Source organism: Aquarana catesbeiana, linkage group LG02 (genome assembly GCF_042186555.1).
Source record: "Aquarana catesbeiana isolate 2022-GZ linkage group LG02, ASM4218655v1, whole genome shotgun sequence".
Taxonomy (NCBI): domain Eukaryota; kingdom Metazoa; phylum Chordata; class Amphibia; order Anura; family Ranidae; genus Aquarana; species Aquarana catesbeiana.
In genome coordinates, this window is record NC_133325.1 from 589,530,492 (window position 1) to 589,674,670 (window position 144,179).

Consider the following 144,179-nt stretch of genomic DNA (forward strand, 5'->3'; position numbering starts at 1 on the left):
CTGAAGGTCACCATGAGTACCACTCTGACAGCAATGAATAGGGAATTTTCATGTATGGTAAAGGACCTGGCAGGGGCGCTTTGTAAGAATGGCTGTGGGCTGGGCCACACAGTGAAGATCTGTTAACCAGGGACAGGAGTAAGTATAGGAGTGGGTGGGTTGCAGTCTGGGGTGCGGGCATGCCCTTAAAGTACAATTTGTATAAATAGTACAGTTGTCCTTTGAAGTGTTCACAAAGGAGAAAAATTCAATAGGTTATTTATTTTGTCTACTTGCACATCAACCAGCAAGTTTCGATTTTACTTAATTTGTGTGCAGTTAAAGTTTGGCTATCATTTTGGCAGTCTCTGAGTTTGTATATTTTTTTTCTTCCAGCACAATATGCCTTTCTGGAGAATCACAAACCACAATGACCTCATCTCTCTACATCAGGCACTGGAGTTGGACTTCTTGTGAGAAATGCTGAATAACCATGTTTTGTATGCAAGCCGATTAGATCAGCAGGTGCCTGACAAATAAAAGCCCAGGTGGAGACCTGAAGAACAGTTGTTCGATCTGGTAAACCTGCATCTATCCAAAAACTTTCCAAGAGGGAGATGCTTTCAGCTTTGTCCTTCATCGAGGAGAAACCATTTCAACTATCCTGTCTTGCAGAATACCCTGTTTAGCTTTTACATCCCACCTACCTCTCATTTACTTGCCAGAGAGTTTCTTCAGTTTCCTGGTAGATAACTCTTTTCAAAGTCCCACCTACCTCCTCGTGTATGGATTGTCTCCAGTTTCACTCAAGGCCAACTTCTGGTTAGTTGTAGGCTGTTCCTCCCATGCCAGGAAATAGTTATAATGCTATGAGAACATATGGAGCAGCTATGCTTATATAGAATGAGCCATAACATGTAGCAGTGGATCCTAATAATGTATTGCATCTTGATGTGAATGGAGTAGCCAAGACCTTCACCTAAGGATGGATGGCTTCTGCATTGAACTTTAACTGTCCTCTCCTTATGAACAGCTAAGTCAGTGTACATTTTTCTGATTTTTTTTTTTTTTTTTTACACAGTATCACAAGTCATAATGGCTTGCCTTTATTATTGTCTCATTACCATTCTGGAACTCTTCGTGAAATACCTCGCGGGAGGGGAAGAAAGGCCTCCATTATTATACCTTTTTGAATCTATAACTTATTAAAGAATTTTTTTCCTTGATATTTTTCCCACGTCTGTATTTTATCCTCAGCAGGGATTTGTAACAGATACTGTCACTGGGAGAGGCTGTTTGTGGTAATGCAAATACACTCTTTAATTAAATACATGAATAAAAGTTAAATATCTATTTGGTATTAAAGGCAAGATCTGCAATCTTCTCGATAACATGTTGAAATCAATTGCTCACATGAATGTTACAGAAACTTTTGTGCATAGTGTATAAGCATCAAAACTTTTTCCATGTCTAACAATTAACTTATCCTACTGTAACAAACAGTTGTGTATGTGTATGTATATACAGTATCTCACAAAAGTGAGTACACCCCTCACATTTTTATAAATATTTTATTATATCTTTTTATGTAACAACATTGAAGAAATTACACTTTGCTACAATGTAAATTAGTGAGTGTACAGCTTGTATAACAGTGTAAATTTGCTGCCCCCCCCCAAAAAAAATAACACACAGCCATTAATGTCTAAACCTCTGGCAACAAAAGTGAGTACACCCCTAAGTGAAAATGTCCAAATTGGACCCAATAAGCCATTTTCCCTCCCCAGTGTTATGTGACTCGTTCGTGTTACAAGGTTTCAGGTGTGAATGGGGAACAGGTGTGTTAAATTTGGTGTTATCGCTCTCACACTCTATGAGGGTCTAAAAACAAGAATTGTTGCTCTACATGAAGATGCCAAGACCCTGAAAACTGAGCTGAAGCACAGTGGCCAAGACCATACAGCAGTTTAACAGGACAGGTTCCACTCAGAACAGGCTTTGGGAAATAGAGGTATGAGTGCTGTCAGCATTGCTGCAGAGGTTGAAGGGGTGGGGGGTCAGCCTGTCAGTGCTCAGACCATATGCCGCAAACTGCATCAAATTGGTCTGCATGGCTGTCGTCCCAGAAGGAAGCCTCCTCTAAAGATGATGCACAAGAAAGCCCTCAAACAGTTTGCTGAAGACAGGCAAACTAAGGACATGGATTACTGGAACCATGTCCTGTGGTCTGATGAGACCAAGATAAACTTACTTTGTTCAGATGGTGTCAAGCATGTGTGGTGGCAACCAGGTGAGGAGTACAAAGACAAGTGTGCCTTGCCTACAGTCAAGCACGGTGGTGGGAGTGTCATGGTCTGGGGCTGCATACAGTGGGGACGGAAAGTATTCAGACCCCCTTAAATTTTTCACTCTGTTATATTGCAGCCGTTTGCCAAAATCATTTAAGTTCATTTTTTTTCCTCATTAACCACTTGCCGACCGCCTCATGCATATATACGTGAGCAGAGCGGCACGGGCAGGCAAAATCACGTACCTGGTACGTGATTGCCTTCCCGCGGGCGGGGGGTCCGATCGGACCCCCCCCCCCCGGTGCCATCGGCGGTTGGCGTTTGGTTGGAAGCGATCAGAGATGAGGGGGAGACCATCCGATCGTGGCCCCCCCCTCGCGATCGCTCCCAGCCAATGAGAAACATCGCCTGCCTCTGTATAGTACACAGAGGCAGAGGATGTGATGTCATCTCTCCTCGGCTGGCCAGTTTCCGTTCCAGCGCCGAGGAGAGAAGACATGTAAGTGCACAACACTACACACAACACAGTAGAACATGCCAGGCACACTAAACACCCCCGATCGCCCCCCGATCCCCCCCCAATCACCCCCCCCCCCGTCACAAACTGACACCAAGCAGTTTTTTTGTTTTGTTTTGTTTTTTTCCTGATTACTGCATAGTGTCAGTTTGTGACAGTTAGCAGTGGTAGGGCAGTTAGTATTAGCCCCCTGTAGGTCTAGGGTACCCCCCTAACCCCCCCTAATAAAGTTTTAACCCCTTGATCACCCCCTGTCACCAGTGTCGCTAAGCGATCATTTTTCTGATCGCTGTATTAGTGTCGCTGGTGACGCTAGTTAGGGACGTAAATATTTAGGTTCGCTGTCAGCGTTTTATAGCGACAGGGACCCCCATATACTATCTAATAAATGTTTTAACCCCTTGATTGCCCCTTAGTTAACCCTTTCACCAGTGATCACCGTATAACTGTTACGGGTGACGCTGGTTAGTTTGTTTATTTTATATAGTGTCAGGGCACCCGCCGTTTATTACCGAATAAAGGTTTAGCCCCCTGATCGCCCGGCGGTGATATGCGTCACCCCAGGCAGCGTCAGATTAGCGCCAGTACCGCGAACACCCACGCACGCACCGTACACCTCCCTTAGTGGTATAGTATCTGAACGCATCAATAACTGATCCGATCAGATCTATACTAGCATCCCCAGCAGTTTAAGGTTCCCAAAAACGCAGTGTTAGCGGGATCAGCCCAGATACCTGCTAGCACCTGCGTTTTGCCCCTCCGCCCGGCCCAGCCCACCCAAGTGCAGTATCGATCGATCACTGACACTTGCAAAACACTAAACGCATAACTGCAGCGTTCACAGAGTCAGGCCTGATCCCTGCGATCGCTAACAGTTTTTTTGGTAGCATTTTGGTGAACTGGCAAGCGCCAGCCCCAGGCAGCGTCAGGTTAGCGCCAGTACCGCTAACACCCAAGCACGCACCGTACACCTCCCTTAGTGGTATAGTATCTGATCAGATCAATATCTGATCCGATCAGATCTATACTAGCGTCCCCAGCAGTTTAGGGTTCCCAAAAACGCAGTGTTAGTGGGATCAGCCCAGATACCTGCTAGCACCTGCGTTTTGCCCCTCCGCCCGGCCCAGCCCAGCCCACCCAAGTGCAGTATCGATCGATCACTGTCACTTTTTTTTGTAGCGTTTTGGTGAACTGGCAAGCACCAGCGGCCTAGTACACCCCGGTCGTAGTCAAACCAGCACTGCAGTAACACTTGGTGACGTGGCGAGTCCCATAAGTGCAGTTCAAGCTGGTGAGGTGGCAAGCACAAGTAGTGTCGCGCTGCCACCAAAAAGACAAACATAGGCCTGTCGTGCCCATAGTGCCCTTCCTGCTGCATTCGCCAATCCTAATTTGTGAACCCACCGCTTCTGCAGCGCCCGTACTTCCCCCAATCACATCCCCAACCAAATGCAGTCGGCTGCATGAGAGGCATTTATATGTCCTCCCGAGTACCCCTACCCAACGAACCCCCCCAAAAAAGATGTGTCTGCAGCAAGCGCGGATATAGACGTGACACCCGCTATTATTGTCCCTCCTGTCCTGACAATCCTGGTCTTTGCATTGGTGAATGTTTTGAACGCTACCATTCACTAGTTGAGTATTAGCGTAGGGTACAGCATTGCACAGATTAGGCACACTTTCACAGGGTCTCCCAAGATGCCATCGCATTTTGAGAGACCCGAACCTGGAACCGGTTACAGTTATAAAAGTTACAGTTACAAAAAAAAAGTGTAAAAAAAAAAAAAAACACAAACAAAAATAAAAAATAGTTGTCGTTTTATTGTTCTCTCTCTCTCTTCTCTCTCTATTGTTCTGCTCTTTTTTACTGTATTCTATTCTGCAATGTTTTATTGTTATTATGTTTTATCATGTTTGCTTTTCAGTTATGCAATTTTTTATACTTTACAGTTTACTGTGCTTTATTGTTAACCATTTTTTGTCTTCAGGTACGCCATTCACGACTTTGAGTGGTTATACCAGAATGATGCCTGCAGGTTTAGGTATCATCTTGGTATCATTCTTTTTAGCCAGCGGTCGGCTTTCATGTAAAAGCAATCCTAGCGGCTAATTAGCCTCTAGACTGCTTTTACAAGCAGTGGGAGGGAATGCCCCCCCCCCACCGTCTTCCGTGTTTTTCTCTGGCTCTCCTGTCTCAACAGGGAACCTGAGAATGCAGCCGGTGATTCAGCCAGCTGACCATAGAGCTTATCAGAGACCAGAGTGGCTCCAAACATCTCTATGGCCTAAGAAACCGGAAGCTACAAGCATTTTATGACTTAGATTTCGCCGGATGTAAATAGCGCCATTGGGAAATTGGGGAAGCATTTTATCACACCGATCTTGGTGTGGTCAGATGCTTTGAGGGCAGAGGAGAGATCTAGGGTCTAATAGACCCCAATTTTTTCAAAAAAGAGTACCTGTCACTACCTATTGCTATCATAGGGGATATTTACATTCCCTGAGATAACAATAAAAATTATTTAAAAAAAAAAAAATGAAAGGAACAGTTTAAAAATAAGATAAAAAAGCAAAAAAATAATAAAGAAAAAAAAAAAAAAAAAAAAAAGCACCCCTGTCCCCCCTGCTCTCGCGCTAAGGCGAACGCAAGCGTCGGTCTGGCGTCAAATGTAAACAGCAATTGCACTATGCATGTGAGGTATCACCGCGAAGGTCAGATCGAGGGCAGTAATTTTAGCAGTAGACCTCCTCTGTAAATCTAAAGTGGTAACCTGTAAAGGCTTTTAAAGGCTTTTAAAAATGTATTAATTTTGTTGCCACTGCACGTTTGTGCGCAATTTTAAAGCATGTCATGTTTGGTATCCATGTACTCGGCCTAAGATCATCTTTTTTATTTCATCAAACATTTGGGCAATATAGTGTGTTTTAGTGCATTAAAATTTAAAGTGTGTTTTTTCCACAAAAAATGCGTTTAAAAAATCGCTGCGCAATTACTGTGTGAAAAAAAAAAATGAAACACCCACCATTTTAATCTGTAGGGCATTTGCTTTAAAATAATATATAATGTTTGGGGGTTCAAAGTAATTTTCTTGCAAAAAAAAATAATTTTTTCATGTAATCAAAAAGTGTCAGAAAGGGCTTTGTCTTCAAGTGGTTAGAAGAGTGGGTGATGTGTGACATAAGCTTCTAAATGTTGTGCATAAAATGCCAGGACAGTTCAAAACCCCCCCAAATGACCCCATTTTGGAAAGTAGACACCCCAAGCTATTTGCTGAGAGTCATGTCGAGTCCATGGAATATTTTATATTGTGACACAAGTTGCGGGAAAGAGACAAATTTTTTTTTTTTTTCTTTTTTTTTTTGCACAAAGTTGTCACTAAATGTTATATTGCTCAAACATGCCATACGGATTTGTGAAATTACACCCCAAAATAAATTCTGTTGCTTCTCCTGAGTACGGGGATACCACATGTGTGGGACTTTTTGGGAGCCTAGCCACGCACGGGACCCCGAAAACCAAGCACCGCCTTCAGGCTTTCTAAGGCCGTAAATTTTTGATTTCACTCTTCACTGCCTATCACAGTTTCGGAGGCCATGGAATGCCCAGGTGGCACAAACCCCCCCCCAAATGACCCAATTTTGGAAAGTAGACACCCCAAGCTATTTGCTGAGAGGTATAGTGAGTATTTTGCAGACCTCACTTTTTGTCACAAGGTATTGAAAAAAGAAAAAAAAAAATTTTTTTCTGGTCTTTCTTCATTTTCAAAAACAAATGAGAGCTGCAAAATACTCACCATGCCTCTCAGCAAATAGCTTAGGGTGTCTACTTTCCAAAATGGGGTCATTTGGGGGGGGGTTGTGCCATCTTGGCATTTTATGGCCTTCAAAACTGTGATAGGTAGTGAGGAGTGAAATCAAAAATGTGTGCCCTTAGAAATCCTGAAGGTGGTGCTGGGTTTTCGGGGCCCCGTACGCGGCTAGGCTCCCAAAAAGTGCCACACATGTGGTATCCCCGTACTCAGGAGAAGCAGCTGAATGTATTTTGGGGTGCAATTCCACATATGCCCATGGCCTATGTGAGCAATATATCATTTAGTGACAACTTTTTGTAAATTTTTTTTTTTTTTGTCATTATTCAATCACTTGGGACAAAAAAAATAAATATTCAATGGGCTCAACATGCCTCTCAGCAATTTCCTTGGGGTGTCTACTTTCCAAAATGGGGTCATTTGGGGGGGTTTGTACTGCCCTGCCATTTTAGCACCTCAAGAAATGACATAGGCAGTCATAAACTAAAAGCTGTGTAAATTCCAGAAAATGTACCCTAGTTTGTAGACGCTATAACTTTTGCGCAAACCAATAAATATACGTTTATTGACATTTTTTTTACCAAAGACATGTGGCCGAATACATTTTGGCCTAAATGTATGACTAAAATTTAGTTTATTCGATTTTTTTTTATAACAAAAAGTAGAAAACATCATTTTTTTTCAAAATTTTCAGTCTTTTTCCGTTTATAGCGCAAAAAATAAAAACGGCAGAGGTGATCAAATACCATCAAAATAAAGCTCTATTTGTGGGAAGAAAAGGACGCAAATTTCGTTTGGGTAGAGCATTGCATGACCGCGCAATTAGCAGTTAAAGCGACGCAGTGCCAAATTGTAAAAAGTGCTCTGGTCAGGAAGGGGGTAAATCCTTCCGGGGCTGAAGTGGTTAATGTACACACAGCACCCCATATTGACAGAAAAACACAGAATTGTTGACATTTCTGCAGATTTATTAAAAAAGAAAAACTGAAATATCACATGGTCCTAAGTATTCAAACCCTTTGCTGTGACACTCCTATATTAAACTCAGGTGCTGTCCATTTTCTTCTGATCATCCTTGAGATGGTTCTACACATTCATTTGAGTCCATCTGTGTTTGATTATACTGATTGGACGTGATTAGGAAAACCACACATCTGTCTATATAAGACCTTTACAGCTCACAGTGCATGTCAGAGCAAATGAGAATCATGAGGTCAAAGGAACTGCATGAAGAGCTCAGAGACAGAATTGTGGCAAGGCACAGATCTGGCCAAGGTTACAAAAAATTTTCTGCATTTAAGGTTCCTAAGAGCACAGTGGCCTCCATAATCCTTAAATGGAAGACGTTTGGGACGACCAGAACCCTTCCTAGAGCTGATATTAATATTTAAATAAATTTCGCGCAATATTAAACCTAGATTAAAAAATGTGTAAGTGAATATGCAAAGTGCGTATTGTAATACAGGTGTGGGACACTGGTAACTGTTGCTATTATTACTAGGATCAAAGATCTCTGTTCTGCAATATGTTATAATCGCTGCTATTTTCCAATATAATGATGATATTCAAATAGTGAAGGATAATCCTTCACATTGGATACATCCAGCTCCACACCCAAGTGAAATTTACCAGAGCGGAGCTACATAGAGGGAATGTTGGAGAAAAAATAACAAAGAAAGAGAAGGCTGCCAGAGACCACTCCCACTTCTTAAGGACATACTACCGAATGCCTGATTACTACTAACTGAAGGTGAGGGTTCTGTGAGACCACACTAGGAGACACCAGCAGCAGAAGGATACATATTTGTCACATCTTAATTTTTAAGATTGAATAAAAGAATTACCCAGACTTTTCATATACCAGCACCCACCTACCTCTATAAAGCACTTCTTGATTTTAGCACCAAAACGGACTTTTATCACCTATTTTAATCACTATTTTTATGTGTATTTTTTTAAGACAATACTTATGATTGATTGCACATTTTGATTACTGATTTTAGAAGATTTCATTTGTGTTTTATTCACTTTTTTTTATTCACTAGGAATTGCCATTTTTTATGCACATATTCTTTCATGCTGATTACAGGGTGGCATTTATATTACTCTAGCATTTGATTATTGATTTTAGAAGATTCCATTGATTTTTTATTCACTAGGAATTGCCATTTTTTATGCACATATTCTTTCATGCTGATTACAGGGTGGCATCTATATTATTCTAGCATTTAATCGCAACTATTTGAATATCATCATTATATTGGAAAATATCAGCGATTATAACATATTGCAGAACAGAGATCTTTGATCCTAGTAATAATAGCAACAGTTACCAGTGTCCCACACCTGTATTACAATACGCACTTTGCATATTCACTTACACATTTTTTAATTTAGGTTTAATATTGTGCGAAATGTATTTAAATATTAATGTCATTAAGTGTTGGTGTGAACACCCTCATTTTGCTGCGATATTATCACTTGTTTAACCTATCACCACCTACACACATAATTATTTGGCGACTTCACTCTTTATTATCCACCAGCGCGAAGGACACTTTTTAATTTTATTACCTTCCTAGAGCTGGCCGTCCGGCCAAACTGAGCTATCGGGGGAGAAGAGCCTTGGTGAGAGAGGTAAAGAAGAACCCAAAGATCACTGTGGCTGAGCTCCAGAGATGCAGTCGGGAGATGGGAGAAACTTGTAGAAAGTCAACCATGACTGCAGCCCTCCACCAGTCGGGGCTTCATGGCAGAGTGGCCTGACGGAAGCCTCTCAGTGCAAGACACATGTAAGCCCACATGGACTTTGCTAAAAAAAAAAAACACCTGAAGGACTCCAAGATGGTGAGAAATAAGCTTCTCTGGTCTGATGAGACCAAGGTAGAACTTTTTGGCCTTAATTCTATGCGGTATGTGTGGAGAAAACCAGGCACTGCTCATCACCTGTCCAAAACAGTCCCAACAGTGAAGCATGGTGGTGGCAGCATCATGCTGTAGGGGTGTTTTTTAGCTGCAGGGACAGGACGACTGGTTGCAATCGAGGGAAAGATGAATGCGTCCAAGTACAGGGGTATCCTGGACGAAAACCTTCTCCAGAGTGCTCAGGACCTCAGACTGGGCCGAAGGTTTACCTTCCAACAAGACAATGACCCTAAGCACACAGCTAAAATAACGAAGGATTGGCTTCACAACAAATTCGTGACTGTTCTTGAATGGCCCAGCCAGAGCCCTGACTTAAACCCAATTGAGTATCTCTGGAGAGACGTAAAAATGGCTGTCCACCAACGTTTACTATCCAACCTGACAGAACTGGAGAGGATCTGCAAGGAGGAATGGCAAAGGATCTCCAAAACCAGGTGTGAAAAACCTTGTTGCATCTTTCCCAAAAAGACTCATGGCTGTATTAGATCAAAAGGGTGCTTCTACTAAATACTGAGCAAAGGGTCTGAATACTTAGGACCATGTGATATTTCAGTTTTTCTTTTTTAATAAATCTGCTAAAATGTCAACAATTCTGTGTTTTTCTGTCAATATGGGGTGCTGTGTGTACATTAATGAGTAAAAAATGAACTTAAATTATTTTAGCAAATGGCTGCAATATAACAGAGTGAAAAATGTAAGGGGGTCTGAATACTTTCCATCCCCACTGTAAGTGCTGCGGGCACTGGGGAGCTACAGTTCTTTGAGGGAACAATGAACGCCAACATCTATTGTGACATACTGAAGCAGAGCATGATCCCCTCCCTTCGGAGACTGGGCCACAGGGCAGTATTGCAACATAACGACCCCAAACACCCCACCAAGACAACCACTGTCTTGCTAAAGAAGCTGAGGGTAAAGGTGATGGACTAGCCAAGCATGTCTCCAGACCTAAACCCTATTGAGCATCTGTGGGGCATCCTCAAACAGAAGGTGGAGGAGCGCAAGGTCTCTAACATCCACCAGCTCCGTGATGTCATTCATGGAGGAGTGGAGGAGGACTCCAGTGGCAACCTGTGAAGGTCTGGGGAACTCCATGTCCAAGACGGTTAAGGCAGTGCTGGAAAATAATGGTAGCCACACAAAATATTGACACTTTGGGCCCAATTTGGACGGGTGTACTCACTTTTGTTGCCAGGGGTTTAGACATTAATGGCTGTGTTATTTTGAGGGGACAGCAAATTTACACTGTTATACAAGCTGTACACTCACTACTTTACATTGTAGCAAAGTGTAATTTCTTCAGTGTTGTGACATGAAAAAATATAATAAAATATTTACAAAAATGTGGGGGGTGTACTCACTTTTGGGAGATACTGTGTGTGTGTGTATGTATGTGTGTGTGTGTGTATGTGTGTGTGTATATATATATATATATATATATATATATATATATATATATATATATATATATATATATATATATATATATACTTGAGTATAAGTAGCGTTTTTCAGCATATTTTTTTGTGCTGAAAGTGCCCCCCTCGACCTATACTCGAGTCAAGCACTTTTCTGCAGCCAAAAATTTCATTTTCCGAACCGAATTAGGGGGCCCCTTATTTCAGGGCCACTTGGTGCTAGGAACCCCAAATTTGTGTGCAAACCCAGTGGAACTGGTACCATAACATATCCAAAGCTGGGGTTCCTAGCACTAAGTGGCCCCGAGATACGGGGCCCCAAAGTAGGTTCGGAAAATGTCATTCTCTGCTGCAGAAAAGTGCTTGACATTTTCTGAACCGATTTTTGGGGCCCTGTATCTTGGGGCCACTTGGTGCTAGAAACCCCAGCTTTGGATATTTTATGGTGCTAGTTCCACTGGGTTTGCACACCAAATTTGGGGTTCCTAGCACTAAGTGGCCCTGAGATACGGGGCCCCAAAGTCAGTCAACTGTGTCCATCTGCAGCAATGTCATTTCGGGACCCTTTGGGTTCAGAGACCCCAAATTTTGGCTGCAGCTAGGGGGCACCTAGAAACCCTTAACTACCGAGTTTGAAGTTCGGGGGACCTATGGCTGCAAATGGGCACAGTGAGGCATGCAAATGGGCATAGTGAGGCTGGAAATGGGCATTGTTGACCCTCTTTTCCACTTACAGTAGCTGCATTTCTCACCCTCGTCTTATACTCGGGTCAATAAGTTTTTCCCATTTTTTTTGTGGTAAATTAGGGCCTCGACTTTATACTCGGATCGACTTATACTCGAGTATATACGGTATATATATATATATATATATATATATATATATATATATATATATATATAATATACACACACCTGTGCAAAAGTTTTAGGCAGGTGTGAAAAATGCTATAAATTAAGAATGCTTTCAGAAATAGAAGTGGTAGTAAATTTATTTTTATCAACTAACAAAATGGAAAGTGAATGAACAGAAGAGAAATGCAAATCAATATTTGGTGTTATCACCCCTTGCCTTCAAAACGGCACAAATTCTTCTAGGTACACTTGCACCCAGTTTTTGAAGGAACGTGGCAGGTAGGTTGTTCCAAACATCTTAGTAAACTAACCACAGATCTACTGTGGATGTAGGCTGCCTCAAATCCTTCTGTTTCTTCATGTAATTCCAGACAGACTCATTGAGATCAGGGCTCTGTGGAGGCCAGTTCCTTGTTGTTGTTGGCATTAAACATAGTTCTTAATGACATGTATGTTTGGGGTTATTGTCCTGCTGCAGAGTAAATTTGGGCCAATCCCACTTAATGATGGTATGGCATGATGGATAGTTGCTGTCTGTATTTCTCAGGATTGAGGACACCATTGATCCTGACCAAAATCTCCAACTTATTTGCAGAAATGCAGCCCCAATCTCGCAAGGAATCTCCACCATGTCTCACTGTTGCTTGCAGACACTCATTAATTATTGTCCTTCGGCAAACAAACAGCCTCATGTTACGGCCTAATATTTGACTGATTAGTCCAGAGCGCATGCTGCCCAGTTCCTATGTTTTGTGCATAGTTGAGTAGCTTAGCCTTGTTTTCACATCAGAGGTATGGCTTTTTGGCTACAATTCTTCCATGAAGACCACTTCTAGCCAGATTTCTCCGGACAGTAGATGGATGTACCTGGGTCCCCCTGGTTTCCACCAATTCTGTGCTGATGGCACTGCTGGACATCATCTGATGTAGAAGGGAAGTAAGCATTAGGTGTCTTTCATCTGCTGCATTAAGTTTCCTGGTCCGACCACTGCATCTACGGTCCTCAGCGTTTCCCTTATTTTTATTTTTTGTGCTTCTTCAAAAGCGCTTGCACAGCACATCTTAAAACCCCAGACTGCTCTGAATCTTTGTCTTGGAGAGACTATGCTGATACAATATATATTGTGTCTTGTTTCTGTGGTCAGTCTTGCCATGGTGTATGACCTGTAACTTGAAACTGTCTTCCAAACCTCACCTTAGTATCAGTTTGGCTGTTCCATACCCAGTTTTAAGCTATTTCAGTTATTGATTGTTTCAAACCTACATATGAAATTGATGATCATTAGCACCTGCATGATGTAATTGAATAGTCATACATCTGACTCTAATCCTGCACTGTGCAAGTGTAAAAACTGTGCAAGTGTAAGAATTGATGCTGGCTTCAAGGGTAGTCACACCAAATATTAATTTTGATTTTCCTTCTGTTTACTCACAAAAACAATTTTATTTAAACAATATATTTTTAAAATATATTTTTGAAAGGATTAATTCTTTACAGCATTTCAGGGACAGCACACACCCGGCATATAAATGATCCTTCAGGTAGATAACGCTGATCACTAATCCCCAATATATAGTAACAAAGAACTTCCACTCTGCAGCGCCTTGTATATGGTTTGAGAGTAACAAACATATCATAACGACAGGTTTGGACCTATTAGGGACCTGATGGCTCAGAAACTGTCGTTTTTGATAAGTTTGTAATTCCCCTAAAAAAAAATATAAGGGGCTGCAGCCTGGGCTTTTGTTGTAATCTTACCACTCCTCAACCCCTTGACGCCGACGTAACGCAAATATGCAGTCTTTGGCTTCAAGTGGTTGTACCAGGTTGATGCCTGCAGCTGCTGCAGCGAGCTGCTTCCTTGGCTCGCCCGAGCTCTCCCATCCCACTGGGAGGCCCTAGCGACCAGCTGGCACATCCGCCGGCCTGAGACCTGATCAATGCCGTATTCCGCTTTGATCGGGTCTTGTATCTAGTAACTAGAAGCAATGTCATGACATCACTTCATGTTTGCTGAAGACTTAAAGGCGCCAGATTTTTAAAAAAAATGTCAGTATTCAAAACAGCCAAACTTGGCGTTTTGAATGCTTTTAAGTCCAAAGAAGGGATTTGGGGTCTTATAGACCCCAGATTCCTCCATAAAGAGTACCTGTCACTGCCTATTACTGTCACAAGGGATGTTTACATTTCTTGTAACAGCAATAAAAGTGATCAAAAAAAAATTTAAAGGGACAGTGTAAAAATAATTAAAAAATTGAAAGTGCCCCAACCCTCCGCGCTTGCATGCAGAAGCGAACATCGTAAATCACGCCCACAAATGTAAACTGTGTTCAAACCACACGATCGTTAGAGCGAGAGCAATAATTCTAGCACAAGACCTGCTCTGTAACTCTAACCAGGTAACCTGTAGAAATTTTTTTGCAAATGTTGCCTATGTAAGTACCGTAGTTTGTCGCCATTCCACAAGTGTGTGCAATTTTAAAGCATGACATGTTGGGTATCTATTTACTCGGTGTAACATCTTTCCCATTATACAAAAAATTGGCTTAACTTTTTACTGTTTTTTTTTTGTTTGTTTTTTTTTTTTTCATGAAAGTGTATTTCTGCCAAAAAAATTGCATTTGAAACGCAGCTGCACAAATACAGTGTGACATGAAATATTGCAACGATCACCATTTCATTCTCTAGGGTCTCTGCTAAAAATATATATATATATTATAAAAATAAAATAATAAAATATAAATAAAATCCTGAAGAAAAGATAGATAACACATGCACCCTATTTAACCCCTCCATGCCTAAGCCTTTTTCTGGCACTTGTTGCTTACAAGTTAAAATCAGTATTTTATATATATATATATATATATATATATATATATATAAAATGTTTGGGGGTTCTAAGTAATTTTCTAGCAAAAAATATTGATTTTTAACTTGTAAGCAACAAGTGCCAGAATAAGGCTTTGGCATGAAGGGGTTAAATAGGGTGTATGTGTTATCTATTTCCTTTGTTTTCACCTGGTATTCCTGTGAATAACTTGAATTTACTCCTCTGCTGTACCTATGGAGGGAGCTATGGTTTCCACCCAGGCTGGACTACTAATATATTGTTTTTTCTTTATCTTAATTACCCAACGGCCACCCCCCCCCCATTGCATGATGTAGCCTCAGCGTGCTGCCCCCACCCATGCTCTCCCCCTCCTCGGGATTTGCAGCTCAGGACACCTGTTATCTCCCCAATGAGTGGGCGCAGAGCCGCATGGAGCTGTGACACACATCCCTGTAGCAGTCATCACATCTGTGGGCTGAGGCATAAAGCCTATTTCAGGCAATGAGCTGCAAAGAGGGGAGAGGGATGGTAGGAGTGCTCCCGAAGGTGAAAGACCAGCCTGTCATCCTTAATGTATGTGAGGGGTGACTGTTTAGAAGTGTCACATCCCCCACCTCTGCTGCACCTATCCAGTGTGTGTGTACTGTGTGCCTATCACATTGGGGCTGCACTCTTTTTCTGTCTAGTTTCTTCCTGAGATTTCCCTATGATCTCCCCCACCCCCACCCCTGGAAACATCCACTGATCTGCAAGTAGTATACTTGCTGATTGCAATGCCTTCTACCCCCCCCCCCCCCCTTTTTTTATTTATTTATTTTTTGCAGTGATGTTGACCTCTTTTCTATCCAAGTTTCTGCCAAATGACTCCCCAATGATTTGTGTGATCCTAAAGGGTATTATTTCTTCTTTAAAATAAAAGAAGATATGTCTGCAGTCTCTGACCATCTCCTGTATTGTGTCTGCAGTCACTGACCATCTCCTGTATTGTGTCTGCAGTCTCTGACCATCTCCTGTAGTATTTTGGGGGAGCCTGGAGCTCTGCTTTAAGTTGCTGTCCACTGTGTTTAGACTTTGCTACATGCAGAGTGTGTTGTGTTTTTTTTATTTTTTTTTTTAAGAACAAATAAAACAAAAAAAATTGAGTTCTTCTGACTGGTTGAATTTGTTTGATGAAAACCATGGGCAGTAATCATGATGCATTGCGGAATCAAATTGTTGACAGGATAATCGTAATCGAATCGTGAGACCAGTGAAAATGCGCATCTCTATTAGACACTGGCAAAACTTTTAAGGACATGCCCCCCGAGTGTCCCTCTATAACCCTACCCCACTCCTTGAGTCCTCATCGTTTTGCTAGAGTCCTAAGGTGATGGAATGCTTCTCCCTTGCAGAGAAATTAATTTTACCTTAACTGGTTTATTATTTTATCTTTGCATTTTTCAACTCTTCACTCATCTCCTTTTACTGCTTTCTAATGCTACAGATAGAAGCAGTGCATCCAGATCAGCGCTACATCTGTACCTCTCAAAAATCTTGTGAGCTGTATCTGGATCCCACTCTGCAGGGAAGGCTGTAATGGTGCTTCAGGCAGTGGATCCTGCACCCACCTTGGCACTTAGTGCAACATGTTGTCGTTAGCTGCAGGGTGTTATACAGGTCCTGGGCCATGGTCCATCACTAAGGAACCCAGACTTTGAGCACCCCTTCAGAGGTATGCCCACCATGACAAGTGAAGCCTGGACTTTATACACAGTTCAGTGTTGTGGACAGGTAATACAACCTGTATCGCTGACAGGTATTGTAAAAACCAGAGTCACGTTTGAAATGTATTCACTTTACAGTCTAATCTTTTCAAACTTGGCAATAACATTCAGCCACAGTCTCAGGTGAATGACCAGGTGTTACATCACATGACTGGTCGCACACGATACTACCATTTCCATTTAGAGCTTTTATAAAACAATTAGATGTTTCCTCCCACCTTTTGCCAAGGGGGTTTGTTACAGGACTGTCTACACCCTGACTGCTGTATACTCTTTATTTATACTCTATATTCCACACCCTACTCCATGACTACCTCACAGAGGAATACCCTCACGCATAGCTATAGCAAAAACTCAAGCTAATGTTCGCTCTGTTGAAGTCCCACGCAACACTCAACCTCAGAGTGATGATGCTTCCCATACACCAGAGCAGGAACTGATTTTAACACTGGTTATGCCCCTGCTTAGTGGCCATACAACAAGCAGCTTATCTGACGAGAGTTTTCTGCATCTATGTCACAATTTCTCAGACAACTAATGGCCTTAGTACAGCCATCTTTGTACAGGGCTACTTGCCCCTTCTCCAGGTCCTTTGTCTTTACCTGAGTCAGATCCTGAGGTGCCTGCCCTAAATATAAGGCAGACACAGAAGGAAATGATGAGGATATAGAAACCGTGTTGGAGGAGGCTACTGAAGATTTTTTTTCTCCCCCACACTCTTGAACAACATAAGGCCTCACATGGGCGATCTCCCCCGTGGACTCCGCTTTTCTCAGTAGGGGATCACTCCGCTGAGCAGGCAGATGACAGGTCTGCTATCCTCTATGGGAAGATCTGCCAGACGGATGGAAAATAGGGTCTCCATCCATCTGAATTTCACAGACAAGATTGGATCGGATAGCAGCAAGTGTTAGCGGACATGTCACCGCTGACATCCGCTGCCCCATAGGGGTGAATGGAGTGTCTGATCAGGTCCGCCTGAAAAACTGACAGGCGGACCTGATCGGAAAGCCCGTGTGAAAGAGGCCTAAGAAGGAACTTCATGTAACATTCCTGCTAATGGGCATATAAGCTCACTGCTGCTGTGCACAAAAGCCTCGGCTTTGTAGTTCTAGATTCTCCACCATCTCTCCAGTTACAAAAACTGTTAATACATTTCCTGTCCCTGAATAAATAGAATGGACAATTTTATGATAATTGGATCACTTCAGAAAATATTTTTTTTTTGCTCTCCAGTGAAAAAAGAGTTTTCTTTGGTGATCCTGTGGTGGCAGTCTTAAACATCTCACTGTACCAAACAAAGATTTGCCTTCATTCAAGGATTCTGCAGATAAAGTTTGAGGCGCTTCTGAAGGCTCAACCCTGCAACCTGCTTTATCTGCAACTTCAGTAAGGCAAAACGCTAACTGGGCTAAGGCATTGAACAACCAAGAGGATCCTGTACTTCAGCAGTGGGTATTATTGGAGCAATTACCTTCAGCTCTTTTGTGTGGATGCCCTAGAACATGTCACAGATTTCCAGGATGGCTCTTATCTCTGTTCACATGCACAGAATCTTGTGGCGCAAAGCTTGGACAGCTGAAGCTGCCTGCAAAATGTCTTTTTCCAAACATGTCTTTTTGGGGAGGCACTTGACCAATTCATCAAAAATATCATAGAAGGGTAGGTTTTACTTCCACAGCAAATTTCCAAAACCCCACTCCTTAAAAGCTTCTACCTCCTCCAAAGGCAGAGCACCACCAAGCTCTACCCAGGCATCAACTTTAAAATGTAAGTTCAGCCCTTCCTTTCAGCGCAAGACTTGGCTTACAAGGCCCGCCAGGTCTTCCCCAAAGCCCTCTTTCCAACAAAGAGGTGCTTACACTCTTAAAAGTGGGAGGGACATCTGTTAGTCTCAGACCTGTGGGTTTAATTGGTGGTTTCAAAGGGTTAAAAGATTGAGTTCAAAACTACCCCCTCCCATATTGTTTCTCTAAAGTCAACCAAAAACTGCCCAAGGACAGTCAGATTTGCAGAATGCCCTGAACCATGTCTTGTCCCAGGTTCAAAGGCTTCTGCTCAAACCCGTTAACAGTACTAAAGCCCAACGGGGGGGTATACATGCTATTCTGGACTTAAAATCTTGAAACAATTACCTTAAAATTCCAAACTTTTGCGTGCAATCCACAAGGTCAGTAATTGCCTCCCTGAGACAGGGAGAATACCTAATGTGACAGACCTAGCCGGGAGAGAGACTTTTGGAGGGGACTGAATGCTAGCCTCTTGCCGATCGATCGTGGGCCCTGGCATTTGGGGGAACGGTGCTCTTTGTGAGCTGTGTGCCTGGGGACCCTTGAGGTGGTATTACTGTGGATTTGGGTCCTGGGGGAGACTCTGGTTACCCTGGATTTGCCATATTAGAAATAGTGGCTGATTCATAATGCTGGGACAAATACTGTTAGGAGATGCTGATGTCAATTCCAGCTGCCTGTCTGTCTGTTGCCTGCTAGAATGTGTATTGTAAATAAGTCTCTAGTATGGGATCTAAGAGTCATTAGATCCCCGTTGTTGTTTGTGTAAATTAACTCTGCTATTGTGATAATGTTGATTGGGTTCTCTGAGCTACAAGACGGCCAGTCTGGCCTAAAGGTCATGTCTGAGTCATCTAGGCTGTCTGAAGGGATTAGTTAATTAGCCCATGTTAATTAGGTTTCTGGTCACAGGTGTATGTTCAGAGTAATATGAGCCGGAGGTACGCACCTCCTCTTTTATTGTATAAAAGAGCCTGTATTTTTCAATAAAGGAGATTCCTGGTTGAACTTACATACAGCCTGCCTGGTGTTTGTTCTGAGCTACACAACTGGATTAGAACGACACATAGCTGTAGTTCTAGTCCCGGAGCATCGGATGACCGAAACATCAGATGTTGCGATCTGCAATCTGATTCTATAGACGCAGAGGAGTGTCGGGAGAGTGGAATCGAGCGAGCAGGGGCTCGTTACATTGGTTGGCAGCGGTGGGATTTGCTCTTCAGTTACTGGGACACTCCAAACCAGCCTGCAGGAGAGCCACGCTGAAAGACTTACTTGAGAGCCGTGGAGGGAATGGTGGGATCGTGCTTCCTTGCCGTGAACACATCCAAACCATCACCTGGATCCAAGGTCCAGATAGCAGGAGAGGAGAGGTACAGATACCAGCCACCATGGAAGAGGAATTCAGAAGGAGGTTGCGAGAGATGCAGCTACAGCACAGAGGACCAGTATCAGAGCAGGTCCTGCTAGGATGGTTTGATTCTATCCGCTGCGAACTCTGGAAGGAAGCGCTAGCCCGTGAGCAGCGAAACCAGGGAAAAGTTCTCCCCTCCATCCATGTGAGGTACTGGTCGCAGTATGAAGTGCGAATGCTGTTATTGGGGGAACAGCCGAACCAGGGGTGGACAGCTGAGTTAAGCAGGCTGATCCGGGCAGAAATGCGGTTGGACGAGAGCTACAGAGCCCCCCAGTGGTATGTAGCCCAAGCGTGCCCGTGGACAGCGGATGACAGCCCCACGGAAGGCTTTGACTACGATGGCCTGGGATTGTTGTACTGGAGGCTGTCCGAGGACCCTGACTTTGGGAGTGATCGGGAGTGGCGTTTGGAGGAAATAATGGAGCACAGAGAGCGAAGGCTGAATGTTTCGGAAGTGCACTGGGCACAGGAAGATTTGGAGTTTCTGGCCATTCAGGAATGGGTGCTTGAGATGGCCTACAGACAGCTGCTAGACTCTGCTCAGCAGCAGGGTGGGGCTCCCTTTGCCTGGGACTATCAGGAAATACCAGTTGACAACTCTGAAATCCTGGCTGAAGAGTTGACAATGTGGCAGAGTAACAGTGTGCTTTGCCAACCTGCACCCGCAGCTATGGAGGCAGAGGTCTTATGGCGGATGCAGCAAGTGCTGACTGACCTTGATGATCCTGTTTCTGCATGGGATGATCTTGGATGGAGGAATATGCCTGTCCAGCAGCATGCCAGAGAATCAGCAGTGGAAAATCTGAAGATTGCCGTCCCCAAACCTGAAGTGCTGACAACAGGGCAGAGCTCTGCTAACCTCTGCCCAGCACTGATAGCATCTTCTGGGTTCCACGGAGAGGAGACGGTGAACCTTTATCCCCAGACACCAGTTGCAGAGACACGGGATTTGATAGACTTTTCTGCTGAGGAAGAACAACCTGGTGAGCCTCCAGCAGAAGAAGAGCTGTTATTAGGGCCAAACTTCACTGTGCTCTGCCCTAAACCTGCGGCGGTTCCTGAGGCTCAGGGTGAGGAGGAGGTGGTCACTTCCCAGCAGCAGATCAGGATACAGGGGGAGAAGGGAGAGGAGGTGTTCCTCGTCCCTCCCCAACAGTTGGCCAGGGTGGAGGAAGTAGTTTTTCCTCCCCAGCAAAGATCCCTGCACCTGGGAGACAGTACCACAGACATATCGTCCCAACATCCAGATGAGGGAATGGAAAAGGAAGCAGCCGGCTCACCTTCCCAATGGCAGCTACACAGTTTGGGAGTGGAGGAAGCCAGCCTTCTGCCCCAACAGTTAGCCGGAGCAGATGGTGTGGGGTTTCCAGCAGAAGGGCTGGCAACAGGGCCGAATACTGCTGGACTCTGCCCTCAACTAACAGAGGATGGATTTCCTGTGAAGGTGGATGGGACTTCAGTCTCCACCTGTATACCCCAGGGATGCTGGGCAGTCGGCCCAGATCCCCAACAGCATTATGGAGTGAGCCCAGACACCCTGTCTTCTCTCCAGCGACAGAAAGGACTTCAGGGAGAAGGGCCAGTCCAGGCCTCTCCCCAGCAGCAGATATGTTCTCTGAGAGAGGCAGAGGTTGGCTGGGTGAGTAATGCTTTGTTTGGAACAATTTGTTTGGGGTACTGTGTGGGTACAGGCATTAGAGGACTGGAACTACTGACTAACTTCGGAGTCAACCCGTCTGGGGTCTCCTGTGTTAGTCTCCTGCCAAAAGGGGAGAAATGTGACAGACCTAGCCGGGAGAGAGACTTTTGGAGGGGACTGAATGCTAGCCTCTTGCCGATCGATCGTGGGCCCTGGCATTTGGGGGAACGGTGCTCTTTGTGAGCTGTGTGCCTGGGGACCCTTGAGGTGGTATTACTGTGGATTTGGGTCCTGGTCCCCCAGGACACACAGACTCTGGGGACCCTGGATTTACCATATTAGATATAGTGGCTGATTCATAATGCTGGGACAAATACAGTTAGGAGATGCTGATGTCAATTCCAGCTGCCTGTCTGTCTGTTGCCTGCTAGAATGTGTATTGTAAATAAGTCTCTAGTATGGGATCTAAGAGTCATTAGATCCCCATTGTTGGTTGTGTAAATTAACTCTGCTATTGTGATAATGTTGGTTGGGTTCTCTGAGCTACAAGACGGCCAGTCTGGCCTAAAGGTCATGTCTGAGTCATCTAGGCTGTCTAAAGGGATTAGTTAATTAGCCCATGCTAATTAGGTTTCTGGTCACAGGTGTATGTTCAGAGTAATATGAGTCGGAGGTACGCACCTCCTCTTTTATTGTATAAAAGAGCCTGTATTTTTCAATAAAGGAGATTCCTGGTTGAACTTACATACAGCCTGACTGGTGTTTGTTCTGAGCTACACAACTGGATTAGAACGGCACATAGCTGTAGTTCTAGTCCCGGAGCATCGGATGACCGAACCATCAGATGTTACGATCTGCAATCTGATTCTATAGCCGCAGAGGCTTGTTACACCTGCCTGTTTAAATATTCCCATTTATCTACCTCATTGGTGCTTTCTGCGCTGTGCAATGGCAGGCAGCCATTTCCAGTTTGTCACACTACCCTTCAGCTATCTTCTGCTCCCAGAGTATTGAGAAAGGACCTAGCATTTCCTCTGGCTCTTCTAAGAAATCATCATCCAGGTCACGGGTTATCTAGACAACCTTCTCATGAAGGACTCTTCTGCCTTCCAGCTGTCTGTAAATGTTCAAAGGACAATTCAGATGTTCCGGGCCTTGAGTTGGGTGATCAATTTAAATAAAAATATGCGCTCCAGCCTCCTCTTGCATGGAGTTGCACACCCCGGATAGCAAATCTTAAAAAGAAGGAAAGGTTCCCCATGGGGTTTTTTAGCAGCAATTGAGAGTCAGAAAAGTGGTTAGTAAAAAAATAGATATTTTTTATCAAAAAGCAATAGGACAATAATATACAAATGTTAAAACATGAGCTCTGGTATACATTGTGCGAGACCATAGGATTGAGGGAAGGAAGGGGGAAAAAAAATGGTTGACAATACCAAATGAAGTACAGATTCCAAATCGTTTAGAAATTCTCAGCTTTGCAGTAATGAAATTGGTTGTACTGTCTGATGTACAGGAAAAAAGCCCCAATGCATTTCGACCTAAATGTCTATGGTCTTCCTCAGGGAATTCTCATTTTTCTATAGATACATCAAAGGACAAATTACAATCTTGTATGATGTAATGTGCAATCATAATTATTTATACATTTATCATAAACATAAAGGACCATTGTCACATCATATTTACCTTCTCCATCGAATAGGCTCACTTGACCAGAGATTTCTTTAATAAAAAACGCACATAAAGATAGCAATTGGTTTACCCATTGAAGATTTTGGAAAATGCTGACAGACCTTCCTCACCTCTACCCTGAAGGGGGCCACCCCCAGGCCGTGGGGCTTACAAGTGGTCACACCAAATTGGGCACCCCAAAGGGTGAGGCAGCTGGGAACAAGCAACACCTGGATGTCATCACAATTATACTAATTAGTATCTTCTATGTTTTTTGATTTATTATAAATATGATATCTAGGGTTAAAGGGAAGATAATTACTGGGAGGTAGCAGACCTGTTTAGAATTTAAATCATGCTATATTATATATCCTGGAAAAACATAACATTTCCAACGACACTATGAATTATAGTGTATATGGTATAGTGATAAATATTGTTATATGTGAATTTGAACAAGTGATAAAATGTAAGTACTTAATGAATAATCAATGTGTAATGTATTTACAAAGAGAATATTAAATCATTGTGCTATGGTGTGATAATAGGTTTTCCTATGTGACCCTAAGAGGTGAATGAATGATCAATGTGTAATGTATCCTACACCAATTTGTACCTGGGGGAGTGGGAGCGGTCACTTTTCAGTGACGAGGGTCTCTCGGTGTACCTGAGCCATGTTACTACGTGGCTCAGGTACATTGATGACATCTTCGTCATTTGGGAAGGACCCGAGGACCGTTCGATTCAGTTTTTTGATCACGTAAACATAAATAGTTTTAATCTGAAATTTACCATGAATTATAATACTAGATCCGTGACATTTCTAGATGTGAAAATTGAATGTGATACACAAGGCAGCTTAACTACTACCCTGTAAAGAAAAAGCACTGCAGGCATTACTGTATTTCATGCAGAGAGTTTTCACCCCAGCCCTTATCCCATATGGACAATATCTCCGCTTGCGGAGAAACTGTTCCAATGACACATTATTCAAAATAGAAGCGGGTAAGCTCCAGAATCGCCTTCTGGAGAGAGGGTATTGCCGTTCCTGTCTACGTAAAGCTTACAATCGAGCTACTACACAAACACGTGAGACTGCTTTTTAGATCTCAGACAAAAAGAAAGAAACCGATCATATGCGCATTATTATGCGCTTTTCGGGACAACACAGATTCGCAACATCGTTGAGAAGCATTGGTCAACTCTAACAGACGATGATACTGTTAAGCATTTCATCCCTCCATTTCCTTCGATCACCTTTAAAAAAAGTTGCGTCCTTAAAAGATAAATTGGTCAAAAGTGAATACCGAAAGACTCGCAAAAAACATTGTTCAATATATGGAACATTTCCATGTGGACATTGTGCTCACTGTCAATGGATTAGAAAAAAAAATGTCTTCACTCTCCCTAATGGTCAGGTGTTTAAACCCAAACACTTCGTAAATTGCCAGACTCCATCTGTAGTCTAATGACCTGTGTGGCGCATTTTACGTGGGCAAAAGGAGGCAAAGGTTCTGGTGTAGAACATCTAAGCACATTTATAACATGGATATAGGGAATATCTACCTCCCCCTTGGACGACATGTGGTCACCCAGCACCATTACAAAATGCCAAAAATTGTCTTCGCCGCCCTTGACCAGATACATATTTCGGTGAGGGGCGGCGATTGGAACAAAAAGCTGTTACAAATTGAACAGAAATGGATATACAAACTTGGGGCCACCACATAGCCAGGCCTCAATGAAGCTATCTCATATGTTCCATTTCTCAAAGGTTATAGTTCGGGGAAGACCAGTTAATTCCGCGTGATCTGAGGGGCGTGAAGGTGGATGTAATGAATGGAGGAATTTTCCTTATCTTAGGATACCATCAGTAATTACCAACCTCTTATTTAGGAAACTCTAGCACTACATATAGATCCTCATAACAATATATATTTTTATGTTTCAAAAGTTTTATTGTTTTTAAGATAAACAATTAACATAATACATCAAAATACAGTATTGATAGCGTAGGCTGGAGACATCATGCCTTCCTCAGACACCAGTAATACAGTATTACAACTAGATAATACAGTCCGTTGTCAGTTAAGTGCTATTGTGATATTTGAAATATGAATAACTGTCGTGAGCTGAATCCATAACAAAAGAAATAATGAAAGAACATAACTTAGCTCTGAATGGTTTGAACTTGCAAAGAAAGGTGTACATAAGGAGAACAGGAGGTAAATAAAGTTATAACACCGTTTAACTATTACAGAGTGCCTCTTGTTCATTATTATTGTCTCTGTTTAATAGACTCATTTAGAACCTTTTTGACTAAGACTCAATGCACAATTATCACAATGCTCAAATTCCTCCCTCCTTGAACCTTGCTCCTCAATATAGTTTGTTTAGGTGCAACTTGTCCAATAGGGGGGTCCTAGAATATCGTGCATTGACTCTCAGTCAACAATCCCCTCGAAGCCCGCTTTGCTGAGTATCAAACACAGACAATATTATAAATGTATTCGTTACATGGTATATGTGAGGAGCACTTAACCGCAGAACCTGGCAGACTTGCATCTAACTTTCTAGCTGTCATGAGAATCGCAATAAATTTTGTTTCCAGCAGACAAAGTTAAATATCTCCGCGGTGAGTGACTACAGTTGCCTAAGCTCGGATCCCGCGGGGGAGAGGTCCTCTCTCCTCTCCGGGCACCCCGTTAGGGTTCTTGCTGTGCCCATCAGAGCGATCAAAGACCCGCCCCAGCCGGATCCCTTTCCCTATATAGTCCCCATAGACACCTCACCATTCTTGTAGCTAATGAAGACTTAGGACTCTGTTCTGCTGATTATCAATGAAAATTCGGAGCTAGAGAACCCTTTCTTGAGTATTCGTGACCTACACATTGTATGTACAAAAGAGGCAACTTGTCCCAGTGTGGATTTCTCCTGTGTGCTCTAATTTAAGTATGTGTCTGCCTCGTAAGTCTATACATTTCCTACTATAGGGGATATTTAAGTTATCCCTTTTTGAAAATAATACAGTATATCACCAGATTTTCGGTAAACATATCCTATGTAACACTCTGTCATGAATGTGTCTTGATGTGTATAACTTAAGGGCCAAGAGAGGCCTGTATATACCGAAGGGGCTCGCTGGCCCCTGTCTTAGAGAGAAGAAAACGTGTTAAAAGAAGGGAGGAAAGGCAAGAGAAAGAGAGAGAGAAAAGTTATTGATACTGTAGATTAGGTAGGTTACCTGGTCCCATCTCCATACCCGGATAGAGTGAAATATTACAATATCGTGCCCATGGTTCCCAAATGATATTGAATTTCTCAACCGTATCCAACAGTTTAGCCACTATTTTCTCCTGGGACATTATCCATGTTACCTTCCTTTTACAACACTGAAAGGATACTGTGCGCCTTTTCCAGGCCTTAGCTAAAGTAATTTTTGCTCCTAATAAAATAAAGAAGGCTAACTTCTGGGAGCTTTTAGGTAGGTTCGGTATGGTATGATTGAGTAAAGCTATGGTTGGATCTGGCGCTATACGTATATTCAGTAAGCTGCCCATCATACAGAATATTTTCTTCCAGTAGGTTCTAATGCGCGGACAAGTCCACCAGACATGTAGCATAGTACCTTCCAATTTGCAATCTCTGAAGCAGGATGGAGAGGTCCCAGGATAAAACATGGCCAACTTAGCAGGTACATAATACCATCTTGCCATCACCTTTAGGCTAGCTTCTATCAGAGAGATATTATAAATACCTTTGTAAGAGCGGTCCCACCCTCTGAACCAGTCCTTGGAAGTCCAAGATCCTCTCAAGTCCTCCTCCCAGGTCCTGGCATATGCTGGTTTATCCGACTTAGACATGAGTGCTGTGTATATTATCGAGATCCCCCCTTTCTGTCCTTCCATGTTAGAACACCACTGTTCGTATGGTGTAATCGAGGGAGCTACTTGTAGGTTAGACCAAAGTGATTGTATGAAGTGGAATATTTGGTTATATCTGAACCTTTCAGAGTCAGGCATTTCCAATGTGTGTTTACAATAATTCAAATTGATAGGACCCTTCGCAGTTAGATAGTGTCCTATTCTGTAGAGTCCTTTGTCTGTCCACCACTTAAACGCCTGAATATTTAGTCCTGGCGGGAACGCTGTATTATTAAATATGTGTGACAGAGGTCTAAGTGGGGAAATTAGAGACGTTTGAGTAAAGAGTTTGTTGCAAAGTGCGATCGAGTGAGATAATGTGGGGGCTAGGATGGCTGGTCTGCATTTGGGGTCACACCATAATAAAAAGTCAATGGTGTTGCGAGGTGTAGCCTGCCTTTCCATAGACAACCAGTCAGGTTTTGAGGCCTTTCCAAAAATGAGAGAGATCTGCGCTAATTGAGCTGCCCGATAATAACCCCAGAGATCAGGCAATCCCAGCCCTCCCTGCGATCGTAAGCGTAAAAGAACAGTGGATGGGCATCTGTAACCCTTACTTCCCCATACAAAGCGTATTATCGACGATTGTAGTTTGTGGAGGAAGCCTTTCGTTAGTGGGATTGGGAGAGAGCGAAAAAAATATAAGATGCGGGGAAGTAATGTCATCTTTATAGCGTTTACTCTTCCTACCCAGGAGAGACCATATTTAGCCCATTTGTCTAATTCTTGTCTGCATTTCAGTATCATTGGAGGATAATTAGCTTTAAATAATTCCCCTATCTCAGAGGTTAAGTTAATTCCCAGATAAGGGATAGCCGTAGCAGCCCAAGAGAACTCAAAGCTTTATTGAAGTTGTGAGAGAATTTCTGCCGGTACCGTAATATTCAGGGCCACTGATTTAGTCATATTCACTGTCAGACCTGAAATTTTACTGAAAGTTCTTAGGATCCTGCATACTACTGGGGTGGATATCAGGGGGGAAGAGATATACAGCAGTAAATCATCGGCGTATAAAGCGCATTTGTGTTCCTGGTCTCCACACCTCACCCCCCTGACATCCGGGTTTGTTCTGATGGCTATAGCCAATGTCTCTATGGCAATGGCGAATAAGAGGGGAGAAAGTGGGCATCCCTGCCTGGTACCCCTATTAATAGGTAGTGCTGCCGAGTATCTGCCCATGAGCCGCACTTGCGCCGAGGGGTTTGAATACAGAGACTTGATTATATTTCTGAAAGTGCTACCAAAGCCCCACCTTTGTAGGATATCAGACAGGTATTCCCAGTCAATAGAGTCGAATGCCTTATGTAGGTCAATTGATAAAATATATCCTTTTTGTGGTTGTCCCCCATCCCAGCTCGACTTCAGAAGAGATACTATATCTATGGTCCGTCTAATTTGATCCGGCCCCTGCCTGCCAGGTATGAAGCCTACCTGGTCTTTGTGTATATATGATGCAATGAAGCTAGACATTCTATTTGCTAAGATCTTCGTTAGAATTTTAACATCGTTGTTAATTAGGGGCTGTTTTTCCAGCCCTCATAGGGGAAAAGGGGAGGACTGTGTCTGTTCCGCCTTTTGGGGGACATCCTTTGTGAAGCAACCTCAGCCCACCCTGGCTTTCACTCCTGCGGTTTACTTGGTCTTTTCTCTATCTGCTTCAACCTTGGTCTTGCGATTTCTGTGTGGCCGTGACGGACGGCAATTTGTTTAAGTCGCACTGGATGCTGGAAATGTCCTTAGGAAGTTTTACATAATTTTCAAGGGGTCAGTATGAATTTCTTGCTTATAGATGCCTAGAATTTACCAATGATGTTAACAACTGTTGAAATGTGAACTGAACCTTGTAATGCAAACCAAAATGCTTTCTACTGCCTCCTGTTATGAATATCTGAGAATTTCTTTCACTTATTTCTGTTCTGCTTTTTTGTTAACTTTTTAGATGAAACACCCACTCTGACTAATTATCGTTACCCCTGAAGAAGAGGTCAACTTTTTTACATACCTCGAAACGTTGGGTTTCTATGATTATTGGTTATTTACCTGTATCATTGTAATTGGTCAATTTTCCTTTACAACTGTATCTTCCCATTATACGCATCCATTTTTACTGCATATACGGTTAGGTCATGGTAATGTTTTTTAAGAAATGTTTAATGAATAAACTTTAATACTTTTATACAAAATTTAAAAATTTCCTACTATTTTCTACTTTACCAGAGGTGACCCCGCCATAAAGTCCCGTTAGAGGTATTGCACTCCGATAGGGGGTGCTTGTGTTTGGCTAGAAATTGGGATGGGGGCCCACCTTTAGAAACTTACAGTGCCTACTGGGATGACACCTCCCTTTCTTTCTTAATTAGGGATATTGGTCGATAGTTCCCTATTTCCCTGGGATCCTTCCCTGGCTTGGGGATTACTGTTATGTACGCAGTATTTAATTCAGAACCCAGTGGTTCTCCTTTTCTGAGGGAATTCAAGAATTTCGTCAAGTGTGCGACCAGTGTAGGTCCAAACTTTTTGTAATAACCATTGAAGAACCCATCCGGGCCAGGGGAGGATCCAAGCTTCAATGAGTTTATGACCTCCAGAACTTCTTCCTGGGTGAAGGGTTCCTCCATTAGCTCCCTATGGGACTGTGTTAGTGTCGGTAGGGTCAGTGAGTCAAGAAATTCCTGCTTTAGCTTTCCTTCCGCTGACACTTTAGCTTTATAGAGTTCATGGAAGAAGGTAAAAAATTCCTCCATAATCTTACTTGGATTTTGTGTTATATCTCCGGATTTGAGCTTAATTTTAGGGAAAGCTAATGCCCGGTGTTTCGGACTAATCTTAACCGATAATCTGGCGCCTATCTTATCTTTTTGGCTGTAAAATTTCGCTCCCGTCCACCTGAGATGTTTTTCCGCTGCAGTGGTCAGAGTGAGGTTTAGGAGAGCCCTGGCCCTATCCAGTTTTGCTAGGGATTCAACGGTGGGTGTCCTTTTATGTGCCCTAGCTAAAGCCTTGAATTCTTCTGATTGTTTTAATGTGTCTGCCCTATGCTCCGCTTTAAGTTTTGCCGTCATTTGCATTATCTTTCCCCTGATTACTGGTTTGTGAGCTGCCCAGATCACTTCCGGTGAAACATCTGGGGTTGTGTTGATTTGAAAATATTCCTTGATGTAGTTTTCTAATATTGCGCACTGAATGGGGTCACTTAATATAGATTCTTGTAGTCTCCATCTTGGGGGGTTATCATCCCTTGATGACTTTTTGAAACTTACTGTGACCATCGAGTGGTCCGATATCGGTGAGTCTACAATCTTGGATTGCAGTATCAATGGAATCGAATATGAGCGTGTGAAAATATGGTCAATCCTGGCGTGTGATCTGTGAGGTGCAGAATAATGTGTGTAATCCTTAACGTGAGGGTTAAATTCTCTCCAGATATCGATGAATCCCTCCTCCTGTAACATTTTAGCTATGTAGACACTTTGCCTAGAGGGACGCCTGGGTTCAGGTTTACCAGAGCCAGATATTCCCACTGAGAAGTCAAAAGCCACGTTCGTATCACCTCCAAGAAAGACCGAGCCTTTCATATGAGGTCGAAGCTTGGTCATCATTGTTTCAAAAAATTTTTTCTGTCCCTGATTCGGGGCGTAGTACGATATAAATGTATATAATTCCCCGTCTATATGTCCCGCAACTAGTATGTAACGACCCTGTGGATCAGCGATCACATCCGACTGGGAAAAGTTAATGTGTTTAGCGAAACATATCGCTACTCCCTTTGTTTTGTTAGATGCTGAAGATAAAAAAAATTGGGGATAATGGTGATGTAAAAATTTTGGTTGATATGATATGGGGAAGTGTGTTTCTTGTAAGAATAGTATATCAGCATGCATGGATTTAAAAAGTTGAAATGTCTTCCTACGCTTGATGGGAGAATTGAACCCCTGAGTGTTATTGGATACAATCCTAAGGGATGAGCTAACCTTATCCTGATCAATCATGTAGTGTACCTTGTGGTGCTATGCTAGTGTGGTGAGTCTTACCTAGTTGGTCGGGAGGATCTGTTTTACGCGGTGGTGAGTCAGTGATTCGAACCAATATAAGACCTGGGAGGAGAGACCATCTGCGGATCCGAGACCTGTATTCAATCAGAGGAATAGAAATCAAGAAGTAGAAGAAAGAAATGAAAAAGAGAAAAAGAAGAATGGTGATCAGTACATTAGGCAATATTGTATCACTCATATCATGTGATGCGAGATCAATATCTAAGAAGTCAATTTGGGAGTCCCCAGACTCCCCCCCCCTTCCCGAGGCAGAATGCACCAGGCATTCTGAGCCTCTTAACCCGTTAGAGCTATCCCCTCACTAATGGAGAAGTTAGCCCTGAAAACCGGAGTACAAATTACTCTCCGGTATTTACAAGGAGCGCATTGAAACCACCACGGCCCCATCACCTGAGTTACATAACCATTTAAAGTGAACTTGCGAACTGAGACCAAAACTGGTCCAATGGTCTTTAAAACCTCAAACATAACCTCTGAAACTTATACCTACCACCCCGTCCCCTCTCTGTGGGTGAGATCCTCCCCCTCCAGACCCCGCCCTATAAAATGCGAAGCCAGGGGGGGAGGCTAACTCCCCATCCAAATTTCAACACAGACCCACCCCCAACCATGCAGTGTCCCTCCCAATAGTGACCACCCCCTTGCTGGTATGAACCCCTTAGACTTCCTCCGTAAATGTGAGTTATGATAGAAGTCATTAACCATAAACATTTGTAGCATAATAAATTCAGACATAAGCCTATTCCCCTCAGACTCAGCCCAATCCCTGTAGGAGTCACAGTAATATCTGACCCTCCCCCCCTCCCCTCCCCCTGCAGCCGTTGCTACCCCTATGTAGATGTGGGACTCTAGTTCTACACTGCTTGAACCTCCTGTCTGTCCCCATTCAAGGTACACTGTGCTGCTTTCAAGTCCTGGTAAAAGGCGATGCTGAAGAGGTTGTTCTTGTGATCCTGTAAAACAAAGAAGAAGTGTTCACCCGGGACTGCAATAGTGTCCCTAGAAATCCAAAAACTTCAGGGAGGGATGCTTTCTTTGGAGCGTTTAGAGTTCTGCTTTAGCCATGTGGGTTGCAGAGGGCTTGCCGGCGGCGGACGCTTGACTGATGACGGAGTGCTTCTTCCTTCCGGTGTAGGGTTCGGACCCTGTGGAAGTAGTCCCAGCTGCTGGAATAACCTTTCTCCTTCAGCGAGCGATGAAAAGCCATAATGTTTATTTCTGTATGAGAAGTTCAGCCTCAGGGGAAATGCCCATCTGTATGTTATGGCTCTTTCTGTAAGCAGGTGTAATAACGGTTTCAAAGAACGTCTTTTCTGGACTGTGTAGGGTGAAATGTCTGCGAATATTTGAATTTTGTGGCCCAGTAATTGTAGATTTTCTGTTCCCCTTGCTCTCCTCATAACTTCCTCCTTTATGGCAAAATAGTGGGGTTTCACAATAATGTCTCTTGGTAGTCCGTCTGCTCGGGGCGGTTGCAGAGCTCTGTGCGCTCTATCCAATTCAGTGCGATGCTCAGCTATATCTGGGATGAGATCCTTTAGCAGGGTTTTTACTGCCGCACTGATATCCTTCTCAGTCTCAGGCAGGCCACGAATCCTAAAATTGTAGCGTCTTGAGCGATTTTCGAGGTCGTCAATTTTAGCAAGAGCAGTGTCCAGTTGTTCTTGTATATCCTGAATTCTATCTGTGTTTTGATTTATACGTGCTGCAGCTTGGTCAGCTCTCTTTTCAATGGAATCCATACGCTGCCCTAATTGCTGCAGATCTGCATGTATGGAGGAGGTGATGTGATCAGCATTTCTGGCCAGGCTCTGAGAGAGCAGATGGGAGAAAGCCTCCATCATAGAAGGAAAGTCCGTGGGGACAGGGGAGTTAATAGAGTCCTCTGTGTGGGACAGTAGCATGCCCGTGTGTGGGTCCAGCATAGGGGTGGAGGGGGAGCCATCCTGTAACCTGCCTAGCAGGGATTCTGTGGAAGTGGGAGATGTTCCCATGGGCAGAGGGGGGAAATCGGTACCTGGAGACTGCGGGAACCGAACATCCTGGTCTGCGATTGAGTCTTCTTCTCCCCCTGTGCTGCGTGTGCCTCGTGCCGCCGCCGCCATCTTGGCATAACTGACTGGGCCGGGCGCCGCAGTCATCTGGCCGATTAGGCTTCTGCGGACGTGCGCCGTTCTGCTCCCCTGAATCCGGGAGGTCTCCCCCACACTGTGCACCCGTTTGGCTACTTTGTAGTCCGCTCTGCTCGCTCCGGTGAGCTCCTTAGGGCCGTGGTGGCGCGGAGCTTCAGTGACTCGCGGCCATCTTAGAAGCTCCCGCGCATGCGCTGACAATATATATTTTTTACTTCTGGGATATATACTCGTATTTCCTCCCAATTTAGAAAACACATGCATGGAATTGCTTGTCTTGCCATTTAACATTTTCTTATAAATGAAAGATAACATGCCTGGGGGGGGTCTCCTTCTTTCATGCATCTATGTTCATGCCTTCTGATACGTGGGGTTGATGTTGGTTATTACATCTTACAAATGCACTCCAGGAAAATCTGTATATTTTCACACTTATGCCTATTTGCTACTTGGATTTTATACAATGTACTCTTCAATTCATGATTACGAATTTAATATAAGTACAATAACATATCAATTATATCACCTACAAAATAATTATAAAGTAATTATATCATTAACAAAGTAATGATTATACCAAATTAATTTTTGAATGTATAAATCTGAATAAAATTAATAGTGTATTTGCTTGTATTATTGCATTACACTCTGTATTTTATTTTTTATTTATCATTTCATTATGTCTTCTTTTGTTCCCAGATCCTGGATTGCTGTGACCTTGTCCTCCCTCTGTCTCCGACGGGGTGCCCCCTAGGCCTGTTGGCTTCCCGGCAGGTTGGGGGGATGTGAATGCACCATGCCTCCCCCTATTAAGCAGCACCTGCAGTTTTTCCATCATGCACTGTGGGGAGCTTTCACTCTGCCAGCAGCGCTCCGTTTTTGCCGCCGGACTAAGGAATGACATTGCGTGTGTTCACAATACGGTCTCCTGCGCCCACTACACATCAGTCACGTCACTTGCGACGGAGGAGTCCGGGGCATGTTTGCCTTCCGGAACGTCGAGGTGGCCACAGCAGGGCTGCGATTAGCGACCTGGTGGCCCCTCCTTCTCTAGGAGGGGGGCACTGGGAGGTCAGCCACCTGTGGATAGTCATCCATTAAGGAATCGGGGTATATAATGGAGGTATTAGCCTGGGATTTTTCAATTCACCCCTGATGAGCAGAGTCTATGCTGAGTCCAGGTATCTATGCAGAGTTCATGCACCTTTCAGATTATATGGTAAGAATGTATGGCAGTGCATGGTGATTAAGCTGTATACATTTCCCTCATATATACCAGTTTTAAACATCCTGTATGCTTTCTTCATTTAGAGCCAATCCAAATCAACTCAATGGGCCTGATGCCTCATACTCGAGATGCCGCAGCGTCCTAAATAAATCTTACATAATAAACAGGTATTAAATATTCTCATTATTGCACTTACCAGCACTCACTTGTATTTTTTGTTTTGTTTTATTTTATCACACTTCTTTCAGTGCACTTTTTCACATTTGCAATCCCACACTGTTGATTCAGTATTTATTTTATTATTTATTTTTTATTTTTATTTATTTTTTCTTTGGGGCACTACATGTATCAATGGCACACATTCACTTTGTTTGCACACATTCTGTTAATGAATTTTTATTTGTCACTTAACTCATTTTCACTCACTTCTTACACATTTTTATATTTTATTCAATTATCCCACATCTGCGATTAGAAAATAATATATACAGTATACTAAAAATATACCATTAATTAGAATTAATCACTGGTTACAACCTATATTCTTTCACCTCTTAGGGTCACATAGGAAAACCTATTATCACACCATAGCACAATGATTTAATATTCTCTTTGTAAATACATTACACATTGATTATTCATTAAGTACTTACATTTTATCGCTTGTTCAAATTCACATATAACAATATTTATCACTATACCATATACACTATAATTCATAGTGTCGTTGGAAATGTTATGTTTTTCCAGGATATATAATATAGCATGATTTAAATTCTAAACAGGTCTGCTACCTCCCAGTAATTATCTTCCCTTTAACCCTAGATATCATATTTATAATAAATCAAAAAACATAGAAGATACTAATTAGTATAATTGTGATGACTTCCAGGTGTTGCTTGTTCCCAGTTGCCTCACCCTTTGGGGCGCCCAATTTGGTGTGACCACTTGTAAAGCCCCACGGCCGGGGGTGGCCCCCTTCGGGGTGGAGGTGAGGACGGTCTGTCAGCATTTTCCAGAATCTTCAATGGGAAAACCAATTGCTATCTTTATGTGTGTTTTTTATTAAAGAAATCTCTGTTCAAGCGAGCCTATTCGATGGAGAGGGTAAATATGATGTGACAATGGTCCTTTATGTTTATGATACATGTATAAATAATTATGATTGCACATTACATCATACAAGATTGTAATTTGTCCTTTTATGTATCTATAGAAAAATGAGAACCCCCTGAGGAAGACCGTAGACATTTAGGACGAAATGCATTGGGGCTTTTTTCCTGTACATCAGACAGTACAACCAATTTCATTAATGTAAAGCTGAGAATTTCTAAATGATTTGGAATCTGTACTTTATTTGGTATTGTCAAGCATTTTTTCCCCCTCCCCTCAATCCTATGGTCTCGCACAATGTATACCAGAGCTCATGTTTTAACTTTTGTATAGTATTGTCCTATTGTTTTTTGATAATAAAAAATATCTATTTTTTACTATCCACTTTTGTGACTCAATTGCTGCTAAAAAACCCCACGGGGAACCTTTCCTTTTTTTTAAGATCCAGCCTCCTCTTCACCTAAATACTTGAGGCTGGTCCTGGACACAATCCAAGCAAAGATTTTCATTCCAGAAAAGAAAATTCTCTCTTTCAGAGCCTACACTTGAGATTTGAGAAGGGGCATCTCATAATGAGATTGTCCATGATTGGTCCAGGCCCCATGGTAGCTTCCTTCAAGGATGTGCCATTTGCCCAATTTCATTTGAGACCTGTCCGACACATTTCTTGTTAACCTAGAAAAAACATTCTTCTGTCCGACTAAGCAAGGAATTCCCTAACTTGGTGGATCTCTAGTTTTAACAGTAGGGAAGTCTTTCAGGCTCAGGAGGAGTATTCCAGTCCTTCATGTTCCAGGGATTATGGTCACCCGTGGAAGCCAAGTTCCCCATCGACATCCTGGAACGCAGAGCAATAAGTATGGCTCTGCAACACTAGTCCCTCCTTTTGTGGGGATACCCAATCAGGGTGCAGTCAGAAAATGCCACGGCAATGGCCTACATCAACTACCAAGGGGGCATCAGGAGTCATGCAGCCTTGAATGAAGGAAGAAGCCAGATAATCTTTCAAACTCATTCACTGATCTCTGCACTGCAGTCTACATTCCAGGAGTGGACCAATGGAAAGCTGACTACTTCAACTTTTGCATGAGGAGGATTTTTTTAGAGGCTTTGAATCCAGAAGGGGACATGCTCCTCCATTTAATTTGGGAACAGTAAACGTGTTAGAATAAAACTCCCAGAATCTCTCCTGCTCCAGAAAAGGGGTAATGACCTCTTACCAAAGCTGCTGTTTTAGTGCAATGAACAGGGTTGTTTTTCTGCTGGAAACAGAAGTAATTTGTATTAGCACAAAGGCAAGGAGCGTAGACTCCAGCTTGTAGTCTTTGGAAACAATTTCAGGGACTCACATGGCAGGGACAACCTGGTTGGGGGCACACAGGCCATCAACTGTTCCCCCACTTGACGTGTAGATGCCCCTTCACCTTGGAATAAGTCTTGCCTCCTGTCTTGGAGGACTTGGAACTCCAGGTCAGAACTGGGTGCTAGGTTTTTGCATGGAACCCAAACCCAGTAGGGGATTAAAGGGACTTTTCCTAGCGCCAGCTGACTTCTACAGCAGTAAGCGTATTTTCTCTACAGTCTCTTGTGGATTACAAATCCAAGGCATTTGTAAAATAGCCAATCCCCATAAAAGGGCATTGGTTCCAGGTGTTTCTTGCAGGGGAGATCCACTGATGACTTGAGCTTCCCATATATACTTCCCATGTGATCTGAAACGATGCCTAGACCGGAAAGCTGTTTGCGTAAAAATCCCAGCCCATCTACACAGATATGTAGACCTTCCAAAAACAATGTCAGGTGCTAAAGTGCCCAGTCTTCATAAAGGACCTCCCGTGTATAAGAATATAGCAGAAAGGTCTTGGCTGGTGTTAGAGCCTTTCAAGACCACAAATTAATTTTTCAATTTAGCACAACACCTCAGTGAGGCCCCCAACAGTTGTTTTTAGGGCCAGAGAGATTTCAATGGCCTGGACAGCCTCCTTCAAGGATTCATTGGATGAGTATAATGCTGCCTTTAATGACTCCTACTCCTGAGCTTTAAAAGGCTGCTAGAGGAAAGTCACAGAAAGATCCTGTCATGAGGGCAACCAGGACCATTTGCTGCTCATATCCTTCCAGCTGTCTGCGTCCATGATATTGGACTTGGCAGATGAAAATTCTTCCTTAGGAACAAAAGAAGCAGCAAAAGATACCCCTGATGCAGTAAGGCTGGGTTCAAACCTATGCGAATTGGATGCGACTTACACCGCATGTAATTCACATGACATTTTAAAATACGTTCATTTGAACGAGGCAGGTTCACATTTGCGTGTTGCATTTGCACTTCGCATTGCCCAAAAAACTTGTGTGTTTTCTGGGCATTGCGGTGCGAATTGCAAGCACATTATCTTCTATGGCATGGATATGCAATTAGCGGACCTTCAGCTGTTACAAAAATACAAGTCCCATCATGCCTCTGGGTGTCATGCTTGTGGCTGTCAGAGTCTTGCTATGACTCATGGGAATTGTAGTTCTGCAACGGCTGGAGTTCCACTAATTGCATATCCCTGTTCTATGGGAACACATCTGAATCGCAGATGCATTCCGTCGTGAACAGGATAAAACCCTGACCTGATACTGGTCAAAAACTGATGTGAAACGCTGAACAACGACTTTGTCAATTAGCTGTTAAAATGGAGCTTCAATTCGCACCGCACATTTGTGAACCCAGTCTAAGGGAGAACCTTGACGCTGCCACTGACTACGTATGAGTCAGACAGAGGACTGATGCTGGCAGAGTTCACTAAGAGATTCGCCATTACCTTTGCCAGTAGCCACTGGAGTACCAGCTGAGCCTGCAGAACCCACCCTCTTGTGTCTATGGTATGCCATGTGCTACCAAATGTGTTCTCCAAGAGTATTTATGACCTAACCCCAAACAATACTGGAGAGGAAGGCCTTGTGGTGTTCGACCATAATGGAGGTTAGAGCTCAGAAGCAGAAGGACAATCTGTGCTGCCTGTATATGGAGGAAGCTTCCAAAAATGATCCTAAGTGTCCTCCTGCAAGATGGCTTGTGCTTGCATGGTACAGTCTGGAAACAAGCATGCAAATCTGTAATAGAAAAGCACTGCCAATAAAAGGGAAAATTTAAACCAAAATTCAAACAAAAAAGGGCACCTTCCTTGCCACTCACCTTCTTTGGCTGCGGAAGGGAGCCCATGGCCAGCTAAACCCACTGCTTAGGCGCTGCTCCCCACTGCCCAAGGGCAAGGAGTACAACCCTTTGGGACCAATGCAGTAGGAACACCAGTCCTTGGAACCCAGCTCAATCATCGCCTCCATTCTGGTCAGGCTTACTACCAAAGGGGTCTTCAGGATTTGGGCTCCTGGGCTCCACTGTACTGTGCACGGTCACCAAAAGGCCTCTCATATGCTACTACAATGCTCCAAGGTGAGCACAGAAGGCTGAGAGGCAACTGATCCAGAGAATTGCTGCTGTGAAATGCCCTTGCTAGAGCAGCAAACACTTTCCAGTAGAAAAAAAGAGCAGAAAGAATACATGTCCATCGCCTAAAGATACTAGCAAAAATAAAAAACAACTATAGGCATTCTGGGAGGGTTATGCAGGCAAAAGTTTCAGTTTAGATATTACCAGTGCAAAACAGTATTTGGGTGTAACTTGCGTCTATAGGTTTAGACCAATTACCATATATAATAATGAAGAATTAAACGTGATTAAAAGCTGCTCCCCAATAATGTAGGTGACCTACCTATGATTAATGAGTATGAATGTGAGGGGGCGCTAGTGGTGGGCAAAGACTTGAGTGGTATGCTATAAACTTATATCGCTATAGTGCACCGGTCATTAAATGGAGGCCCACGATCTGAACACAGCCCGAGCGACGCTCCTGTCCGTATCGTCAAGTGTGTTGCCGCATTTCAGCAGTCATTTACTGGGACAGTGACGTCATGTTCGCGCCCCCCCGCTTGTGGTTGCTGGGACACTGTCGTGTGTGCGCCCCACCCCTGGTTGCTGGAACACTGAAAGGCACAACAAAATGTGCCTATCAGCATGCCCCTTAACATAAATTTACCCATCAGAGTGCCCCTTAACATAGAATAGGGGCAGGCTAATGGGCACATATTATGTTAAGGGGGCACTCTGATGGGAACACCTGATGTAAGGGGGCACTCTGAGGGGGACACCTAATGTAAAGGGGCACTCTGATGGGGACACCTGATGTAAAGGGGCACTCTGACAGCACCTAATGTAAGGGGGCACACTGATGGGAAACACCAGATGTAAGGCGGCCTACTGATGAAGAAACCTGATGTAAGGGGGCACTCTGATGGGGACACCTGATATAAGGTGGTACTCTGACGGTGGCAGCTGATTTATTGGGGGTAGTCTAATGGAGGCACCCAATGTAATGAATTATTCTGGTAGGTGCACCTGCTGTAAGGGGGAACACTATTGGGGACATTTACATTTACAGAGTATTACCAGAGTGTGTGGAGGAAACAGTAAGAAATGCGCCAGAGAGCACAGCTTGCGCCACAAAAAGAAAAGAAGATGCGTACAATCTTTCATGGCACAGACTTCTTGATTTGGACCTCAGCCGGAATTTTTTTTTAGTGACTGGACCTCCTTGAATTTTAATTTACTACCCCTGCTATAGTGGACAATAACATTGATACTAAAACCATGACCTATTGGTACAATACAATGTGCTAAATAAATTCTACAACTTCAATAAACAACATATCAAAATGTCCTTTGGAACAGTTCAAAGGTTCTTCTATGTTAAATCTTCAATAAGGTAAATTGTGGAGGACCATCACTAGCTTGGAACATATATAACCACTTGTCGACCGGCCGCCGCAGTTATACTGGGACAGGTTGGCTCGGCTGCATGAACCGGCATACCAGTACAGCGATTCCTTTAATGGCAATAGCAGGCGCATCGTCGGAAGTGATACGTGTGGCAGGCGGCCGCGATGTCCGCAGACCACCCGCGATCGCTCCACAGAGCCAGAACGGGGATCTGTCAATGTAAACAAACAGATCCCCGTTCTGATAGGGGAGTAGAGAGAGATCGTCTGTTCCTAGTGATAAGGAACAACTTCTTTCCTCTTCCAGTCAGTCCACTCCCCCCACAGTTACAATAACCTCCCAGGGAACACATTTAACCCCTTGATCGCTCCCTGGTGTTAACCCCTTTTCTGCTAGTGTCCTTTATAGAGTAATCAGTGCATTTTTATAGCACTGATCGGTGTATAAATGTCACTGGTCCAAAAAAAGTGTCCGATCTGTCCACCACAATGTCGCAGTCCTGCTAAAAATCGCTGCCATAACTTAAAAAAAAAAAAAATGTCATAAATATATCCCTATTTTGTAGATGCTATAACTTTTAAGCAAACCAATCAATATATGCTTATTGCGATTTATTTATTTTTTTACCAAAAATATGTAGAAGAATACATATTGGCCTAAACTGGTGAAGAATTTTTTTTTTCTTTATTTGGATATTTATTATAGCAAAAAGTAAAAAATATTTTTTTTTTCAAAATTGACGGTCTTTTTTTGTTTATAGCGCAAAACAAAAACCGCAGAGGTGATCAAATACCACCAAAAGAAAGCTCTATTTGTGGGGAAAAAAGGACATACATTTTGTTTGTGCACAACGTCGCACAACCACGCAATTGTCAGCTAAAACGACGCAGTGCCGTATCTCAAAAAATGGCTTGGTCATTAAGGGGGTAAATCCTTCTGGGGCTGAAGTGGTAAAATCACCCAGAAGTGCATAATTAGAGGTCCACTCACCAGAAGACCATGACCCCTTTACCTAACAAGAGGGTCAAATAGCGCCTGTGTGGTTGGGTCTTTGATCTCGATTGGCACCTCTCTGAAGTTTGTCAAGAATCTCTCCTCCTCTCCATTATAACATCACATTAAAGCAAGAGAAAGGGGAGCCAATAGCATGATACCGTTTATTGTTAAAAACATAAAATGGCTCCTTACATGATAAAGTGCTTGGACCCGCGACTAGGGAATACCCGCATACAAGCTATAGGAAAGCACCGCCACCCGGCTCATGCTTAAGGGCCGGCGTGCGTTCCACTGCCAAATTGCAAAAACTGGAAGCCAGGGACCCGGAAGTGACATGACCGGAAGTAAAGTGCCTCCACGTACGTTTCCATTTTTTACAATAAACGGTATCACGCTATTGGCTCCCCTTTTCTTGCTTTAATGTCGTGTTATGGTGGAGAGGAGAGATTCTTCACTAACTTCAGAGAGGTGCCAATCAAGATCAGAGACCCAACCACACAGGCGCTATTTAACTCTCTTGTTAGTTAACCACTTCAGCTCCAGAAGATTTCACACCCTTCCAGAGCATTTTTTGCAATTTGGCAATGCGCTACTTTAACTGGTAATTGCGCATTCATGCAACATTGTACCCAAACAAAATGTATGTCCTTTTTTTCCCCCCACATATAGAGCTGTCTTTTGGTGGTATTTGATCACCTCTGGGGTTTTTATTTTTTGCACTACAAACAAAAAAAGATCGACAATTTTGAAAAAAATACAATATTTTTTACTTTCTTGTATAAAACATATCCAAAAAAAAAAAAGTAAAAAATCGAATTTCTTCATCAATTTAGGCCAATATGTATTCTGCTACATGGTTTTGATAAAAAAAAAAATCCCAATAAGCGTATATTGATTGGTTTGCACAAAAGTTATTGCATCTACAAACTATGGGATAATTTTATGGCATTTTTATTTTTATTTGTAATGGCGGAGATCAGCGATTTTTAGTGGGAATACAACATTGCGGCGGACAAATCTCACACTAAGTGTCACTTTTTGGGAACCAGTGACACTAATACAGTGATCAGTGCTAAAAAAAAGAATGCAATGTCACTGTACTAATGGCACTGGCAGGGAAGGGGTTAACAGGGGCGACCAAAGGGTTAAAGGCGTTTCTAGGGAGTGTTTGCTAACTGTGTGAGGGATGTTTTGACAGGGGAAATAGAGAAATCTGTGTTCCTGCCTAGCAGAAACAGAAAATCTCCATCTCCCCCTCTGACAGAACGGTGATCTGCCTTGTTTATATAGGCAGACCGCCGCTCTGCCTCTCTGGGGAGAGTTTGCCTGGTGGCGGCGAACATCGGGTCCACCGGACCCGCTGTGTCCAAACATGGCGGCGGAAGAAGGCGCAATGTACAGGCACGTTGTTTTGCACAGTTGGGCAGTCCAGAACTGGTTAAAGGGGTCATGGTCTTCTAGTGAGCGCACATCTAGCTGAGCACTTTTGGGTGATTTTAAATATGTTCCAAGCAGGTGATGGTCTTCCACAATTTACCTTATTGAAGATTACATAGAAGAACCTACAAACTGTTCCAAAGGACATTTTGAAAATCTTGTTTATTAAAGTTGTACAATTTAATTAGCACATTGTATTGTACCATTAGGTCACGGTTTTGGCAGTAATGTTATCTTTTGCTATAGCGATATAAGTTTATAGCATACCACTCAAGTCTTTGCTCACCACTAGCACCCCCTCTCAATCATTCTCACTATTGATATTACCAGTGCCCAATCACCTAACCTATTGGTCTAAGAATAACCAATCCAGTGTCCTGTACAAAAAAAGAGTCTACATTCACATGGGGATTAGGGGCATACAGTGGATACCTACAGTAAGAAATAGTGGACACCTGCTGCTGGGATCACAGGTGTAGGCAAACGGCTGTGACCAAGAAGCCTGTGGAAAGCAAGGACAGGCTGACAGGCGCCGTTACTGTTCACCTGTATCTACACATCTAGCATTTACCTGCAGTTAAGGATAGATATCTGACCCTGGAGACAATCTTTAAACATCCAGTGTCAGACATCTGTCGCTAACCTCGGGTAAACGCTGGATGTGCGGATACATGCCAACAGCTGCGGCTACTGTCAGCCTGTCATTGATTTGTACAGGCTTCCCAGCTACAGCTGTTAGTGTACACCTTGTTTACACAGCATAATAATTGCTAAAAGGATGAAGCAGCTAAGTAGGATTCATTAAATTATTAAAAACATTTTTAAAAGAAGAATGCCACACAATTATTTTGTTGGTCTATAGTTTTGGAAGGCATTAGGTAACACAACTATAACAAGTAGAGAGATGTAAAATACACATATTTATTGAAATATACAAAAGGCTAACATTTTACAACAGTTGCATACATTTTTTAACACAAAATTATTTGATAAAAATACTCTAATTCCAAACAGATGGCAACATACATGTAAAATATGTTTTGTTTTTATATATTTGGGTATAAAATTAACAAGTAGAAATGTAAAAATATAGCGTTTTCCTTTTGGCATCCCCACAATATTTAATTTACAGGTAAAGTGCATGGATTTAATCACCCACTGGTTTCATAGATCTGTTTGGGACTTCATGGGAGAGATATCCTTAACATAGTTCCTTGTCCTCTTCCTGCTCACAAGGAAACTGTGGCACCTTTGCTGCTGCAAGTGCATAGGCTTGGAAAGTCCAGTGCAAAAATATCATGAAACCCCAGGAGGTAAAATAAATTATTAAATGCATAGACACTAGGACTAAGTTAAATTGTACAGCAGCATATTACAGAATATTGTAGGTGTAGTTTAACAAATGAATTCCATTCGTTTTGATTATTGAATGGTTGGCAATTCTGAACTTTCAAAGCTCTGACACTGTCATGAACTATCATAGCTTGTCCATTATCTCCCCACCCCCACACATTCCTATTATCACATTGCTTTGATGGGCTGTCCCAGCAGCCTAAAGGAATACCTGGTCAAGAAAGAGAATGCCAAAGCTTTGTTGGTTTAGCACAGCCTAGCACTCAGAAATGCAGAAAGCAATGAAACCTGCTGCAGATATGTGCAGGCACCTCTAGGCGCAGCGGTGTGTGCATATTGTCTGGACGCAGCAGTGCTGCTGCTTACTTTTCAAAAAAAATAAAATAAATATCAACTATGTGTGGCCTTGCCCTTTAAGAATATATCATTACTGTAATGTTTTGTCACATAACATAGGAACATGTATTTATTACAAAGGGCTGGTCATTTTTTGTCTACATATGCATGGCTTGTAAGGGATGTGATATTCTGGTATTCGCCCAAATTGAAAACCTAATGGATGTGTCATTATACAGTAAAGCCTAGTACACATGGGCCAAATGTTGGGTGGCATCGATCGTCCACTTCAATTGAAATCGGCCGATAGTTGGACCGTGTGTACTGCAGTCGGTCAGACAGAAGCCGACCCAAAATGGTCTGCCGATTGGCTCCCAATCAGCGCTGACCGGAGTGTTCAGGGCATCCCCCTGTCAGAACACAATAGAACAGCAGGGAAGATTGCTGTACTAACATCAGATTGTTAGTACATTGAGGACTCCTGCATTGTCAGGTTTTTTTTTTCGTTCAGCCCTGCTGGGTTGAATAAAAAAAAGAAATGTGTGTACTAGGCTTAACCGCTTGCCGACCAGTCGCCGCAGTAATGGCACAGCTGGGCGAAATAACGTTACCTTATGTCGCTTCGCCTTTTGGCCACTAGGGGCGCACACGCCCGCAGCGTGTGCCAGGAGCCGATGAGAGTGCCTGGCGGGCGCGATGACCGCCGGGCTCCCACGATAGCTCGTGACAGAGCGAGAACCGGGATCTGTGTGTGTAAACACACAGATCCCGATTCTCTCAGGGGAGTAGAGACAGATTGTGTGTTCATACTATGTATGAACACCGATCTCTCTCTCCTCCTAGGCAGTCCCACCCCCCCTACAGTTGCGTAACATTGTGTGGCTTGTGTAACAATTGTATATGTTAGTGTGTGTGTGTATATATATATATATATATATATATATATATATATATATATATATATACACACACACACACACACACACACACTATCTCACAAAAGTGAGTACACCCCTCACATTTTTGTAAATATTTTATTATATCTTTTCATGTGACAACACTGAGAAATGACACTTTGCTACAATGTAAAGTAGTGAGTGTACAGCTTGTATAACAGTGTAAATTTGCGGTCCCCTCAAAATAACTCAACACACAGCCATTAATGTCTAAACTGCTGGCAACAAAAGTGAGTACACCCCTAAGTGAAAATATCCAAATTGGGCCCAAATTGTCAATATTTTGTTTGGCCACCATTATTTTCCAGCACTGCCTTAACCCTCTTGAGCATGGAGTTCACCAGAGCTTCACAGATTGCCACTGGAGTCCTCTTCCACTCCTCCATGACGACATCACGAAGCTGGTGGATGTAAGAGACCTTGCACTCCTCCACCTTCCATTTGAGGATGCCCCACAGATGCTCAATAGAGTTTAGGTCTGGAGACATGCTTGTCCAGTCCATCACCTTTACCCTCAGCTTCTTTAGCAAGGCAGTGGTTGGCTTGGAGGTGTGTTTGGGGTCATCATTGTTCCCGGCGCTGTAATCAAACAGGCGGCGGCTCTCCTCTCCCTTCACTGGCTGCAATGGGGACACAGGCTGCACTACTGGGGACATTGGCTGCAATGGGGGACACAGGCTGCACTACTGGGGACACAGGCTGCACTACCGGGGACACAGGCTGCACTACCGGGGACACTGGCTGGCTGCATCTGACGGGCACTGGTGAGGCTGCATTGAACTCCTATCATGTCCGCAGTCTCTGACCATGTCCCCAGTCTCTGACCATCTCCTGTACCGTGTCCCCAGTCTGTGACCATCTCCTGTACCATGTCCCCAGTCTCTGACCATCTCCTGTACCATGTCCCCAGTCTCTGACCATCTCCTGTACCATGTCTGCAGTCTGACCATCTCCTGTACCATGTCCCCACTCTGACCATCTCCTGTACCATATCCCCACTCTCTGACCATCTCCTGTACCATGTCTGCAGTCTCTGACCATCTCCTGTACCATGTCTGCAGTCTCTGACCATCTCCTGTACCATGTCCCCAGTCACTGACCATCTCCTGTACCGTGTCCCCAGTCTGTGACCATCTCCTGTACCATGTCCCCAGTCTCTGACCATCTCCTGTATCATGTCCGCAGTCTCTGACCATCTCCTGTACCATGTCCCCAGTCTCTGACCATCTCCTGTATAAAAATATTTTTAAAAACAGTCACTTTCGGTATCGGTGTTGTTTCCGTATCGGTTTTCGGGATCAAGGAAGATTTATTTTCGGTATCGGAACCAAAAAACCCATTCGGTGCATCCCTAATAAATATATATATATATATATTTATTTTTGCTATATTTTTTCACAAAAGTGGAGTTACCATTTAAGTTCCTAATAAGCCAATTTTTTAGCAGCAATTAGTATGATGAAAAATGGCAAATATTGTTTACAGGCTGTGACATTTTGTTATTGTATGCTCATTTTTGTGGGAGAATATACAAAACTGTAATTGGGATCCTTACTGAACAACTACTGAGGAAAATCAATTACAGGATATGCCACTTACAGATTTATTTGTGTTTAGAGAATCACCATTTGTGAGATAATCTATAGGATTGGCAATGAGATAAGAAAGCAATGAAACAAACAATGCCATTGGCTCCTACTGCTGTCAGTGAATTCCTGTGAACAGAGAGGGGCAGGGCAGAGTAGGGCTGTGTAGGTCTATAAACAAACACAGCCTGGCTCGAGAACACGCCCACGCGTATGCCACCATAGCAAGCTATAGGGGCATACGGGTAGAGGAGGAGGAGGTTCCAGACCACTATGTGCAATACCATTGCACAGAGCAGGTAACTATAACATGTATATTATTTTAATTGTAAAAAGTAGCCTTTTTTAAAAATAGAGGCAACAGAACCAGTGCTCCCACTCTCTGACAGATCATTTAAATATGTCACAGCCTGTGCTCCACTAACCCACAGGGGGACTGGATCAATGGGCACCCTGGGCACCAGTAAAAGACAAGTCATGAATTACCGCAGCTAACTTGCAGTCCTCCCAGTTTTCACCTTTACAAGTGGGCATACTTTCAGGCACAGAGCTCTACCATCAGGTGGGCCACAGCTCTGGACCTGTATAGCACCCAGTGCCTAACCCAATGTGCTGTACTATGTGCCAAGGTGCGCACTTAACGCAGGATCTAGTGCACAAAGCAACCTTACAGGCCTGCCCCGCATCTTATGGCTGGCAGAATCCGGGTACAGTCCCCCAAGGAGTAAGCTGATCCAGAAAATTGCAAATAGGGGAGCCACAGTGGCTATGTAGCAGCTAGAAGATCCTTGAGAAAAAAAATAAAAAGAAAGTGGTATGCTTCTCTCAGCAGAGAGAAGACATCCATGACCTACAGTAGCAGAAACACAGCTGTCCATGCCAGTGTCCTATAACCTTAAAGTGGAAGTCCATTCAAAATCTAAAATCCCTGCATCTATAGACACCAGGGATCTAACACTAACCTCTCCATCCCTGTAAAGAAAAAACAAGTATACATATCTTTTTGGAAGCTGGTCTGACCCTCTCCAACTGGATCTCACGCAGAGCTGTCAGGCGTGGCTTCTTTGTGTAGGTGGGTGCAGAGGAGACTGAGGACAATGGAAGCCCCATAGTAAGTCTATGGGTGACATCACTTCCCATTCATTTTACAGCCGTTGTCCTCAGTGTCCTCTGCAGAGCTTCCAGCGCTGGAGATCAGGTCGGAGCGGGTCAGATCAGCTTCCAAAAAGGTATGTATACTCATCTTTTCCTTACAGGGATAGAGAGGTTAGTGTTAGATCCCTGGTGTCTATAGATGCAGGGATTTTACATTTTGCATGGGCTTCCACTTTAAAGGTAGCTGCATAGATGGCACACTTGTTAGGGAGCATACTGAGGAAATGACACAGAGGTCATCAGAAAACATGCAGTGGTTTATTTGTTTCTCCTCAATGTTGTACAGCGAATAATGAGCCACTCATGTCAAGTCTTTGCAGCAGGGGAGCTTACACTCTAATGTCCTACTACAGTCACATCACTATTTATATTATACATTTATCTGTATATAGCGCTGACATATTCTTCAAGATTGTACAGAGAATGTTGACACATCAGCTGTCTCACCAGTATCTGCAGAAGAGGAGCTAACTTACAGAGTACTTGTTCTCATCTTCCTGTCTGCTGGCTTAAATAATCACAGATAACGGTATTACACCCAAAACCAAAAAAAGAAAACAAATAAAGCCATCGCATCTAAAAATTCACAACCTGCAATATAATAAATGTTTCCTTTTGGGTTTAATACCGCTTTAAATAAGTGTTCCAAAATGATTGTCTTTCATATGTTGCAAACTTGCCCACTGCCCCTCACAGCCTCCAATTTGACCCTGATAAACCTGAAGGTATAATGTATGAACCACACCAGCCATCTAAATAACAAAAAATTGAAAGACAACCATAAAAACTGCATAATACCATTTCCATTCAAAAATACCTCCATATAGTTTTGATCTGTGTACTTTAAACAAACATATTTATATACACCGATCAGCCATAACTTTATGACCACTGACAGGTTAAGTGAATAACATTGATTGTCCAGTTACAATGGCATCTGAAAGTTTGTGGGATATATTAGACATGTTGTCCCCGAAGGCGATGTGTTGAAAGAAGAAAAAATGGGCATCACAGTTTGTTGTGTATGGGGGCTGCATATCCACAGACTGGTCAGGGTGCCCATGCTGACCCGTGTCCACAGCCAAAATTGCCTACAATGGGCATTCTAGCATCATAACTGGACCATGGAGCAATGAAAGAAGATTGGCTAGCCTGATGAATCACCTTTTCTTTTACATCATGTGGATGGTTGGGTGCTTGTGAGCAGCTTACCTGGGGATAAGATGGCACCAGTATGAGAAGACGACAGCAAAAAAGTGTGATGCATTGGGCAATGTTCTGCTGGGAAACCTTGGGTCCTGCCATTTATGTGAATGCTACATGACACGCACCGCCTACCTAAACACTGTTGCTGACCAATACACCCCTTCATGAAAACCGCATTTCCTGATGGCAGTGGCCTCTTTCTGCAGGACAATGTGCCCTGCTACACTGCAAAAAATGTTGGTTTGAGAAGCACATCAAGTTCGAGGCGCTGACCTGGCCTCCAGGTTCTTTAGATCTCAATCCAATCGAGCATCTGTGGGGTATACTCAGAAAAAAAGTCCAATCCATGGAGGCCCCACCTTGCAACTTTGAGGGTTTGCGGCTGATGGCTTTGTACTAGACACCACAACATACCTTCAGAGGTCTAGTGGCGCCCAGGTTGGGGCTGTTTTGGTGGCAAAAGGGGGACCTACTCAATATTAGGTGGGTGGCCATAAAGTTATGGCTGATTGGTGTATATTGTAAACAAACTATTTAAATATGTTTATTACAAACTGCATATGATTTACCTTTTTGTTTGCGGGACACTGATAATGCAATACATCTGGAAAATGTAATCTAGGATTTTGAACAGGACATTGTAATAGCAGAGAAACTGAATATGTTTTGCAGCTCTAGACAACAGACATTGTTTTTCTTATAGAAAATACTGACAGTCAAGGTGAACGCTAGAAGAATTTGTTGCACTAGTTCTGTACGCCTTGGGAACTCCCTGCTGGAGTGCTTTATTGAAATTTCCTGCTGTAGTAGGAGCTTCAGTGCTCCAGTCTCATTCTCCATAATATAAAAGAGAACCCAAAAGGAAGAGGAAGACCCCTTGTCTTAGCAAGACAACTGGGAAGGAAGTCAGCGGGGGTTCCTAAAGCCAGGCTGATGTGGAAATGTCCACAAAAAAATATAACACATATTACTAACACCTTACTGCAATTTGCCTAAATAAAAACATAGGCATTGCAATATTTGTATGCACAGTTCATTTATGTGTCCATGGCTTTATTATTTGGGTCTGAGCTGTACATAGTATGTTCTATACAAACACATTTCTATGGGTCTGTTTATTAACTGAAAAGTCATATGCTAGTGTGTTTCAATGTAATCCAATGCTACATTTGACATAAATACTGCTAATAAATTTGCTGTGCCAAGTGGACCATTCGATCATTTTGTTTCCAGGACTTTTTCTTTAATGTTGGTGTAAACATCCTGTATGCCCCTTCCCCTACTTTACCATCAGTTTCATCATAGCACTTTTTAGTTTTTCTAATCACATTGGGGTGCACACACTGGTAATAAATCAACCTTATCACGAGACCTAGACCAGTAAGACAAACAGCCGTACCAATAATTAAACTTTCATACTCATCCATGAAGGATGGAAACCTCCAAAAATACCACAACAACAGAAGTCCTAAAGAATCTATAGTAATAAACACATGGTAGATGATACATCTGCAGACTGTTCTCCCATCAGCTATGTTAAACCACGAGAAGTAGAGGATCACAGCTACTGTTGCTCTGTAGAAAGGCTCCAGGAATTTCCTTTTCATAAATTTTGTCTTCTGCAGGAAGGCCCATAGAAAAAATACAAACCACACAGCAACAAAATGCAGAGCAATCATCCAATCAAAGGTGATAGTAAATAGTGTGATACACAGGATACGTGATGAAATTAGGCAAAAATTCCACAGGAAGTAAATGCCTGAAGATAAAAGGTTCAGCTTTTCTTTGTCTTTAAGAAATAGTCTTAGTGACTGGTGGTAGTCCAGTATTGCCCAGCTAATGCAGATGAATGACAATGTTATGCTGAAATCTAGAAAAATATAAATAGCGTTAGCATTTATTTTTTTTATAACTTACTAGAAATATAATTTGGAGTAAAAATACATTTGAAATTGTAAAAACAATGTTTGTCTGCAACATTGGTTAATGTATATATCTCGCTCATTAAGGGACATGGGAATTCTCAAACCTTCGAGTTATACTATCATCTACAGGGGGATTGGACATGTTGTCAAACAAAACAAACTGTAGGCCAGCCCAGGCTATGACCCCTCCTACTATCAGCATGCCTCAGTTTTTTCCTAGAGTCCTTTAAGAATGAATGTCATTTCATGAGTGCTGCTGATTCAAGACTTAAAGCGGAACTTCAGTCATTTTTTTTTTTTTTGATCTTTCCATCTATTAAATCTTCTGCCCTTGTTGTGTTAACTTTGGATAGTAAAACATTTTATTTCTGCCAGTAAATACCTTATACAGCCCACTTCCTCTTTCTTATCTGGTCATTAGCCTAGGCTTATGACACCATACACAGCTCTCTCTCTCACGAGAGTTTGCCAGGAAGGGAAGGGGGATGAGTCATAAGAGGGCCAATGAGCGCTGCAGAGCTGGAGGTGTGCCTCCGTGTGTCTGTGTAAATCCAGGAAGTGAACAGGCAGCAGCTTCAGCTGCCCACAGTTAAAATGGTTGCAGCCAGACTTAGTGGAGGGAGATTTCTGCAGCATATTTAGCAAGTACAGAATTACAGTAAAAAATAATATGCAAAGTGGTTGGAGGGAAGCTTCAGAATGGCAAAGATGTTTTATTACAAATTATGTGAGCAGACTGCAGTTCCTCTTTAACCACTTCAGCCCCGGAAGAATTTACCCCCTTCCTGACCAGAGCACGTTTTGCGATTCGGCACTGCGTCGCTTTAACTGACAATTGCGCGGTTGTGCGACGTGGCTCCCAAACAAAATTGACATCCTTTTTTTCCCACAAATAGAGTTTTCTTTTGGTGGTATTTGATCGCCTCTGCGGTTTTTATTTTTTGCGCTATAAACAAAAATAGAGCGACAATTTTGAAAAAAACGCATTATTTTTTACTTTTTGCTATAATAAATATCCCCCAAAAATATATAAAAAAAACAATTTTTTTCCTCAGTTTAGGCTGATACGTACTCTTCGACATATTTTTAGTAAAAAAAAAAAAATCGCAATAAGCGATTATTGATCGGTTTGCGCAAAAGTTATAGCGTTTACAAAATAGGGGATAGTTTTATGGCATTTTTATTAATAATTTTTTTTTTTTTTTAAATGGCGGTGATCAGCGATTTTTATCATGACTGCGACATTATGGCGGACACATCAGACACTTTTGACACCATTTTGGGACCATTGTCATTTATACAGCGATCAGTGCTATAAAAATGCACTGATTCCTGTGTAAATGACACTGGCAGTGTCTTCCCCCTGTCAGGGGGATGGGCTGTGTGTGTGACGTCACTGATCTCTGCTCCAATGACAGGGAGCAGAGATCAGTGTCAGTGTCACTAGGCAGAACGGGGAGATGCTGTTTACATCAGCATCTCCCCGTTCTTCTTCCCCGTGAGGCGATCGCGGGTATCTCCGCGGCGATCAAGTCCACGGGACCCGCGAGCCGACTCACGGAGCTTGCTGCGGGCGCGCGCACCCGCTGGCCGTCCCTTAAAGGGCAACGTACAGGTACGTGATTTTACCTGTACGAGCCCTTCTGCCGCAGTATATCTGCGTGAGGCGGTTGGCAAGCGGTTAAGCTGTAATTTCCTCTAGTAACATTACCTCTTCAATCAAGAATCTTCATCCTTCATCCTTATCCTCTTCATGCTTTAGATGCAGGTGATCTCCCCACCTTCTTTGCAGCTATCCAGCTCAGTTGTCCTCAGCCTTTGCCTCCAGCCCTTCCCTTCGACTGGACCCACTGGACTGGATGTTGCAGGGTAAGTGTGGAAGTGAGCTGCAGGCCCTGGGCTCTGCTTGAACACTTTCTAAACCGGCCTAGTTATGTTAGCTGGACAGTGCCAATGCAATTGCTGTTGTCAAAAACAAACAAAATTTCCCAGCTCACTTACCAGCTAGCCTACAATAAAACCAAATTGACCCTTCACAGTAAAAACAAGGGTTTCAGTTGCACACATTTGCAAATATACGTGAACTGTTAAACAGGGCCAATTTGGTTTTGTTGCAGGCTAGCTGGTAAGTGAGCTAGTTAATTTTGTTTGTTTTTAATGTTCGTTGCCCTTCCATGTGCTCCTTGCTGCAAAGGCTAGTTATAGGTTGGGGTGGTTGCCATTTGTTTTTGTTGTAATTGCTGTGGTGTGGTTTGAACGGTGTTTAAATATGTGGGAGGGACTTACGTGTGCATTTGTTTCTGTGCGTTTTTTTTTTTTTATTGTTATTGTTTATTTTACTTTATTTTTTTATTTTATTTTTTTTTTATACTTTCTGTTTAAATTTTTCTTTTTTTGATCACTTTTATTCCTATTACAAGGGATGTAAACATCTATAAGACCCCACATCTCTCCTCCAGGCTGGAAAACATCAGATAAAAAAAAAAAAAATTACCGATACCATGCTTTCCAGCCGCGATCACAGTTTTGTTTACAACCGCGGCCCGGACGCGACGTCGCCCCCAGGCCTCCGACGGTCATAGAGATGACTGATGACCATCTGGTCACCGGAAATCTCTATGCTCATCATCCGGCGGTGGCAGATTCTTTCTCCGGGTCCCCGATTGCACGGGAGAGCCCCGAGAAGTACCAGAGGGCAGCGGGAGGGGGGTTCTTCCCTCTTGTCCCCTGTAAGAATGATCAAGCGGCAGAACTGCCACTATGGATTGTTCTCACGGTGTAGCTGCAGGCATCATTCAGATATCAGATATCCCCACTGAAAGTCAAAGATGTCATATGACGTCCTTGGGCTGGAAGTGGTTAAAAAAGGACATGTGCGTTCCAGTGCATTTTTTTATGCGTTTTACAGCGTTCCAGTACAGTCCAGTGCAGGAAAAATGCAGCACATTCTACTTTTTTTTTCTGGAACCGCAAGCACTGATGGGAACGTTGTCATTGAAAACCATATAACCGACTTTCCATGCATTTTTGATACAGAGAAAAAAAACGCATTGGACTGCATGTGGCGTGAACTGGCCCTTAATGCATAGAATGCTTTACTTTACAACCACTTTAAAGCGGAGTTCCACCCAAAAGTGGAACTTCCACTCATTTGGCCCCCCCACCCCCTTCAGTGCCACATTTGGCACCTTTCGGGTGGGAGCGGACACCTTTGACAGGTATCCTGTCCCCACTTCCCGGGATTCTGAAAGTGGGAATTACGTCACAGCTCGCCTCCCTCCTCCTTCCCCCACCACCGGGCCAGTAGGAGCGCACAGCAGTGCCTTGCGCATGCGCAGTAGGGACCCGCTGTGAAGCCGTAATGCTACACTGCTGGGCACCCTCACCCGCAAGGGCGGCGGCAGCACCCGACAGCTGATGGAAACATAAGCTGCAGTGCCAACTTCACTGGACTCCAGGACAGGTAAGTGTCCTCTTATTAAAAGTCAGCAGCTGCAGTATGTGTAGCTGCTGGCTTTTAATTTTTGCAGGCCTCCTCTTTAAGACTTAACCATTTTAAGGCCTTGAGCTTGTACACGGTTTACCACACCTGCAGCTTCAACATGTCTGATGCTAGAAATGGGTGTACAGTCCCACTGTACCAAGTGCCCCCAGCACACTGTCCACTAACAGGTCAGGAATTGCTTGACTCATGCCTCTTGCTGACAGTGGCAACTATATGGAGGTACTAGAGTCTATCCCATGACTGGAGTCCTCCTTGGCTAATTTCCATCCTCCCACTGTATGCAACTTGCATATTAACCCCTTCACCTTCTCCTCCCTCTGTGTATGACCTATACATTGGGGGCAAATCCGCTGTGTGCTGCAAGTGCACCTGGAAGTGCAGTCCCTGTAGATCTGAGGGGAAGATCTGAAATGAGGGGAAGCTCTGCTGATTTCTATCATCCAATCATGTGCAAGCAAAAATGCGGTTCATTTTCCTTGCATGTCCCCCTCAGATCTAGAGTGACTGCATTTCCAAGTGCACTTGTAGTGCAAAGTGGATTTGCTTTTAGTAAATAAATCCCTCTAATAGTGCCCTGTATGTAGTGCACCATGTTTTAACCACCTCAATACCAGCATGTTTCCTGATTTTCAAAAAAGTGTCAAAAAAATGGGATATCTACTTGTCAAAAATCCTTTTTGGTGGGTGGGATCTTGCTGTCCTGGCATTTTTTTTATATGTTTCATAACACAATGTAAAGGAAACAGTATTTTTGTTCTAAAACGTGAGTCTTTTTACTTTACATAGTAAAAAAGAAAAGCCCAGTTGTTATTAACCACCTCCAAAAGAAAGCTCTATTTAAAAAAAATATTACGGTATATATGACCCAGTAAGGCGGTGGACTTTACAGCTCCTCTGAAAAAGCAATCTGTGGTGGATCGCTTTTCAGGGGAGGCCAAGTAGAAGTTTGCAGGCATTCAAGAAGCGATACTGTCACCTCCCAAATGCCGGTTTTGTATTTTCCAATCTCAAGGAGGATTTTTATATTGAATGCCCAATGCCCAGGGAATCTTTCCGCTTGCAATACAAACTTTTTGAAACTAGCAGCCACCTTTACCCCTGTACCTGGTTTGCACTGGCTGTACTGCTCCATGACCACCACTTACTTTCCTGCAGGTACATATTTCAATGTAGCATTAAGCATTAAGGGCATAGTAATTACTTCCATGGGTATCTTACAGATATCTACATCCAAGACTCCCTCCCATAACAGGACTTGCTTCTGATTTTGTCCCATTTAGAAAGAGACAGAAAAAAGGTGTGTTTCCATGAAGTGTAGAAAAGAATAATACCCCTGAACACATTTAACTAGGTGATATTAATAAGGCTATTATATGAATCTAGTGATAAATGAATCTTTTTGTTATTTTTTAATGCTAAGTAGTAGTTTGTCTACTGAATGAAACCTGGTATAATATTTGAAACATGACCTATATAATGGAGTTCATTTTTCAGAGTGGCACAGTGTATTATACAGTCAGTTTGGAGCTTAGAGCTATGACTGTACAGTACTGACCATGTGATATTATTAAGTTTCATCATAAAAGTTTGACAAGGACCATTCAGTCATCACAGCCTGTACATGTTTAACCTATTGGGATCACCACATGACAATATATGGCCTTTGGTATATTATAATGTACAGTATTATGTGCCATTTTTGTGGTTTGTTATTGCAAAGAAACATTGTTGTGCATTACTTACACTGATAGATGAGTATAGTTTCTGTCTTTATTATAATATATAAGACAAGGATGAGTTGAGGAGTGTTCTCCAGGAAGGTCTCTACAAGTCGCATCATGCTAATGTCATGAGTTAGAAAATAGGCATATTCCTGGTAGTGGCTACATTCTGGACGTCTGTATGCAGCTAGCCCCACTTCCAACGAATGTAGACACCTGTAATGATATTAAAGTGCATGTAAACACCAAAAATATAAAACCATATTTATTGCAGGTTATGTTCCTTTACACTTGCATATCATAATTTATTTCTAGTGCAGTCCAATAGAATAAATGAGTAACCGCTTATGATTTCCTCAGACCTTAGAAAACAGAGACGATAGCAATCAAATGACCAGCGATCACTGACCAGGCAGTAAAGAAAAAAGCATTTTGAATAAACATTTTAACATCTCCATTGGGGATGCAGTATGCCATCATAACATTATGCAAGCTTGTATCTTGTATACTTTACATCTGCTTTACTTGGTTCTTTAAATATAAACTAAACAGATCCGACTTGTACGCCCTCAAGTCGCCCCAGAAAGAGATTCACATTTAAGTGAATGGGAGCGTCTTAATAGACACTACTGAAGTCGCTCCGACTTCAGAGCGTACTCCCTGTACTACTTTGATCCGACTTCAGCCTATTGACTATCATTGAAGTCGGATCAAAGTCGGATCGCCGTCTCGCATGATCCGACTTCGGCATGCGACTTGTGCTCAGATGATCTTGAGGGGGAACTCCGCGCCAAATTTTAAATAAAAATCCGGCATGGGTTCCCCCTCCAAGAGCATACCAGGCCCTTGGGTCTGGTATGGACCTTGAGGGGAACCCCCTACGCCGAAAAAGCGGCGTGGGGGGTCCCCCAATCCATACCAGACCCTTATCCGAGCCCGCAGCCCGGCCGGACAGGAATGGGGGTGGGGGACGAGCCAGCGCCCCCCCCCATCCTGAACCGTACCAGGCCGCATGCCCTCAACATGGGGGGGTTGGTGCCTTGGGGAAGGGGGGCGCGCTGCGGCCCCCCCCCACCCCAAAGCACCTTGTCCCCATGTTGATGAGGACAAGGGCCTCTTCCCGACAACCCTGGCCGTTGGTTGTCGGGGTCTGTGGGCTTATCGGAATCCGGGAGCCCCCTTTAATAAGAGGGCCCCCAGATCCCGGCCCCCCACCCTATGTGAATGAGTATGGGGTACATCGAACCCCTACCCATTCACCTAGGGAAAGTGTCAATTTAAAAAAAAACACTACACAGATTTTTAAAGTAATTTATTAGACAGCTCCGGGGGTCTTCTTCCGACTTCGGGGTCTCTCCGGTTCTTCTCCGCGCTCTCCGGGTCTTCTGCCGGGCTCCTCCGCTATTTTCTGCTCTTTTGCCGCTCTTTTGCTATAGCGAAGGAGCCCGGTCTTCAATCTTCTGCCTTCTGCCCTCTTCTCCTGATGTTGACACGACGCTCTCTGGGGCTGGAATGCACTCTGAGCGCTCCGCTCTGACTTATATAGGTGGTGACCACGCCCCCTTATGCCGTCACAGTCCCTGGGCATGCTGGGACTGTGACGTTTTAGGGGGCGTGGTCATCACCCAATGACCACGCCCCCTTATGCAGTCATAGTCCCAGCATGCCCAGGGACTGTGACGGCATAAGGGGGCGGGGTCACCGCCTATATAAGTCAGAGCGGAGCGCACAGAGAGCATTCCAGCCGGAGAGAGCGTCGTGTCAACATCAGAAGAAGAGGAGAGGGCAGAAGACGGAAGACCGGGCTCCTCCGCTTTAGCAAAAGAGCGGCAGAAGAGAGCGGAGGAGACCGGAGGAAGATCCGGAGAGCGTGGAGAAGAACCGGAGAGACCCCCGAAGTCGGAAGAAGACCCCCGGAGCTGTCTAATAAAATACTTTAAAAATCTATGTAGTGTTTTTTTTTTAAATTGACACTTTTTCCCTAGGTGAATGGGTAGGGGTACGATGTACCCCATACTCATTCACATAGGGTGGGGGGCCGGGATCTGGGGGCCCCCTTATTAAAGGGGGCTCCCGGATTCTGATAAGCCCTCCGCCGCAGACCCCGACAACCAACGGCCAGGGTTGTCGGGAAGAGGCCCTTGTCCTCATCAACATGGGGACAAGGTGCTTTGGGGGGGGGGCCCGCAACGCGCCCCCTCCCCCAAGGCACCAACCCCCCATGTTGAGGGCATGCGGCCTGGTACGGTTCAGGAGGGGGGGGGCGCTCGCTCGTCCCCACTCCCATTCCTGTCCGGCCGGTCTGCGTGCTCGGATAAGGGTCTGGTATGGATTGGGGGTGACCCCCACACCGTTTTTTCGGCATAGGGGGTTCCCCTCAAGGTCCATACCAGACCCAAGGGCCTGGTATGCTCCTGGAGGGGGAACCCATGCCGGTTTTTTATTTAAAATTTGGCGCAGAGTTCCCCCTAAAGATTTATACCAAACACAGTGGCGGGGATCCAAGTCGGATCCCCGTTCATTGAAAGTCGGACACATGTCGCAGGGCAAAGTCGGATCCACAAGTCGCGTTGAAGTCGCGTTGAAGTCGTGTTGCAAAGTCCCGTTGAAGTCGTGTTGCCCCTGTGTGAATCGAGCCTGAAAGTCGGACACATGTCGCAGGGCAAAGTCGGATTCACAAGTCTCGTTGAAGTCGCGTTGCAAAGTCGCGTTAAAGTCGTGTTGCCCCTGTGTGAATCGAGCCTTAGGTAATCCTGTAAAAAATAAAACCTAGCTAACAAACTGTCCAGCAACACAAGTACAGGCAGCCCCTGGGTCACAAACAAGGTTCTGTAGGTTTGTTCTAAACCACTTGCTTACTGGGCACCTAAACCCCCCTCCTGCCCAGACCAATTTTCAGCTTTTAGCACTGTCACTGTTTGAATGAAAATTGCGCGGTCATACAACACTGTACCCAAATGCCATTTTTATCATTTTTTCCCACAAATAAAGCTTTCTTTTGGTGGTGTTTGATCACCTCTGGGTTTTTTATTATTTGTTAAAAAATCCTTTTTTTAAAAAAAAATACAAAACCGTTTTATATTCTGTTAATAAATTTTGCAAACAGGTAATTTTTCTCCTTCATTGATGTACGCTGATGAGGCTACACTGATGGGCACCGATAGGCTGCATTGAAGGGCACTGATAAGACGACACTGATGGGCACTAATAGGCGGAACTGGTGGGCACTGATGAGGTGGCACTGATAGGTGGCATTGGTGGGCACTAAGAGGTGGCACTGAAGGGCATTGATAGGTGGCACTGATGGTTGGCAGTAATGGGCACTGATAGGTGACACAGATAGGCAGCACTGCTAGGTGGCACTGATGAGGCACCACTGGTGGGCATTGATAGGTGGCACTTGTGGGCACTGATAGGTGGCACTTACGTACTGTGGGCACTGATTAGTGGCACTGGCAGGTGGCACTGGGTGCTGGTACTAGTGAGCACATATGAAGCGTCTTTGCCTCTTCCTCTTCAGGACTGATGTCCTTTCAAACAGAAGCCAGAGATCGGCTTTTTTTCTCCTCACACTGTCAGCGTGAGGAGAAAAAAAAAAACGATTACCGATCATCTGTTTACATCACGTGATCAGCTGCCATTGGCTGACAGCTGATCACGTGGTAAGAGGCCAGGATCGGCCCCTTACTCGGACCTGTGATCACCCGAGTCTCATTGACTCGGGTGATCACAGCGCGCGCCCTTCAGGGGGACATGGCGAGCCTGCAAAGCGGCGGACGTCTTATCAGAGCAGCCTCATCAGTGCTGCCTCATCAGTGCAGCCTCTTTTTTATTTATTTTTTAAAATTTTATTCTGTCTTTTTTTTACTTGGCACCAGGCACGAGCAATTCTTATTGCCTGACGCCCAGAACGTGTAGTTCTGGGCGCTGGGCAGTGGATTTAAAAAACTGGCTCCTTTTTTAGCTGGCTCCTAGATTCTAAGCAAATTTGTCAAGCCCTGCCCAAAAGAATGAGCGCACTTCACTTATCTTGTTCACTTCTTTAGGGTCACTCAATCTTCTGTGTCCTGGCCACACTTGTGCAGTAGAGCTCCATAGAAGACTATGGAGTCCGTCTATCTCTGACTCCATTGAGGAGATGGAGGGAAACAAGCCCCATAGACTTAATCGGGGCTCTACTGTGCACACCTGGGCAGGAGACAGAGGACTTGTAGCATGGGGTGTCAACAGTCCCAAAAGGTATTTCTGCAGAGAGGAAGTGGGATCTATTAGGTCACCTTAAAGGGGCAAATCAGATTAGCACATTTTCTCTGAAAGTGCACTTATCCTTTAAAGCTCAACTTCAGATTCCTGCAGCCCAAGACTGCCAGATGAAGACCATTTTGTGACTTCCATCCAAAAGACATCACAGTCCACATGAAGCAGTCTTAGTAAGTCCAGGCCTGTAATGGAATGTTCCCTGGCCAAAAATGGGCAGACTCAATGGACTATTTGGTATTTTCCTGTTGTCACTTTTCTATGTTTCAATATCTACAGTAGCTCTGAAGGCGATGCGCTTGGCAATTTTTAGTCATTTTCAATCATGTTCCATCCACCAGAAATTGCACATAAGATCGTAAGTAATCACCAGAAATTTCCACCCATGAGTTTAATCAGCCACCAGAATTCCATTAGTAATGAAGCTGAAACTGGGCCAAAAGTTTACATCTTTAAAGCTCAAACAGAGAGAATGATTACCCCAACGGGGACTTTAAAGGCAGACTAGGGAGTAATTGGAGGGTATAAACTGAGGTATAAAATGTAACAGAATTGTATTAGTTTACAGATCTAAAAAGTATAGTCCAAAGAGGGCAGATAACCTCACATGATAAAAACAAAGCACGATGATACATAAATAAACAGAAAAGCACCCAAATCATTAGATATGCTGGAGCACCAAGTCGGCTAAGATGAATTGAAGGCCAGATTGCTAAAAGGTGTTCACAGGGTTCACCTTCAAGTTTTCATCAACATATTCAGAAATTATAGCCAATTAGAAAAGACCAAAAGGAGTAAATGCTTACAATTAAAAGGTATACGGCATGGGCTGGACAACTACCCCTCCTCTCCCTCTCCTCCTCTCCCTCGCCTTTCCCGTCCACTTCATCTGCTCTTCTACTTTCTTTGTTTTTCTATCTTTAGGTTTAAAGGTATATTATTAAGGAGCCGTTCATTAGAGTTTTTTTGGACCCTTAGAAATGCAACCCCAGTGATAACACCTATAGTGCACAGGGATACCAACAACAGGCCATGGACACTGAGTGACACAAGGCTATTGATTGGTTCCTACCTACATTTCTAAGCTGGTACGTTCAAGATATTTACAGGTTTAGGAGTTACCATAAGGAAAAAAGGTGTTATAATGGTGAATGTTATAAAGAAATGCTGTTTTACTAATGGCTGCATTTTGATTGTACTTGCTTCATACCTTTCAATAAAAACTTATCGAACCAAAAAAAAAAAAAAAAGGTGTCCACAGCTAGACCAAATGTGTTTGAGAGATTTTTATTTATTCCTTCTTCAGGGAAAGAGAAAAGGGTTCAGGACATAAAGGGTTCATCATAAGTAAAAACAACATGTATATGATAATAGCATATTCCAGCAGAATATAGTGTCACGCCCGGCGAGTCTGAAGTAGGTGTAGCCACATTGCAGAAGCTCCCTGCACATGCAGGGACCGTGAACAGAGTATATATCCCTCCAATGAAAGGGGGAGAAATTGTATCAAAGAATCGGTACACCTGGCGTGATTGCTGATGGAGATCCACCAAGATCTCTAAAGCTCCATTCACACGTGGCACTTCTGGAACGTGCAACAATGAGCACAGAAAATGTGCGCATTGTTGCACGTTCCAGAAATGCCACAATGCGCACAGAAAATGTGCGTTTTACTGTGCATTTCCTAAACATGCTGCAATTGCACATCGCACTTCTGGTGCCATTCCTTGTCTTGTTAATGCCACCCAAAGTGTGGGTAGCAAGCAAGTGCGTTTGCCATGCCTTTTGGCATGCTACAAACGCATTAAAATTTGCAGTGAAAAAACACACAAAATTCCGCTCCAAAAGAGGTTTTGGCGTTTCTTTGGGACCTTTATTAATCATAGGGCAGTTCATTCAAGTGAATAGGCTGCCCTATGCATGACAAGCGGAAACGCTCCGAAGCATAAATCTTTGATTGATTTGCAATTTAGTCAAAAAGAGAAGTTGAAGATCAAATTGAATTTCAATATGCAAGGACCTTAGAGGTAGTTGACATCTACTGAGCATGCTCCAGTTTCAGTTCCTTTTGTAGTTGTTCATTTGCTCTTTTTTTTTTTTATCTGTGCAGCCCATGTGACTATAGAGTCACACATGTGGATGTATAAGGATATAATGGATGAGGATATAAGATGGTGGTTGATGGAGGCTTCATCTCCCTGCTAGTCCCTGCACATACACACTATAGACACAGGCTTGAAGGGTGTGACACAGCTTGTAGTTGGCAGAACCTCCTTCAGATGTCTTTTTATTTTTTTTTTTCAAATTCTGTTTATTGAATCCTCTAGATAGCTTTACAGTGTGAACAAAGTGAAAGCTATTGTCAGTCAACTTAAACTTTGTATATACCATGCTATTGCAAAAAAAAAAAAAACATTTGCTTTGAAATATAGATTTGTATGAGGCAATAAAAAACTTTGTTACTATTTATTTAAATTCTCTATTCTGAAAGCCTTTTTTATGTGACCAGCACAGCACCAATCAATGCTGTGCAGACACAGATTCATACATCAGCAGAGTACCAGAAACTCCTCACTTAGAACTTTCCCTGAGGACAGGAAAGACTAGGGAAATGGCATGTGACCTCTGAACAGCAATGATTGAATAAGGTACTTTTCCTGACGCCAAACATGGCAGCATAAATATGATATAGCTCCGCACCTATATCCACCCACAGGACCTGTTTAGCTCTATAAAAGTCTGACTGAGAGCTACCTCCCCGATTCTCCTTATTTTCCTCAAAAGATCAACACCTACAGACCTGGGTTCAAGCCTCTCCCAGCACGCAGTCCCACATCTTAGACTGCTAAACGCACCAACAAGGTGGGGAACCCCTTCTGGTGGTCTTTTGGGCTAGAGGTGTTCTCTAATCAGAGATGACAATCCTCTTGTGGCATGCCTGCTTTGGAGTCCGGATCCAGCAGCTGGGACTGCATGATGTCTTCTCTCCTATGGAACTCTTTCCAGGTCTGTCAATTTCTATGAAACTTTCTTTTTCTTGCTCTCGTGTCTCTAAAGACCCCATGCACACATGTGCAGCATTTGTTGTCTGATTTCCTTTAGATTTGCCAGGACCATGTGGTGCAGGGGCCTGCCTGATTGCATACAAATTGAGGCTCTTAAGGTTTGACCTCATATTGTGTGGTTTTGGTAAATCTGAGGGAAAAAATCTGCAGAGGATTGTATGACGTGTAGCCAGCTTAAAAGTGTCCTTTTGTGTGGATGGGCATTGGCTTCCCTCCTAATTGTACTAGCACTTTTTTGATTAGAACAGAGGTGAGAGAGGGCTGAGAGTCTCTCTCACTCTATCTCTCAGGTGCTATTTACAGAGCACAAATGGCCAGGTAATGGATGCCTTTGCTATTCAGGCATCCAGAGAGGCAGCATCTCATTCTGAGGAACAGTCAATGACAGGTAAGTCTTGCTATCCTAGTATTGGGAATGGGGGGTTGACCAGATTTCTTTTATTTAAATTTGTTAATCTTTGCCAAAAAAGGCAAATATATGTATTTTTTTTCTCTTTCTCTTGATTCCCTTATTTCTCTCTGTTGCCATGCAGTCCTGGCCGCTCACACTCCAGCTCTAGGAGGTTCAGAGGCCCTCTGGATCGTCAGGATTTTTCCAGGGCAGAAAGCAACTCCTCCAGTCCTGGCAGACCCCAGTACAAATGGCGCAAATGTACGCTTAAGAGAACGCACACAGCTTCTCCTTCCTAGGGCTCAGCGCCCGAAAGGCAAATGTTGGTCATGTGGAGGAGATGACCCTATGCCTAGAAAGCTACTTTGCAGCAACTGCTTCAAGCAGCTTGCCAGAGACCATGAGTATGAGAGTCAGCAGGTGTCAACCTTGCTCAAGAAAGTAGTCCCCAACTCCCTGGCAGAATTTTCCAGTCATCTCGGCAACCAGGGACAGCAGCAGACGAACAGTGTGGGCCCTGCACCAGGCCTAAACAAAGCCATTCAACCCTCTCTAACTAGAGGGGTACCAGGCACTTCAGGGGTGACTCCAGCTTCTGCTGTGATTGTCACATGGGAGAACGCACCTTTAAAAACATTGTATGAAGCTGGTCTCCCCTAACTAGGACCAGGGGCTTCTTTTTGCACACGTAGGGCAGCCAAGTGAATGGGCCGTACCCATGTGAGTTGCAACATTGCGTACAAATCTCTCTTTGAAAATCGCATAGCAGGAATACTTGTCCCCTCTAATATAATATCAAATGCCTCTGAAATGTGACCTAAGCACAGGTTGCTTTTCAGTGCAATAGCAGAGCCTGCTGCAAGTGTGAACAAACCTTTGGGCTCCATAGGACAGTGGTCATCAACCCTGTCCTCAGGGCCACTAACAGGCCAGGTTTTATGTATTACCTTGGGGAGATGCAGACTAGAATACTGCAATCACTGAGCAGCAAACTATATCACCTGTGATGTATTTCAGTTATCTTGCAAACTTGGCCTGTTAGTGGGCCCTGAGGACAGGGTTGATGACCACTGCCAAAGGAAGAACCTAAAGAAACGGGTAGCTACCTTTCCTCTAATGACAGAAATAAGAGGCCTGTTTCAGGAGGAATGGGAATAGGGGGAGAGAAAATCCTCCTCAACCAATAGGTTGCAGAAGTTTTATCCACTAACGGAGGAGGATGCGACTCTTATTTAACCCACCAACAGTGGATGCGGCAGTCACCAGACTGGCCAAGAATGTGACACTTCTCATTGAAGACTCTTCCTCCTTTCACAATATCCTTGATTGACACATTGACATGGACTTAAAGTTTTACCTCGCGGCAGGTGGTGCTTGTAAACCTGCTGTTGCTTTTACATCCGTAGCAAGTGCTATGCAGGTGTGGGCGCAGAACTTGGAGTATGCGATCAAAAACCAGCTGCCAAAAGAGAAAAAAATCATCAAGGCTCTTGATGAGATAAAACTCTCAACGGACTTCACAGGAGTGGCAGCTATAGACAGAGCCATGCTCAGCGCAGTCACAGCCAAAAGAGTGCTGTGGCTAAAACCCTGGGCGGCTGACCCATCCTCAAAGCAGAATTGCTATACACTGCTTTTTGATGGGAACGAGCTGTTTGGCCAAAAAACTGGAGACTGCCATCTCCAGGGTTACAGGAGGAAAATCGGGTCTTCTGCCCCAAGATCGGAGGTCCAGACGCCTGAGGAGCAAACCATCCAGAGGAGCGCCAAACAGGTACTCGGATTTCGGACTTTAGAAGGCATTGGAGGAGTACACAGTCAACCTTCGTAAGATCACAGAGAGCTAAGACTCCTGCAGCTCCCCAAGATACCCAGAAGCCCTTTTAACCCCTAGACCCGTCCAGGAGGCAGTTGGAGCCAGGTTGCTCAAAGTGACCCAGTTCCAGCAAGACCACTTCCAAAAAACGGCGGATTCAGTCCACAGTGGCGCAAGGCCTTTATTGACTGTTCAAACGGCAGCCTGCAGAACTACCTCAAGAAGCTGAATCAATTTATCCAGATAGACTCAAGATGGAGTCTCTCCATACCATAATCCAGGTTCAACCAAGAGACTGGAGGATTTCAGTGGACTTGCAATATGCCTACCAGCATGTCCCCTTCAGTCATACCACACAATCCGTCAGATTTGTGTTGAGGGACAGCCATTACTAGAGCCAGCTGGAGCCTACACAGAATATGTACCTAGGGGCCCAATTCAATACTCAGGTGGACACAGTTTCTTTGCCACCTCAGAAACTCCCCAAAATCAGGGAGAAGTTCCAACAGGCATTGGCTGCACCAATGATGTCGGCATCCCAGTGCATGAGTCCTCTCGGGACGATGGCTTCATGTATTCCGATGATCCCCTGGGCTCACTGGAAACTCAGTTTTCCAACAAGGCTTCCTGATGCAGTGGAAGAGTTTGTCTAGTCCAGCCAATCAGGATCACCAGCCAGAGGCGCCAGAGTCTCTGGTGGTAGACAAAACAAACGCTAAACGGCATAGTCCATTAGGGCGGCAGCCATGGATCATTGTTACCACAAATGCCAGCACAGCAGGGTGAGGTGCTACCTGCGAAAATCTCAAGATCCAGGGCAGAGGGGAATTTCCCACTCATGGCCTAGTTTCCAATATTCTGAAACTTAAAGCAGCATTCATGGCATTGGCCCCCTTGCTGCCTCACATACAGGGTCGCCCAGTCCTGCTCCATCTGGATAACACAGCAGCAGTGTCCTACATACAGCGACAAGGCAGGACACACAGCCAATCCCTCTTGAGAGAGGTGGAACCAATCATGACATTGGCACAACAATATCTCCCAGATTTGAGGGCCATATATCTGCCAGGCTGTCAGAACTTGGAAGCAGATTGCCTATCCAGACAATTCATGGACCCCAAAGAATGGTCTCTTCACCCCGAAGTGTTCAAACAGATCATCCACGAGTGGGGGTGTCTGCAAGATGGATATTTTTGCCTCATTACCATCTGCAAGATGAGCTGGTTCCTCTCACGCTACCCTCATCCAGTAGCGGAGAGGACGGATGCTTTCAGCTATCCTTGGGTTGGGCAACAAGCCTATGCCTTCCCTCCAATTTCTTTAATCCTGAAATTCCTGAGGAGATTGACAGAATTTGACAGTCATCACAGTATTTCCTTACTGGCCTCACAGACCATGGATCTCTCTGGCAATGGATCTCAGCGTGTGCACATCGATCACTCTGCCGGTGACTTCTCATCTCCTGTCTGAAGGAGATACCCTACATCTGCAACCATCATGACTGGCCTTACCAGCCTGGAGATTGTAAGGCAGGGGTTACAAGAGTAAGGATGTTCTCCAGAGAGTATTAGAACTTTACAGATTTCCAGAAAGGGGTCAACCAATGCCATCTACTCCAGAATATGGAATAGGTTCACGAGCTTTGCAGCTGGACGTCAGTTTGACCCTAGTGACCCAAATGTATCTCAAATCCTGTCTTTCCTGCAATCCGGATTGGATTTGGGGCTCAGTTCGCTTAAGGTGCAAATTTCAGCCATCTCCAAAAGAAATGGGCAGCAACCTGCTGGTGGAGCACTTTATGAGAGTGGTACTTAGACTACGCCCTCCCAAAAGAAATAGGTTCCCTCAATGGGACCTGGCAGTAGTCCTCAATTCTCTAGCAAACCCTCCTCGTACTCCGACAGACTGTTCATTATGGGATATCACCTTAAAAACAGCTTTCCTATTAGCCATAACTTCAGGGGAAGGGTGTCGGAACTCCAGGAATTGGGGGCAGCAGAACCTTATTCCATGTTCTTCCCAGACAGGGTTGTGCTGAGACCATTGGATCATTTTGTTCCAAAAGTGGCATCGATATTTCATCTCTCCAGTGAATGGGTGCTTCCAGCCCTCCCAGAAGAATCAGATGTTGATCTGCACGAGTTGGACATTCCAAAAGTCCTTAAAGCCTATCTCCAGGCTACTTCTACTTTCAGACGTTCTGACAGACTTTTTCATCATCATGAAAATTTAAAGGGAAAGAGGCCTCGGTCAGAACCATCTCAGCCTGGATAGTAAAAATATTCACTGGGCATATAGAGCGGCCGGGAAGGATCCACCAGAGGTGCTTAGAGCTCACTCAACCAGGGCGATGTCGTCTTCTTGGGCGGCACGGGCAGGATTGTCTCTAGAGACATTCTGCAAAGAGGCTAGCTGGTCATCACATCATACGTTCTTAAAACACTACAGGGTGGATCCAGCAGCTCTTACTACATTAGAGTTTGGGAGAAAAACCATCCAAGCTTTTATGTCTATTGTCAAAAAAAACCTAAGTTTGTAGCATTAAATCCCTCTCATGGCAGCATACATGTGATACATAATGAGCTTTTGTTTGGCTTCAGAAAAATGGAAAATTGTATCAAATACTTACCGTAATTTTCCTTTACTGACGCCAATAAATGGCTGCATACGAACACTCCCTCTGATCTTTGTGCTTTATACGGAGAATGGGGGGGTAGCTCTCAGTCAGACTTTTATAGAGCTAAACAGGTCCTGTGGGTGGATATAGGGGCGGAGCTATATCATATGTATGCTGCCATGTATTGGCGTCAGGAAAGGAAAATTACGGTAAGTATTTGATACAATTTTCCATTATTAGGTACAAATTTTTTTTATATCAGATAAAATATAGTGGTATGATCTTTATACACTTTTTGACAAAACACTAGTGGTATGGCTATTAGGAATACTGACTGCAGGATTGACCAGATCTGCATAGCTACACTTAGGAAACTGAAACGAGACTACAGGCATACCCCGCTTTATGTACCCTCGCTTTACATACACTTGCAAATACAGACACCCTGATGTCTATGGGAAATCTTGATCAGCTTGACATGGCACTGCTTCTGGTTTTTAATATTGGCGTCTATGATAAATCATGATCAAACTAACTATATACAATATATACAAAATGGAGAACACAGAAAAACAGAGTAATACCAGAGATGCAAGGAAGGGGGGAAACCAGGACAGGAATCAGGAACAAGGGGAGCAGATACAAGGCAGCAGGGTACAGGATGCTGGGCAAAATCATGATTAGGAGCAGGGTCAGAATAAATTGGTGTGCAGTATCTAGCTAGCAGAGCAAAACAAGAAAGCACAAGGAAAATGTACAGGAGAAACTAATTATAACCTCCCAGACACCCGCTGGTGGACACCGGAACTACAACCTTCCATTCTGAGAACTACAGTCACACTAGCAGGTGATGCAGGTCCTGACAGTGGCTGTTACTGAAAACAAAGTAATGACTACCCATCCATATTCTGCACTTATCAACCATCAATCTCTTTCTTCTAAGCTACATCTTGAAAATCCAGGTCCCGCAGTGTACACCTCCAAACCTCACTTCTTGCTTCTTTATCTTCCCCTCATTCTGTCCCGGCACATTTCCTTCCTCCTTCATCCACAAACAGATCCAGCAACCACTGATGCATTCATGTACCAAATCTAGAATAAAATAGTCCCTTGCCTGTTCCCTCTAATACTGTGCTGCAATACCCCACGTTACCTACATTACATACCCTGGACTCTTATTCTGCACACGGCATATTTGGTTCTTCTTAATGCTCCACTTTGTATATTGTGCTGTATGTTTTATACATAATGCAGTACTGCAAATTGTCACACAGTGCTCAACAATATACATTTGACACCGTCTGCAATCTACTGTTTAGTGTCCTAAAAGGAGGACAACAATGATCCTCACAAATTCTCCCTTACTAGCTTAAAGTGGAGCTCCACCCAAAAGGAAAAGCTCCGCTTGTCTGCCAACCCTGATGCCCCACCCCCTCCGCTGCCACATCTGGCACCTTTTGGGGGGGAGCGGGTACCTGGTTTTGACAGGTACCCACTTCCAGCTCAGTTCGCCTCGGCGAAGTGAGCCAGAAGTTCGGCCCCCCTCCTTACCCCCGCAGCCGGCTCATTCACAAAGAGCAGTGCCATTCATTTTAACTGACAACTGCACAGTCCTGCAACGCTGTACCCAAATAAAATGTATGTAATTTTTTTTTTCCAACAAATAGCGCATTCTTTTGGTGGTATTTGATCACCACTGCATTTGTTATTTTTGCACTATAAACAAAAAAAGACGTTAAACGGTTGGGGCGCATGCGCGGCGCGAACCGAGGAGGAAGCAAGGGCTGAGAGCTCCGTGAGCCGCGAAGACTAACGGCACTTCCCCGGGGCTATCAACGCACGTTATCCACCCAACTTATCCCCGCACCCCCGGCGGAACACTCAGCGCATGACGGGCACCAGAAATCGCCGTGAAAAACCGGCCCAAAGATCCTTAACGACTTATTTGTTGAGAGAGGAGAGAAGTATGCAGGCCCAAGATGGCGCCCGGAGGACACAGTCACAGGCACATTCTCCTGCAGCAGCTCCCTCACCACCGCACTCCCAGGGAGATAGTGAGTACACGTTTCAACTTACTAAGGCTGATCTGGATGAGAGCTTAACCTTAATGTATGACAAGATTGCCCAGAAATTTCAATCAGAGCTCCTCAAATCTACTAACACGCTGTCCCTGGAGATTGAGGCCTTGGGTAGCAGAACCGACTTACTAGAAACAAAACATGATGAGCTCACCTTGGTATATTCTGACCTAAGGAAGGAGCATGAGTCACTATCTGAAACGGTTCAGCAGCATCAAGCCCACATTGAGGACCTTGATAACAGGAACCGCCGCAACAATCTAAGGGTGCGCGGAGTGCCCGAATTGGTCACCGATCTACTACCCACGGTTCAGAAGATATTCCAATCTCTTTTACCAGACTCCCCACTGTCGGCTTTCTCCTGTGATAGGATTCATAGGGCCCTACGCCCTCCCCCTCCCCCAGAGAAACCACCAAGGGACATAGTGCTCTGCCTTAAGGACTTCCTGATCAAGGAGGAAATACTTAGAGCTTCACGAAACACCCCTAATATTCGTCTGGAAGGCACCCCGATTCAAATCTACCCGGATATCTCCCCTACCACCCTGGATAAACGCAGGAGGATGAAGGAAGTCACTGCTGTTCTTCAAAATGCCAGTATTCGCTACCGATGGGGCTTCCCCTTCAAGCTGCAGGTGCCCCACAATGGCACAACTTACACTGTAACCACGCTAATAGAAGGAAAAGAATTATTGGTGAAACTGGGCCTCCTGGACGCGGCTTCCCTGCCCAGACTACCCTCCACTCCACGTCACTCAGCAATTTGGGCAACCCCTCCAACTAGAAGAGACCGCCGAGATCAACACCGTGACTGACGACAAGACACTCTTCTCTCTTTTTTCTCCCTTATTTTTTTTTGTGTTTATCTTCTCCCCTACCCTTGTTTTTCTCTTTGTTTTTCTCCCTCCAAGGTATCGAGATTTGAATATCTCCCATCATGCCTACAGAAAATTGGACTCTCCCGGCTCATTACGGACTCCCGGTTGCATCCGCATGATTGTCCCTACACTCTTTCTTAATGAGAACTGACTGGCTCCCCGTCTGGTCAGTGATGTCAGAGCTGGTTGATCCTCTACAGGTAAATTCCTCAGACAAATTTATGTCTGCACGGATGACACGAACACTATCACTTAGAGTGTCGGACCCTTTGGTCCGAAAGGACATTTTTTTTTGGGTCAATGGGATGTTTTCCCCCATGACCCCCTGGAGCTATGTTTGGCCATTTTTTGGCCTAGTACTCAGGTTTCCTGTTCTTTTTTTGCTGTTTTTTTTTTTATGTTTATGACCTTATGTTCTTGTTTTTTTTTGGTGTTCTTCACACCAATTGGTTTATTCTATGTGATTTATGTGCTACTGACTCTGAGTATAGATACACGTAGTCCCATAAGACTGTGCGTCATAGCTATGTCATGCCTCTGAAGAGGCCGGGTTGCTGTTTGGCGGCTCCCTCTCGGCCTGGACCTCTTACTGATCCTAGCAGATTCATTATAGACTGCCATGGGTATTAAAATAATTTCCCATAATGTTAAAGGGTTTAATACCCCTCAAAAAAGAAGAAAAGCATTCAAAATGTACAAAGCTCTTGGCGCAGATGTTATCTTGCTCCAGGAGACTCATTTCTCTAGAGATAATCACCCATCATACTTTGACAAATCTTTTAATCAAAACTATTTTACCACAAGTGGGTCCAGGTCTAGAGGGGCGGCCATTTTTATCAAAAACTCAGTGATGTTTCAAGCTCAAAAGATTTATAAAGATCCCAACAGTCGTTTCGTTATAGTTCAGGGCACCATCCAAAATAAACTTCTAACTATGGCTTCAGTGTATGCCCCAAACGCCTCACAGGCTACATTCTTTAAGGAATTCTTTCAGACCCTAGATAGGTTCCATTCCCCCCATATGTTAATCGGTGGGGACTTTAATTTAGTAGCCCACTCAGGACTTGATAGAAGCCGAACATGCCCGACATCTAAGGCCTTTCCCAAATCCCTTCAACATTCCTTGAAATCCTCCCAACTCATAGATATCTGGAGAGCCCACAATGTCGGCTCTAGGGAATATACGTTCTATTCACACCCTCATGACAGTTATTCACGCCTAGATTATATTTTTGGCACCCCCTCTCTGACAGTAAATTCTACTACAGCCAACATCCATGTTTGCCCCTGGTCAGACCATCACCTGGTATCAACCCATATCTCATGTTTAGGCCTCCCACATATAGCCAGGTCCTGGCGCCTTAATGACGCATTACTCACGGATCCTGTGATTATGGCTCAGTTGATGGAACGTCTTAAAGAATACTTTAGGCTTAATAATGTAGAGAACATTTCTCCGATCTCGCTGTGGGCAGCCCATAAGGCTGTAATGAGGGGCCACCTGATAGAGCTTTCCACGACCTTAAAACGACAAAAACAACAGGACACCCACAAACTCACCTTAGAATTAGAACAACTATATCATAGACACACTCAATCCCCTACACAGGAGGTGCTCCTCCAAATCACCGAAAAAAGGAGAGCCCTTGATGATATATTGTCAGGTCATATCGAGAAATCTCTTAGATGGTCTAAAGCTCGCTTTCTCCTATACAGTAACTCGGCTTCTACGATGTTTGCGCGAAAGCTTAAACAGACCACCCAACCGACCCACCTTTATAAATTAAAGGATAGCCTTGGAAACCTAACCTCTCATCCAAAACATGTTCTACAGATCTTCTCCACCTTCTATCAAAAACTTTTTTCTGGCCCAGACCCTTCTCACCCTCCCTCCATACAGTCCTGGCTGGATGCCCTCTCGCTTCCCCGACTTTCGGGGGAACAATTGGATATCCTCAATGCCCCCTGCTCATCAGAGGAAATTGCCTCCATTATCTCCTCTCTTAAACCCCCCAAAGCCCCGGGCCCCGATGGCTTCTCTCCCGTTTATTATAAAAAATTTGCTGAATCCCTTCTCCCCACACTTACTAATATGTATAACCAAATACTCAAAGGACAATCCTTCCCTGAAGAAATGCTACTAGCCAACATGTCCCTTATTCCTAAACCTGGCAAAGATCATACCCTCCCCCAAAACTTTCGCCCCATTTCAGTCATAAATAATGACCTTAAAATTTTTGGGAGGATCCTGGCCGACAGACTGGCCAAAGTTATAATAACCTTGATATCGCACGATCAAGCCGGATTTATCCCATCGAGGCAGATCACAGATAATATACGTTTAGCCACTAATATCCTGCAGGACGCCCATATGAACTCAAACTCAGTATTGTTTTTGAGTTTAGATATAAACAAAGCATTTGATAGCGTTCTCTGGACGTATTTAGATACAGTCCTATCTAGGTTTGGATTTAGTGGGGCATTTATACATGGCTTCAAAGCCCTCTACCATAACCCAAAAACTCGAATTAAGCTTCCAGGATGCTACTCAGACTATTTCTCTCTGAAGTGTGGCACTAGACAGGGGTGTCCTTTATCCCCACTTCTGTTTGCGTTGGCTATGGAGCCCCTGTCTAGATCCATTGCTAGTGACCCAAACATCAAGGGCTATAGAAAGGGTGATCAGGAATTTAAACTTAGCCTCTACGCGGACGACGTACTATTATTCATTTCAGACCCCCTGCTCTCCCTCCCTAACCTCATGTCCTCCCTTGACTCTTTCTATAAATTATCGGGCCTAAGCGTCAACCCTCTAAATGTTCGGCTCTACCAATTCACCTCCCGCAACATCTACTGACCACTCTCACAGATAAATTTAAATTCTCATGGAACCATACCTCCCTACAATATCTAGGTGTTAAATTAGCCCCCTCTCTGAAACAGTTATTCTCATTGAATTATCCTCCAGCTTTTTCCAATGTCAAACGCCTTTTAAATCAATGGTCCTCCTATCACATATCATTTCTGGGAAGAATCCAGGCAGTGAAAATGAACATCCTCCCCAAGCTGCTATTCCTCTTCAGATCCCTACCCCTATATATGTTTCTCGATCAGTTATTCAGAAGGTTCAGATGGACCTGCTTAGGTTTATATGGCAAAATAAAAAACCACGAATGGGAAAAGTACTGATGTATAGAGCCCAGAGGAGGGGAGGCTTGGGATGCCCGGATCTATGGAAATATTTTCTGGCATCACGGCTTATCCAAATGGCGCAGTGGCACATTGTCCCTGCCCCTGTGCCATGGCTACAATTTGAACAGATCTCGGTAACTCCATACTACCTCCCCGGTATTCTGTGGTCCCGCTCAGTCTCCCCTAGAGATATCACCCCATTAAATAATATTGTAGGCCAATCTCTTTATCTATGGTCTCTCTATCGCAAGAAATTCAAGTTGCACTCAGACGTCCCACTTTTATCCTCTTTTTTTGGGAGAACCCTCATTTCCCCCGGCCTTCTCCTCCAGTTTGCCATACCATAAATGGATTGCACTAGGCTTGGTGAATCTCGCATCCCTGCTGCAGAACGCCTCCTTTTGTTCCTATACTCACCTGCAGCGGACTTATGATATGGGCAAGTCTGGGTTTCACCAATACCTGCAAATTCGACACTTCTACTCGACTCATATGAAGGGCGTGGTGGAAGTGTCGAAAACCCCATTTGAACTTTTATGTGGAGAGGAGGCGAGGGATAGGGGGACCATCTCCGTACTTTATAAATACCTTAATGATCATAACTCCCCTCAAAAATCCTTGGCAATGGTAGCTTGGGAGGTTGAGATGGCCCAGGAGGTTTCTGACGGAGATTGGCAGGACATGATCAACAACATGCATAAATGCACACGTTCTGTGTCGATTAAGGAAACGGTACTCAAGCTTCACACCAGATGGTACTACACTCCAGAACGCCTTCATAGAATATATCCCCTGGTCTCTGGCACATGTTTTAGAGGATGCCAGGACAGGGGCACGTTGTTACATACGTTCTGGAGCTGTAAGGCCTTAGACACAGTTTGGCACAAAACTACATCCCTTATAAGGCTTCTCTCAGGAATATCGCTTACACTGACTTGTCAAATGTGTCTGCTGTTTGCGGAGCTTCCAGGTGTTCCCCTCCCCTTACAAAAATTAATCCATACTCTCTTCAGTGCGGTTCAGTGGACAATTGCATTGAATTGGAAGCGCCCCCGAGTATCCTGGTCACAGGTGATTTCCCGTATGGAGTCCATCAGGTCTATGGAAAGAATACATCATACTCTCATGGATTCCATACATATATTTGATCGAAAATGGAGCATCTGGACAGCTTATCTGCTTAGCAACAGCCTGGAGGACCCCTCAGAGCCCACGGCTGACCCCCATTAATGCGGGTCTTGATCCTAAATGTTGGAGCTTGCGGGGGGGTCACTCTTGGGCCACTACAGCATATTTGATTCTCAGAAAATTAGATACATCGTTTCTTACTCCCTGACAGCAATCTCATTTTAATAGAAATGCACATTTGTCACAACGGTATGTTTCTTATTTCTTTGTTTTTTCTTTATCTGTTTGTCATTTCATTTCCTTTTTATTTTACTACCTTTGTTTTATGGGCTCATTTTGTACGATTATGAGAAATATTGTTCGCACTGTGCGTGATGTATCATCTTTCTGTTATGGGCATTTTAGCCATTATGTTTCATGTCACTACAGTGCCTGTACACCCAGATGTTATATTTTTCTACAATAAAAAACGTTTGAAAACGAAAAAAGACGTTAAACAAGTAAGCGTATATTTATTGGTTTACACAATGTTATACAGTCTACAAGCCATGGAATATATTTATTGAATTTTTATTTTTTATACTAGTAATGGCGGCGATCGGCGACTTACAGCGGGACTGCGATATTGCGGCAGACAATCGGACACTAACTGAACTAGTGACACTAATAAAGTGATCATACTAAAAATATACACTGTCACTGTACTAATGACACTGGCTAAGAAGGGGTTAAAAATCTAGGGCAATCAAAGGGTTATCTGTGTGCCTAGCCAGTGTTTTTGTGACATGTGTGCCGCTTTTACTAGGGGAAGTGCTGGATTTTATTCCCTGCTTTGTAGGGACACAAAATACATCCCTTTCCCGCTGTCAGAATGGAGATCTGCCTTGTTTATATAGGCAGATCTCTGTTCTGTATGTTTTACCAATGATCGGCAGGTATCCAGTGCCTGGCACCCAGAGATCAGCTTCTGTTGTGATTTTATCACAGCAGAAGCAGCCCACCGACGGCGTGTGCGCCCCCCTGCAGGCGGAAGTGCAGATTCAGGTATATGTAGGGCACTTGCACAGGAGGGCTGCCCTAAAGTAGCAGTAAATCTGCTATAGGGTGGTTCGGAACTGGTTAAGATGTAACTAAGGTGGAACCATTTTTTTCTGTTTTAGTTTTGGACAGAGTGAAGGTGGATTAGAACACCTGTCAGGTTTTTATTGCTGTATTAATGTGCTCACGGCTGAAGCCTTTCCAAAAAAGGCCTTTTTTGTCAAAATAGACAAAAATGAAAAACGCCTGTAAACGAAACGCAACTAAATGCGAGTTACCGCGTTTAGACACGTTTTTGGTGCTTGAAATGTCCCTAAACTCTGCTTCTGAACTAATTTTTTTGCTTTCCAAAAAAGGGCTCTAAACGCAACTGCCTAAAAACGACATTAAAGTAGAGTTTCACCCACTTTTACAACTTTTCAGCATCCCTCACTAAACTGTGCACTGTAAACGAATTGGATATTTTTTTATTTTTTTACTCAGCACCTACTGTATATCTGCTGTATTAATTTTTCACTTCCTCCTCCCTGGCCGTGGCCCATCACATCATTTCCTGTTTGCAATGCCTTCTGGGAAGGGGCGGCAACTTCCTCTGACACTGCCGTTGCTATGGAAACCTGACCTGAAACCTATTACACTGCTTGTGCTGCACTGAGCATGTGCGAGATCTGCAAGGATGAGATCCAGGAAGAAATACAGTCTGGCTTCAGATGCCCACACGGCCTGCTGTAAGTTTATAAAATAACAAACTACTGCTATAAACTAACAAAACAGACCTTAGTTTACAGACTAACTTTACTAGAATACATTAAGCTTGTGTATTATAGGGGTATTTTTATTTAAAAACTATCATTTCGGCCGGAACACCACTTTAAACGAACCTGTGTACATGTACACATAAGATAACATTGAGTTCAGGGGCAGCTGAAAAAAGCAGCCAACTGCCTCTGAACGTCCGTTTACCAGCAGCAGTGTACATGAGGCTTAAGCAAAAAGGAAAGCATTTTAAGCTTTAGAACTCCACTGTGGTCAAGGTTGTGGCTTATACAGTATAAAAGTGTAACTATGGCCCAAATAAAAAAAAATAACATACTGTATACAATACAGTCTATCACTAGCAATAATACAGTTGTCTTTGTTTTTCGCAGTCCTTCATGCAACATAGTTAAGTGATTCAGCCAGTAAGGCCCCTTTCACACGGGCGATCTGATCAGGTACGCCTGTCAGTTTTTCAGGCGGACCTGATCAGACCCTCCAGTCTCTTCCATGGAGTGGCGGATGTCCGCTAACACCCTCCGCCATCCAATCTGATCCTGTCCACCAAAAACAGACGGCTGGTGGTCCTATACCCCATCCATCTGGCGAATCGGATTGAAAACGGACAGGTGGTCCATTTCCATTTTACAAAAAGTGAGGATTACAGATCCCTAAGATTACCTTCTACAGAGACACCAGAGATTAAGAGCCCTTTCACACTGCCAGCGTGGTGGCGTGGGGGGTAAAGCGCTGTTAGTTCTTGCAGCACTTTTCAGGTGCTAGCGGGGTGCTTTTAACCCTGGCTAGCGGCTAAAAAAGGGTTAAAAGCACCTGCAGAGCCCCGTTGCCGAGACACTTTGCAGGTGCTGCCCATTGATTTCAATGGGTAGGGGCGCTTTAGGAGCGGTGTATACACCGCTCCTAAAGCACCTCAAAGAAGCTGCTTGTAGGACTTTTTTTGACGTCCTGCCAGTACAGCGCCCCAGTGTAAAAGCACTATGGTTTTCACACTGGGATTGCAGATGAGGCTTTTTTCAGGCGCTATTTTTAGCGTTAAAGTGCCTGAAAAACGCCTCCAGTGTGAAAGGGGTCGAAGTAAAAAAAGGCTTTATTGAAACAATGTTGCAAAGATTAAAGTACAGGGAATTAAAAGACATTTTTAGGTGCAGGTAGGGATAGCTGCTAGCAGCACACTAGGCATACACATCCTTCATACACACCACTGAGACACAGGGAGGGTGGAAACTCCAATCTGGATAAGGCATGGTACTTGAACTGCAAACAGTCAATGTGTAATGATTGAGTCACTATTGAGAAGTAATGCAGATAGTTAGTTTTTCACCTTGATCTGACAGCCGCAGCCTCCAGGGATTGTTTACATCCTGCACTGCAGGAAACAGTGTATGATCAACTTGCAGCCGTTTAGAAAAAAACAAAAACGGGAAGATTAGGTCTAAAGCCCCATACACCCGATAGGACTTTGTACAAACTTTCCCTTGGATTTTTGTACAAAGGGCGTTGGCCAGAAGTTTGTCATGCATACAGACGACAGGACTTTTCCAGCCAACTTTCAACAAATCACGTGGTTTTTGAGCTCTTTACCACCACACTTTGGTCAACTTCTGTATTGTTGTCTGATATTGTGTCAATCTCGCCACTTTTATTGGCGAGATTGACACCTTGCGAGGCATGTTTACACTGGTGCGGGGAAGCCCGCCAATGCCAGGCACTGTGTTTGGTATGAATCTTGAAGGGGAACTCCACGCCAAATTTTAAATAAAAAACCGGCATGGGTTCCCCTCCAGGGGCATACCAGGCCCTTAGATCTGGTCTGGATTTTAAGGTGAACCCCCTACGCCACAAAAACAGCGTGGGGGTCCCCCCAAAATCCATACCAGACCCTTATCCGAGCACGCAGCCAGGCCGGTCAGGAAAGGGGGTGGGGACAGGCGAGCGACCCCCCCCCGAGCCCTAAGCATCTTGTCCCCATGTTGATGAGGACAAGGGCCTCTTCCCAACAACCCTGGCCGTTGGTTGTCAGGGTCTGCGGGCGAGGGGCTTATCGGAATCCGGGAGCCCCCTTTAACCACTTAAGGACCGCCTAACGCCGATTTACGTCGGCAAAGCGGCACGGGCAGGCAAAATCACGTACATGTACGTGATTTGCCTTCCGCGGGTGGGGGGTCCGATCGGACCCCCCCCCCGCCGCCCGAGGCGGTCCCGTTCTGTTCCCCGGCGATCCGAGATGAGGGGGAGGCCATCCGTTCGTGGCCCCCCCCTCGCGATCGCCGCCGGCCAATGGGAACACTCCTTTGCTGCTGTATGCTAAACAGCAGCAAAGGAAATGATGTCATCTCCCCTCAGCTCGGTATTCCGTTCCAGCGCCGAGGGGAGAAGACATCAATGTAAGTGCACAACACACTACACACACAGTAGAACATGCCAGGCACACAAAACACCCCGATCCCCCCCCCGATCGCCCCCCGATCCCCCCCCAATCACCCCCCCCCCCCTGTCACAAACTGACACCAGCAGGTTTTTTTTTTTTTTTTTTTTTCTGATTACTGCATAGTGTCAGTTTGTGACAGTTACAGTGTTGGGACAGTTAGTATTACCCCCCTTTAGGTCTAGGATACCCCCCTAACCCCCCCTAATAAAGTTTTAACCCCTTGATCACCCCCTGTCACCAGTGTTGCTAAGCGATCATTTTTCTGATCGCTGTATTAGTGTCGCTGGTGACGCTAGTTAGGGACGTAAATATTTAGGTTCGCCGTCAGCGTTTTATAGTGTCAGGGACCCCCATATACTATCTAATAAATGTTTTAACCCCTTGATTGCCCCCTAGTTAACCCTTTCACCACTGATCACCGTATAAACGTTACGGTTGACGCTGGTTAGTTTGTTTATTTTTTATAGTGTCAGGGCACCCGCCGTTTATTACCGAATAAAGGTTTAGCCCCCTGATCGCCCGGCGGTGATATGCGTCGCCCCAGGCAGTGTCAGATTAGCGCCAGTACCGCTAACACCCACGCACGCAGCATACGCCTCCCTTAGTGGTATAGTATCTGTACAGATCAATATCTGATCCGATCAGATCTATACTAGTGTCCCCAGCAGTTTAGGGTTCCCAAAAACGCAGTGTTAGCGGGATCAGCCCAGATACCCGCTAGCACCTGCGTTTTGCCCCTCCGCCCGGCCCACCCAAGTGCAGTATCGATCGATCGCTGTCACTTACAAAACACTAAACGCATAACTGCAGCGTTCGCAGAGTCAGGCCTGATCCCTGCGATCGCTAACAGTTTTTTTGGTGGCGTTTTGGTGAACTGGCAAGCACCAGCCCCAGGCAGCATCAGGTTAGCGCCAGTACCGCTAACACCCATGCACGCAGCATACACCTCCCTTAGTGGTATAGTATCTGAACGGATCAATATCTGATCCGATCAGATCTATACTAGCGTCCCCAGCAGTTTAGGGTTCCCAAAAACGCAGTGTTAGCGGGATCAGCCCAGATACCTGCTAGCACCTGTGTTTTGCCCCTCCGCCCGGCCCAGCCCAGCCCACCCAAGTGCAGTATCGATCGATCACTGACACTTACAAAACACTAAACGCATAACTGCAGCGTTCGCAGAGTCAGGCCTGATCCCTGCGATCGCTAACAGTTTTTTTGGTAGCGTTTTGGTGAACTGGCAAGCACCAGCGGCCTAGTACACCCCGGTCGTAGTCAAACCAGCACTGCAGTAACACTTGGTGACGTGGCGAGTCCCATAAGTGCAGTTCAAGCTGGTGAGGTGGCAAGCACAAGTAGTGTCCCGCTGCCACCAAGAAGAGGACAAACAGGCCCGTCGTGCCCATAGTGCCCTTCCTGCTGCATTCGCCAATCTTAATTGGGAACCCACCACTTCTGCAGCACCCGTACTTCCCCCATTCACATCCCCAACCAAATGCAGTCGGCTGCATGAGAGGCATTTTCTTTATGTCCTCCCGAGTACCCCTACCCAACAAACCCCCAAAAAAGATGTTGTGTCTGCAGCAAGCGCGGATATAGGCGTGACACCCGCTATTATTGTCCCTCCTGTCCTGACAATCCTGGTCTTTGCATTGGTGAATGTTTTGAACGCTACCATACACTAGTTGAGTATTAGCGTAGGGTACAGCATTGCACAGACTAGGCACACTTTCACAGGGTCTCCCAAGATGCCATCGCATTTTGAGAGACCCGAACCTGGAACTGGTTACAGTTACAAAAGTTAGTTACAAAAAAAGTGTAAAAAAAAAATATATATATATAAAATAAAAAAAAATAGTTGTCGTTTTATTGTTCTCTCTCTCTCTATTCTCTCTCTATTGTTCTGCTCTTTTTTACTGTATTCTATTCTGCAATGTTTTATTGTTATTATGTTTTATCATGTTTGCTTTTTCAGGTATGCAATTTTTTATACTTTACCGTTTACTGTGCTTTATTGTTAACCATTTTTTTGTTTTCAGGTACGCCATTCACGACTTTGAGTGGTTATACCAGAATGATGCCTGCAGGTTTAGGTATCATCTTGGTATCATTCTTTTCAGCCAGCGGTCGGCTTTCATGTAAAAGCAATCCTAGCGGCTAATTAGCCTCTAGACTGCTTTTACAAGCCGTGGGAGGGAATGCCCCCCCCCCCCCACCGTCTTCCGTGTTTTTCTCTGGCTCTCCTGTCTCAACAGGGAACCTGAGAATGCAGCCGGTGATTCAGCCAGCTGACCATAGAGCTGATCAGAGACCAGAGTGGCTCCAAACATCTCTATGGCCTAAGAAACCGGAAGCTACGAGCATTTTATGACTTAGATTTCGCCGGATGTAAATAGCGCCATTGGGAAATTGGGGAAGCATTTTATCATACCGATCTTGGTGTGGTCAGATGCTTTGAGGGCAGAGGAGAGATCTAGGGTCTAATAGACCCCAATTTTTTCAAAAAAGAGTACCTGTCACTACCTATTGCTATCATAGGGGATATTTACATTCCCCGAGATAACAATAAAAATGATTAAAAAAAAAAAATATGAAAGGAACAGTTTAAAAATAAGATAAAAAAAGCAGAAAAATAATAAAGAAAAAAAAAAAAAAAAAAAAAAACACCCCTGTCGCCCCCTGCTCTCGCGCTAAGGCGAACGCAATCGGCGGTCTGTCGTCAAACGTAAACAGCAATTGCACCATGCATGTGAGGTATCACCGCGAAGGTCAGATCGAGGGCAGTAATTTTTGCAGTAGACCTCCTCTGTAGATCTAAAGTGGTAACCTGTAAAGGCTTTTAAAGGCTTTTAAAAATGTATTTATTTTGTTGCCACTGCACGTTTGTGCGCAATTTTAAAGCATGTCATGTTTGGTATCCATGTACTCGGCCTAAGATCATCTTTTTTATTTCATCAAACATTTGGGCAATATAGTGTGTTTTAGTGCATTAAAATTTAAAAAAGTGTGTTTTTTCCCCAAAAAATGCGTTTGAAAAATCGCTGCGCAAATACTGTGTGAAAAAAAAAAATGAAACACCCACCATTTTAATCTGTAGGGCATTTGCTTTAAAAAAATATATAATGTTTGGGGGTTCAAAGTAATTTTTTTGCAAAAAAAAAATAACTTTTTCATGTAAACAATAAGTGTCAGAAAGGGCTTTGTCTTCAAGTGGTTAGAAGAGTGGGTGATGTGTGACATAAGCTTCTAAATGTTGTGCATAAAATGCCAGGACAGTTCAAAACCCCCCCAAATGACCCCATTTTGGAAAGTAGACACCCCAAGCTATTTGCTGAGAGGCATGTCGAGTCCATGGAATATTTTATATTGCGACACAAGTTGCGGGAAAGAGACACATTTTTTTTTTTTTTTTTTTTGCACAAAGTTGTCACTAAATGTTATATTGCTCAAACATGCCATGGAAATATGTGAAATTACACCCCAAAATACATTCTGCTGCTTCTCCTGAGTACGGGGATACCACATGTGTGAGACTTTTTGGGAGCCTAGCCGCGTACGGGGCTCCGAAAACCAATCACCGCCTTCAGGCTTTCTAAGGGCGTGAATTTTTGATTTCACTCTTCACTGCCTATCACAGTTTCGGAGGCCATGGAAAGCCCAGGTGGCACAAACCCCCCCCAAATGACCCCATTTTGGAAAGTAGACACCCCAAGCTATTTGCTGAGAGGTATAGTGAGTATTTTGCAGACCTCACTTTTTGTCAAAGTTTTGAAAATTGAAAAAAGAAAAAAAAAAATGTTTTTTCTTGTCTTTCTTCATTTTCAAAAACAAATGAGAGCTGCAAAATACTCACCATGCCTCTCAGCAAATAGCTTGGGGTGTCTACTTTCCAAAATGGGGTCATTTGGGGGGGGTTTGTGCCACCTGGGCATTCCATGGCCTCCGAAACTGTGATAGGTAGTGAGGAGTAAAATCAAAAATTTACACCCTTAGAAATCCTGAAGGTGGTGATTGGTTTTCGGGGCCCCGTACGCGGCTAGGCTCCCAAAAAGTCCCACACATGTGGTATCTCCATACTCAGGAGAAGCAGCTGAATGTATTTTGGGGTGCAATTCCACATAGGCCCATGGCCTGTGTGAGCAATATATCATTTAGTGACAACTTTTTGTAAATATTTTTTTTTTTTTGTCATTATTCAATCACTTGGGACAAAAAAAATAAATATTCAATGGGTTCAACATGCCTCTCAGCAATTTCCTTGGGGTGTCTACTTTCCAAAATGGGGTCACTTGGGGGGGTTTTGTACTGCCCTGCCATTTTAGCACCTCAAGAAATGACATAGGCAGTCATAAACTAAAAGCTGTGTAAATTACAGAAAATGTACCCTAGTTTGTAGACGCTATAACTTTTGCGTAAACCAATAAATATACGCTTATTGACATTTTTTTTACCAAAGACATGTGGCCGAATACATTTTGGCCTAAATGTATGACTAAAATTTAGTTTATTGGATTTTTTTTATAACAAAAAGTAGAAAATATCATTTTTTTTCAAAATTTTCGGTCTTTTTCCGTTTATAGCGCAAAAAATAAAAACCGCAGAGGTGATCAAATACCATCAAAAGAAAGCTCTATTTGTGGGAAGAAAAGGACGCAAATTTCGTTTGGGTACAGCATTGCATGACCACGCAATTAGCAGTTAAAGCGACGCAGTGCCAAATTGGAAAAAGACCTCTGGTCCTTAGGCAGCATAATGGTCCGGGGCTCAAGTGGTTAATAAGGGGGCCCCCAGATCCCGGCCCCCCGCCCTATGTGAATGAGTATGCTGGGACTGTGAGGTCATAAGGGGGCGTGGTCATGTTGTCCCCACCCCCTTTCCTGACCGGCCGGGCTGCGTGCTCGGATAAGGGTCTGGTATGGATTTTGGGGGGGACCCCCACGTCGTTTTTTCGGCGTAGGGGGTTCCCCTTAAAATCCATACCAGACCTAAGGGCCTGGTACACCCCCCCAGAGGGGAATTCCCTCTCGCGCATGCCGCAATAGGAAAATGTGTTTTTCCTATTGCAGCCAGTGCGAGATGTACAGTACCCTGTCACCGAGAACTAGCGCGATGGGTTCGCGCTGGAAACATTCTCGCGGCCGCTTACTGTAGTTTGTACAAAAGTCCGATGCTTTTGTGTACACACGATCGGACTTTGCTCCATCGGACTTTTGTTGCCGGAAAGTTTGTCCATTCGCACAGCCAACAAAAGTCCGATGGAAACAAAAAAGTTTGTCCGATGAAGCATACACACGGTCAGATGTTGCTCCAAAACAGCTAATTTGCATGTTTGTTGTCAAAAAGTCCGATCGTGTGTACGGGCCTTAAGGCTTAATGTATACGGGACGTTTTACAACCTCTCCTGAATGATTTAACTTGACAGATAGTAACCCACGTTTAAAATGTCCGATTTGCAGCGTTTAGCCGCGTTTGTGTTTAGAAGAAAAAAAAATATTTTCTTTTTTTTTTTTTTTTCAAAATAGCCAATGAAAAACGCCTGTAGACGAAACGCAACTAAACGCGAGTTACCGCGTTTAGACGGGTTTTTGGGGCTTGAAATGCCTTTAAACTCAGCGTCTGAACTCATTTTTTTGCTTTCCAAAAAAGGCCTCTTTTTTAACGATATTAAACAAACACAGGTTCGTTTAATGTCGTTTTTAGGCAGCTGAGTTTAGAGGCCTTTTTTTTTTTTTTAAACGGACGTTGAGTTCACACTGGTCTGACAAACGCTCCGACATTGGGAGCTCATGTTGCATGACGTGTAAAATTCAATGTTTCCCTATGGGAGCCGTCCTAACTGGTCCGACACAAGTCGTTCCGACTTTAGAAATGCTCCCTGTACTACTTTGGTCCGACTTTGATCCTACTTCAGCCCATTGACTATCATTGAAGTCGGATCAAAGTCGGATCGCCGTCTCGCATGATCCGACTTCGGCATGCGACTTGTGCTCAGATGATCTTGAGGGGGAACTCCGCGCCAAATTTTAAACAAAAAACCGGCATGGGTTCCCCCTCCAAGAGCACCAGGCCCTTGGGTCTGGTATAGACCTTAAGGGGAACCCCCCTATGCTGAAAAAATGGTGTGGGGGTCCCCCCCAAATCCATACCAGACCCTTATCCGAGCACGCAGCCCGGCCGGTCAGGAATAGGGGTGGGGACAAACGAGCGGGCCACCCCGCTCCTGAATCGTACCAGGCCACATGCCCTCAACATGGGGGGGTGGGTGCTTTGGGGCAGGGAGGGTGCCCTGCGCCCCCCCCCCCACCCCAAAGCACCTTGTCCTTATGTTGATGAGTACAAGGGCCTCTTCCCGACAACCCTGGCCGTTGGTTGTCGAGGTCTGCGGGCGGGAGGGCTTATCGGAATCCGGGAGCCCCCTTTAATAAGGGGGCCCCCAGATCCCGGCCCCCCACCCTTTGTGAATGAGTATGGGGTACATCGTACCACTACCCATTCACCTAGGGAAAAAGTGTCAATGAAGAAACACAGTACACAGGTTTTTAAAGTAATTTATTAGGCAGCTTCGGGGTCTTCTTCCGACTTCAGGGGTCTCTCCGGCGTCTCCTCCCAGTGTCCTGATCTTTTGTCGGCTCCTCCGCTATCTGCTGCAGCTCTTTTGCTAGCGGTGGCCCGGACGTCTGCCTTCTTCCGATGTTGACACGACGCTCTCTCCAGCTGGAATGCTCTCTCCAGCTGGAATGCTCTCTGAGAGCTCCGCAATGGACTTATATAGGCGGTGACCTCGCCCCCTTATGAGTTCACTGTCCCGGGGCATGGAACTGTGCCGTCGTAAGGGGGCGTGGTCACCGGGTGATGTTGACCATGCCCCCTTATCCCGGGACAGTGACCTCATAAGGGGGCGGGGTCACCGCCTATATAAGTCCATTGCGGAGCGCTCAGAGAGCATTCCAGCTGGAGAGAGCGTCCTGTCAACATCGGAAGAAGAGAAGAGGGAAGAAGGCAGAAGGCCAGGCCACCGCTAGCAAAAGAGCTGCAGAAGATCAGGACACCGGGAGGAGACGCCGGAGAGACCCCCGAAGTCGGAAGAAGACCCCAAAGCTGCCTAATAAAATTACTTTAAAAACCTGTGTACTGTGTTTTTTCATTGACACGATGTACCCCATACTCATTCCCAAAGGGTGGGGGGCCGGGATCTGGGGGGGCCCCCTTATTAAAGGGGGCTCCCGGATTCCGATAAGCCCCCCGCCCGCAGACCCCGACAACCAACGTCCAGGGTTGTCGGGAAGAGGCCCTTGTCCTCATCAACATGGGGACAAGGTGCTTTGGGGTGGGGGGGAGCAGGGCGCCCCCCCCTGACCCAAAGCACCCACCCCCCCATGTTGAAGGCATGCGGCCTGGTACGGTTCAGGAGCAGAGGGGGCGCTCGCTCGTCCCCACCCCCATTCCTGACTGGCCGGGCTGCGTGCTTGGATAAGGGTCTGGAATGGATTTGGGGGGGTTCCCCTTAAGGTCCATACCAGACCCAAGGGCCTGGTATGCTCTTGGAGGGGGAACCCATGACGGTTTTTTGTTTAAAATTTGGCGCGGAGTTCCCCTTCAAGATTCACACCAAACACAGTGCCAGGCATTGGCGGGGATCCAAGTCGGATCCCCGTTCATTGAAAGTCGGACGAATGCCGGCTTCATGTCGCAGGGCAAAGTCGGATCCAAAGTAGGACGGCTGTCGTGTTGCACCAGTGTGAACCCAGCCTCAGAGGCAGTTGGCTGCTTTTTTCAGCTGCCCCTGAACTCATCCAATGTTATCTTATGTGTACATGTACACAGGTTCGTTTAACTACTTCAGCCCCGAAAGAATTTACCCCCTTCCTGACCAGTGCGTTTTTTGCGATTTGGCACTGCGTTGCTTTAACTGACAATTGCGCGGCTGTGCGACGTGGCTCCCAAACAAAATTGACGTCCTTTTTTTCCCACAAATAGAGCTTTCTTTTGGTGGTATTTGATCACCTCTGCGGTTTTTATTTTTTGCGCTATAAACAAAAAAAATAGCGTCGATGTTGAAAAAAAAAAAAAACACATTATTTTTTACTTTTTGCTATAATAAATATCCTCAAAAAATATTTATAAAAATTTTTTTTCCCTCAGTGTAGGCCGATACGTATTCTTCTACATATTTTTGTTTAAAAAAAAAAAAATTGCAATAAGCGTTTATTGATTGGTTTGCGCAAAAGTTATAGGGTTTACAAAATAGGGGATAGTTTTATGGCATTTTTATTATTAATTTTTTTTACTAGTAATTGCGGCGATCAGCGATTTTTATTGTGACTGCGACATTATGGCGGACACATCGGACATTTTTGACACATTTTTGGGACCATTGTCATTTATACAGCAATCAGTGCTATACAAACGCACTGATTCCTGTGTAAATTACACTGGCAGTGAAGGGGTTAACCACTAGGGGGCTAGGGAGGGGGAGGGGGCCCCGTTCGTCCTCTCCGTGAGGCGATCGCAGGTATCCCTGCGGCGATCGAGTCCGCGGGACCCGCGACCCGACTCACGGAGCTCCCGGGCGGCGCGAACACAATGACACGGCGGCAAATACAAAGGGACTTACGGGTACGCCAATTTGCCCAGCCGTGCCATTCTGCCGACGTACATCGGCGTGCGCCGGACAGGAACCGGTTAATGTTGTTTTTAGGCAGTTTAGAGGCCTTTTTTGGAAAGCAAAAAAATTAGTTCAGACGCTGAGTTTAGAGGCATTTCAAGCGCCAAAAACGTGTCTAAACGTGGTAACTCGCTTAGTCGCGTTTGGTTTAGAGGCGTTTTTCATTTTTGGCTATTTTGAAAAAAAACAAACAAAAAAAGAAAATATTTTTTTTTCAAACGCTTCTAAACGCAAACGCGGCTAAATACTGCAAAACGAACGAATGTATTAAACGTGGGTTACTATCTGTCAAGTTAAATCATTCAGGAGAAGTTGTAAAAATATCCCATGTGCACTAAGCCTTAGACCTAATCTTCCCATTTTTTTTTCTTTGTTTTTTTTCTAAACAGCTGCAAGCTGATCATACACTGTTTCCTGCAGTGCAGGATGTAAACAATCCCTGGAGGCTGCGGCTGTCAGATCAAGGTGAAAAACACATTATTCCATTCACAGAATGGGGGAGAATGAAGGAATCTTCCCTGGTGAGGTGGACATTGTATTCCGACAGCTGCACCCACCAGCTACACTAGTCAAAGAAAAGTTTTCCAGCACGTTCCTTTGACAGAAATTGGTCAATCAATTTCTTCTAAGATCACAAATGGCCCCATCTACAAGTGTGAATGAGGCCCTAACCACCACCCTGGCCAAAACACTTTGCTTTGTAAGCTTTTTTTTATTTTTATTTTTTTTTTTTTTTAGGTGTTTGTGTCCCAAGTATGGAGATTTATCCTCACTTTCTGTACAAGGGACAAAGACAGCGATAGCAGGCATCTAGCTTTTTCTCATTGATTTATAATAGCTATCCAAAGACCTCCCTCCTACAGTTTTCCAAGAACTTGATCAGGTGTTAGGAAGCCAAAATGATACTAATTAATCAATATATATTGACCCAAGGTGAGTTTTTATAGCTTTGGAACAAATAACAAATTTTGGAGGCCACATGAATCATCAGTATGACTGCAGTCAAGATAAGGCAGCAGATAACAATTCAACTTGGTCCTGGTGTAAAATTAATTTTAGATCTCACCATAGTTTCACTTATAGAACATATGCAATGTGGTAGCACTGGCAACTTCTGTGAATTGTGTTTGGCAAGCAGTCAAAAAAATAGAATGGCTCCAGAAATTATACAATATGGATCAGCTTTTCTTCCTCAATCAGGGTTCTTTAAGGCTCCATTCACACTAGCGCGTTTTTTGATGCATTTTGCATTTTGCAGAAATGCATGGGAATTTTTTAACATGGGTTCCTATGGAACATGTTCACATCAATGCTTTTTTGTATCTCTGCATTTTTGGAAAGGGTCGGGGACTTTTTTTCATGCAAAAAGCAGCGTTTTGCATGTAATGGATTTCAATGGACAAGCATCAAAAACGCAAGTGCACCGTTTTTGCAGAGTTTTTGGTGCGTTTTTGCCGTTTTTTTTTTTATTTTTTTTTTTTTGTAATTTTTTTTTTAAGACTGTAAAAAAAATGAAAAAAAAAAAAAAAAAAACGCAAAACGCAAATCGCGGCAAAAACGCGGCAAAAACGCCTTAGGCTCGATTCACACCTATGCATGTTGCTTTTGAGCGTTTTTGGAGGTTTTTTTTCATGCTTGGCACGTTTTTGAGCAGCGTTTTTGTAGCGTTTTTGCCGCGTTTTGCGTTTTTTTTTTTTTTTTTTCTTTTTTTTTTACAGTCTTAAAAAAAAAATTACAAAAAAAAAATAAAAAATAAAAAACGGCAAAAACGCACCAAAAACGGTGCAAAAACGGTGCACTTGCGTTTTTGATGCTTGTCCATTGAAATCCATTACATGCAAAACGCTGCTTTTTGCATGAAAAAAAGTCCCCGACCCTTTCCAAAAACGCAGAGATACAAAAAAGCATTGATGTGAACATGTTCCATAGGAACCCATGGTAAAAAATTCCCATGCATTTCTGCAAAATGCAAAATGCATCAAAAAACGCGCTAGTGTGAATGGAGCCTTAGAGCAGGGATATGCAATTAGCAGACCTCCAGCTGTTGCAAAACTATGTCCCATCATGCCTCTGCCTCTGGGTATCATGCTTGTGGCTGTCAGTCTTGCTATGCCTCATGGGAATTGTAGTTCTGCAATAGCTGGAGGTCCGCTAATTGCATATCCCTTTTGTTTTTAGAGGTTCCTTGAGCAATAAGCAAAATAAAGTTGAATAAAACATCTGGACCAGATGGCTTATACCCACCTGAACTGAATGTATAATCTCTTGATAAGAGAAGAAGATTAAGGGGGGATATAATCATATAATGTAGAAATACAAAAGTGGTCCATATAGTGATCTTATTGTTTAGTTATTCACTTTAAGGACATTACAAAGAACAAAGGGGGTACTCTTTACCTCTGCAGAAAAGAGAAACATCCACATATGGAAAGGCTTCTTCACAGTAAGAGCTGTTAACATGTGCAGTAGACTCCCTTAAGAACTACTGCAGTTCAGTAAATGGTTTTTTTTTTTTTTTTTTTTTTTTTAAATAGCTTCCTTGACAGATCAGAGTGATTCTAATTGATCATATGCTCGCATGTGACCACTATGACCAATTAAAATCACTCCTGGGAGCCCAAGGAAAGATGGGGAGAAGAGAAGGGCTTTCCAAACCTAGAACTGCTGCATCAGTTGACAGCTAATTACTCACATAGGTAAGTGCAGCAAGGACTGGGGGAGGGGGGTGGGAAGGGTAGGGTGTTAGTTCCCCTTTTTATTTTACGTAATAAGAATAAAATAAAGATCAAATAGAAGTTACTATAAACAACTAATAGCAACATAGGCACTACTATTACATGTAATCCACACAGTTATTTAAAGAACTATAAAAAATATATATAAAAAATGTAATAAAGCCATGGATCTTCAGGTTTCATTTACAATGAAACTTTAAATACTTAATTTGGGCCAAAGCGACCATTTCCTTCATCGACACATCTGTCCCCTGTCAGCGTTATATAGCTGTATGTAGCATCAGTTACATACAGTGGGGACGGAAAGTATTCAGACGCCCTTAAATTTTTCACTCTTGGTTAAAAAAACACAGAATTGTTGACATTTTAGCAGATTTATTAAAAAAGAAAAACTGAAATATCACATGAAATATCACATGATCCTAAGCTTTCAGACCCTTTGCTCAGTATTTAGTAGAAGCACCCTTTTGATCTAATACAGCCATGAGTCCTTTTGGAAAAGATACAAGTTTTTCACACCTGGAATTTGGGGATCCTCTGCCATTCCACCTTGCAGATCCTCTCCAGTTCTGTCAGGATGGATGGTAAACGTTGGTGGACAGCCATTTTTAGGTGTCTCCAGAGATGCTCAATTGGGTTTAAGTCAGGGCTCTGGCTGGGCCATTCAAGAACAGTCATGGAGTTGTTGTGAAGCCACTCCTTCGTTATTTTAGCTGTGTGCTTAGGGTCATTGTCTTGTTGGAAGGTAAACCTTCGGCCCAGTCTGAGGTCCTGAGCTCTCTGGAGAAGGTTTTCGTCCAGGATATCCCTGTACTTGGCCGCATTCATCTTTCTCATGATTGCAACCAGTCGTCCTGTCCCTGCAGCTGAAAAACACTTCCACAGCATGATGCTGTCATCACCATGCTTCACTGTTGGGACTGTATTGGACAGGTGATGAGCAGTGCCTGGTTTTCTCCACACATACCGCTTAGAATTAAGGCCAAAAAGTTCTATCTTGGTCTCATCAAACCAGAGAATCTTATTTCTCACCATCTTGGAGTCCTTCAGGTGTTTTTTTTAGCAAACTCCTTGCGGGCTTTCATGTGTCTTACACTGAGGAGAGGCTTCCGTCGGGCCACTCTGCCATAAAGCCCTGACTGGTGGAGGGCTGCAGTGATGGTTGACTTTTTACAACTTTCTCTCATCTCCCGACTGCATCTCTGGCACTCAGCCACAGTGATCTTTGGGTTCTTCTTACCTCTCTCACCAAGGCTCTTCTCCCCCAATAGCTCAGTTTGGCCGTACGGCCAGCTCTAGGAAGGGTTCTGGTCGTCCCAAACATCTTCCATTAAAGGATTATGGAAGCCACTGTGCTCCTAGGAACCTTAAGTGCAGCAGAATTTTTCTTGTAACCTTGGCCAGATCTGTGCCTTGCCACAATTCTGTCTCTGAGCTCTTCAGGCAGTTCCTTTGACCTCATGATTCTCATTTGCTCTGACATGCACTGTGAGCTGTAAGGTCTTATATAGACAGGTGTGTGGCTTTCCTAATCAAGTCCAATCACTATAATCAAACACGGCTGGACTCTCATGAAGGTGTAGAGCCATCTCAAGGATGATCAGAAGAAATGGACAGCACCTGAACTAAATATGAGTGTCACAGCAAAGGGTCTGAATACTTAGGACCATGTGATATTTCAGTTTTTCCTTTTTAATAAATCTGCAAAAATGTCAACAATTCTGTGTTTTTCTGTCAATATGGGGTGCTGTGTGTACATTAATGAGGAAAAAAATGAACTTAAATGATTTTAGCAAATGGCTGCAATATAATAAAGAGTGAAACATTTAAGGGGGGTCTGAATACTTTCCGTCCCCACTGTACAGTACAAAGCACTGTGTTTTAGCAGTGGTACAGGAACTTACCGTTCTGTTCCTGGAACAAAATTGAGTTTTGATTTAACACACTGAGAAAGGTAACAGGTTCAGAGAGGCATGCTGACAGATGACTGCGTGTGGATAGCTGCAAGCACTGCACTTGTGCTTGTGTAACCTGGACTGACAGACTCAGGGAGATAACAGGCAGAGCTGCAAGCACTAGACGGAAAGAGCATGAAAAGCTGATTGGTGCAGCAGGAAGGCTTGGTTCTAGCGGGAGAGTGTTAGGGACATCGCCTAAGCAATCATGTTGCCTAGGAGATGCTCTCCCACAACTCAGCTATCCCGTCAAATACTTCCTGTTAGCGCCAGAACTAAGCCTGCATGCTCCAAAACCCAGGAGCTGTACACTTGTTCTTCTCTCCAGAACATGTACCCATCTCAGGCTCTCGTCTTCCAGTGCTTTCAGCTGTGCCAGTTATCTCCTTGAGCCTGTCAGTTATACATTGGCACTCAGAACGGCAGATCAATTAACCACTTCTGGACCTCCCACCACACATACGTCATTTCATGCATGAGATACTGTGGGTGCACACTGCATGCGGGGGATCGTGCGCGCGGGTCCGGCGGACTCGATGTCCGCCAGCCACCCGTGATCGCGGTGAAGAGAGGCATAACAGGGATCTGCCTATGTAAACAAAGCGGATGCCCGTTCTGATGGGGGCCAACATGGAAATCTTCCCCCTCTCCCTCCAGTGCTTTTTCAGGCTCGCTCGTGCAATTGCTGACCCAGAGAAAGAAATTTCTGGTGACTAGATGGTCCCCAGTCATCTCTGTGACCCTTGGGGGCCCGGGGGCAACGTTATGACGTCACGTCCAGGCCGGTGGAAGTAAACAAAGCTGAGGACGCAGCTGGAAAGGCCGAGAGTTTTTTTCTTTTTTTTATCTCAGCCTTTCGAGCCTGGAGGACAGATGTGGGGTCTTATTGTCCCCACATCTCTCCATAAAGAGGACCTGTCACACACTATTTCTATTACAAGGGATGTTTACATTCCTTGTAACAGGAATAAAAGTGATTAAAAATGTTTTTTTTGAAAGAGAAAGTGTAAAAAAAATAAACATTTTTTTAAAGCCCCCACATATGTAAACGGCGTTCAAATCACACATGCGAGGTATCCCCGTGTGCGTTATAGGAAAAACAACAAATTCTAGCTCAAGACCTCCTCTAACTCTAAACATGTAACCTGTAAAAAATTTTAAAATGTCGCCTATGGAGCTTTTTAAGTACCGAAGTTTGGCACCGTTCCACGAGTGTGCGCAAATTTAAAGCGTGACATGTTAGGTATCTATTTACTTGGCGCAACATCATCTTTCATATTATACAAAAAAATTGGGCTAACTTACCGTTTTGATTTTTTTTTTAATTAATGAATCTAGGTTTTAAAAAAAAAAATACGTTTGAAAAAATCGCTGCGCAAATACCGTGTGACATAAAAAGTTGCAACGGCCGCCATTTCATTTCCTAGGGTCTCTGCTAAAAAAAAAATATACAATGTTGGGGGGGGGTGTAAGTAATTTTCTAGAAAAAAAAAAATTGATTTTTACATGTAGGAGTGAAGTGTCAGAATTAGCCCGGCTAGGAAATGGTTAAGCGTTTTCTTTCTGCAGAAAAAATGTTTTGTAGTAGTAGTGACTATCTTGCATCTCCTTGGTAAACTACCTGGGATAGGAAAATGAGAGAGAGAGATCTGTCGAATTACAGTAACTTAGATTTTCAAATGATTACTCTATATTTAATCACAACAAAAAAGAAGGGGAATTTTTAGGTGCTGTACATGATCCCAAAAATACACATGGCCTCAATTATAAAAATAAAAATATTTTATTATAGTTCAAAATAGATAAAATCATTCCATAAAATCATAAAGCCATTCCTGAAAGCGCTATTCCCTGCTGTCCACACATCCGTTTTCATACATAGAAATGACATAACATGTATATGTTACACAATTTACCAGTTTGGTTCCATGGGGGCTAATGTGGAAATGCAGGGAGGGATCCAGAGGTTCCAACGCATTTCATAGTTTAATGCTTCATCAGGAGACCGATACATCAAGGAAAAGATAACAAATAACACAAAATATTATACACCTGAACAATACAATATGATAACCAGCATTGGTGCATCGAGGTCCTATATTCACAGATTACTGAATTACAAACTTATTCAAGAATCAGTCTCTTGAAGAGTGCTACTGTAGTCAGGGGCGTATCTACCGCAAGGCACCCAAGGCACTTGCAGGGGGGCGGCACCGCCCCGAGTCCCTGCTCTTCAGTAGTGGTGGATCTCCAGTGTCGGCACAGCAATCCTAAGCCCCTGTCCCCGCCCTACCTTTAAAGGAGTGGGGCTTTAATAGGAAGAGGGGGAGCCTAAAGAGGAAAGGGTAGAGTTTACAGGTGACGTGGTGGATCTCAAACAGGAAAGAGTGGGACAAATTTAGATGGGGGGGGTGCCCAATTTTAGCCTGGTTTCACACATGTGCGGTGCGAATTGAAGCTCAGGTTTCACTGGGGAGATAACAATCTCCTGTTCAACGGATTCATTGCGTTTTTGCTCAGGATTAGAGAGCAGGGAGAGGGGGAGGGGGAGGTGTAGTGAGGAGAAAGAGAAAATCCTTGTTCAGAACGCAATGCATCTGCGAATCAGATGCGTTCCCATAGGAGATAATAGGCTTGTAGTTCGCACCGCAATGCCCAAAAAACGCACACGTTTTTTGTGCAATGCGCAGTGCGAATGCAACACACATATGTGAACCAGATGCATTCATGTGAATGTATTTTAAAATGTCCTGCGAATTAGATGCGGTGTAAGCCGCATCTAATTCGCATAGGTGTGAACCCGGGCTTAATCTTACCTAGGGCAGCACAAAACCAAAATACACCACTGACTGTAGTATAAATCTCTGAACCTACCTGTCTATGGTGACAGTGTGTGTTACAGACGTTTATTCTAAAATCATAGGTGGTATTTCTAATATTGTGAAGGGTTTATAGGCCCAAAGCTATCTGGTGGCAGTTTGTAGTTTAAAGGGTAAATTGCTTAATTAACGTAGCCCAGTAACAATCACTCTCAGGCTGCTGGCACCTAGATCTGGTCCCACAAGCTGGAAAATCTTTGTGCAGGGTGCAGCTGAGAGTGGCATTGTTACATAAGTGACAGAGCGGTGTGAGATTGGCCAGTCCTTTGTCACGAGTTGGTGAGGAGGGCAGGAATCTCATATCCGCGTTCGTCGGTGACAATCTAACTCAATGTTAATGTACATCATCTCCACTCAAATTTTCTTCCCACCATCATACTTTCTAAATGTAGGCAGTCAACAAAGAGGAGGGATTTATAACATCATTCATTTCACATTTTGTTTCTGTAACTTCTGCTTAATGTGTCCTATCAAGCAGGCGCTGGCAATACATAGTGTGTAGATCTAAAACAGATTGTACAATCAGACTGTAACATGTGTGGTGAGCTTTAGTAATCATTTACTGGTACCGAAAATAACAGCATAAACTGTTACACTGCATATCTTCAGTTTCCATTTCTGCATATGTGTAACTGGACACTATTTAGCACTGTAAAATATGAACAAATAAACTGCTCTGAAATACGCAGCTGCAAGTATGGAGCCATTTACTTTGTAGATCCCATCAAGCCAACCTAATAGAAGGTTTTGTTTGTCAATCTTTTTTTTTTTTTCTTTAAATAATAATATAAATAGCTAAATCGGTGACCTGCCCTCATACAATCACATGAGTAACATGAGTAACACTGCTGCATGACAGGGAGTAATCACTGGAAAGAATAGCATTGCAATTTATAATTTGTTTAATCATAATGTAGTGCCATAAATACCACAAGCTGCAAATAGCGCTTAAAGTGAACCTTGCTCAATTTGAAATGTTCTACCGTAGAGCAGGCACCACAAGATATCCAATATCACATTAGTCAGACAATCCTTTTCTGTGCCCCTCCTCGGATTTCGTTTCACTTTGTGAGAGTGCCTTTCCTGAAGAAATCTCATTGAACACTAATGGCAGTTGGTAGAATTTAAGGAAAATCAGGAACCAGCAAGATGGTAAATAGTAGCTAGAAGCTAGATAGTAGCATCTACTCCTAATCAGCACTCTAACCCAGTGGCAGGCCATCCATAGGAGGCGCACGGGCGCCGCCCCCCACCCGGCAGTCACAAAAAAAATAAAAATTGTTTTTTAAAAAGGCCCATTAAAAAAAAAAAAAAAAAAAAAAAAAAAAAAGTTAAGTGCACTGTGTTCGGGCGCCAGACACAGTGCACTATGGGAAGCGCCCCGTCAATCCAATCATGAGATTGCAGACGAGGTGCTTCATTTGCAGGCTTTTGACCTGCATTGCGGCGCATTCCAAAGCACCGAGCAGCTTCCGCCCGTAGTATTACTACGGGCGGGAGCTTTGTTGTTCAAGTTAAGAGGTTACTTCCGGTTTCCCTGTTCCACAGGGAAACCGGAATTGACGTCGGCAGCTCCGTGGAATGCACGGCCCAAGCGGAGCCTGTAAGGTAAGTAAGTGAGGCTGCATTCGATGGGGCACAGTGAGGCTGCATTCGATGGGGCACAGCGAGGCTGCATTCGATGGGGCACAGCGAGGCTGCATTCGATGGGGCACAGCGAGGCTGCATTCGATGGGGCACAGCGAGGCTGCATTCGATGGGGCACAGCGAGGCTGCATTCGATGGGGCACAGCGAGGCTGCATTCGATGGGGCACAGCGAGGCTGCATTCGATGGGGCACAGCGAGGCTGCATTCGATGGGGCACAGCGAGGCTGCATTCGATGGGGCACAGCGAGGCTGCATTCGATGGGGCACAGCGAGGCTGCATTCGATGGGGCACAGCGAGGCTGCATTCGATGGGGCACAGCGAGGCTGCATTCGATGGGGCACAGCGAGGCTGCATTCGATGGGGCACAGTGAGGCTGCATAAGATGGGCGCAGTGGCTGCGTTTGATGGGCACAATGGCTGCGTTTGATGGGCACAATGGCGGCGTTTGATGGGCACAATGGCGGCATTTGAGGGGCACAGTGGCGGCGATTGATGGTACAGTGAGGACAGTTGGTACAGTTTTCAGAATTTTTCAGTTTTTTTGCGCCCCCCCCAAAAAATTTTGAGCACCAGCCGCCACTGCTCTAACCTGAAAATGTTAAACTGAGCATAGGCTTACCCAACTGCTGCCCATATCCATCTTACTTTCCCTGCCCTGATTCTATGTTTGGCCACCAAGAGTCGAGATGGGAAACAAAAAAATGTTTAACCTCCAAGTTTGACCTGGAGATGGACCTGGCTAAGGTTCCTATACCCATGCAGTGGGGTTATTAGCCTGACTGGGCAATTACCAGCATGTGTAAGTCATATGCTCCTCATAAATGCATATTTTTCTTTACTTCCAGTGGTCAATGGTAGTGGTGAGGGAATAAAGTGAAGGTAAGTATGTGCTGCTGGAGACGGCAGAAGTTAAAGTGATTGTAAACCCTTCATTTTTTTTTTTTTTTTAAGTAAACAAACAAACATGTCCTACTTACCTGCTCTGTGCAATGGTTGCAATCCTCCTCTTCTCGGGTCCCCTGCCAGTGCTCCTGGCTCCTCCCCCCCGCCAAGTCCCCTCCACAGCAGGCCACTTGCTATGGGGGGACTTGTGCATGCTCACTTCTGAGCCAGCTTTGTGTATCCATAGACACACAGAGCTCAGCTGGCTCCCCCACCCTCCTCAATGGCTGTGACTGAAAACAGCAGAAGCCAATGGCTCCCACTACTGTCTCTGAGCCTATGGGGAGGGAAAGATCCGAGAAAGCCGCTGCTCTGGGGCACAGCACTTGATCAAGATCAGGCTAAGTTAAAGCGGAGTTCCACCCAAAAGTGGAACTTCCGCTTTAAGTAGTCCTCGTCCCCTGACATGCCACAATTGGCATGTCATTTCTTGGGGGGGAGTGGGTACCTGGTTTTGAGAAGGACTTCCTGTCCCATTTCCTCCTTCCATCTTCTGGCCGCCTAGGCGACTCCTCCTCTCCCCCTAGGAGACCCCTCCCTGCAATCTTTTTGGACACATCACAGGTCCCAGAAGATTGCCTGGCCACTGACAGAACGCAGCGCGACTCGCGTATGCCGCAAGTTGTCACAGCCAGGCGCCCACACTTACAATGCCGGTGCCGCGGGGAGAGGAGCGAGGCTTCGGGCAGCCGCATCGCTGGACTGTAGGACAGGTGAGTGTCTGTTAAAAGTCAGCAGGTACACTTTTTGTAGCTGTTGACTTTAAATAAATGTAACAAACAGTGGAACTCCACTTTTAAAGCGATTGCGTACCCCCTCTATACTTAATGAGAACAGGTTAAAAAAAACAAAAATTTGTTTATTTTTTGAATAAATTCACAAGTGCAACATATATAATAAAAAAACAGCAAATTTGCAATTTGTATATCAGAAGGTGAAACGAATTGAATAAACCAAGTCCATAAATACATAAGTGAGGAATCTGACATATAAGTGCTGTGCTAGCACTGTGCTCAGGTGCTATGTACTGACACATCAGTCTAATGTACGACCCTTACATTTTGAAAAATTTAACAAACACATTGAAATGAAAAGTGCTGTGCCAAGGTACATTTCATTGTCAATGCCAGCTGCTCTTCCCCACACCACCGGGTACACACTCTTCTTACGGAACAGCAAGACCGCTATATCATAAGAGGTCCAAAGAGATCTTATTGCATTAACATCCAGGCCACTTTCATTATCTATTAAAAATGTCATTGTCCTCTTTATAAGGTCATAGTTGCCAACATTGTAAAAAAATTCATAGGGACACTTTTTGTCTGTGGGCGAGTATTATTATTATAATTAGGGGGCAGACATTCATTTGTAGATGTGTAGATGTGGCCTAGCAGGGAAACGAAAATGTGGCGGGCAAAGTGCCGAACATGGGCGTGGGTTAAGTGTAATAATGGGCGTGGCTTAAAGGGGTGTGACTCAAAGGGGGTGTGGTTAGAGTCTGAGATAATGAGGGATGGAGGGGGAGAGAGAGAGAGAGAGAGAGAGAGAGAGAGAGAGAGAGAGAGAGAGAGAGAGAGAGAGAGAGAGAGAGAGAGAGAGAGAGAGAGAGAGAGAGAGAGAGAGAGAGAGAGAGAGAGAAAAAAAAAAAAAAAAAAAAAAAAAAAAGAGGAATGGAGGGACAGCAGGCCCAGATCCTACACCACAATAGAAATATGTGTATTCCAGAAAGTTTAACAATCAGCAGATAAAGATACTCAAAACACCTGGTGTTAGTGCTTCAATCATCCTGGCACCATGGTTGTTATGGTGTCAGGGTGATTGAAGTGCATTATTTCTATTACATTGTAATATAAAATGAAATAGTTCAACTCACCATAATGCCATCAGGTGTCCCCAGTAGAGCGCCTCCTTACATCTCAGGTGTCCCCAGCAGAGCGCCTCCTTACATCTCAGGTGTCCCCAGCACAGCGCCTCCTTACATCTCAGGTGTCCCCAGCACAGCGCCTCCTTACATCTCAGGTGTCCCCAGCACAGCGCCTCCTTACATCTCAGGTGTCCCCAGCACAGCGCCTCCTTACATCTCAGGTGTCCCCAGCACAGCGCCTCCTTACATCTCAGGTGTCCCCAGCACAGCGCCTCCTTACATCTCAGGTGTCCCCAGCACAGCGCCTCCTTACATCTCAGGTGTCCCCAGCACAGCGCCTCCTTACATCTCAGGTGTCCCCAGCACAGCGCCTCCTTACATCTCAGGTGTCCCCAGCACAGCGCCTCCTTACATCTCAGGTGTCCCCAGCACAGCGCCTCCTTACATCTCAGGTGTCCCCAGCACAGCGCCTCCTTACATCTCAGGTGTCCCCAGCACAGCGCCTCCTTACATCTCAGGTGTCCCCAGCACAGCGCCTCCTTACATCTCAGGTGTCCCCAGCACAGCGCCTCCTTACATCTCAGGTGTCCCCAGCACAGCGCCTCCTTACATCTCAGGTGTCCCCAGCAGAGCGCCTCCTTACATCTCAGGTGTCCCCAGCAGAGCGCCTCCTTACATCTCAGGTGTCCCCAGCAGAGCGCCTCCTTACATCTCAGGTGTCCCCAGCAGAGCGCCTCCTTACATCTCAGGTGTCCCCAGCAGAGCGCCTCCTTACATCTCAGGTGTCCCCAGCAGAGCGCCTCCTTACATCTCAGGTGTCCCCAGCAGAGCGCCTCCTTACATCTCAGGTGTCCCCAGCAGAGCGCCTCCTTACATCTCAGGTGTCCCCAGCAGAGCGCCTCCTTACATCTCAGGTGTCCCCAGCAGAGCGCCTCCTTACATCTCAGGTGTCCCCAGCAGAGCGCCTCCTTACATCTCAGGTGTCCCCAGCAGAGCGCCTCCTTACATCTCAGGTGTCCCCAGCAGAGCGCCTCCTTACATCTCAGGTGTCCCCAGCAGAGCGCCTCCTTACATCTCAGGTGTCCCCAGCAGAGCGCCTCCTTACATCTCAGGTGTCCCCAGCAGAGCGCCTCCTTACATCTCAGGTGTCCCCAGCAGAGCGCCTCCTTACATCTCAGGTGTCCCCAGCAGAGCGCCTCCTTGTGCTTCCTTACATTTCAGGTGTCACTGTCCCCAGCGGAGTGCTTCCTTACATTTCAGGTGTCACTGTCCCCAGTGGAGTGCTTCCTTACATCTCAGGTGACACTGTCCCCAGCGGAGTGCTTTCTTACATCTCAGGTGTCACTGTCCCCAGCCAGCGGAGTGCTTTCTTACATCTCAGGTGTCACTGTGTCCCCACCCAGCGGAGTGCCTCCTTACTTCTTAGGTGTCCCCCCCCCCCCCCAATTGGAGCCCTTCTATATCCCATACTGAAGTAAGGCCGAGGGGGAACAAAATAGAGGCGGAGCCAGCCGGCTACAATAGAAATTGAGCTGCGGCACTGCCCACCCCCACCACTTTTCACAAAAGGTCACAGATGACAGACAGACCAGGGGCGGGCGGTGAGCGTCACCGTAGCTCTATTCCTACTGTAGCCACTCGGCATGTTCCACTTCTTGTTTCTAAGTCGTCTGGTCTTCTGGAAAATGTCTCCGCTGGCCGCTGACCTCTAGCAGCGGCGGAAAATCGTGATAAAAGGGATTTCCCGGGGCATTTCTCGGGAAACACTAAAATCGGGAAAAGGGTCTAAATCCCGGTAATGTCCCAGGAAATTCGGGACTATTGGCAACTATGTAAGGTGTACTCAAAGATTACCCAATCCATCCACAGCGCCATACGAATAAGAAGGTAAACAGAGGCAACAATAATGTAATATTAAAAGGAATAATTTAATGTATTTACAGACAGGTGCTCACAAAAATGAAGAGAGACAACTGCTAAAAGCACCACGGCACTCAATGCATTTTGTTGTAATAGACATTGTCAGGGGATGGCTATTTGCCTTTGCCAATAAACGTTTTGTAAAAGAAACACTTTTGTAGTAGTTGTAAACATATACCCAGTAGTGACTAGCCTTTGGTGATACACAGAGATGAAACAAATCCTCCTACATAAGTTGTACATGTTTATCTGAAGTCATTTCTCTTCTACATCCTTAAACCCACAGATCAAAGGCTTTTTTTTTCTTAGCTCTAGAAGGCAGGGGGTGGAGATCTGACATCACACTGCACTGCATGAGAGCAGAGCTTAGTGTAATCTGAGACCTGAATGGAGGGAATGGACCCCCAGCACACACTCACAGGGAAACATCCACAGCTGAGGCTGTCAATCTCCTTCTGTGTGCTGGGGGGGGGGGGGGGGGTCTGTCTCCCTGGAGTGCTTGGTGTGGAGTTAGACTGTCAGTAGTATTTCATAGAGATCACAGAGGGAGGAGAATTCAGGTAGGAACCACATTAGGTGCTCTGGGTCGAGACTAGTCAACACTTTAGAGGCTTTATTCATTTTAGCCGTTTACATCCACTTTAACCACTAGCCGACCAGCTCACGCAGATATACTGCGGAAGATCGGCTCTCCTGCATGAATCGACATACCTGTATGTCAGTCTGTGCAAGGAGAACTCAATGTCTGCCAGCGACCCGCGATCGCAGTGAGAAGAGGCAGAACAGGGAACTGCCTATGTAAACAAGGCGATTCCCCGTTCTGCCTAGTGATATGACAAAGATCTACTATTCCCAGTGATCGAGAACAGTGATCTCTGTCATGTTCTTGGCAGCCCACCCCCCCTACAGTTAGAACATGCTGAGGGAGCACACTTTGATCGCTCCCTAGTGTTAACCCTTCCCTGCCAGTGTAATTTTTACATTGATCAGTGCATTTTTATAGCACTGATCAATGTAGTAATGTCACTGGTCCCCAAAAAGTGTAATTTGGGGTCAGATTTGTCTGCCGCAATGTCGCAGTCCCACTAAAAATCGTAGATCGCTGCCATTACCAGTAAAAACAATAAAAAAAATTAAAAAAATCCCTAAATCTATCCTATAGTTTGTAGACATGATACCTTTTGTGCAAATCACTCAATATACGCCTACTGCGGTTTTTTTTTTAACCAAAAATATGTAGAAGAATATATATCAGCCTAAACTGATGAATATATTTTTTTATATATTTTTTGGGTATATGTATTATAGCAGAAAGTAAAAAAAATATTTTATTTTATTTTTATTTTTTTTTTTAGTTTTAGTTGGTCTTTTTTTGTTTATAGCACAAAAAATAAAAACTGCAGAGGTGATCAAATACCATCAAAAGAAATCTCTATTTATGGGTAAAAAAGGATGTCAATTTTGTTTGGGTACAGAGTTGCATGACTGCGCAATTGTCAGTTAAAGCGACGCAGTGCCGTATAGCAAAAAATGGCCTGGTCATTAAGGGTGGATATAAATGAATGATTTTTAAAAAAAAATTTAAAAAATCAGATTTTTTGGTTTTTATCACATTTATTTTAATAAAATGCTTTTGGAGTAAATATCAATCTAAAGACAGTTTTTGATTTAACTGATTCAGCTCCGGAAGATTTTACCCCCTTCCTGACCAGAGCACTTTTTGCGATTCGGCACTGCGTCGCTTTAACTGACAATTGCACGGTCATGCGACGTGACTCTCAAACAAAATTGACGTCCTTTTTTCCCACAAATAGAGCTTTCTTTTGGTGGTATTTGATCACCTCTGCGATTTGTATTTTTTGAGCTATAAACAAAATAAGAGCGACAATTTTGAAAAAACCGCATTAATTTTTTACATTTTGCTATAATAAATATCCCCCCCAAAAAAAAAAAAAAAAAAAAATCGCAATAAGCGTTTATTGATTGGTTTGCGCAAAAGTTATAGCGTTTACAAAATAGGGGATAGTTTTATGGCATTTTTATTCGTTTTTTTTTTTTTTTACTAGTAATGGCGGCGATCAGCGATTTTTATTGTGACTGCGACGTTATGGCGGACATTTTTGGAACCATTGTGATTTATACAGCGATCAGTGAGATTAAAAATGCACTGATTACTGTGTAAATGACACTGGCAGTGAAGGGGTTAACCACTAGGGGGCGGGGAGGAGTTAAGTATGTCCTAGGGGAGTGATTCTAACTGTAGGGGGGATGGGCTGTGTGTGTCACTATGCTTATCACTGCTCCCGATGACAGGGAGCTGTGATCAGTGACACTTGTCACTAGGCAGAGCGGGGAGATGCTGTTTACATCAGTGTTTCCCCGTTCGTCCTCTCCGTGAGGCGATCGCGGGTATCCCCGCGGCGATCGAGTCCGCGGGACCCGCGACCCGACTCATGGAGCTCCCGGCCGGCACGCACGCATTGGCACGGCGGGGAATTCAAATGGACGTACCTGTAAGTCCATTTGCCCAGCCGTGCCATTCTGCTGACGTACATCGGCGTGCGCCGGTCGGGAAGTGGTTAAGATACATTAATAATTTAGTTTATTCAGTATAAAATGGAGCTTAGTTATGTAGCATGAGGCTGTATATTCTGCAATATTTACATTTTTGGTAAACTCATTCAATGAATGCAAGCTGAGATAACACGCACTGCATTACTGCATTCACACAATTTCACAGTAGCCATAAGATAAAATAAAGTTCAGGAATATTTCTTTATCCCCCTATTTTGCAAGTCTATGTACACTACAAACTATATGACTGAATCGGTTCTGATATCGCTGTTTTTCTAATCTGACAGCTTCTTATTCTAAATAGGAAACCTTAATTTTGTTTGCAAATATTAAAGAACCAGCAAGAATAAGCCCTTACATTTAAAGAGCACCCGTAATTTCAGATCCATCATGGTAGTGCCTGTTAGCGGGGCATCCACTCACCTGTTGCCGCCACTTCCCTCACCTTGTTGTGTCACTGCCACATCACCAGCCATCACATTAAAGTGAATGGGACTGTCGGTGAGTCAACAGCGGGTCAGAGGAGGAGCAGAGGACAGAAATTACAGTTGCTCTTTAAAAATTATGATTTAAATCGAGTTGATTTAAATCAAGCCTTTTTACTAATGATTTAAATCATGATTTAAATTGTGATTTAAATCAAATCCACCCTGGGGCAAATCCTTCTGGGGCTGAAGTGGTTAAAGGAATTCTATGTGTCACACTTGTGTACACTTTCTTTTTATAACATCAGCATTGCAATAACAATACAAACATGAGTTATTTTTGACAATCCAATATGCTTACTTGAAAAATCTATTTTCATGTTGTGAATGCTGCCTGTCTGCTGGCCATTTCTTTCCACAACTTCCTGGATTCCCTGCATGCTTTACTTTCACATATCCCATGGTACCTCCCTGCCTGCAAGCTGTGATTCCTATACTGACTCCGCCTCCTGAAACTCCTCCTCTTGGCACCTCTAGTACAAAATCAGGCTCTGTGAGTTCTGTGACAGAGCAGTTTCTACTCACAGGGCATAGTGAACACGTGTCACAGAATTGAAGGAAGTGAATGTGTGGGGATGTTCAGGTTCTAAAGGTTTGTGTTTTTTCACCTTAATGCATTCCTATGCATCAAGGTGAAAAAACACCTAGCAATGACGGCCCCCCCGTTTACTTACCTGAGCCCGTTCACCTGCAGTGCGTGTCCCCCGGTGTCCGCTCCTCCACGGAGTCTGGCCGTTGATTGGATAGATAGGATATATTGATAGCAGCGCAGTCACTGGCTCGCTCTGTTGTCAATGACATCCAATGATGCGGCTGCCGGGGGACCCCAGAACAGGAGGATCGGGGCCACTCTGTGCGAAACTAACTGCACAGTGGAGGTAAGTATGACATGTTTGTTATATGAAAAAAAAAAACAAACCCATACAACCCCTTTAATATGAGTAGGTGAGAAATAATTGAAATACAATGTGCAATAAATATATGGTTTTACATTTTGATCATAGATACACTCCAAGAGCATGTAAAGCACACTGAAATTATTTTATTTAGATAAAAGTGGAGAAGAATTACTCCTGTTGGGCTTTAAACATTTACCTATTTAAGGTGTAACATGCTCCTGCACCCCCAAACCCCTCAATTCTCCACCATTTTTCTCTACCCGCTGTCACATTTCAAGAACATTTATACATAGCAATCTGTGAATCAGACTTTACTTGATATACACCTTTTTAAAGCCTAAGGGCCCATTTGCACCATAATGCTGTGAGCTGCAACCCAACAAATGGGCTGAAATGCACAGCAATGGGCAGACTGCATTTTATTGCAATATACACTATGCACTGTGCTGCACTGCGGTGCACATGCGAATGGCACTGCACCATACATGTATTGCTGTAATTCAATAGTGTAAATGAGCCAAATGTTTTATGTTTTGATGGGATAGGATTCAAATTTCTCTCAGGTTTTTATCTCAATCTGTGGCCCCACTAAAGAGAATATTCTATTTCTTCCTGTTCCTGTAAAGAAATGTCAGTGTCACTAGGGCAAAAAAAAAAATGCAAAGAGCAGCAAAAAAAAAAGTCAGAAGTCTTGGCCCTTCCACACTCTACTAAACAAGAGTTTTTGCCCAGTGGGAACACAGACAGCAATAAAAACCTGACAGGGTCTCTAACCCTTCTCCACTCCATCCAAAGGGAAATATAATTATCCGTTTGGAGTTGGGCTTGATGTGATACTGCAAGTTAAAGTGCACCTAAACCTAAAAACAAAAAATAATGTTTATATATTGCAGCTTACCAATCCTTAAACTGGTTCTAAAGGCAGAAGTTTTTTTAATCTTAATGCATTCTATGCATTAAGATAAAAAAAACCTTCTGTGTGCAGCAGCCCCCCTCATACTTACCTGAGCCCCTTCTCTATTCAGTAATGTTGTACGAGAGACTACCAGGGGTCTCAACCTGGCGGCCCTCCAGCTGTTGCGAAACTACAAATCACGAGGCATTGCAAGGCTGACATTTACAAGCATGACTCCCACAGAGGCATGATGGGACTTGTAGTTTTGCAATAGCTGGAGGGCCGCCAGTTTGAGTCCCCTGCTTTAGGCTGTCCGGGACTCTCCCTCCCTCCTGAATGGCTGAGACACACAGCAGGCGCCATTGGCTGCTGTCAATCAAAGTTAGTGAGCCAATGCGGAGAGAGAGGGGGCGGGGCCGAGCTACAGCTCCATGTATGAACAGACACACAGAGCAATGGGCTGGCTCGGGTGTCACCATAGCAAGCTGCTTGCTGTGGGGGTACTCAGCAGGAGGGAGGGGCCAGGAGCTCTGACGAGGGACCCAAGAAGAGGAGGATTGGGGCTGCTCTGTGCAAAACCAACTGCACAGAGCAAGGTAAGTATAACATGTTTGTTATTTTTAAACAATAAATAAAAATAAGGTGGCTGCATTAGTGTTCTGTTTTTAGCCTGTTATTTTCACCTGGCGATCTGGCCACTAACACACTTCCTGTCTTAGGGTGGCTCCTCTGCAGGAGATGCAATGGGGCCACCCTTGGACAGCAGCATTGTCTTCAGAGGGTAGTGTTAGATGGACTAGTAGATTTAAATAGACTTTTACATAAGTGACCAACAAATCAAAGCCAAATTCCAGCTAACATTTTTAAAGCAGTTTGAGAAACAGATTTTTTCCTTTTGGAATAAATGCAATGTTTAAATGAATAAAAGCTGGTCTTTGTAAGCACCCCTGTCAGTGGTAAATGGTTTGTCATAACCCTCTAACTGCCACTTTTGCTGCACAGCTTAGTCTGTTATAATGGCACTACACTTCCCTTCCTACCAATGCCTAGTACACTCGTTGAGAATATCGGACAGAAAAAAAACGCATTGAGGGCGATCGTCTATTTGTTAATACATAGCTTTCAAGAGCCGATCATGACAATTCTTTCAAAAATATCCAAAGGGACAAGCACAAAATTTCTGATAAGATAACAGAACAAACGATTTTCATTTAAATAGTATAGTATCTGTATGAAAAAAAATCCTGTGACCAAGACCATGCATGCACGGCAACTAAAGAATACAATACAACATATCACTTCCGAAGTCGTACAACATTTTTTCTACTTTTAGTAACCTATTTGTTACATATATATTTTGAGATGAGACTAGCAAGAAAAAAACAGACAATCATTTATCTGACATTCTCTTTTCCCCAGGTGCTGATTTTTAGGCATCTTAATTGGCTGGCATGGGATAACCTAACTCCTACACATGTGCAGGAGTCAGTCATCCCGGCACACAGGGACCATGCCAGTGATGTAAGATGAGCTGTGCATGCGCAGCTCTGTTTACAATCTGCACAAGACTGCAAGCAGGCAGGTAGGTGTAATTTATTGCAGAGGAGACACTGCATGTCTCTTCTCTGTAAAATAGGCTGCCTGCTTGCATTTTTTTAAGAAATTAATTCAGGGACACTGAGCCTGGGTTTACACTGCTGTGGTTCAGGCACTGCATGTAATTCGCACAGAAATCGCAGCACATTCCTGTGCGAGTTACATGCGGTGTCTCTGGGGTGCGATTTGAGCCATGGATTTGTATGGCTCAAGTTGCACCATATTTGCACCAAACTGGTGAAGGATCCTTTTTTGTCTGCACTAGAATCGGATCGCAGGGGTGTTCACACCTTTGCGATCGGATTCTGCAAATCGTGCTGCATTTTGCAAACCGATTGTGGGGTGTTGTTAACTTTACATACACTTTGCAAACGGTTCGCATGGACGGAATGCGATTTAGATGCGGTGTCGAATTTGCAAAGCATCTAGTGTGAACCTAGACTTAAATAAGTTCAATATTAACAGCAGGATCAACAGGTAAAAAATCTAAAGCCTCTTACACACAATGAGAATATCGCATGAACGATCATCCGTTTTTTTGCAGGCTAGTCTCATATCGAAAATGAAGAGGTTACTAAAGTTATGAAAATTCTCCTGGGACAGAATACAACTTCGGAAGTAATGTATCCTAGATTGTAAGCTCTAACGAGCAAGACTCTCTGATTCCTCCTGTATTGAATTGTATTGTAATTGTACTGTCTTCCCTCATGTTGTAAAGCGCTGCTCAAACTGTTGGCACTATATAAATCCTGTATAATAATAATAATAATAGTAATATTGTATTGTAATGTATTCTTTTGTTTCATAGCATGTGTGGTGTTGATCTTCTCATTTTTTTTTTGTACTGATTAAACGAAAATCGAACATTCTGGTATCGTACAAATTTTTTTTTCTGTTTGTCCCTTCGGATAATTTCGCATTAACTGTCGTGATCAGCTCTTATTATGTACTAATGATCAGATTATCGTTCGATCACTTGGAAAACTGTATTTTTCTTCTGATTTTCTGATCATGTGTACTAAGCATAAGTTACGGGGGGGGGGGGGGGGGGGCTCAGAAAACCATTAGCACATGCTGTGTTAATGCTGGCAGAGATGAGCTCAGGCGTGTTCTGATGCTCTTCCAGAACCCCCCTCAGCAAGTGGGCCAGGAAGCAGTCACCTATAATGGACCAATCGCCTTAGGCAGGCCCTGCAGCCACACATATACAAAAAGCATGTATACCTGCTAGGAATGCCCCAGCTGCAGATGATTGGCCCACGAAAGGTGATATCTTCCTGATGGGTTTGCTCAGATGGGTTTCAGAAGAGCATCTGAACACACCTAAGCTCATTTCTAAGGCTGAACACACCTAAGCTCATCTCTAAGGCCTCATGCACACTGGACGTTATAAAAAGCCAGTAGCGTTAACTGTATAAATCTGTAGTTGTAGAATGAGTTTTTGCAGTAGCGTTTTTAGCAAAACTATACTCCCATAAAAGCTTATCGCTCAAAAACGCTGATAGATGCAGAATAGCTTTTATCAGAGCTAGAGTGTTTTTACAGCTGAAAAACTCCTCTCAAAACCCACTAGTTCTGGGGTTTTTTTCCAGCCAGAAAACACCCCTGCCAAAAAAATGCTGATAAAAACCTGTGTGTGCATGGACACATAGGATAACATGCTGGGGAGTTTACTGGCTTCAGAAAAAAATACGCCTGAAGCCAAAAACAGGCTGACACACTTTTATTATTTTTCTGCATTGTTTTACTGTTTTTATACTGCACATTAGGCTATTGTGTATGATTTGCTGTATATAATTTTTTTTTTACAGCTGTGTAATGGGGAGTGCTTTACTACCTTTAGTTATTTTTTAACCAAATTTATAGCCAAAAGAATTATATAAAAATATTTTTAGTGGTATCATCAGATAAAAGTGTCCAATAGCAATGGCCTCATGCTAGAAACAGTGTTATGCTGGCCATACACTATACGAAAAATCGGCCGAAATTCAGTCATTTAGACAGTTTGTTTGTTTTTCAGCCAGTTAATGGGCACAAATCGGTAATCAGTTGGGATGTTTTTAAAGCTGAAAAAACGAAGAACAAGTTTGGAAATTTTCTGCCGAACGATAAATTGTAAGGTAAATGTAGTTCCCGTCCCGGGTTTGAACGATTTTTCGTATAGTGTATGGCCAGCATTCGGATCGGATGGGATCAGATGAAAAGGGGCAAGTGGTCTGTTTTCTTCTGATCGGACAAGTGGTCTGTTTTCTTCTGATTGGACAAGTGGTCTGTTTTCTTCTGATTGGACAAGTGGTCTGTTTTCTTCTGATTGGACAAGTGGTCTGTTTTCATCTGATCGGACAAGTGGTCTGTTTTCATCTGATCGGACAAGTGGTCTGTTTTCATCTGATCGGACAAGTGGTCTGTTTTCTTCTGATTGGACAAGTGGTCTGTTTTCTTCTGATTGGACAAGTGGTCTGTTTTCATCTGATCGGACAAGTGGTCTGTTTTCATCTGATCGGACAAGTGGTCTGTTTTCTTCTGATTGGACAAGTGGTCTGTTTTCTTCTGATTGGACAAGTGGTCTGTTTTCTTCTGATTGGACAAGTGGTCTGTTTTCTTCAGATCGGACAAGTGGTCTGTTTTCATCTGATCGGACAAGTGGTCCGTTTTCATCTGATCGGACAAGTGGTCTGTTTTCATCTGATCGGACAAGTGGTCTGTTTTCATCTGATTGGACAAGTGGTCTGTTTTCATCTGATTGGACAAGTGGTCTGTTTTCATCTGATCGGACAAGTGGTCTGTTTTCTTCTGATCGGACAAGTGGTCTGTTTTCTTCTGATCGGACAAGTGGTCTGTTTTCATCTGATCGGACAAGTGGTCTGTTTTCTTCTGATCGGACAAGTGGTCTGTTTTCTTCTGATCGGACAAGTGGTCTGTTTTCTTCTGATCGGACAAGTGGTCTGTTTTCTTCTGATCGGACAAGTGGTCTGTTTTCATAGAGGAGAGCACAGTGAGTGGAGACGGACCTGTCATCTACCTGCTCAGCGGGGATCAGCGGAGCGATTCCCCCCCCCTACTGAGTAAGCGGATTCCGCAGAACGGAGGCACCCGTGTGAAAGGGGCCTTAGTGGGTTCTTTGAGAGATCGCAGGTGAACGTGTATTTGTTCATGATGAGTGACATTTGTTCACTGATGAAGAACAATATGTGATGCATGTTCAGCTACTCCTGTTGAAGCGGGCTGTGGTGATGTCACCCCCCCCAGTCTGCAAAGTACAACTGTTTGTACCACTGTGCTTGCTTTCACGTTTGATATCGTTGATCTCCCGCTTTCTTTTTTTGAGAATGTGTATTGTAACACTGTTTTTTTTTTTTTTTTTTTTTTTTTAAGTAGTTGTATACCGTATTTTTACCTACAGGTAAGCCTATAATAAGGCTTACCTGTAGGTAGAATGAATATCTCCTAAACCTGAACAGGTTTAGGAGATATTCACCTTGCAGGCAGCGGACCTTGCCAGCAAGAAGACTCCCGCATGCATGCGGTGACCGGGATCCGATGCCGACGCCTCGATCAAAGGTAAGTATTTGATAATGAGCAAGTATGCGGTGCATACTAGCTCATTATGCCTTTGCCTTACACATTTCTTTCTTTCTTTTTTTTTGTGAGTATACAACCGTTTTAAGATGAGGCCATTGTTATTGGCCACTTTTATCTGATGAGCTCAATAAAAATATTTTTACACAATTCTTTTTTTGTCTATAGATTTGGTTGCCAACAAAGTCCCATAAGAGGTATACAAACTTTTTTTTTTTTGTACTACTTTAACAAATCAGACCCATAGACGGTAAAACTTACCTAGTCGGGTACCCAAACTGGAGTATGTGAAGTACAGAGAGATAAGGCTGCCACCAGATGCGGGAGGTATAAAAATGAGTAAGAAAGGCGGGCTCTTCATCATCCACAGCTCCTTGTGGTGGATTGTCAAGCATTGGTGTCGTTGTGGTGACACTTGGTTGCTGGATGTCCCCATTAGTTTGTAGTAAGGACTCGTGATAGGCTATGTTATCTGTTGGCTGTTCATCCATACACACAGCCGCATCCACAGAGCTTGTCGTGCCCTCAGCCTCCTCAGCACTCCTCATCCCATTCGCTCCTGGGTGCCCATTGGCTGCCTTCCCTTCACTGGCCGCCTTCCCTGCATTGGCCGCCTTCCCTGCATTGGCCGCCTCAGCCGCCCAGTCCTTCCAGTCAGTCCGGAACCAGCCCCAGCTGAGGAGCTGTAGCATAAGTGAGGACAGGACGTACAGGCCGAAGTGCAGGCCAGCAAACACGAGTTGCTCGGACTCATAGTACTTCACTTCGCTGTACAAATCGGAACCGAGGTCCACCAGGAAGGCCGCCGTCCCACACAGCGCTAAAATCAGGTCCCAGAGCCGATAGCGGGGCGGCAGGCAGCTCGGCATCCTGCTCTCCGAGCTGCCCGGAGGGGGCGCGGCTGTGAGCCTGGACAGAGTCGGGGCGGGGATTGGAGGCCTGTCATCTTCTGTCACTGAACCTTCTAAGGCAACCTGGGGGCCTTCCAACTGTTGTAGAACTACATTTCCCATGAGGCTATGCAAGGCTGGCTTTTACAATTACTCCCAGAGGCATGATGGGACTTGTAGTTCTACAACAGCTGGAGAGCCCCAGGTTGCCTCCCCCTGTTCTAAGGAGCACATGAGAGATGACTGCTACCTCGTGTCACAATAACAGGGACTGGGCTGGGCGTTCCAGTGCTGTCACATGTAGATCAATGTATACATTTGGTTCACATAAGGACCCCTCATGCACACTCTGTAGAGAATTGATCAAAGCTTGAGCAGCTGTGCGTGGCCACCAATCAGCTTCTTTCTTTCATTTTCGAAGCTTAACTAAACAAGCTGCAGATAGAAGCTGATTGGTGGTCACACACAGCCGCTGTTCAAGTTTTCATGAATTCCCTCCAGGTTTAGCCCTGTGGCATGAGATTCCAGGATTTAAGTGCATGTGAAGGCATGATCTGTTCAACTTTAACGGAAGAATTCTTGTAATCGTGAAAACGATAAGAATGTCAGACAAATGATTGTCCTTTTTTTTTTTTTTTTTTCTTGCACACTAGTCTCATATCGAAAAGGAAGAGGTTACTAAAGTTACGAAAATTCAAATGCGACAAAATACAACTTCAGAAGTGATGTAATGTGTTGTATTGTATTGTGATGTATTCTTTCATTTCCGAGCAGGCTTCTTCCGTTTTTTTTTCGGTACTGATTGAGGGCCGGTTCACACCACATGCAGTCCAGTGCGTTTTTTTTTTTCTGCATCAAAAACGCATAGAAAGTAGGTTATATGGTTTTCAATGGCATAGTTCACACCGGTGCTTGCAGTTCCAGTGTGATCCAGTTTCAGAAAAAAAAGTAGAACGTGCTGCATTTTTCCTGCACTGTACAGGAATGCTGTAAAAAGCATCAAAAACTCACAGGAACGCACCAAAAACGCACTGGAACACCCATGTTCTTATTTAAGGTTAAGGGAAAAAAAGGGGAAAATGCACTGGAACGAATCAAAAACGCATCAAAATTGCACTGGAACGCATCAAAAACGCGCATGCAAAAAAGCACCTGGAGCGCATCAGGACTGCCTTTCTATGGTGCTAACTGGCCCTAAAGAGATTGTGTAAAGTCTCGAGGTTTTTCACCTTAATGCATTCTATGTATTAAGGTGAAACACCTTCTGTGCTGCAGCTGCAACCCCCCCCCCCCCCCCCCCCCAGAGCCCCCTTTTACTTACCTGAACCAGTTCGGTCCAGCGTCAAGGACAAGCCCAGCAGCTCCACCCGCTGTCTCGGGTCCTCAATGGATAGATTGATAGCAGCAGGAGCCATTGGCTCCCATTGCTGTCAATCAAATCCAGTGACACGGGGGGTGGGGCCAGGTCCTGTCTGTGTCAATGAACGCTGCAGCAAGACTCAGGAGCACGGCCGCACAAGTGCCCCCATGGAAACTGTCTCTACGTGGGGGCACTCGATGAGGAGGAGGAGCCAGCCGGGCACCCCAGAATAAGAGGATTGGGGCCACTCTGTGCAAAACCCTTGCACAGAGGAGGTAAGTATAACAGGTTTGTTTGTTTTTTAAAACTAACCTTTTACAATCACTTTAAAGGAAATTCGTAAGTTTTGGCATTGTACGAGAACATTTTTAATGTTTGTCCCTTAGGATAATTTCGCATGAGCTGTTGTGATTGCCAAACGTTTAGATTATCATACTATCGCTTCAAAAGCTTCATCGTGTGTACTAGGCATAAGACACACTTTAGAATTCCAGCGTGACTGTGCTCAAGAAATGGAGCAGGAGACAAATTCCTGTACCTGTTGTAAACGGGTAAATTAATCTGGGACAAGCACCGTGTGCGGAGGTGCACCAAGACCGGGGTGTCCATATGACATACTGAAAAAGACCCACGCTGCTAGTGTTAATTTCATAGATGAAAACATTTTCGGTATGTTTCCAGTGAACTTCCAGATTCCTCGGAGCTCCGCCTATAAAGCCTGTGTTTCCCCTCTCAGCAAGCAAGGTAGTGACCATAGTGTGCTTAGTGGCTTGGTGTGGTTAGCACTGTGCAGCATTACAGGCCTCCTCAGACCATCCAGAGCACTGTGCAATGCATTACAGGCCTCCTCAGACCACCATCCAGAGCACTGTGCATTATAGGCCTCCTCAGACCACCATCCAGAGCACTGTGCATTACATGCCTCCTCAGACCACCATCCAGAGCCCTGTGCAGTATTACAGGCCTCCTCAGACTGTCTAGAGCAGCGGTCCCCAACCTTTTTGGCATCGGGGACTGGCTGCATGGAAGAAGATTGTGCCAAGGTCCGGGGGGGGGGGGGGAGCGATTTTTCACTGTCAATTTGTTGGGGCAATGGCTGGTGTTGGCGCTTCAATCATGCCAGCACCATGGTTTTTATGGTGTCAGGATGATTGAAGCGCATTATTTATATTGTTACATTGTAATATACTATGAAATAGTTCAACTCACCATAAGGCAGAATCAGTGGGAGCCCTGGGCGTGTCGCCTGCCACCAGATGCAGCTGGTCACTTGCCATGTCGCCTGCCACCAGATGCAGCTGGTCACTTGCCATGTCGCCTGCCACCAGATGTGGATTGTCACTTTCCCCGTCGCCTGCCACCAGATGTGAATTGTCACTTGCCACATCGCCTGCCAGTGCCACCAGATGTGGATTGTCACTTGCCACGTCGCCTGCCACCAGATGTGGATTGTCACTTGCCATGTTGCCTGCCAGTGCCACCAGATGTGGATTGTCACTTGCCATGTCACCTGCCAGTGCCACCAGATGTGGATTGTCACTTGCCACGTCGCCTGTCACCAGATGTAGATTGTCACTTGCCATGTTGCCTGCTAGTGCCACCAAATGTGGATTGTCACTTGCCATGTCATCTGCCAGTGCCACCAGATATGTATTGCCACTGCATTGGTGGCAGCACTGGTCCATTTAGTACAAAGGCCAGTTCTGAGTGAGGGAACTTGGGAAGGATAGTGAGATGCGGGGCAGGCGGTGAGAGATGATGTCATCTCTGCTCCTCGCTGCATCTCCGAGATTGAAGAGACTGGGCTGTGAAGGTGGAAGAGCAGTAATGCGGGGCGGGCAGAGAGATGATGTCATCTCTCACCGCCTGCTTGTCTCATCTGCCCACACACTTCTCTCATCCACCCCGCTATTTTGACAGAATACCGGCTCTTTTATGCCGCTCGCCTTGCTCCGACAAGCCGCCGGCTCGCCTAGCTCAGATATCCCGCCCGCCTGGCTCTCGTATAGCCCGCCCGCCTGGCTCTCGTATAGCCCGCCCGCCCAGCTCCGATATCCCGCCCGCCTGGCTCTCATGTCGCCCTCCCGCCTGGCTCTGACATGCCGCCCACCTGGCTCCGACATGCCGCATGCCTGGCTCTCATGCCGCACCTGTCCTGCGGCCCGGCTGCAGAGAGGCCACGGCCCAGTAGTGGGCCGCGGCCCGGTGGTTGGGGACCCCTGGTCTAGAGCATGTAGTTTTTTGAAACCTTAAGGTGGTTGTAAACCGCCCGGACCTATTTTTACAAATAGGTAAGCCTATAATAAGGCTTACCTATATGTGCTGAAAAATATCTCCTAAACGTGCGCCAATTAGGAGATATTTAATGTACACTGCGCCGATGATGTCATCCATGGCATGCGCGGGAGTGACTTTACGCGGCTCTGGCCAGTCACAGAGCCGGAGTCCGCGGCCCCGGAAGGAAGACGGGCGAAGATGGATGCTTCCACTAGCGGGGACATCACAGGTTTCCTTTGCAGGTATGTGGCTAAAAATGGGCTAGTATTTTTACTTTGCAGGGGAATAAAGAGGAAGTAAAACCGATCAGGTTTGGGGGGCGTGGCCTGGAGAGCAATGGAGTAGGTCGCATGTACTGTGAGCTCCGCTGACCCATACTCTTTTTGAAATCCTGCCTGCATCCTGTTCGTTTATTGCCATACTCTACACCCGGGGATCTTTCCTGCTTCCTCTGCTGTTTCTGGAGCCTGTCAGCCCACTAGAACGCCGCCCGAGGCCGCTGTTGTGAGGCTTCCCGGTCCTGCATCTGCCCTAGGACAGGCCGCGGCTTCGGCCTAGTTCCCAGAGCGGCAGCCCCAGCAAGCTCTTCTGGCCTCCCTGACCGCCCAATGCTCACTCCCCTCCTGGAACAGCCTCCAGACTGCCTGAGGCCGCTACCGCGGCGCATCCACACCCTGTATCTGCCTTAGTACAGGCTGTGACGTCGGCCTACCTCCCGGAGCGGCGGTCATCTTGCTCCACCCGGCGGTGGCCTTGGTAAGCTCTCCTGGCCTCCCTGACTGTCCTGTGTTCCATCCCCTCCTGGAATGGCCTCTGGGCTGCCTGCGGCCACTGCCAAGGCGCATCCACACCCTGCATCTGCTTTGGGGACGGAACGTAGCTCCGGCCTAACTCCCAGAGTGGCGGCCACCTTGCTCCACCTGGTGACGGCCTAGTAATCCACACTCCGGAGCAGTGAGGGAACATGTCTCCGCCGAAAAGGACCTCCGAGGCGGTGGAAAAGCTGGCGAAATACCGCCATCAAGATCAAGACCCGCAGGCCAAAGATGGCGACGGCACATGCTCCACGGCGGACCATCAGGGCACAGACACAGCTAAGGTCTTGGATGTCATTGCGACGCTGCAGGGGACACTCACCGCCAAAATAGATGAGGTCAAGATTGACATCTCCCTGCTGCGCCAGGACCTATCCAAGGTAAAAGACGGGGTCATCCAGGCCGAGACACACATCAGAGCAGCAGAGGACATCCTGCACCCCCTGAGCCACACCATGGAGGACCTGCAGCACCAGATCCACCAGCTACACGCTCACCAGGATGATATGGAGAACCGTTTGAGACACTGCAACCTCCGGTTCATCGGTTTACCTGAAAAGGCTGAAGGTACCAACCCTGCTGAATACTTGAAATCCCTCCTGATTTAACATTTTGGAAGAGAGGCCTTTTCTGTCATGTTCGCAGTGGAACGGGCGCACGGCATCTCAGCTACACGTGCACATGCGGGAGCCCCCCCCAGGACCTTTATTGCCAAGTTTCCTAACTTTAGAGACAGAGATAAAATCCTTCGGCTGACCAGAGAGAAAGGTAACATCACCCTGGGCAATGGCCATGTCGCAGTGTTCCCTGACTTCTCTATTGAAGTCCAAAGAAAGCGTGCACATTTCCAAGATGTTAAAAGGACGGCTCAGGGTGATACACCTTAAATATGCCATGTTGTTCCCGGCCAGATTGAGAGTAGAGGAGTATGGCAGAGCTCTATTTTTTGAGGACCCGAAGGCGGCAGCACACTGGTTGGATCAACGCGGAAGTCCAGATGGATGAACGGGTACGCGGCCTGTTACTGTGAGTACTGTTGCCATTGTCAGATGATGGCAGGCCCCACTTTTCTTCTAAGTGTCCCCTCTGCTGTGGGGGGGGGGTATTCTCATCTCACCATTTGTTTTTTCGCACAAAAGCTCCCCCCTTTTGCTCCCCCCCATCTTTATAACCCATGCATTATTGAATATGAGATCGGAGGCTCCCCCTTTTAGGGTTAGGGGGCCTGATCCTTATACTCCCCTGGGGGGGGGGGGGGGGGGGACTCAGTTTGTTGATGCTCCTGGACACTTGGCTTTAGGTCTGGAGCTACTTGGACCACAGGGATTATCATCATGTGCATCTTACTGACCCCACAGCACTTTAATGGAGATACCATAGGGCTGAGGCCCCAAAGTTTAGTACACCAGGATGACTGTGTATCCTTGCAGTGAGAGTCTCACTCAGATAGAGAAAGAGACACATAGGACATGCCTGGTGCCCTAACCTTGCTTCACACAGTGAATAATCGCCCCCCGTAATGTTTGCAACCCCTTTTTTTTCCTCTTTATTTTGATCTTTCCTGCTTATCATATTCTAAGTACTGTACCTCCAGCTAACGTTCATGGCTGGAAGCTGATTCATATAAGGGTTGCAAGGGAATGTATGCTTCCACCAAGTTGGGGAGGTGAGAAGCTGGGAGGGAAGGAAAATGCCAGATCCCTTGATCAGAGCATTGGGAATTAGGGAATGTTAGCACCATTGTGCACTTGTTATTTACTTGGAATGTTTTTAAACAAGCACTTATCACATATGCAACATGTTTGTTTAGTTACGTGATGGCTGTGTTGTCTCAGTTTGAGGGGGGTGGGGTGCTGCTTGGCGCTCGCAGTTCACCCAGCTGTGTTAGAAAAGTGAATGAAAATTCTCTTTCCTAACACTGAACCGCCTCTCCGCAAATCAGGTGCTTGGGTCTGTTACCTGTCACCTGATTGGCTGAAACGACAGGCGCTGTGATTGGACGCCTATCAGGCGTCCAAGGAAGGGGGTAAAATCTTCCGGGGCTGAAGTCATTTGAAGTAAAACACATAGCCAATGATTATTCTCCACATTTTTTTTAAAACAAATAAAATTAGACATGCTATCCGCCAATAGAACTTAACCAAAAAGTGCATTCTATGCATCCAAAAATATAGAAAATATACCGAATCAAATCATTATTCAACCAAACAAATAATGTCAAAGCAATAACTCCAAGGCCAATAATTAATAACACGTTATCTCCCCCGATTCCGCAACATGGCTGGTTGACGAACGGACATTCAGAAACTAACTGAAAAGCGGGAACTGAAAAGTGCGAATCAACACTCACCAAACTTCTACTACAAACTTCTACTAACTTCTACTAACACGAAATTAGCAGAAGGAGCTCAAAGGGTGGCGCTAAAGAGCTGAAAAACAACATAGTACGTCACTACGTTCATATTTGTTGGCCAACAATTTTGTGACCGTGTGTATGCAAGACAAGTTTGGGCCAACGCCCTTTGGACAAAACTTAATTTTGTTTGAGAATTATTAAAGATTCTAACTAACAGCGAGAAAAAGTCCTTAAAATTAACCACTTCGGCCCGGAAGGATTTACCCCCTTAATGACCAGGCCATTTTTTGCAATACAGTATTTTAGCTGACAGTTGTGCGATTGTGCAACGCTGAACCCAAATAAAATCTATGTCCTTTTTTTCCCCACAAATAGAGCTTCCTTTTGGTGGTATTTGATCACCTCTGCGGTTTTTATTTTTTGCCCTATAAACAAAAAAAGACCGAGAATTTTGAAAAAAAACAATATTTTTTATTTTCTGCTATAAAACATACCCAATATTTTTTTTTTTACTTCAATAAATTTTATTGTTTTAAAGAAAATAGTACAATGTGGACATTGTAAGACGACGTACAAAGAATTATGTACATGACAATACATAAAGATATATTGTATAACTTGTGTTTACTTATAATAGATAACGAATGATGATGAGAAGCATATACTTATACATCTGGTATGTTGAAATTATTAGACGGTTACTCTAGAATATTGATTTTTTTTGACGATTACCCCCCTAGGTGACCCCCACTGGGACCTCTTTTGTCTCCTAGGGGGAAAGGGTTAAGCCTATTGGTATTGGGTAACCAAAGTATATGTTTTACTGTACTCTTATATAAAGATGAGAAAATAGTCGAGTAAACTGTTTTGACTCTGTACTATATCAAGACTAATGTAGTTATTAGTGTTTTCACATCACAGAAAATTTTTCTTCGCAGAGATTTTCCATCATAAGAATTTTTCAGCACCTGCCCATTGTTCCCATGGTAACCATAGCTTTTTTTCTTTCGTTAACCGGTTTTCACTGGAAGCCATGATTAGTTCATAGCTATAATGTGTGTTTACTAGTTCGAGTGTGTGTTCCACTGAAGGAATCTTATCAGATTTCCAAAGTCTTGTTATACTTAGTCTTGCTGCTAGTAGAATATGTGTTGTTACATGTCTGAATGTTTGTGGTATAGAATCTATATTCAGGTTTAAGATCGCCAGGTCGGGTGACAGAGGAATGTGTTGTGTTGTGATGTCCGTTAAAACTCTGAAGATATTTTTCCAGTAATTTTTGAGATGGCTGCAGTGCCAGAAAATGTGCATTATGTCGCCTTTAGTTGAATTGCATCTCCAACATAAGTTTGGGGAGTTTTTATTAAACAAGGCCATTTTTGCTGGGGTTAAGTACCATCAGAGAGATAGTTTTTGGGCTAGTTCCCATAATGCAGAGCATTTAGTTGCTTTATAAATTATTTGTAGTGCCTATTGCCATTGGTGTTCCGTGTATATTTGTCCTTAGTCATTCTCCCAGTGTATGTGGGGAGGAGCCTTAGTGAATCTGTGTTTTTGGTGTAGAATATTGTAAAATATAGATATCCCTTTTGCATTTGGTAATGGATTAGTTAGGAATTGCCATGCCTTTGGGTGTATTGTGTAAAGTGGGAGATATAATTTATCAAGGCAGTGCTTTACTCTAAAGTAGGTAAAAAGATCAGTTTTGGGTATATTATAATCGTGATGTAAAAGAGAGAAGGGTTTTGGTTTTGAGTTTTGGAATAGGTCATGAATGGATTTTATTCCCTGGCAGGACCATTTGGATAGTGATGAGTTTGGTGATATATGGTGTAAGGTGCATATATAGCGTAGCGCTAATAAAAAACAATACATTTTGAATTGAAATATTGTATACACAAGAAACAATAACAAAAATGACTGCATATATCACAAATGTTAATATGAGATACTCTAGCAGGTATCTGTTGAATATAAAAAAAACTCCACTGCCTGCCACAATTTTATGACAAGCGCTTTTTTATTACGGAGAATGTAAGTGTTTTACTTTTAAATAAATTAATTTTACCAAACGTTATTACACTATGTGGCCCTTCTTTCATTCTTTATGGGCTATCACACCAAGACCAAGTCACATGTAGAAGAGCTCTGTCTAGAGTCCTTGATGCAATTTGGACCTCATATCGTTTGGCTGAGAGACCCTACTTCATTGTCTGTTGGCAATACAAGCTTTACTGACTCATGAGACATATGTTTATATGAGTCCAACCGTTTTGGTAAGCCTGCATTGCTTTTACGCGGGGGATCCATTATATCTATGTCACTTCCTTACCAGCTATCCACGTGGTGAACAACACTATCATCTCTATGGGACTATAACCCCCTTTTTTTCAAAACCCTTTTTTTTTATATTCAACAGATACCTGCTAGAGTATCTCATATTAATATTTGTGATATATGCAGTCATTTTTGTTATTGTTTCTTGTGTATACGATATTTCAATTCAAAATTTATTGGTTTTAATTAGCACTACAATATATATGCACCTGTTCTTTTTACAAATTTCCTTGTTTGTTGTGTGAGCTGCTATTTAATTGAGTAAGCGCAGTGTTTTGATTATTTTTTATTGTTGATATATGGTGTAAGGATTCAATAGGAATAGGTATTGGAGGATTATTGGGGTAGGTTTGGCTAGTTTGGTCCAAGATTTTCCATGCTATGGCTGATGTTTTCATAGTGGGTGGTATTGCTGACGGTATTTGTGATCCTAAAGGGAGTGCTCATTAACCACCATTGAAGATTCGGGCCAATAAGTGATGAGTTCTCTATTTTTCCCCATAGTGTATTAGGACCTGTGTGGAACCAATCTTTAAGTTGGTCTAGTACCGGTGCTTGATAGTAATCTTCAAAATCAATGGTACCTGATCCTCCCGCTAATTTGTGTTTCATGAGTGTCGAGTGTGCGCTTCTAGGTTTGGTATTTTTCCATATGCATTTATTGAGTAGGGTTTGGAGAGACTTAAAAAAGTATTTCGGTATGGGGATGGGGAGAGTTCTGAACAAGTAGAGGATTTGTGGCAGGTGGATCATTTTAAATGCTGCAAGTCTCCCGGACTATGATAATTCCATCTTTGTTATTTTTTGGCTTTCTGTTCGTAATTTGTCAAGTAGTGGCTTAAAATTGGTTGAAAAGAGGTGTTTAACTGATCTTGTAAGAAGTATCCCTAGATATGGTATGTTTTTATCTGACCATGTAAAGGGGTATTGGTTTTGTAGTAAGTTTTTAGTTGTGGCGTCCATTTTAAGATCTAAGATGTGTGAGTTAGTCGTGTTCACTTTGTAGTAAAAAACTTGTCCAAACCGTTCTAAAATTTTTTGGACTTCTGCCAGAGAAGATGTTGGATTGGTGAGAATCAGAATCACATCGTCCGCGAAGAGGTTGATCTTATGAGAGATTTTGCCTACCGTTAAGCCTGTAATTAAGGGATTAGAGCGAATGTGTTCCGCCAAGGGTTCCATCATCATGTTGAATATGATTGGTGATAGAGGACACCCTTGGCGTGTGCCATTTGATATGTCAAACGGTTGTGAAATTATATCTGCTGAGTACACTCGTGCTGATGGATTGGAGTATAATGCCATGATGGCTCTGAGTATGTGTTCTTTGAAACCAAATTTGAGAAGTACATTTTGGAGATATGTCCAATGAACCCTATCGGACGCCTTCTCTGCGTCTAGTGAGAGCAGCAGAGAAGGCGTTCCGCTGGATTCGGCATGGTGTATCAAGTCTATCATGCGTCTTGTAGCATCTGGTGCTTGTCTGCCCTTAATGAATCCTGACTGGTCCTTGTTTATGAGATCTGGCATGAACATCATTAAACGTTTGGCTATGGTTTTGGCATATATTTTTAGGTCTAGGTTAAGTAATGATATGGGACGAAAGTTTTGGGGGGAGGACGGTTCTTTTCCTGGTTTTGGCAATGTTATAATAATAGCATTCAATGTTTCCTTATTGAACCTTGAAGAGGAGGCAGTGTTGTTGAAAAGTTGTGTTAAGTGTGGGGTTAATTGGCGAATTTCTTATAATATTCTCCAGACAGACCATCGGGTCCAGGAGCTTTCCCTGTAGGTAGTGAGTTTATTGTGTCTAGGATTTCTGTTTCAGTGAAAGGTTCATTTAAAGAGGATAGTTGTGTTTCTGTGAGTGTAGGGAGTGTAATTTGCCGTAGGAATGTATTTATGTCTTCTTCTGAGGGATGAAATGAGGAGGTGTCTTTTTTTATATTATATAGGTCACTGTAGTAGGTACTGAAAGCATTAGCAATATCTTGGGGGTTAGTCAGTTGTTCCTTAGTGTGGGGATGGATTAGGTGTGTGATTTTAGTTTTAGATCTTTTCCCTTTGAGGCGTTGTGCTAATTTTTTACCCGCTTTGTTGGATGTGGAGTAAGAGTTGGCTTTAATTTTACGTTGTATGTGTTCGAAAGAATGGAGGAGGAGCATCCTCAATTCCTGTCTCAGAGTCATTAGTTGGGCCAAGTAAGTAGAGCGCGGATCAGCTTTGTGTAAGGCCTCTATATTGGCAATTTGTGAGGTGATTTTGTCAAAACGCTGCGTCCTCTTCTTTTTATTAATAGAGCTTAATTTAATTAGGGTGCCCGAATATCAGCCTTGTGTGCACTCCACACCACAGCAGGATCGGACACTGATCCATCATTAAGATGGAAGTATTCAGTGAGATGCTCTTTGATGGTTTGAGAGTATTGTGGATGTTGTATTATGTAATTGTAGGCACGCCAGAGGAAAGTATTCCGCTGGAGTTTGGTGTCCGTTATGGTAATTGTGATAGGAGCGTGGTCCGACCATGCTATGGTGTGTACTACAGAAGCACTTATATTTTGTAAAAGCCATTTGTTTGTGAAGAACATATCGATCCTCGAGTATGATTTATGATGTGGGGAGAAGTAAGTATAGTCCTTTTCAGAGCCATGGTAACATCTCCAAACATCAAATAGATCTTGTGTTGCTAGGAATTGTTTCAAGGGGGATTCTCTTCTTTTTGCTGCCGATGTTGTATCCATATGAATATCTGTGACCAAGTTGAAGTCTCCACATATGAGTAAGTGGCCCTGGCGGGCTTTGTTGGCTTTGCAAAGGACTGATCTAAAAAATGTGGGCAGTAGATGTGTTTCTTGGATACATAAAATGTCACTTTGCAATTTTTCTGCTGTGAGCCATAAGGAGTGGCGTTTTGCTGGGTGATTTAGGCCCTTGGCATTAAGGGATAGTATGTTAAGTGGCATTTCTGGATGTTGGCGTGTAGATGGAGGAGAAGATCTTTGTGGTTACTTACTGTTAGATGATTGGGTTGCTTTTCCTCTTTTTTTTTTTTTTGTAGTGGTTGATATTACTTGAAAACGTGGAACTGGGTGCATGCGCGGAGTCTAGCAGGGCAGACATGCATTGTTAGAGCTCCACACCGCTGAGGAGAGAAGAGAAGGACAAAGCGGAGCCTGCAGGCTCAAAAGGTATCCATTTGAACCTTTTTGCCCCAGGGAACAAACTGTGAAAGTTTGGGCAGGAAAAATGGTACTGGGAGGAAGCCGTGGCAGAAATAAAAATCACCTCACAAAGAGCTCACAGGCACTCACTGCAACTAAAGCAGCTCCAGTCACCTCACAATATACAGCACGAGGGCGCTCTCACAGACAGAAAATGTCACAGCAAGACTCTCCATTTGAGTCAGATACAGAACAAATCCTCTCACAAACTTCTCCACAAGCCTCCTCAGCATCCCCAGTAATATTATTACAATTTGAAAAGATGCATAAGGCTTTAAAACAAACCTCAGACCAAATAACAAACAGCCTAACCAAAGAAATAAGAGAGCTGGGAAACCGCACCGCAGCCTTAGAAATAAAAATGGATGAAATTGAAATTACAACCCAAGAAAATATAACAGAATTGGAACAATTAAAAGAAGAGAATTTAATACTTCAAACTAAGCTCGAAGATTACGAAAATAGAGCCAGACGTTCAAACTTGCGCATAAGGGGAATACCTGAAACTGTGACAGACCTGCAATCTACTATTACTGCTCTATTACAAGAACTAAAGCCAGATATCCCTATTGAACGTTTAGAACTGGACAGAGTACACAGAGCCCTTACAGCCAAAAAGAAAGATGGACCCCCACGTGATATAATCACAAAATTTCATTATTACAGAACGAAAGAACAAATACTAATTGCTGCAAGAGAAAAAAAGGAACTTAATTTTCAAGGACACAATTATCAAATTTTTGCTGACCTATCCCAACTTACTATTACTAAAAGACGATCTATGAAACCCCAACTAATGGAACTGCAACGCTACAACATTATGTATCAATGGGGTTTCCCCTTTTCAGTCAGATTTAACTACCAAGGTACAATTTACAGAAGCAGATCAGCAGATGAACTACAACAAACCCTTTTAAAATTAAATCTGACAGAACCCACAAGCAGCAACTCTCCCACACGCAGAAGAATGGCATCATCTTCACCTTCAGGCAGCACCCAGAAAATATCAGAACAAAATGGGAATCATCATTCTCACAAAAGAGGCCGTTATGCCACATCATCCATGGACCAAGAAGATTCAATGGACTGACATCCTAATTCCTGATATCTCTTCATTTATTATACTAAGAGATGGTTCTCTATAAAAAACCTGTATTTATAACTGAATGTAACTGCATTCTGATAGTCACACACTGTATGGGATCATGTTACACTCCAGTTATATTTCTTATTACTTCTGATTCATATAGCCTTAGAATATATAAGTGAAACAAGGAAATTCTTGTTCAGTTATATATTTTCAGGTAATAACAATAGATTTATTACTTTTTAGGACAAATATGTTCAATAATCCAGAAGTAATGGAAGCTTTTTCTTTCTTTTCTTAAAACAAATATATTATTACCTAACTAGTTCCTAGAACTATGTTTTTGTTTATTCTAATCTGAAGCAATACAACCTCAATTTTATGAGTTAACATATCTAAACAGTTACATATGAATAAAATATGTAATTGTTTATCCTAAAAGGGTTAAAATCCCAAAATAATTCAAACCATCTTCATCAATACCAAAGTTATTAACAGTACCTTTCTAACTGAATTATTTAGCCTAGGGCAAGACTAACCATATACAACCACCCTGGAATAAATAATTTCAACAAAAACTATATTCTGCACTCCAATTAATGAAACATTTTGATGTCTTTTGACATAGCACTTCTCTCCTGTAAGCGGAAGATCCGTGTACCCCCATTAGCCCTCCTCATTCTCCCAACCATATTATGTGGGAGTGTGACGAAGGCACTTATTCCCCTGAGAGAGATATTTATTCTCTTTCACGGGTAAATTGTGATTACTTGCAAAAAATAATTTATACAATGTATCATCTAATCTCATATGTTTTTTGTTTACTCTTTACTCCAGAATTCACTGGTTTCTTTCCTATCTTTTCATCTCTTCAGTCCACACAGGTTGATCTGCGCAGTCAGCTCTGCATAACAAAAAGTAAGTCAAAACTATTTGATCTGTTACCATGGCACCACTGAATATACTTTCCCTGAATGTTCAGGGAATAAATGTCCCTCAAAAAAGGACCAAAGCCTTCCGTACTTTCTATAACAAGAAGGCTCACATAGTATGCCTCCAAGAAACACACTTCACCAAAGATTCTACTCCAAAATATATTTCTCCTTTTTATCAACAAATTTACACGGCTTCTCCCTGTATCAAACAAAGGGGTACTCTAATTGCATTTCACCGATCCACACCATTCACCTTATCATCAGAAATTAAAGACCCAGAAGGTAGATACCTGATACTCATGGGTTATATAATGGATACAGCAATCACGGTGATTTCCTACTACGCTCCTAACAAACAACCTACACCATTCCTCTCACATATATTACAAGTGATTAATACACACAAAATAGGAACAGTGATAATGTGCGGGGATTCGAACCAGGTCCTCCTCCCATTTCTAGATAAATCACCTTTTACACCCTCTAAAATAACCTCTAGATTACCTTTTCCTCAACTTCTTTCCAAATACAATCTGGTAGATTCGTGGAGAGAAAGTAACCCAATGAAAAAGAAATTCACTTATTTCTCTCACCCTCATCAAACCTTCACCAGAATAGATCATATTTTTCTAACAATAGGAATGATACCAGAAATTATTGCATCAGATATAATTCTGATTCCATGGTCTGACCATAATGCAGTATACACTACTATAGCCTCAGCCATACCAAAAGCGCATGACCCAACGTGGTACTTACCGGACATAATGCTCAAACACCCACTACATCAGATGGCCATTGAACAAGCTTTAAAGGAATACATAACAATTAATAATACAACAGACATCTCCCCAATAACACTGTGGGAAGCTCATAAGCCTGTCTTGCGTGGTACAATACAAAGACAAATGGCACTATTTAAACGGGAACGCAAAAATCTAGCAAAAAAACTAGAACTCAATTTTAATGCAGCCTACATATCATTCCAAGATAATCCATCTCAGAGTACAAAATCTCATCTGGAAAAATCTAAATTGGAATACGATCTATTTCTCACTGAGTCAGTTGATAAATCCCTCAAACGCTCCAAACACAATTTCTACATGAATACAAACAAACCAGGCACATATTTGGCACGGGCATTAAATTCAACTAACAAATCTTTCAAACCAATACGTTTGAAATTATCAAAAAATGTTTATACTTGTAATCCAGTTAAAATAGTCCATAAATTTCACTCACACCTCGCAACTTTATACAAGACAAACAATGAATTTAATCCTACAGAGGCTGAATCCTTCTTCTCAAAAATAACCTTACCTGAGTTGTCTCAGAATCAAAAAAGCAGTTTGGATGAGCCTATAACTATAGATGAAGTTGCTAACGCCATAAAAGACCTAAAACTTAACAAAAGACCAGGCCCAGACGGCTCCTCGGCTTTATACTATAAAACATTCTCAGAAATACTCTCTCCCATTCTCACTGAAACTTTTAACAAACTTCTAGAAGGACATTCTTTTCGGCAAGAAACATTAATGGCAATTGTTTGTATGATCCCAAAACCCCTTTCTGATGATACTTCCTGTGTGAATTATCGGCCTATCTCTCTGTTAAACCTTGATATTAAATTATTAGCAAAAATAATAGCAAAACGCCTCAATAGCATTATAGGAAAATTAATACATAGAGATCAAGTAGGCTTCATGCCAAATAGACAGGCAGGCGATAATATACGCAGGGCAATGTTATTGGCACATATTGCTAAAAAACGGAAAATCCCTTTATGTTTTCTATCTCTCGATATTAAGAGGGCATTTGATACAGTATCCTGGCAATATATGCAATATTCATTACAAAAATGGGGTTTTGGACCCCACTTTTTAACATGGATCAAAGCATTATATAATAAACCCAAAGCCTATATAAAATATGCTGAATACAAATCTGATGCCTTTAATATCGAAAGAGGTACCCGACAGGGTTGCCCATTATCTCCCTTATTATTTGCCCTTATACTCGAACCCATGGCTCAATACATCAGAACAAACCAAACTATAACTGGCATTGAAGTAGGAGGTATTACACACAAATTATGTATATTTGCAGACGATATATTACTTTTTCTATCATCACCACAGGTCTCTGGTCCTAACTTAATACCAGCTCTTGATGGATTTGCAGCCCTATCCGGCCTTATGATTAATCCTAAGAAATGCCTAGTGCTTAATATTTCGCTCACAAACATGGAATTGATCCCGGCTAGGGCTGCACTCCCATTCACATGGGCAGAAAAATCAATCCCATATCTTGGAATTCATTTAACAGCATCTCATTCTGACTTATTCTCAACCAATTATCCTCCTGTATTAACCACTTTAAGACCAGCCTCGTTTTGGATTTTAGGTGTTTACATGTTTAAAACAGGTTTTTCTGCTAGAAAATTACTTAGAACTCCCAAACATTATATATGGTTTTTCTTCTAACACCCTAGAGAATACAATGGCGGTCATTGCAATACTTTTTTTTGCACCGTATTTGCGCAGCGGTCTTATAAGCGCACTTTTTTTGGAAAAAATTCACTTTTTTGAATAAAAAAATAAAACAACAGTAAAGTTATCCCAATTTTTTTTTATACTGTGAAATATAATGTTACGCTGAGTAAATTGATACCCAACATGTCATGCTTGAAAATTGCGCCCGCTCGTGGAATGGCGTCAAACTTTTACCCTCAAAAATCTCCATAGGCGACGTTTAAAAAATTCTACAGGTTGCATATTTTGCGCTACAGAGGAGGTCTAGGGCTAGAATTATTGCTCTCGCTCTACCGGTCGCGGCGATACCTCACATGTGTGGTTTGACCACCGTTTTCATATGCGGGCGCTACTCGCGTATGCGTTCGCTTCTGCGCGCGAGCTCGTCGGGACAGGGGGGTTTTTAAAATTTTTTTTTTATTTGTATTATTTATTTTACAATATTTTATTTATTTTTACACTTTTTAAAAAAAAAAAAAAAAAAATTGTGTCACTTTTATTTCTATTACAAGGAATGTAAACATCCCTTGTAATAGAAAAAAGCATGGCAGGACCTCTTAAATATGAGATCTGGGGTCAAAAAGACCTCAGATCTCATATTTACTCTAAAATGCAATAAAAAAAAAAAAAAAAAGTCATTTAGAAAAATGACATTTGAAAAAATATGCCTTTAAGAGGCGTGGACGGAAGTGACGTTTTGACGTCGCTTCCGCCCAGCAGTGTCATGGAGACGAGTGAGCGCCATCTTGGCCTCACTCATCTCTATACACACCACGGCAGAGGACGCGATCGCCTCCGCCGCTACCGACGGCTCCGGTAAGCGGCGGAGGGCACCGGATCGCTGCGGGAGGGGGGGCCCCTCTCCCGCCACCGATAAAAGTGATCTCGCGGTGAATCCGCCGCAGGGACCACTTTTATCTGAAAGCCGGCCGCCGCACGAAAATGGGGATACTGGGGTTATGGCAGCTAGCTGCTGCCATAACAACGATATCCCCGTTCAAACTTAGGACGTATATAGTCGTGCGGCGGTCGGGAAGTGGTTAAGACAGATCACAAATCTAATAAAACAATGGTCGCAACTTCCTTTATCCTGGATAAGGAAGATTAATGCAATCAAAATGACTATTCTACCCAAATTGCTTTATCTATTCAGAGTCCTCCCTATTCCAATTCCTTCCTATTTTTTGAGAATAGTACAAAAAAGAGCAACTTCGTTTATATGGGGCTCTTCTAAACCACGTATACCTATACACACACTACATCTACCCAAAAATAAAGGAGGCCTGGGATACCCTAATTTTACTAACTACTACAGAGCAGCACATTTGGCCAGTCTGTCCAAATACCATGCAAAACAGGAAATCCCATTATGGGTATTTATAGAGGCTTCAGAAAATGACCCTCTATTAATATCAAACTTGTTATGGCTTGATCCTAAAGACCGCTTTAAAATTCATAATCTCATAACTAAACACTTCTTATCTCTCTGGGATAAACTAAAAACCAAATATCAGTTACAATCTCCACACAATCCTCTCCTTTCTTTTATCAGAAATCCGGCCTTTTATCCGGCATTGATCTACCCAAATTCTTTTAAAGCTTGGACAACATCAGGCATTCAGACACTAAATGACTTCATAGCATCTAAATCATTCCTTTCATTCCCATCGCTTAGAGAAAAATATGATCTACCAAACTCTGAGATATTTAGATATCTCCACATTAAAAATTTCTATACACCATTCCTAAAGGAGGATACACCATTATCCCAATTATCCATTTTTGAATCAATCTGTACAAAAGATCCATTTGCTAAAGGTACAATTTCATAACTTTATAATCAATTTTATGGAGTAGTAAATCTTAATAGACCCTCTTACGTTCAGAGGTGGGAGGAGGACCTGGGACGAACTTTAGAAGACACGGACTGGTCTAACATATGGCTCACATCTAAGTCATCTTCACCAAACATCTTAGCACTGGAGACAAATTATAAAGTCCTAACTCGCTGGTACCTTGTACCCGCTAGAGTGGCAAAATATTCACCTAATACCTCAGCTCTTTGTTTTCGAGGATGCCCAGAAATAGGCACACATTTACACATATGGTGGACGTGCCCAGTAATCCAAACCTTCTGGAAGGAAGTCTTCGTGATTGCATCTAAAATATTTAAAAAAATAATACAACCAGATCCATATATAACTTTACTTAATCTAAAACCGGAATGGTTAACACTCTCTCAATTCAAACTTATGATCCAACTAATAACAGCTGCAAAACAAACAGTGGCCAAGGCATGGAAATCTCCTACATTGGTACTAGCAGAAACAATTCACAGAATGAATAATACAATGTCCCATGCTAAGATGGTAGCCCTCGATCAAAATCAAATTCCAAAATTTGAAAAACTTTGGCATCCTTGGATAAAACAACAGTTCCTGTCAAATTTCAATGACTCTGTCCTGTTGCCATGGTAACAGATTAAATGACTTACAGAGATACCCATTCTAAGGCTTCAAAGAGAACTAAAAACAATAATAAACTGACGAGCGGGACAACCTTGTGGACCATACCTCTGCCTTTCTACCCTTTTTCTTCTTTCTCTTTCCTTTTCTCCACCTTACGATTAAAGCTCATTATCAGAATTTATTTGACCTATATACACTCTACCTGTAAACAATATGTATAGTAGGTATAAATCATTTAAATACCTACAAAAGTAACTAAGGAAATGATATATATCTTTAATTTAGGTTTACGTGAACCCAATGTTTAATATTTGAAATTTCATGATATTTACCTATATAAACCCTACTGTAAAACAATGAGCTTACTTTATAGATCCTTGTAAACTTACTTTATGTATTTTTATAATATTGTATACTCAATAAACTTCTTTTGACAAGGAAAACGTGGAACTGCTGATGATTATGGTTCTTGGTGCCGTGAGTTGGATGCTATGGTAGCGAGTAACAAGTAAATTTACTTTAGTTATATGTAATACTGCATAGAAAGGAAAAAAAATAAGAAAACAAACAAGAAAACACAGAACACTTTTTTTCTTTCTGCTGTGTATAAATTGAACAAAATAAAATAGTAAGGCGGCATGAAAATGGCTGAATTCAGCTGAGCCGCTATGGGGGGAAAACAGTACTGAGATGACTAAACTGAACAATCGAACAAACGCAGTGCTCAGTGAGAGAGAAATTTGTTATCAAGGTTGTTGGCCCATCTGGGCTTGGATTCATGTTTTGCTTGGGAGATCTTTTGTTCCCTGGTTGCGGCGTGGTTGTGGTGTTCTACGTTGCTGCAAAGGTGGAGTCTCATTTTTGGGTGTTTCTATTATGATGCCCCATTCGTGCAGGAGGCGCATGCCTTTTTGCAGATCATTAATTGTATGTGTGGTGCCATTCTTGGTTATGAGGAGGGTTGCCGGGTATCTCCATCTGTATAAGATTTTATGGTTGTTGAGCCCCTTAGTGACAGAATTCAGGTTCCTCCTGAGTTGTAGCGTGTATTTAGATAGATCTGGGAAGATCTGGATTCCCTCATAAGGTCTTGGTAGTGGTGATTTGGACCTGGCTTCAGTCATCAGTTTCTCTTTTATGTGATAGAAATGTATACGCATGAGTATGTCTCTGGGTATCGAAGCTGCCAGATGGGTAGGTTTCGCTATTCTGTGAATCCTGTCTATGATGATATCTCTGGGAGATATATCTGGTAGGATGGTGTGAATGAGATCTTTAGCGAACTTAGGAAGGGCCAGCTTGGCCCGGACCCATTCTTGTTCTTCCTTGATTTCATCATGTGCGTCAATTAGGTCATTCACTGTAGTTGTGCATTCGTTCATGCCTATTTCAATGTTAGATACCCTGTTCCCCATGGCCCACATGTCAGTGGCGATTTTGTGGAACATTGATGATAGGTCTGTCATCAGTGATGTCTGTAAAGTCATGAGCATGTCTTTTAAAGTAGTGTCTATTACGGGCTGACCTGAGGTGGGGAAGGATGCCATAGAGCTGTGTAGGGCCTGGCCAGATTGCATTGGATTGAAAGCCTGGGGCTCTGTTAGGGCCGTGGGCGGCCTCGGGTACGGTGTATCCATCCGCATCCGGGCTTTGGCAGGGCTGCTGGTAAGGGGATCGGTACCTGTGTCTAGTGCAGGGGACGATGATTTAGCTGAGAGTCCTATTTCTCCCTGTATGTCATCAGGGAGATCTGTGTATGCCTCGTTTGGTGCGGCTAGGCCGCCGCCGCCGCTGCCATCTTGCCAGTCACTGACCTCCGGAGGGAACATGAAGGTTGTCAGCTTCTTGGGCCTGTGTTCTCCCATCCTCTTGCGGGACATCGTCGGCGGTGAAGTGATGTGTCCCTGGGTCGAAACTGGTGCTGTCTCAGTGCCTGTAACGGGCTCTAATCGCTCCGGTATTTCTCCTCACTGAAGAGCTGTGGAGCTAAGCGTCCACCTTCAGTGCCGGTTGGCCACGCCCCCCAAACATACCGAATATTTAAAAAAAAAAAAAAAAATCGAATTTCTTCAACAATTTAGGCCAATTTGTATTCTGCTACATATTTTTGGTAAAAAAAAAAAAAAAACCCAAAAAGCGTATATTGATTGGTTTGCGCAAAAGTTATAGCGCCTACAAAATAGGGGATAGATTTATGGCATTTTTATTATTTTCTTTTTTTTTTTTTAACTAGTGATCTGTGATTTCTAGCACAACTGCAACATTGCGCCGGACAGATCGGACCCCTGACTGACATTTTTGGCACTTTTTTTGAGACCAGTGACATTATTACAGTGATCAGTGCTAAAAATATGCACTGACATTGTGCTAATGGTACTGGCAGGGAAGGGGTTCACACCAGGGCTAAATGTTTTCCCTGAGTGTGTTTACTAACTGTATGGGGGGATGGGCTGCCTGGGACAACACACAGATCTGTCTTCCTGCATAGCAGAAAGACCGGATCTCTGTGTCATCCCCTGACAGAATGTTGATCTGCCTTGTTTACTTTGACGGATCCCTGTTCTATCCCTACAGGGAACGATCACAGGCTGCCGGCAGACATCGAGTCTGCCAGACCCGCTGATTAGCTCCCCCGCTGGCCCACAGAAAGCTGTGTACGAGCCCGATGTACACCTACAGCGATTCACGCAGCCGAGCCAACCAGCCGCAGTATGACTGTGGCGGCTGATCGACAAGCGGTTAAAGAGCACCTGTCATTTCAGATCCATCATGGCCTCCACTCACCTGCTGCCGCCACGTCCCTCACCTTGTTGTGTCACTGCCGCATCACCAGCCATCCCATTAAAGGGGTTGTAAACCCTCTCTGCCTTTCACCTCAATGCATTCTATGCATTGAGGGGAAAAAACCTCTTGTAGTGCACCAGAGCCCCCTTTTACTTACCTGAACCCGAGCCGGGTCTCAGGTCCTAATTGGATAGATTAATAGCAGCGCAGCTATTGGCTCCCATTGCTGTCAAACAAAACCAATGACGTGGGAGCCAGGGGCGGAGCTGAGTCCTGCTGTCTGTGTCAATGGACACAGCAGCAGGACACGGGAGTGTGGCCACAGGGGTGCCCCGAGGGAGAGCGATTCTCCGATGGGGCACTCAAGAAGAGGAGGACCCAGGAGCGCCACTGTGTGACCCCAGAAAAGGAGGATCGGGGCCAAAAAAACCCCAAAAACTGAACGTTTACATATCCTTTAACCACTTTACCCAAACAAAATTCATGTCCCTTTTTTCCCACAAATAGAGTTCTCTTTTGGTGGCATTTGATCACCTCTGCAGTTTTTATTTTTTGCGCTATAAACAAAAAAAGAGTGACAATTTCGAAAAAAACAAAAAAAGTTTTTTGAACTTTCTGCTATAATGCATATCCCAAAAATATATATAAAAAACAAATTTATTCATCAGTTTTGGCCAATAAAAAAATGGGTTAACAATAGGGGGCGATCAAGGGGTTAAATGTGTTCCCTCAGCGTGTTCTAACTGTAGGGGGGATGGGCTGCCTGGGACATGACAGAGAGCTCCCGATCACTGGGAACAGCAGATCTCTGAGATGACCCCTGTCAGAAAGGGGATCTGCTTTGTTTACAATGGCAGATCCCCATTCTGCCTCTGTATACAGCAATCACGGCCGGCCGGCGGGCATCAAGTCCGCCGGACCTGCGGGCGCATGCCCACAATCTCACATTCACGCAGGAGAGCTGACCTGCCACAGTATAAGTACGGCGGCTGGTTGGCAAGTGGTTAAAGTGAATGGGACTGTCAGTGAATCAACAGCAGGTCAGAGGAGGAGCCGCTGCGAGAAAGAGATGACAGTTGCTCTTTAAAAATTATCATTTAAATCGAGTTGATTTAAATCAAGCCTTTTTAGTAGTGATTTAAATTGTGATGTAAATCTACTTCCTTTAAATCAAATCCACTCTGATTTCTGTGTAACTGATGTAGCCAGGTGCTTGGCTAGAGATCCAGGACACTGCTGCAGTGCTCTCTGTGCTCCCAATGGACTTCAGCTGGATCTCGCCTCCATCCACTAGGGGGAGCTGGCAAGCAGAAGAGGCTCAAGAGAATTGATGGCTGGCAGCATTGAATCATGAGAGATGTCGTTTCGGGAAAGAAACTTTACTATGGCAGTTATCCACTTGATCTTCGAAAGATTTACCCCCTTTATGACCAGGCCATTTTTTGCGATACGGCACTGTGTTACTTTAGATCCCTTTCACACCGAGGGCGTTTTGCAGGCGCTATAGCGTTAAAATAGCGCCTGCAATCCGCCCTCAAACAGCTGCAGCTGTAAAAGTGCCCCGCTAGCGGCCGAAATGCGCCGCAAATCCTACAGTAAAACACCGCTATAAATAGCTGCGTTTTACCGCCGACGCTATAGGAGGCTTGGTGTGAAAGGGGTCTTAAAGCGGAACTTTACCCATAACAACTTGCTTCTTACTGGAGGCTGCCATTTTGCTGAAGCCTAGTGGCTAGTGCTGAAGCCTAGTGGCCCCAAACAGCAGTGAATGATAAAGTGGAACTAAACCAAACCAATTGATTTAACGGTTTCAAAAAACAGTTACATTCCTGGAATGCCAGGGTTGCTGTCACATTTGCTTGTGTCCTCAATCAAACTGTCAAACCATCAAATGGCTGGTGTCATAACTGATCACATGTGCAGCTGCATGGCAGTTGCAGTTTAAACAGAAGCAGCTCCCTTGGCTGTAAAGGATAGCAGGGTTTAATTACGGTTTAAGGCTGTCAGCAGATCGGCCTCTACAATCTCAGCAGTGCCTAAAAATGTCTAAAAAGCGAGAGCATGTGCAGAGTAGGGTGAAACAGTGTATTGCTGGATTTTAAACAATATAGACACTTATTTTGAATGTTTTACATACCGTCACTATACCTGCAAAAAGGGCCAGCCTAAAGTGATCTAGCAGGACTTAATTTTCTGACTAAAGTTCCACTTTAACTGCGTTACTTTTTTGATTAAAAAAATCAAAATTCTTTACAAATTTAGGCCAATATGTATGCTGCTCCCAATAAGTGTATATTGATTCGTTTACATGAATGTTATAGCATCTACAAACTATGGTATATATTTAAGGCTTTTTTTATTTTTTACTTTTTATACTACTAATGGTGGCAATCAGTGACTTATAGCGGGACTGTGATATTGTGGCAGACAATCAGTACACTAACTGACACTTTTGATACTTTGCGAGAACCAGTGACACTAATACAGTGATCAGTGTTAAAATGATGTCACTGTACTAATGACACTGGCTGGGAAGGGGTTAAACATCTAGGGTGATCAAAGGGATAACTGTGTTCCTAGCCAGTGTTTTTCTGTACTGTACATGCTGTATTCACTAGGGGAAAAGATGGATTCTAGTCCCTGCTTTGCAGGAACACAGAATCCATCCCTTCCCCCCTGTCAGAATGGGGATCTGCCTTGTTTACATAAACAGATCCCTGTTCTCTGTTGTTTACCAACAATCGGCGGGTGCCGGAGGACATTGAGTGGCCTCTCGGCAGCGCATGCACGCCCCCTGCAGGCGGAAGTGCAGGATCACGTATATATATATGTGATCTTGGGCAGAGCTGCCGCCCTGTGGTAGTGAAACTGCTATAGGGTGCTCAGCAAGTGGTTAATGGACCTTTGGACTTCAAGTCCCAATGCGAGCCAGGTATAAGAGGAGAGAAGAGTTGTATTTTCTCAGGCTGAATACCAAGGAACTTTCTCTTTGCTATGAGGAGACCAAGGTGTGCACATTGCTGCTCCTGTGTGCACATCAACTTGCTAGAAGCCTGTGGCTGTGGGCTTAGGACCGAAGTTGTTCTAGGCAGATTCAGAAGTGAGGTGACATCTGAACAGCGGGACCCCTGTTGCTATATCTTTGGGACAGTGTTGCCATTTACCCATTGCTGCTATCATAGACTGCTATCATAGATCATAGGGACTGCCCATCTAACTAGCAGCATTATTTACTGCATGCAGACTACTGGGACTGTACTCATGTGCACCACTTTAAAGACTGGCCCCCAAAGCTAGCCAGCTGAAGAACTAGAGTTAAAGACTGAGAGAAAGAGCTGGGAACACACCGCTCAAAGCCACCTGTAAGGATCTGATGAGCTGCTGAAGAGAACTGAGTGGCTGCCTGGTCCACAGCCAGGGAAATCCAATGGAAACAAAGAAGAATGGCGGCACATCCAGAAGTAAAATCAAAAGACCATAAAATCAAGCGAACATGACAAACATCAATCCAAAATTATCACTTATGAAGAGTAAGCATGTCTGTGTGAAACGCGTCCACTGAGCACCTTTTTTGGATTAATGTTTGTCATGTTCGTTTGATTTTAGGGACTTTCAATAAAATCTGTTGATTTTACTTCTGGATGTGCCGCCATTCTTCTTTGTTTCAATTAGAGTTAAAAACTGCTCACTCAGCTGCCTTAAAAAAACTTTTTCTGTTGATATATTAAGATGTATCTCTTTAAGATGTCTTAAATTTCATAGCGTGCACTCTAAAGTGGATATAGCCTACTGTTTACAGAGGAGTTATCACAGTGTTGATTATCTTTGCTAATACTGTTCTTTAATGCTATTAGCGATGATTTTGTGGATTATCAGTTTTACTCTAATTTAGCTGCATAGAACTTCATTCTATGTAGCTGTAGCCTAGTGAAAATATTGTCTAGAGAACTGTGAATGACCTAATCCTTTACGCACATACTGCTATTTACTGCAACCCGTGAACCATATACTGTGTTGGGTCCATTAACCGCTAATCAGTCTGATGCTTGCTTTTTGATACTGAATCTCAGTTGTGTGCAGGGTATCTATATTTGTGCTCCCAGTAGCAGTGCAGTATCCATTTGCTTAACCTGGTGTGTCACTGGTGCTGAGGTTGTTCTCAGAGTTCAGGCAGAAGAACTGAGAACCCAATCTACTGCCAAACATCAGCACAACATGAGTTTGGTTGGCACAGTGCAGGGTAGAGCAATGGCAAGGTGGAGGCGGCTTTCATTAACTGGGCTGCCTTGAGATTGAAAATAATATTCAAGGGCGCCCTTACTGGAAGAGGTTAAGAAACACTGGTGTAATGTAATATGCCCGACAAGGCACAACAAATTAATGTAACAGTGATAGTCATCATCACATAAGATGGCTTTTATCCATTGGAAAGCAAATAAGACATTGTCAGTAAAGACGAGAAAGAAGGAAAAAGAGAAGAAAGGAGAGAAAAAGCCACAGCCCATCCAAACATCATCCCCAGCCGCCACTGTTCTAATAGTTTAACTGCACATGGACAGAGCCAGCTAGGTCTGTACTACTGTATGTAAGTGGTCACCTTCCAGTATGTTAGTATGTGAACCTGTTTATTGCAATAGAGTTTATATGCAGCTACTGTTATTTTTGTTAACCCTGTCCCTTCTGATCTGGGATTCTATAACTAGTTTTAGTTTAAGGTTCAATACCCAGCATAGGTTAGAGCCAGATTAGGCATCTGACGGTTGCTTCTGGTGGTTAGAGGTCAAGTTGCATGACAGATTAGACGCTACTAGGGACTAGTTCTGAATAGATAAGCTAACTCTAAATTCCAGTGCCACACCACGGTTTCTGCTACGAAAAACTGCATTCCAAGCTGGTTCGATAATGGCTGAAGGGTGTCCCCATCACCGCAGATCTTGTCTTTATGTCCCTGACACCAAGACGAACGCTGCATTGTGATCATTCTTGGGGGGTCCTTGCAAATGGACTTTGCTGTAACACTCATCTGGAGGTATCTCTAATAATAACTATATATACCCAGGTATTTGTGCACAATTCTACCGGGACTCTTGCTGGGCCCTTTGCTGATAACACCTGTACATTGGATGTACTGTATGTACTATTATTAATCCTTTCATAAACAAATATTGTATTATTTCCATATTGGTGTGCCTCTACATATATGCTTGTGGTTAATGTTATATGCTGGTTGCAGTAGTTCTTCTGCTGCCAATTACTTTGATTAGATTACTGGTTAGTTTACATGGAATCCCCTTTGTGCACAGAGGTCTTGTCTGGGGTGGAGGCACTGCTAACTTCATTATCAAACCCCCTCTTCTACTTAGTAATGGCCCTGGTTCTCTTATTTATCGAAAGGTTTAGCACAATATCCTGTTTGGGGAGGGTCATTTGTCATAACCCCACCTTCAAAAGAGGGCTACAGTTTTAAAACGCAATTCCAACATTCTGTTATCTAGTCACGAACATGTTCCAACAGCAGCAAGCCACTTTCACTACCCTTATTTTCCTTATTTTTTTTTTCACAAATTTTCCTTATTTTTATGCTTGACATGTTTCTAGTCACATTTTCATGCACAGTACAAGTGCAGACAATTATAAAGAACCTTCAAAGCAGAGTTCTACTCGTTTTTAGGTTTATTAAAAGTCAGCAGCTATAAAAAGTGTAGCTGCTGACTTTTAATAAGCACACACTCGCCTGTCCCATGGTCCAGCGATGCAGCTGTCTGAAGCCTTGCTCCTCTCCCTCTCCATGGCTCCAGCATTGGAAGTGTGGGCACCTGGCTGTGACAGCTTGCAGCTTCACAGCCGGCTGCACATGCGCGAGTCGGGTTGCGCCTTCTCAGTGGCCGATTAATCTTCTGGGACCTGTGACACTAGCTGGAGTTTTACCAGCAGCATGAGCTTTGGGTTAAAAAACAATGATAAATGGATAAGAAAAGGGGAGAGAGAGGTTGTTCACGTATTTTCAGTAAAAATATAACAACGATGAAAAAGAGTAAAGCTGGAAGAGGGAGTGCAAAAAATCAGGGCAAAAGATCATTATTCAGAGATACAGCAGAAGTGAAGTAAGGCTTATGCAATGGAACTAGATTGTCTGTAATTCACCTTTGATAGTGTGAGTAAACTGTCTGGAGTATTTATCAACAATTTAACATGAAATTCACTAAACATTCCCTTGACATTCAAACATTTTTTGACCAAGATTCAGGAGTCCACATTGCCTTTATTTATCACAGTAATTTTCAAACAAGATTCACCCGACAAAAATAGCAACAAACAAGATTAGGCCATACAGTGGGGAAAATAATTATTTGATCCCCTGCAGATTTTATAAGTTTGCCCACTTAGAAAGAAATGAAGGGTCTAAAAAATTTATCATAGGTGTATTTTAAATGATAGAGACGGAACATCAACCAAAAATCCAGAAAAAAAAAAAACACATGATGCAAATGTTATAAATCGAGTTGCAGTTCAGTGAGTAAAATAAGTATTTTATCCCCAAGCAAAACATGACTTAGTACTTGGTGGAGAAACCCTTGTTGGCAAGAACAGAGGCAAGACGTTTCTTGTAGTTGGTGACCAGGTTTGCACACATCTCAGGAGGTATTTTGGTCCACTCTTCTTTACAGATCTTCTCTAAATCCTTAAGGTTTCTTGGCTGTCGCCTGGCAACTCGAAGTTTCAGCTCCCTCCTTAAATTTTCTATAGGATTGAGGTCTGAAGAATGGCTGGGCCACTTCATGACCATAATGTGCTTCTTCTTGAGCCACTCCTTTGTTGCCTTGGCGGTATGTTTTGGGTCATTGTCATGCTGGAAGACCCAGCCATGACCCATCTTCAGTGTTCTGGCTGAAGGAAGAAGGTTCTCACCCAAGATTTTACAATACATGACCCCGTCCATTGGCCCTTTAGTGTGGCAAAGTTGGACTATACCTTTAGCAGAAGAACAACCCAAAAGCAAAATGTTTACACCTCCGTGCTTTACTGTAGGGATGGTGTTCTTGGGGTCATAGTCAGCATTTTTCTTCCTCCAAATACGGCAAGGTGATTTAATGCAAAAGCGCTCAATTTTGGTCTCATCTGACCACAGCACTTTCTCCCAATCCTTCTCTGAATCATTTAGATGTTCATGGGCAAACTTCAGACTTGCCTGTACATGTGCCTTTTTGAGTAGTGGGACCGTGTGGGCAGTGCAGGATTTCAATCCATGGCAGCGTATTGTGTTACCATTGGTTTGTTTAGTGAGTGTGGTGCCAACTGCCTTGAGATCATTCACAAGCTCCTCCCACGGGGTTCTGGACTGATCCCTTACTTTTCCCACGATCATCATTACCGCATGAGGTGAAAGCCTGCATGGAGCTCCTTCTCACCAAGCTTCTTGCTGATGGTCTTGTAGCCCATTTCAGCCTTGCCCATGATGGTGAGATTTGAATGGAAGAAAGCGACTCTGTGGACAGGTGTCTTTTATACACATAACGAGTTGTCATTAGGAGCACCTTCTTAAAGTGATTGTAAAGTTTTGTTTAAAAAGAAAAAAACAAAAAAAACAAACATGTTATACTTACCTCCTATGTGCAGTTGGTTTTGCACAGAGCAGCCTGGACCCTCCTCTTCGCTGCTCCTGGCCCCTCCCTCCTGTCGAGTGCCCCCACAGCAAACAGCCTGCTATGGGGGCACCCGAGCCAAGCAGCAGCTCTCTTTGTCCATTCAGACACGGAGCTGATGTCAGGCCCCGTCCCCTCTCTCTCCCAATTGGCTAACTGACTTTGATTGACAGCCGCGGAAGCCAATGGTGCCACTGCTGTGTCTCAACCAATCAGGAGGGAGAATCAGGGACAGCTGAGGTACTTGTGGACATCGCTGGACAGAGATGGGGCTCAGGTAAGTATTAGGGGGTGCTGGGGAGGCTGCTACACACAGAAGGCTTTTTAGCTTAAAGCATAGAATGCATTAAGATAAAAAAAAACTTCTGCCTTTACAACTCCTTTAAATCTGTGTACCACATGAGCACATACTGTAGCCAGTCTGTGGAAACCAGAATTATTATTGGTTGGTAGAGGATCAAATACTTACTTACTGAACTGCAACTCAATTTATAACATTTGTATCATGTGTTTTCAGGATTTTTGGTTGATATTCTGTCTCTATCATTTAAAATATACCTATGATAACAATTATAGACCCTTCATTTCTTTGTAAGTGGGCAAACTTACAAAATCGGCAGGGGATCAAATAATTATTTTCTGTATGAGAGTGTCGTGAAACAGTGCATTCCTGTACTATTTATCCTATTTAGTTCTCAGTGAATTTAGATTTGTTCTGAAATTTAACCAATATTCGCCCATTTTTCGCCTTGTATATTATGCAAACTTTTCCCTTGATTAAATTGGAGTATGTTTATTTTAAAGTGCTCTTTTCTTTGAAGTTGTG

The 144,179-nt window shown here is 43.8% G+C and overlaps 2 protein-coding genes across 3 annotated transcripts in view; one reads left to right on the top strand and one right to left on the bottom strand.

Moving 5' to 3' along the window:
- The window catches only part of EYA3 (EYA transcriptional coactivator and phosphatase 3), a gene marked incomplete in the record, with an annotated part of 181,106 nt that extends 179,901 nt beyond the window's left edge, over positions 1–1,205 (top strand). For both annotated transcript variants that reach the window (XM_073616250.1, XM_073616251.1), the window contains 1 exon segment: positions 376–1,205. In XM_073616250.1, coding sequence (XP_073472351.1) covers positions 376–456 — 81 coding nt within the window.
- Positions 1,206–49,978: 48,773 nt separating this feature from the next.
- XKR8 (XK related 8) lies at positions 49,979–113,703 on the bottom strand. Its single transcript, XM_073616252.1, has 3 exons — positions 112,909–113,703; positions 56,371–56,564; positions 49,979–51,067 (listed from the first exon to the last, which is right to left on the bottom strand). The coding sequence occupies exons 1-3, from the start codon at positions 113,658–113,660 to the stop codon at positions 50,382–50,384; spliced, it is 1,632 nt and encodes a 543-aa protein (XP_073472353.1). The 5' UTR covers positions 113,661–113,703; the 3' UTR covers positions 49,979–50,381.
- Between the last annotated feature and the right edge of the window lie 30,476 nt (positions 113,704–144,179).

What these genes read in the sequence shown, in the direction of transcription:
- XKR8 (XM_073616252.1), bottom strand. Translation starts at nt 113,660, where the DNA reads ATGGGAAATGTAGTTCTACAACAGTTGGAAGGCCCCCAGGTTGCCTTA. An exon ending in CAGTTTGGGTACCCGACTAG is followed by an intron (nt 56,565 to 112,908) that starts GTAAGTTTTACC and finishes ATATCATTACAG; the next exon opens with GTGTCTACATTCGTTGGAAG. An exon ending in AACTATACTCATCTATCAGT is followed by an intron (nt 51,068 to 56,370) that starts GTAAGTAATGCA and finishes ATATTTTTCTAG; the next exon opens with ATTTCAGCATAACATTGTCA.